The sequence below is a fragment of the Hyperoodon ampullatus genome (assembly GCF_949752795.1).
Source record: "Hyperoodon ampullatus genome assembly, chromosome: 2".
In the NCBI taxonomy this organism is placed as follows: domain Eukaryota; kingdom Metazoa; phylum Chordata; class Mammalia; order Artiodactyla; family Ziphiidae; genus Hyperoodon; species Hyperoodon ampullatus.
Genome location: NC_136915.1, coordinates 55,339,244 through 55,443,897, shown reverse-complemented (window position 1 = coordinate 55,443,897; position 104,654 = coordinate 55,339,244). Strand labels below are relative to the sequence as shown.

The following is a 104,654-nucleotide window of genomic DNA, read 5'->3' as shown; positions in this document are numbered from 1 at the left end:
ATTTCATTCTCACAGAACCACGAGATGGGGATTAACTCTACATGTACATGAGAGAACTAGGCTGAGAGTCTAGCAATTGTCCAAAGTCAATGGCTAGTAGACGACGAAACTAGGTTTGGAATCCAGATAAGCTAACCAGCATGCTCAGCTGTCACAATATGTCAGCATGGTGGGCTCCTCAGGGCCACCCGAGCTTTGAGGCCTCCTTCCCAACTGCCTGGCTTCTCCCGGCCCCACCACAACCTCACCTCTTTCATCATCCAACTCTGATTTGATAAAACATTGCCTACCACACCAAACAGTCTGGTTCCTAAATCAGAGAACTCTTTGTAATTCCAGGTCTAGGATGCAGCACAGCATTGGTCTGGCAGCATTTCCTAGAGATCCGTGGGAAGCGTTGGGGCCCTAGGTATTATTCTGCCTCTCCAGCTTGAGCTGGTTTTAGAATTTTCAAGTCCTCTCTTCATCCCCAGCCCGGTGGAGGGCCAAGTCTTCCAGACGATGTCGTCTTACGGTTATATCCGAACGCCTGAGGTGTGGAGAAGTTACCGCACCTGGGTGCCCTACTGTTGCCTGCTGCACCAGTGGGTTACCTCTTCAGCCTTCTCTGTGGCCTTGCCAAAATGGGTGCAGCTGTGGATTCATCAATTTAGTGGGAAAACACTGAGTGTCAGCTGTGGCCAGGCACTGCCTGGGGTCTGGCAATACCTTAGGGTAACAGATGCTGCTGTTGCCCACATTTTTTTTTCCAGGTAGGGGTGACTTTTATTTGAAACCAGAAAACACCCTATTTGGGGGTTCATCTGTAACAGTTAAAAAAAAAAAAAAAGAAGAGAGAGAAAGAAAAACCAGTACTCAAAGGTCTTCCCATCTCAGGGTGAGCTGGCCCACAGACAACATCTGCACCTCTTTGCCTTAGGGATTTTTCTTTGTTTTTCTGTTTTTTTGTTTTTAAATGGAGGAAAATGGCTCTGCCTGCTACAAGGCAGGACCGACAAGTCCTAGAATCCATACTCCAGAGGGGCAGGACTCTGGTGAATTCTGGCAGTTGGTATATAAATACTCCAGCTCCTGGGCTCCCCGTGGGCAGGATAACCCAAAGGCAGGTATTCTACATTGGCTCCCAGAGTCCCCAGTGGGGTCAGGCTCCAGTTTCCCACAATGGTAAGGTGATTGAAAACACGTTCCCCCTTTGCTTTCTTTTCTTCTCTGCCTCACCTCCACAACCCCCTGCTGGTGCTGGGCACCTCCTAAATAAACTGTCTACACTTTCCCAGTCTTGGAGTCAGCCTTTGAGGAAACCCCAATCAGGGCCAGCTGTACACAAAGCTCACATCCTGCCCTCGGGGACACACTCAGGCAGCAGTCACTTGCTGTGCCTTCAAATCACTCTTCTCTGATTATTTATTCAATAGTTATTAAGTGAAGGTTGCAATTTCCTATGGATAAATACTATGAATAAACACAGATTTCCTATGAATAAATACTATTTACAGAAACAACTTAACTACCAGTTCTTGTCTACTGGCTGAAGCGGAATCAATGTTCAGGAAAATCTGACAAAATTTCCTACCTTTCAGAATTCTGATTCTGTCTTCAGTTTTCTTTGCTGACTTCCTGAAGTGGACTTCTTAAGGAGGCACTTCAGAGGATTTTTAAATATAGATGATAAAATGAGTCATAAGTTCCCAGGAAAGAGCACTAACCATGCATTCATTCTATGGTTTTCAGAATTTCATCAGAGTGCAACCATTGTGAGTGTCACAAACACTCAACAGAGATTGGCCAGGGCTAGCCAGGAGCGTTTTTCATTCCCAGTGACAGATGCCATCTCCCTCAAGTGGAACAGGACCAATTTATATTTTGCCAGTTTTGTCCAGTGACGTCCTAGTGCCCTGTATAGATGAGCATCCTGGCTGGCCGCTGCCTGGCCTGCACCTTCATTCACCTCCATCCACCTCCACAGTGCTCAGTCTGCACTGCCTTCCTTTTGGTGCCCTTACTTCTTGGCGTTAAGAGACCCTAACTGGCAAAAGTTTGGGGGCTCCACGGCCAGAAGCTAAGGTGAGCTCTACTGCATGTCACTGAGACTTAGGACATGGCTTCTGCGGCTGCTTTCCTCTCCACCCTGTCCATACCCCTTCCCCAGACCCTGGGTGGGAGCTATCCTGCTGCCAGAACAATCTGGAAGTCACAGGGATGGAGAGAACCCCAGGATGTGAACAGTCTTGCTGGGGCTTCAGAGCAAGTAGGCACACGGGAGCCCCAGCCTGCGGCAGGTTCTTGAGGACTTCCTGAGTGTTCCTGACTTTTTTTTCTTGACAACTGAGAGAAGTGGGTGAAACACTAACTCAATTTGACCTGACAATTATTTATGGAGCATCTACTATGCCCCTTGCACCATATGAAACCTCATGGAGGGAAAGGATGCTAAAGATGTCCAAGGTGTGGTCTATGCATTGAAGGAATTTATAGGCTTCTTACCAAGGAAATGATTAACATGAATTAAACAATTAATTTTTAACTAATTAAATCAGTTAAAATTTAATCAAATTGATTTAATTAGAATTTAATTAGATTAATTAAACTTAATTAACAGCATGAATCTGATGGCTATAGTACAGACCATTGGTCCAATTTTTGGAGAAGGAGGGGCAATGTGGAAAGGAGAAGAAATAACTTCTATTAAGCACCTACTACCTACTATATAATTTAAATTCAGTTTCTCAGTTAATCATCCAACCACCTTATGAGGTAGATATTATCATTATTACTATTCTCATTATCATTATTTCCATTTCACAAATGAGGAAGCCAGAGGCTCACAAAGAACAATTTGTTTACATAGTTATGGAGAAGTCAGAGCTGGGATTTGAGCCCATGTCTGTCAAATTCTAAGCCTTGTGTTCTTTAATATGACATTCCATCCAGAGTTAGACTGAGTTCATTTGGATGAACATAGTGAGAGAAGTCTTTAAGGGAGATGAAGGATTTGAATTGGGTATGAGAGCAGGGGAGGATTTGGATGGGCAGAGGATTTGGATCAGCACCTAGAATAGAGTCTGTTACATGGAAAGCTGTAGGATGGATGGATGGATGGATGGATGGATTCATGGGTGGATGGAGGAATGGATAGATGGGTGGGTGGACAGATAGATGGAGGGGTAAGTGGACGGGTAGGTGGATGAGTGGATGAATAGGTAGGTTGGAAGGTGAATGGTTGAAGGAAGGAATGGATGGAAGAGTGGGCAGGTGGGCAGGGGCAGGAATGGATGGATGGATGCCGCTACATATAAGACATGATAGTCACTTATAAAACATGAATACAGAAATAGGAATGATTTTTAATATGCCTATCAAGATTTCAATTTGAAAACCACTGCTATCTCTCAAATGGGTCAGCTCAGAGAGCCTGTAAACATATCACCAGGAGGGGTTCACCTGCCTTAAGAATTAAGACACAGACCTACTTGAGAATGGACTTGAGGATATGGGGAGGGGGAAGGGTAAGCTGTGACAAAGCGAAAGAGAGGCATGGACATATATACACTACCAAACGTAAGGTAGATAGATAGTGGGAAGCAGCCGCAGAGCACAGGGAGATCAGCTCGGTGCTTTGTGACCGCCTGGAGGGGTGGGATGGGGAGGGTGGGAGGGAGGGAGATGCATGAGGGAAGGGATGTGGGAACAGATGTATATGTATGACTGATTCACTTTGTTATAAAGCAGAAACTAATAAAAAAAATAAATAAAATAAAATAAAGATAGAGTTGCAACCAGGGATAAGCATGCTAATAAGAAAAAAAAAAAAGAATTAAGAGAGTTAAGATCAAAGGTAGTTAAGATTTCAATTTGTATTTCACTATTTCCTAGCTGTGTGACTTTGGGAAAGTTTCTTAACTTCTCTGGGCCTTGGTTTCTTCATCTATATAATAAGAATAATACCTTACAGCATTCTTCAAAGGGATAAATGAACCAGTCCATGTAAAGCTCTTAACATAATACCTGGCATTCAATAAAAGGTAAAGAAACTTTCAAAATAAGTAAATACCATGGGGTTGATTAACCTGGGGCTTTTTGTGGCCAGGAGCCTACCTAACAAGCAAGACTTATTATTTATTAAAAGCATTTTCAGGGAGACAGAAGTAGTCTAGTCTGAAGAATGCTAATTAGAGTTTCTAAACAAACACATGACAGACCAGAGACCAGATTTGGGAGCCAAGCTCCTAAAATCTAGAAGATTATTCAACAGCACAGGGACTTCAAACCCAGAGACTTCAGAGGTAGAGTCATTTTGAAATCTGAAAACAGCTGTTGTTTACTTAATGGAAAATCAGTGGGTTGCGAATGGGAAAGAATCGCATCTATCCACCTGGACCCCATGGGCTGCGGTCGTTGCAACCAGAGTGTGACCGCAGTGCGGAGGCACAAGGGGATTTACTCAGAGCAGAGGATGCAGGCAGTGACTGAGCCCCGCAGACTCCCCTGCAGTCTCCATGGTGCGAGATCAGTGTAGGGGCTCCCGCAAAGTGACCCACACTGCTGGGAGGGCTGGCTGCCCCCTGGGTTCTCTTTTCCCACTGGAGGACCTGGAGGCTCAGGGGAGAGCTCTCCGCGTGCTGGGGGAGGGGCAACGCGGCCAACGTGTACCTGCTTCTCTTACCTTCTAACACGGTCTGTCTTGGTCTCTGAGGTGCAGGGGGGTGCTTCAGCCTCACCCCATGCTCTAGGATTCTCTTGGTGGTGTCTTGTTCTTGAATAGACGTTACTTATTCTTGTGAGTGGGAGCGAGGTCAGGATCGACCTATGTCAACATCATGGTGACGTCACTCCTCCCGCCATGCCTTTCTTCTCCCCCTGCCCCAGGCCTTCTTCATTGAACTATAATTGTCCTTCTTTCTCCCTCAGCAAACGGAGCTTCCTTAAGGACAGAGACCACGTCCTTCCTTGCTCACCACTGCATCCCAATTGGCACATAAATATTTGATGATATATAAGAGGAAGGAAGGAAAGGAGGAAAGAAGGAGGGAAGGAAGGGAGTTAATTTCTCAGTGAACTTTGAGAAAAGATTATCTAGAAAAAAAGGGACATGCTGGTGTTCAATGGCCTGCGTGCATTTCACAGGATCCCAAATACAGCAAAGGGCATACAGCAGCCACTCAATAATTGCTCGTTACTTCACCCTGCCAGTTACGATCATTAGAATGCCTAGGTCCCCATGTAAGACCAAGACTTAAGATTTCCAAAACAGACGGTTTTAGAATCAGCCATTGTGATGCTCCTTTCGGCAGCATCTCTGCATCAGCCTGTGGGGAAATGAGTCGTGGAAGATGTTCAAGCGGGTCCAGGAGAGGGCCTGGAGCCAAAGCCACAGAGGCATATCCTCAAGCTCCCTAACAAGAGTGGCCTGTCAGGAAGAAGTGGGTGTCAGGAGCTGGGGTCTCTGGAACCAAGGGGGTCAGAAAGGCAGGAAGAGTGAACAAGTGATGGGGTGGGGGCTGTCTATATAAGGCAGGGGAGGAGGTCTGAATGGATCCTGGACTGCTCCCAGCAGGGCCTGCAGGGGCTTCTGGCAGTACAACAGCTGGATATGCCGGAAGCATGCAAAGGTCAGAGTGAAAGTCAGGCAATGCTGGGGTATAGGCTCTCCACTCTTCATGTGGTTCTTCTCTGCTCCCTGAGTGGTCTCATCCTCTCCCCACCAGATTCCCTTTGTTCCCTGCTGCAGCCCGTTCTCAAGGAAGAAAAGAGCTGGTGCCCTTACCCACATGAATATCTAGGGCTTTGAGCCATACACTTGCCTGCTGGCTCTCTGACCCATCCCCACCCTTCTCCTGCTCTACCCTGAATCTCATGACCATCCTTGCCAATGATCCTTAAGCTCCTTTGTACGAAGGATTCTGGCCAGGTTCAGCCAATGGGAGGCACTAGTGGGCGATGGAGGGCTTGGGTTGGGAAGAAGCCAGGGTGTTTCGCTCCCTTTCTCTCAGCTCCAGGCAGCATCTTTAGCAGTGGTCACATCTCTGTGGTTCCACTTCCCACTAAGCACCCTTCTCTCGGTGGTCTCAGCTCTTGTCAAGCAACCCCTGCTGTGGACTCTTACCTGGTGACCCAGGCCACGGGGCCCCTCACACAGCCCTTCCTCCAAGGTTCCAACTCCCACAAGGTAACTCTGGTCCTAGTCTCTGGTGATACATCTCCTCCTCCTAAACTCATTCATTTCTGGGTCACCTCACCTTCCTCTGGTTGTCCTTTCAGCCCTTTCGACACCTCTGTAACAAGTTCCCTAAATTAAACTCACTCTATTGAGTTCTATTTCCTGACTAGACTCTGGCAAATATAGGGTTAATCTGTTATCTTTCCCAGGCGTCTGATCATTTTAAAAGAAAAATATAGGCTGAGGGCACTGTATATCACAGAGGAATGAAATACCGGGATTTTACTTTACAAGAGAGGGGAGATTTAGGACTGCTGGCTTCTCATAACACATCATTTAAGTAGGTGTGTGAGTCTTCTGGGTCAGCTGGTCTCTTAGATCACAAAGAGCAGGCACTTGCTCCAAGTGAGCCCCAAATCGAAACACTAGAATGAAATAAGAAGAGCTGACCCCAGGATCCAGCACAGTCAGACATCAGAAAGCCATTGTAGACCCAAGGCTAGGATCCTAGGCTTGAGGTATGCGGTGGGCTGGATAATGACCCCCAGGGACATCAGGTGTGTAACCTGTAACTGTTAGTTACATTAGTAACTAACATTAGTCAGCTCAGGCTGCCATTACAAAATACCATACCCTGGCTGGCTTAAACAGTAGAAATGTATTTCCTACATGTCTGGAGGCTGTGGAGTTCAAGATCAAGGTGCTGATCAATTTGATTCCTGGTCAGAGCTGTCTTCTTCCAAGCCGGCTTGCAGATGACACCTTCTCTCTGTGTTCTCTCGTGGGCTGTTCTCAGCGTGTGCACGTGGAGAGAGAGAGAGATTTCTCTTCTTCTTATGAGGCCACCAGTCCTATTGATTAGGGCCCCACCCTTATGACCTCATTCAATCTTAATTGCCTCCTAAAAGCCCAATCTCCAAATATAATCACATTCAGAGCTGAGGCATCAACATAGGAATGGGCCCTCCTTTTGCCCACACAAAAGCAGTTCATAGCAGTTACCTTATTTGGCAAAAGGACTTTGCAGATATGACTAAACTAAGGATCTCAAGATGGGGAGATTACTCGGGGTCACCCAAGTGGGTGCACAATGCAATTACAAGTATCTTTATAAGAGAGAACCAGAAGGATATTTGACACAGAAGAGAAGGCAATATAGCCACAGAGGCAGAGATTGGAGTGGTGCAGCCACAAGCCAAGGAAAGCTAGCAGCCACCGGAAGATAGGAGAGGCAAGGAAGGATTCTCCCCCAGAGCCTCGAGAGAGAACACAGCCGTCAGACATCTTTATTCCAGATTTCTGCCCTTCAGAACTATGAGAGAATAAATCTCTGTTGTTTTAAACTGCCAAGTTTGTAGCCATTTGTTATAGCAGCCGCAGGAAACCAACACAAGGTGTGGTTCACTGCCTGCTGCTCTGCCTGGAGCAGGCCGCAGCTCTGCACGCATCTGCTCTACTCTCTCACCCTTGTTCCCACCCTCTGCTGTATCTTTTCTCTACCTCATGTCCCCTGCTTCCTCACCGTTTCTGCTCTCTCATAGCGTTGGCTTATGCCTAGTCTGTCCCTGTCTTCTCTGGCTCCTGTCTGTATTAGAACCTTTCAGCTTTGGGACCCATTGCTCTTTTCACTGCCTGCTATAGTTCGCATTCTGCCCCTGGGCACACAGTTTGCTGGACAGCATATAGGTTGGCTGCCCTTAAGCCAAGTGCCCATCTGTGGTCCAGTGGCCCCTCGTCCAACAGAGATGTAGGACGATCACACCGTATGTAGCTGGAGCACATAGGACTGTGTCTTCCTCGGTGGCTATGGGGAGAACCCCTTCACTTGGGCAGGGCTGTGAATGTGGCAGATGGTGGGGCGGCCAGATATGGCTCTGCTCAAACGTCTAGAAATTTTTAAGCAAAATGATCGGATCTTGGTTCTGAGGCAGCATGGATGAAAAAAAGGAGAAAACGATCATTCATAGAGTTAATTCTTCCTAATGAGGAATTACCAAAATCTTATAGGTGGGCCAGGGCCCTAATTAAATGTGGCATTCTTACTTCATTTCCTATTTATGTTTAGTTGGGGGGCTGGGGCTGATGGGATAAAGAAGAAACTGGGCTTTCTTTCTAATTTGGTTTTCCGAATAGCACTCGTTTTGCCAGCTTTCAAAACTTGGGTGGCCGAATGAGACCTGTCTACTCAGTGAGCTTCCTGGTCTAGAGACAGTAGTTTGGCCGTACTCTTACCTAGAGCAGGGCTTCCCGGGGGTTAATGCCGTGAAGTCACCAGAGGATTCAGTGGGGTATGGCCTGAGATTCGGCATTTCCAGCGAGCTCACAGGTGATGCTGCTATGCTATGCTGCTATGCTGGTCTGAGCACAGTGCTTTCAGTAGCAGGGCTCTGGAGCAGAAGTTTCTGAGAACTCAGTTCCATGGATGTTTCTAGGTGTGCCCTTTTTTTCTTTAATTTTTATTGGAATGTAGTTGATTTACAATCTTGTGTTAGTTTCAGATGTACAGTAAAGTGAGTCAGTTATACATATACATAGATCCACTCTTTTTACCTTCTATTCCCATATAGGTCATTACAGAGCATTGAGTAGAGTTTTCTGTGCTATACAGTGTCTTTATTAGCTACCTATTTTATATACAGTAGAGTGTGTATGTCAACCCCAATCTCCCAATTTATCCCTCCCGCCCCCTTCGCTCCGGTAACCATAAGTTTGTTTTCTACATCCGTCTCTCTATTTCTGTTTTATATATAAGTTCATGACTACCATTTTTTTTAGATTCCCCATATAAATTATATCATATGATATTTGTCTTTCTCTGTCTGACTTAACTTCACTCAGTATAACAATCTCTAGGTCCATCCATGTTGCTGCAAATGGCATTATTTCATTCTGTTTTTATGGCTGAGTAACATTCCATTGTATATATGTACTACATCTTCTTTATCCTTTCATCTGTCAATGGACACTTAGGTTACTTCCCTGTCCTGGCTATTGTAAATAGTGCTGCAATGAACATCAGGGTGCATGTATCTTTTCAAATTATGGTTTTCTCCAGATATATGCCCAGGATTAGGATTGCTAGATGATATGGTAGTTCTATATTTAGTTTTTTAAGGACCCTCCATACTGTTCTCCATAGAGGCTGTACCAATTTACGTTCCCACCAACAGTGTAGGAGGGTTCCCTTTTCGCCACACCCTCTCCAGCATTTATTGTTTGTAAATAGATTTTTTTGATGATGGCCATTCTGACTGGTATGAGGTGATACCTCATTGTAGTTTTGATTTGCATTTCTCTAATAATTAGTGATGTTGAGCATCTTTTCAAGTACTTTTTGGTCATCTGTATGTCTTCTTTCTAGGTGTGCCTTGAAAAACATAACTGGGTCAAATACTTTGGGGAAAGAGTGAGCACAGCAAAGTCCTTCAGGTTCCCTTACTTTCAGGACTTCTTGCCTTGCTCACATGCCTTGTGACTCTTGGAGACTGATATAAGTAGTGGTTCCCAAATTATCTGACCACAGGATTTGTGTTCCCATATACATCAAAGACTAGGATTTTATAAAGTATACCTCAGGGAATGCTTCTCTGGGAACCCAATCCTTACCCCTTGCTTTCTGCCCAAGACTCCAGGGAGAGTTTTTAACAATGAGAAAGAACAGGAAACTGTGTTCTTGTCTTCAGAGCTGGACTCTCCCTTCAGGTAAAGACTTACAGCAGAGAGATTAGCAGCTCTTAAGACTAAAGAGTGTGTAAAGTGTAATGGTTGGAATAACACAAACCTAAGTTTGTGTCCTTGCTCCACAATTTACTAACCGTATGACTTTAAGTCAGTCATCCTCTCTAAACCTTGGTTTCTTAATCTGTAAAATGGGGATACTCCACACTGCTGGCTCCATCACCAGCACAAGCCTGAGAAGGAGATATTATTATTCTCTCATAGAGAGAAGGTAAGGCGTTTATCCTGGGTCACCCAGTAAGTGACAGAGCCAGACTCTGAGCAGAGGACTGTCCACCATAACCCTATTTTGGAGGCTTATGGTGAGAAATAAATGAGTTGAATGCATGTAGAGGACGTGGTATGTTGCCTAGTATATAGTAAATGCCCAGTGGGGGCTCTTATTATTACAATGAGGCAAAAATGTCACAACATTTCATTTGCACCCCATTTTTTACTCCAGTTTTTTTTTTTATTTTAAGAGAGAGGGAGAAGGAGACAGGGAGAGAGAGAGAGAAAGCGCAAACATTCTGACTTGGAAGGCAACTTGTGCTTTGAAGCTGACAAGTATAATTTGTCTTGAGACTGCCAAGCTCTTGGGCTGAGCCTTCATATTGGAAAAAAAGAGACAAGTGAGATTAATCTGGGGCCTTCATTACTTACTCCATCTGGCCTGGCTTTGGCACGGCCCCTTCCCTCTACAAACCGATTACTCCTTCAAAAGCCTCAGCAGAGTGGCCGCTAATGGGTTCTGACATGGCTGGAATGGCGCTCACACAGCACAGAGATAAGGGCTCCAGCATCAGGGCCAAAACACTTCCAGTGCTATGGCCCAGCCGCTCCACCACAAAAGAAAGAAATGAACTGAAAAGGAGCCAAGGCCTCTGGGTCAGGGTAGCTCTCAGGATTCCCGGGAACACCTGGTTCCCCACAGTGGGGAACGGCAGAAGCAAGGCTCACGTGGATGAGACCGGTGACATGGGTTATCTGACTGGGGTGTGTGCCAGCGTCCACGGGAACTTTTTAACCTGGCTTCACAGTCACACTGGGGATAGGTAGGTGCTTCCGGGAAGTGAAGAAGGGTGTTGTTTTTAGGCCTTTGCCAGTAAAAACCTGCTGAGGAGGACTTCTCACCTTTTCTCCCTATGCACATGGCTGCCCCATGGTGGTGGGAGGGGGAGAAGGAAGGGAACCGATGTTCACTGAGCACCTACTGTGCTCCAGGCAGGGCGCCAGGCAGTCTACATACAGCTGGCTCCATCACCAGCACAAGCCTGAGAAGGAGATATGACTATTCTCTCATTGGGAGGAGGTAAGGCATTTATCCTGGGTCATCCAGTAAGTGACAGAGCCAGGATCTGAGCAGAGGACTGTCCATCTGTGGGTCTACATTGGTAGTTGGGCTATTTTGCACCCTCCGTAGCAGCCTCTGGATTTGAGAGAAATTATGAATAGGGAGAATCTTCCACAGCCTCAGGAGGTACCAACTCTGTGACTTGAAGTCTTCTCTCCTGGGAGATTGTAGAGCATAAGGGAAGCCTTTGGGCCACCCTGAGAAAGATGGAGCTCTTGAACAGAGGAACCAAACCAGAGCAATCAGTCGATCAATCAGGGATTGTTTATCTTGGACTGGGGGACAGCCAGGCTCTGAAACAAAGGCTCTGCTACTGAGCTGCTTTGAACACGCAGCTCTTTGAAAGGGCCATGAACTTTGGCTTCTGGGGCACTGGGTGTCAAGGCCAAGCCCAGTAGCTCCCAGGGCCTGAGAAGTGAGTTTGAGAGGCTTGACGAGTCAAAGACTGTACAACACTGCCCTCTCCTGGGAACAAGGTCCATCTGGTCTGGCCAGGCAGAAATCTAGCTCAGAAAGAATACCTGACTAAATTACATGTTAGTTTCTCTGCTTCCCCCAGGGAGCCTTCAGTGATCCCATTATGAATCTGGACGGCTGGTGTTTATTTATTAGTTAACAAAACCCACAGAGATGGAAAGTATGGGCTTCCAAGTCAAACACTGACCTATTCATTTCACTTTTTTCATTCAACAAATATTTACGGGGTAACTATTTTGTGCTGAACACTGTGCTAGGCACTGAATGCACAATGATGATCAAGGCATATGGTCCGTAACTTCATGAATTTTCTAGTCCCATGGAAAGGATGGGCTAGAAACAAGGAATTGTCTTATTGTAAACAAGGAATTTGTGCATTATTACTGTGACAAGTGTTTAGAGGGAAAAGCACAGGATGCTGTAGGAGTACATAATGTGGAAGGGGAGAGGAGGACCCTGGCCTGGTCAGTCAGTCAGGAAAGGCTTCCCTAGGACATGCTCTATATGCAGACACCTGAAGGATGTGTAGGAATTAGCAAAGCAAAGGGATTTAGGAGAACAACATGTGTGAAGGCCCTGATACAGGAAGGAGCCTGGTGCATTTGAAGAACTAAAAGAAGCTCTGTATTGATGGGCCATCAAGGGAGAGAAAAAGAGAGGTGTGAGGTGAGGTTGCGGAAATAGGCAGCAACCAGATCACACAGGGCCTTAGAATGCCATGTTAAGGATTTGGCCCTTTATTGGTCAAGTCTCTTTTTGTTACATATGACGAGAGCTAATGCAAACTAGTTTAAGTTGAAAAGGCAATTTATTGGTTCATATAATTGGAAAATCTGGCATTAAAGCTTCAGGTATGGCTGAATCCAGGAGTTCAGATAGTATCATCAAGACTTCCTTTTCAATGAATTAGTTATCTTTGCTTGTTTCTGCGTTTCTTATTATTTCTAATTTTCTCTTGCACTGACATATTCTGTCAATCTGGTAGGAAAATAGGCTGATATTCCAGGCCTATATCTTTACAAACTATAATCCAAAAGGAAGAGAAAGTTACCCCTCTATCTCCATTTTGAAAAGAAAAACCAGGGAAAGACTCTAACTAGCTCAGCTTTGGTCACATGCTGGAACCATTAGACTCACTTGACCCATCACCATGTCCACAGGGAGGCAGTACAATGATCAGCCTAACCTGGGCCATGTTCCTACCACTGTAGCTAGAATGAGGGTGGAGGGTGAATAAAGGAAAAGGGGAGGCACCATGACTGACAGACGTAGGGCCATATGGAATATGGGAGGAGATTTCCCCCAAAGAAAAGCGGTGCTGATTATAGAAGGGAAATGGGAAAAAATGTGGGATATACAAAACCATTGACAAAACAACATCATAATTAACAAACAGCTATGAGAAACGACTGAAAGCTTGCATGCAAGTGAAAAACAAGATAAGGTTCATTTTTTTGAAAGATCACACTGGCTCTTGTAAGACTGGAATGGAAGGAAAAGGGTAGAAGCAGAAAGGACTTCAGATTCTAGGCAAACTGAAACACCTCCCAGCCACCTAGAAATTATCTAGAAATGCTCAATAAATCATAGCAAAGATCCTTGTAAATGCACAGTAGTACTTGCAGGACAGTATGAGAAATCCTCCTGGGGGCAAAGACCAGGAGGAAACTGAAAAATAAGTGTTAAGTGAGTACCTGAATCTACTTTCCCTTGGAAGTTCTTCCAGTCTTAGATAACCAAGAGACTTATGTTTTAACAGCCGCATGGGGAAAGGAGAGAGGGTCTCAGGCCTAAATGAGATGGGCATTAGATCTGAGAACCTTCCTACTCCTGCCCATACCCCACCTAAGCTGGGAATTTCAGTGAATGGTGAAATAATGAACCAGGGCAAAAAATGCACCCATCATCAAGGAGAGAGAATAAGAAAGTATTTGCATCTTGGCCTGGCCTCTGGGTAGAAAAAAAACCATCCCCTTTGAGAGTGTATAGATATGAGTCTTCTCATGGGTTTGGGGTTGAAATTTATTCTGCTGGCATGGTCCTGAAATCTTCAACTTTAAAGGGATTCCAAACAAGTCAAACCCAGCAGGGTACCTGGAAGAAACAAACACAAATTTCTCTAGAGGCCCTCAATCTAGAATGCACCCGGAGAAATTCCACTGAACATGTGCTCACAATCCCATGCTGAGGTTTTCAGCCATCTTTTTTCCCCTGTGATGACCCCACATGGACCGTTAGCTGGCCAGTGGCCACTGGAGCATCCTGACCCCTTCCCAATCTGCTTCTGGCCTTCCTAGTGTCTGTCCTCATGATTCCTCTTCCTGCCTATGGCTGAACTGAACCCACTATAGCCCTGATATTTGCATCATTTCTCTGGCTTGGAACTTCTGTCTTCTTCTCAACCTAGTCTGGGGTTTCCTTTAGTTATGAAGCCCCTGGCTGCCCCCAGTGACAGTTTTTCTCCACCTCTTAGGCCCAGCCTGGCTTTGGGATCTTACACACTGGCATGGCTCCATGTGCACTATGCCCCTCTCAGTTTGTCCTGACCCTGCTTGCTGGACCAAGACAGAGGGAACAGGAGAAAAGGAGAAATGAACCAGGGCAGGCTCTGGGTTGGTCTTCATCCCAGTCTGGGGCATCTCGTGGAGGTGGTGTGGCCTGGGCTCCTCCTGACACAGAGCCCCTTTGCCCTCTTGCTGACCAGGCCCGAGTCAGGCGGTGGGTGTGGGAGTCTCTCCTGACTCCGCCCCCCAACTGAGGAGTGCCCAGACGGTGCTCCAGAACCTGAATTCCTTCCCACACCATGGCCTGTGGCAGTGAGGCTGGCAACACAGAACACTGGCACAGAGTTCTGAGGTGGAAATCAAATAACTATCTGACTCAAAACAGATCCAACACAGCAGTCTTTGTGAGAAGAGAAAAGCCACCAGCAGGCCAGAAACATTAAGGGAGTGGGTTGCCAGCTGCACCCTGTCCTGCAGCCCCACAGTGAGGAGGAAAGGTCTGCCCACCTGCTGTCCTGAGAGACAAGGGCCTTGACAGCCCTGACAGGCCAGGAGAATAAGCACATCCAGGCACCCTTCCCAGGCAGCCCTCAAGGTGTGGAGGAGGGTGACAATGGGCCCCATGAGCTCATGCATGGGGATGTGCTTTGCTAACAGCACTGGGTAGAAGCTGCCTCAGGCCCTGGGATGTGCGCCCGCGCAGGCACCTTGGACCCACCATTCCCGCAGCTCTCAGTGCACACAAACCTCTACCTAGTGCCCGTTGCAGGGAATTGCTGTTTTTGGTTTAATTACCTTTGCTCTTGACTAGCACGTGGTCTCCAATGTAATGTGGTGGCTGGTACATAGCATGGGCTCAAGGAATGTTAGGTGCCCTGCATATGAACGAATTCTGTTCTGAGAGTCCGTTTGTAAGTGCAATTTGTTCTTAAGTCCAACAAAGTTAGCCTAGGTACCCAACTAACACAATCGACTATATAGTACTGTACTGTAATAGGTTTACAGTACTTTTCACACAAATAATACATAAACATCAAACAAACACGGAAAATAAAGAAAACATTTTTAATCTTACAGTACAGTACCCTGGAAAGTACAGTAGTACAGTACAACAGCTGGCATCCAGGGGCTGGCATCGAGTGAACAGGCAAGAAGAGTTACTGACTGGAGGAGGGAGAGGAGGTGGGAGATGGTAGAGCTGAAGGATCGTCAGCGATAGGAGACGGAAGGCAAGCTGCACTTTCACTTACAGCTTATGTGATTGGACATGCGAACACATGTTCACATCTTTGAAAATTCACAACTTGAAGGTTTGTATGTAGGGGACTTGCTGTAAATGCATTATAGATCTCCATTTCCTTGCTGCAGACAGAGGAGGTTAGACCCTATCTCTAAAGGACTTTCCTTTGCATACAATTTAGAAGTGCAGACTCAGAGACCGAGGACACGAGTGCAGTCTGGCTCCACCACCCACTGTCTTGGATTTGCAGCAAGTTTTTTAACCTCCTTGTCTTCCATCTGTAAAATGGGCATGTTACAGTAATCATCTCGTGGGGGTGTTATGAAGGTGAAGTGAGGTCACTTTTGCAAAGCACTTAGCACCCTGCCAGGTCCATAGTGGGCACTCAGCAAACGTCAGACTCTGAGCTTATTTAGTGTCTACATATATTTATTTCATAATTCATTTGCACGTTCAGTCATTCATTTAATCATCACAGTGGATTCAGGGCATTGTGAAGACAAAAATGAACAGAAAGTCTTCACACTGGAGGAATTCATAGTTTAGGGGCATTTGCTTTATATTAAAATAAGAGCTCTACAGACACAAAAGGCCATATATTATACAATTCCATGTATATGAAATGTCCAGATGGGGCAAATCCATAGAAACAGAAAGTAGATTTGTGGTTGCCAGGGGCTGAAGGGAGGGGAGAATTGGGAGTGGCTCTAGGGGGTACCAGTTTTTTTAGGGGCAAAGAAGATGTTTTAGAATTGAATAGTGATGATGGTTACACAACCTGCACAACCTTGTGAATACACAGAAACCAATGTACACTTTAAAAGGGAGAATTTCATGTATGTGAGTTATAACAATTTTTTAAAGGGCTCTAGAGTCTAACTGCTTGCCACTTATAGCTACTGGACCTTGGACAAGTTACACAACGTCTCTGGGCCTCAGTTTACTCATCAGTAAAATGGGGATAATAATCACCATCTGGTGGAATACTGGGGAAAACAGCTCACTCACCACGCTGACTTTACCAGTGTTATTTTAATTTATAGGATCACACAATAATTCCAAATTGCCAACCAGACAAGAGTAAGATCCATTAAAAAAATAAATTAAATAAAAAATAAACTTTTATAAACATACTGCTTGGGTTTTGTCACATCACATATCACATGATCTGCAGAAAACTTCCAGAGTATTTGGAACCTATACCATTCCATGACTTAAGCTTTTCCAAAGGAAAGCAAACAAGGGCTTGACTCAAGGATCTGAAACTTTTTACTCTAAAGTTCAAATTTTCAACAGGAAAGCATCTGGGCATTAAAAAAGAATCCCTTCTTGAACAAACAGCAACTTGAATTAATATTTCAAGACAAATAATTTTCAGCCATATTTAATCAACTTTTTCTCCACATTCCCTGGAACGGTACCTGGCATAAAGCAAGTACTCATTGTTAGCTCTGATTATTACACTACGGGAATTTCTCTGCAAAGGATGTGAATAAATTAAATATAAATGAAATAAATGCTGAAGAAACATGAAAAAAAGAGGGACCAACTAATGGTGGAAAAGAGCTGTAGGTCAGAGCATCTTATTCGTTCATTCATTGGTGAGTAGCAATGCTGGCTAAGATGAAATCTGATGCAAACTATCATATATAGGATGGATATACAACAAGGTCCTACTGTACAGCACAGGGAACTATATTCAATATCCTGTGATAAACCATAATGGAAAAGAATATGAAAAATAATGTATATATATATATGTATAACTGAATCACTTTGCTATATAGCAGAAGTTAACACAACATTGTAAATGAACTATACTTCAATAAAATTTTTTTTAAAAAAGATGAAATCTGATTAAGAGTGAGGACTTGACTGTGTTTTATCTGAGACCTGTCACTTATTAGCACTGTGACCTCGAGCAAGTTACCTAAACATTCTGCACCTTTGCTTTTTCATGTAGAAAATGGTAATAAAAATCTTCTATTGCTGTGAGCATTACATGAGTAACATAAAGTGTCCAATTAAAAAAAAAAATTCTGACAGCCTAGTGGACTGGGGGTCACAGCCAGATTTAAATTGCCTTGAGATAATAAGAAATGTGAATTTTTCTTGCCCATCTGAGTTTATGGACTCACTACACATTTACTGAGCCCCTACAATGGGCCAGACATTGAACTAGACCCTGTGGATACAATGCAAGACATCATTTTTCTCCTTCAGAGACTATTGTAAGGAGTATGAAGTGTTGTGTTCATCTGAAGGAGAGGGTCTGTCTTACTCCTGGCTAGGTAGATTGAGCAAATTTGTTCTTGTCTCACCTCAGATTCCCAAGAGAGAGCCTGATCATTCCAGCTCATCTTTTGGAACCAAGCCGTAGGTCAGAGGTGATAATTTGTTAACAGGCCAGTGGATTGGCTGCCCTTGAGTCAGGTGCTCACCCCTGGTCTAATCAGCTGTGGCCAGGAAATCTGAGGGTGGATCATGTTCAAGGCATGGCCATATCCTCCTCCCCAGCAGAAGCTAGTTTCCCTTAGAAGGGGAATTGGGTGGAGCAGACAGTATGACATTAGCACAACAGGGAAAATTTTTCCAACAAGTGTAACAGCACATGAAAAGTCAGACCAGTGTGGGAAAGTATGAGATATGTGGGGAACTGTGAGGCTGGAGGGTGGAGAAGTTGGATTGTGACTGGAGATAAAACTGGAAAGGGAGGCTGGGGAAGAGCAGCTGGGGTGAACATCGTCCCCTTTCTCTGGAAGTCAGGACATTCTTTCACTGCAGGGCAGGAGTGACGGTGGTAAACATCATTATCCCATAAACGCTCATTGTGGTCCCAGTCTGGGTCAGAGATCATAGTGGGCACTAGAGTGGGAACCCCTGCCACTGTTGTCAGAGGTCCCCTCCCCACCCACCCCCCAAAAAGACATTTTGAAGGCAACCCTTCATTTGCTGGAAATTGCTATATAACAGGACATAAATGTGCCTTGAGCGTGGAGGTGGGAGCATAAACATGAACGTAGGGGCCCTGAGAGGAACTGCTCTTATGATGCCAAGCACTTCCCTAGCACAACAACCAGGCTAGACTGGTTCAGGGAGACTGCACAGATGGCGGCAGACCCCCAGATCTTTCCTGCCTTCTGTAATCAGCCACATTGCAAGGGGCTCTCTCCTAACACTTGGGACCCCTGAACTTGGGTTTCTATTCAGACTAGGCTTGACTTCTCCCCAAGTATCAGTTGTGTAAATATCTCCCTACCACCACCACCCATCTGTCAGAAATATATTATCAAATTATACATCAAATTTTATCATCAGTTCGTCTTGGTAAAATCATCATTTAAAAAATTAGATCTGAATAAAATTTTATTTCCCAAAGGAAGTAACTGAGGCCTTGTTTCTTATTCTAGGTTTTACTTGACTGTCATAATCTGATCAACTCTGGTTTAAATCTCTGTTCCACCACTGGCTAACTTTAACCTCAGGCAAATTACTTAATCTCTTGGCCTCCACTGCCTCATCTGTAAAATGGAACTAATAATACCCACCTTTAGGGTTATGATAAGGATTCAATGACATGGCGTATATAAAGTGATTAAATGGTATCTGGTACCAAAAAGGTGATCAATACATATTAGTAGCAGTAGTGACTTGTATGATTTGGGGCAAATAATCTGATTGCAAAATGTCATATTTACTTCAAATCTACCTATTTGACAGCACTGTTGTGAAGATTAAATTAAAGAATGTGAGTTGAGTGCTTTGAAAAGTGCTGTACAGCTTTAGGAATCATGAAGTCAGACACGGGGGACTGTTACAGGCGAGGCTGCAAAGTGGCAGATGGAAAAAGCCAAAGTGTAGAAAAAAGCTGGGCCATGAACTTAAACTACTGAAATCAATCTTTAATTCACTTCTGAGTTTAAAAATATCTGTACAGCTATTTTATTAATATGTTTTGTACTATTTCTGAAATCAACTGTGATTTATCTCATTTAATAGTAAATACTAATTTTCTCTATATTGGGTACATATTTTTTTATCAATTTACAGATTGGCTGGTCTATTTTCAAATAGGCTTTCACACCCACAAATGTTAATTAAACATTTGTGAAAGAAAGTAGGAATATTCCTCAGAAGTAGCAAATACGTTTTCATTGACATTCTCACTACCATTGATTAATATATCTTGTCCAGTGCATTGTATTGAGGTGTCTGGGGCCCTATCTGGACCTAGTAGAAATAGTGCTGCAATTGATTAGTTACGTCTGTCACGGGCATGGGAATGTGAAATAATAGCACGTCTATACTTAGAAAATTGACAAATGGATGCTCTTGGTGAAAATAATTTCAAGATTAAATTGATTCTCCTGCCCACCTGACTCAGAATGGTATATTTAGTGGGGGGAGGGGGTGGAATATTCGAGTATTATGACAGATTGTGTTTTCCATAAGATGGCTACAGAGCTTCCAGCTCACGTGCTCTTCTGCAATGTGACCTTGCCACTCCTCCAAGAGGTAGAGTGTAATACCCCGTCCTTTCAATCTTGGCTGGCCTGAGTGGGTCATAACCAATTGGATATAGCAGAAGTGAGGCTGCCTGACTCCCGAAGCTAGGTAGGAAAGGAATCCCAGCTTCTGCCTGACTCTCTTGGCATACCTGCTCTTGGGAAGCTTCCTCTGGGAAGCCAGCACCGTGCTGTAAGAAAAGCAAGCTACACAGAGAGATCATGTGCAGGCCAAGCTGTCGACATTCCCAGCTGAACCCAGCCTTCAGTTCTGAGGCTCCAGATGATTCATGCTCCTGGCCTTTGAGTCATTCCCAGCTGTTCTGGCCTTCCCAGGTAAGGGCTCAGAAGTCGTGGAGCAGAGACAAGCTATCTCCTCGGTGTCTGCTTTCCTGACCCACAGAATCTGTGAGCATAAAAATATCATGCAAAAGTTTAACACCACTAGATTTGGGGTGCTTTGTTACACAGCAATGGTAAACCAGAAGAAGCATCCCAAACACCAAGGGTGGGTGCTGGTGGCGGGTCTGCTTTTTCCTTCATCTTGATTGTGAGAATCTGCACAGGACAGGAAAACTCTCAAAGTTTCCATTCCTTTATCTGGGATAATAATAGCCTTCCTATCACAGTACAAAAATGAAGTCAGAAACCAATAGAGACTGAGCTTTTACGAGATAGAGTGTTTATGAAACAACACTGTCATGAAAAGCAAATAATTGCTACTCTTGACCAGCCTTTCCGTCGACTGGAGAGTGGCACTCTGAATCACGAAAGATGTGCTTTTGGGAAAATAGTTATTACCCCACATCCACAAATCCAACTTAATGGATCTAGGTAGAACTTGCACATTTGGTAAAAACCAAACCAAAGCCCTCAAAAATTCCCACATGACAAGCAGACATGAGACATACTCTTGCTGGCAGTGACCTCACTTCTCTTAGATAATGACATGCCAAGTTTGTGGGACTGCTTCTTGCCTCTGATAATAAGAATGGAGAAGAGCCTCTCAGCCTCCCAGAAGTACATGCTGTGTGCCCTTCCAGTGCGAGCCCAGGGCCAGCCTGCCCACCTAGTCCCATCATGACTGCCCTTCCGAGAACCTGCTTGAGGCGGGGCTTTGGGGCTTGGGTCAGCCTTTGTTGAGTCTACTCCTCAAAGAAAAATAACTCCTTTTGGATTCAGGCTAAGTTGGTAGAACCCTCCTCCAGCTACACCCCCAATTAACTTTTGTAGCAATGGGAGATAAGGTATTTTTTAACATGTAAATCTAGTTTTATTCAAAGTGACCATGATACATATCTCCCATCTCCTGCCAGCATCTCCCCCCAACCCTCTGTCCTGGGTGCTTCTCCCCTTCAGCCTCTAAAGCTTTAGGAAAGAGTTCTTGGCTAGCCAGTCACTAGCTGCAAAAGTTGGTCAACTCACTGGTCACCTGTAAAATGAAGCTAATCATACCTCACAGGTTGGGGAGGTCACAGCATAAGGAAACACTCTGCCATGCAACAAACAGATTTCATTCACTCTTCTCTTCTTTTTTTTTTTTTGCATTTTTTTAACATGTTTATTGGAGTATAATTGCTTTACAATGGTGTGTTAGTTTCTGCTGTATAACAAAGTGAATCAGTTATACATATGTTCCCATATCTCTTCCCTCTTGTGTCTCCCTCCCTCCCACCCTCCCTATCCCACCCCTCTAGGTGGTCACAAACCACCTAGCTGATCTCCCTGTGCTATGTGGCTGCTTCCCACTAGCTATCTATTTTACGTTTGGTAGTGTATATGTGTCCATGCCACTCTCTCACTTTGTCACAGCTTACCCTTCCCCTCCCCATATCCTCAAGTCCATGCTCTAGTAGGTGTGTGTCTTTACTCCCGTCTTGCCCCTAGGTTCTTCATGACCATTTTTTCCCCTTAGTTTCCATATATATGTGTTAGCATATGGTATTTGTTTTTCTCTTTCTTACTTCACTCTGTATGACAGACTCTAGGTCCATCCACCTCACTACAAATAATTCAATTTCATTTCTTTTTATGGCTGAGTAATATTCCTTTGTATATATGTGCCACATCTTCTTTATTCATTCATCTGTTGATGGACACTTAGGTTGCTTCCATGCCCTGGCTATTGTAAATAGAGCTGCCATGAACATTTTGGTACATGACTCTTTTTGAATTATGGTTTTCTCTGGGTATATGCCCAGTAGTGGGATTGCTGGGTCGTATGATAGTTCTATTTTTAGTTTTTTAAGGAACCTCCATACTGTTTTCCATAGTGGCTGTATCAATTTACATTCCCACCAACAGTGCAGGAGGGTTCCCTTTTCTCCACACCCTCTCCAGCATTTATTGTTTGTAGATTTTTTGATGATGGCCATTCTGACCAGTGTGAGATGCACTCTTTAAAAAAAAACATTTATTGAACTTTTACGATGTGGTAGACATGGGGCTAGACCCTGGGTAAACATTGGTGAAAAAGGCAGTCTCTGCCTTCTGGGAGTTCCAGGGCAGTAGGAGAAATGGAAAATAAACAGGTAGAGTGCAATAAGTGCCGTGAAGAGGATGCTGCTACGGGAACACTAGAAAAAGCTCCCAAGCCAGAGATGGGAAGCTCAGAAGCTTCTGAGGCCTGAGGAAGGAGTAGGAGTTGGGAAATATGGGGGAGGGTGGGGCGGAGGAGAAGGGTGATGCAAGCAGAGAGAAGAGCAGGTCCGAAGACCTGGAGACAAGGGAGCACGGTATTTCCAGAGAACTGCAGGTGGTTTCACGTGGCTGAAGCATCCAACATAAAGCAGAAGGTAGAAGAAGAGGAGCGGGGGGTGGGATGGGAAGTGGCAGGCAAGTTTGCATGGGTCTTGTAGGCTACACAAGGCATTGGGGAAATAGCACTTGAAAGAGTCAGCGTTGGAAACAGCACTTAGCCAGTGATGAGAATAGCGGATGACAAGGGACAAGAATGAAGGCCAGGGGCCACGAGGAGGCCTCTGCGGTAACCCAGGTGGGATGCAATGATTCTGTGCATGATGGCTGCTGCTACTCATTTCCAACTCCTTTTGCTGGGGGTTCAGAACATAGAAATATGAAGGGTGTGTCTTTTACATATTATGTTTTCTGGAAGATTCTAACACAGTAAGGCCACTTTCTGTCCGATGAGCCAACAGGAAATGCAGCAGAAGCAGCGTGGGATAAGCTCTGAGGCAGAGCGGGCAGAAGGCCCCAGGCCCCAGAGCTGGCCCCCCAGGCACTGCAGTGAGCTCGGCCTTTGCTGTCATTCTCCATGAGGCAGGGCCCACCCCCTGGAAGCCCGGCCATTCCCTGGGCCTGAGCAACATCCCTGAACAGGAACCTCCTTCTCTGAAATCAGAGCTGAATGTCAAGAGGGAGGGGAAAAGTTGAAATTTCAGAGTTGGGCCCCAGACAGTTGAAACCCAATTTTCTCACTGTAATCCTCACCACACCCTAAAGAAAACAGGCCTGACTCATGGACCACATCAATCCTGGGAGGCGGGGAAGCTTGGCTGTGTGCTGCTGGCCAGCCTCTCAGGGTTCGGTCTCCCTGCACGCCTGGGGGCACGTGTTGGGGTGTCTCTCTGGAAGCCACAGAGGGAGGGAGGGCCGCCCATACCCCAGCCCAGCCCACTGCTCCACGGCCCCAGACACCTCCCTCTTCCTCCTTTGAGCTAACAGCTCCCAAACGTATAGCCAAGTGGATCAGGGAAAGCAGCTCAATTATGATCAGGGATGAGGAGGAAATTCTTGAAGCCGCTCCAGGGGCCATAGACCCGGGACTGTGTGCAGCTGATTCAACAGATGGGGGGCGCAGCAAAGGGTCATGGAAAATGAGCGAGATTCGGGGTCAAAATTCCACTTCTACCACATGGTAGCTGAAAACCTGGGGCAAATTACTTAAGCTTCTGTTGAGTTTCAGTTGCCTCAGCTCTAAAACAGGCACAAGAATGTCATGCTTGGAGGGTTACTGGAAGCCATCTTCTGAAACAGAAGAGGCGCTTGGAAAATCTGGATTCTAACAGCATGTGTTGCCTACACAACTCCTAAGGCACTTATCCTACACAGCCTTTCTTTCTTTCTTTTTTTTTTTATTGAAGTATAGTTGATTTACAGTGCTCTGTCAATCTCTGCTGTACAGCAAAGTGTCTCAGATATACACATCTATCTATCTATCTATCTATCTATCTATCTATATATATATATATATATATTTTTTTTTTGCGGTACGCAGGCCCCTCACTGCTGTGGCCTCTCCCGTTGTGGAGCACAGGCTCCGGACGCACAGGCTCAGTGGCCATGGCTCACGGGCGTAGCTGCTCCGCGGCATGTGGGATCTTCCCGGACCGGGGCGCAAACCCGTGTCCCCTGCATCGGCAGGCAGACTCTCAACCACAGCGCCACCAGGGAAGCCCTATATTCTTTTTTTATATTCTTTTCCATTATGGTTTATCCCAGGATATTGAATATAGTTCCCTGTGCTATACAGTAGGACGTTGTTGTTTAGCCATTCTAAATGTCGTAGTTTGTATCTACCAACCCCAAACTCCCAGTCCATCCCTCTCCCTCCCTCCACTCCTCCTTGGCAACCACAAGTCTGTTCTCTATGTCTGCGAGTCCTACACAGCCTTCTATTTGTGTGGGACTCCATTCCTCTAGCTAGTCTCACAGGCAGCTGGAGGGCAGTAACTGTGTGTTACACATCCTTTCCTTCCCAAGGCATCTCACGCTTAAGGTGGTCAGTACGTGTTTCCTGGCTGATTGATACACCCAGGTATCCAAATCCCCAGGGTAGGGGTTGGACAACAATGCCAAAATTAATAGAGTCTCTGGCACCCAAGGCATCACCCTTTAATCACCGAAATACAGGGGCATTTGCACGCCTTTCTTCCACCTGTTAGAAGTCGTTGAGAAGTAGCCAGTTAGTACTAGAGGCAATACAAAGCATTGGTAAACCATGCAGGACTAGGGCTGCCCTGCCGGGGTACATGCCACCACCCTCCCGTGGTGCGAGCTTGGATGATGAGCTGAACCTCATCTCTAAGGTGGGGATATTCAGAGTACTTACCTCATAGTTATTGGGAGCATTTACAGAGTATATGGAAAGCACTCAGCACAGTGCCTGGCATAGGATTAATGTTCAATAAGTATTCATCTTCACCTCATCATTGTCAAAGCTCAGTTCTGTCTGCTGGGCTGGACTCCCTTGTTAAATGGCAACACTGGAAATCTCACCCCAGATAAAGACCCTGCCACCTGGAATGGGGATTCCACCCTGGGTCGGGGAGGGGTGTAGAGCTGGGCTGTCTCTCTGGAACAGTCCATACGGCAGGTGACTATGGGAAGTGCCTTCCAAACCATAAAATGCATTTCAAATATTCGTTTTATAGTTTTTGTTTTTCCGATTCTTTAAAATCTAGAAACAATATTGTAAACATAATCCTAGTTCCCATTTATTTGATAACCTACCATGAATGAGATACTGTGCCCATGGCTTTTCACAGACTTACTTGCTTTATATTCTGAATGATCCTACAAAGTTAGAACTATTTTTCAAGCCCATTTTAAAGATAAGGAGAATGACATTCCAAGATCACTCAAGGTCTCATGTGGTATTCAAACTCAGGTCTGTTGGCTCCCAAGACTATGTTTTAACTACTAAGTTACGCTCGTGGGCTGAATATAGTCTAAGATGAATAAGATGCCAACGTGCTCAAGATTTCCAGCCAAATGCCAGAAATCCTGCTCTCAGATTCCGAGAGTTCTGTTTCTGTCCCCTCAACAGGCAGGGTGGCATCTCAGCACCACAAGGCACAAGACAGTGCTTTGCTATTTAAGGTCTCCTGAAAACTATCTTCCTTTTCCTTGTTCCAAGTTAACCATGTCGAGCTTAATTTATCCACCTCAGAAGGAGCCAGGGTTCAGCTGACCCTGCTAAGATTTGAAATTATAGTTCTTGAGTCTAATTTTAAACCAAACACAGAGAACATTTTTTTTCTAGCTAGGACATCCAAACAAAATACAATACCACCCACCCCCTCTAAAAAAATCTGGTTTCTTTCTGAAATCAAAAGAGCGTTTTGTAAGAAAGAAAAAAGACATATAGAAATGGTAGCTTATTTTGCTTTAATATCCCAAAATATTTGTGTGAATGGGACTACGCTGCAGAACAAGCCAGAACTCTGTAGACAAGCACATCTCACTCTGAGGAAAGAACTGATTGGAGAGAAGGCACCAGAAACTACACTTTGCTGGATTATATGTAAACAGTAAATCGGGGGAAAGGCTCACAAAGGAGAAAGGAACTTGCACTGTCATTTCACGGGTGGATCCTAAGGATGGAAATTAGCCTCATGAGCTGATGCTCAACCTCCATCTTCCATTGTAGTGTAAACAGGACCTGGTGCTAAGGAGACAAACACCCACACACCAGTGGTGCAGAGGACACGAAAAGGAACTGACAGTAGTATAAGCCCCTGGGTCCTTTTTTTTCTCTTTCCCGCATGGCTCCTATGGGCCTATCTATTGGCAATGCCTTGGAATTGTACCATTTGTCAATGACTGGTTAGTGGAAAAACCGAATCCTAAAAAGCCTGGGTGAATACACTTTGTTTCTGTTCATGCTCTTCAATCAGATGACTCGGAAGGCCTGGGGTGGAGGGATGTACCGCATCTGGCCTGTCTTCTTAGGTGATAACAGTGGGTGCAGTGCGTCCCGTCCTTTCCTGGAGTTGGGACAACTTCAGGGCAATAGAAATAAGGGGGGCCAACATGACCTGAGGGAGACACAAAGAGAAAAACCTTTGCCATCACTTTCTCTAGACACGGATCCATAGCTCCAGCCCTGAGTAGGCCTCGAGCTCCAGACCCATGTCTGATTGCCTACTCCAATAACCCAAAGGCTCCTCCAACTCTGTAAGTCTAAAAACAAAGACATGTTCTTTCTTCACAAAAAAACCTAGTTCCAGCATTCCCTATTTTAGTCAATGATCTATTACATAAAGCAAATGAATGATTAGGAGTCATTCTTGACACCTTCCTCCCTCACATTCCTGTTGTCCAAGCCACCAGCAGCCTAAGTGACTTATCTTCTACCACTGTCACCCAGTTCTCTCCATCCCAGTGCCACAGCTCTCACTAAACCAAGTCCTCCCTCTTACCTGGAACAACTGTGCTTCAACATCCGCTTCTGCATCCTCCTATTTGTTTCCCACACTCTACCCAAAGAAGTCTTTTCAAAATACACCACCCTCCCATCTACCTCTCACTTAAGGGAAAAAAAGAATTCTGCTGTTGCTTAAATAAATAAATATGAAAAAAAGAAAACTATGTATCTAGTTGAACTGCCCATTTTATAGATGAGGAAACTGATACTCAAAGAAGTGAAGTGATTTGACCAAGTGATTCAAGGGCAGAGCCAAGAGTAGTACATTTTCTATTGACCACTGTTGCTTTCCCTCATCTAAATCTCTACCAACTCATTACACCTGGAAGAAAGTTGGAGAACCACTGCACACACTGACATACCACTTGCCAATCCCCTTGGGGCTCCAACAGTCCCAAAGAAGTGCTGAGGCCCAGCAGCTCTAGAGTAGGGAAAGGCACGTCCCCAGATAGAATGGTGGTACACCTGGGCATGTGGGCACCTTGCATCCTTCAGGGCCCTCCCACTTCCTGAGGACTATGGTTCAGACGAAACTTAACTCTCACTCATTCTTTGTATTTACCATGTGTCAGGTATTAAGACAGCGCAACACAACTTCCTTCCTCTTTTGCTCTTGCTCTATTATTCTGTGGAACTACAATGTAGACACCATCGCCTTTGATTTTAGTTTTGGGGATGCCTCAACACCACAGCAATCTGGCGATAACTGGAGCTAATGCCTGGCCACTGGAAAAACTGTAAAAGTGAAGTATCCTCTCATTTCTCTCTTTTTGTAATAAAAACAATTGTAAGAGCCACTTTTCCTCAAAAGCTAATTCCATATGTCAGGCACAGTGTTCAGAATTTTGCCTTCATCATCTCCTTAAATCCCTATAACAACTCTGTGAGGTAAGTAGCATTCTGCCATTTTACAGACAAAGAAACCAAAGCTCAGAACATTGAAAAGACTTATGCAGGGACACACAGTTATTAAGGAACTGAATTTAAAACAAGATCTAACTCCAAAATGGGTTAGAGATCAAAATCACTATGCCAGGGGTTTCCAAACGAGTTTCACAGGATTCTAATTAGGTGTTAGAAGGAAAAAGGCTTTGTGGGAGAATAGACATGGCGAACATTATTTAAACAGGCATACGTACTGCAAGTCTGCTCCGAGCTTTAAGGTGAGGTGTGTGTTGTGAGCTGCTAAGACGGGGCTAACGTACCCCAGCACTTCCTAAACTGTTTTTGGCTCTGGAGCTCTGGTTGGGGAGCAGTTCCCAAAACAAGGAACACACGTGGGGAAACTCTCCCCTGTGCGTCCCTGCTTCCCCATTTGGGGGGCTGTCCTCCAAGTTCTCTGTTCCACCTCTGGCTCGCAGGGACCCTCCTCACTCTAACATGCTTCTGGAGACACTCTGGGTGGGGCTGGGACCCCAAAACACAGGTTGCAAGTCCGAAGACTCTCCCATAAAGACCTTTCTTTCTGGGCCATGAAACAGTCTCTCCCTGCCTACCCCCTAGCCCTGACCAAATCTAGAGCCCGTGTATGTTCTGCCAGGGCAGGTGATGAGACCAAGCAAAGTGGCAAATAATCAGTGACAGACCAGAACACCAGATCAGGGGCTGATTTTAAAGATTAGTTCTCTTGAATCTGCCACTTAACCAGGTGTGTGAACCTATTAACTATTATTTAACCTTTCTGAGCCTCCAGTTTCCTTATCTGTAGAAGGGGTATTAATAGATAAGAATAACAGATTTGAGAATGAAATGAGTATATCCATTTGGGTAATGGGTTTAGAACAGAGCTTGGTGAATAGAAAATGCTCAGATAATTGTTAGCTGTTATTGTTTTCTGATGCACTGAAGGAGACGTGGAGGAAAGTGAGCCCACCTGTCTGATCATTTGAGAAACGGGTTGTGATGACAGGCGCAATGGAGCCACTACCCTTCCCTCCAACAGCAAGAACTAGCCGGGGCACAGGGCCTGGGCATTACCTGGGGGTCCTGGTAGATCTTGGCGATGTCCTTCTCATAGCTGTCGATGTACAGTCGAATGGTGGCGCCTGCACTCCCGGTGCCACTCAGTCGAAAGATGATGCGAGAACCATCTGCAAAAATGAGCCGCAAGCCCTGGGAAAGGTAACAGAGTTTCTTTTTTCCTCACATGCTGGAAGAAAGACTGAAGGCTGACAAATTATGAGGGGTCTATTTGGAGATCTAATTTCATCCGTACTTGATCAATCGGAGGATTAGATCCTTGAGAAACGGCCACAGTTGAGCCCCGTGAGTCTGCCCTCGGTCAGCCTGTCACTGCATCCAGCCAATGGGGGTTGGGCTCATGGGGGAGAAACATCCCCAGGGTCGGGCGGGAGACAGGATCCTGGGGAGGCTGGCTGACACAGCCCTGCCCTCTCCATCCCACTTCCCTGTGATTTATGGACTAACCATTCCAGTTTGAAGCCTAATAAATAAGTTAATAAATAAATAAGCTGCTAGATACGGAAATCCGATTTCCAGATCAGGAGGGAAACACGGTCAGAATGGGCTGAAACCAGAGCAGAGGAGGTTTCAGGTGAAACAGAGGAAGAACTCTTTGCAAAACACTGGTGGAGAGCCTCAAAATAGAACAGGGGGCCATGTGCCCCAAATGGCAGAGGCCAGCTATTCCGACCTATTGAGCCAGATCCAGCAGTCAGTCTCCACCAATACCTGATGACTCAAAGCAGGGCCCATGTGGGTGCAATGCCAAGCCCCGCCCCTCTATCTCCTGCCCTCCCCCTTCCCTCTCTGGCCGCATCTCTTGTCCTCAATAATCTTGATTCAGGGAGAAAAGGCTGGGGACTCTTGAGGTAAGAAGGCTGAGCAAGACAGTTATCTGAAGACCCTTCAGTCTTGATGAGTCTGTCAGTTCTTCCATAAAAAGAACTTTGCATAAAGCTGATGGCCTACCAAAAGGAAAGATACTACCTCTCATCTACTATTTGTCACCAGGTCCAATCCAGGGTTTAATCATGCCACTCAGCACTGAAGACAGCAGATGAAATACACAGAGTACATTCCCACTTAGTCAACATGGGGAGGATACAGTTAATACCCGTTTACCATTTCCTGCTTTCTAGACACATACCAGGGTTGGCCTCCTTCTCCCACAACTTTCAACTTGAAGCCTCTAAAATTTTTTTCGCTTGATTGCAGATGCTATATCTACTTCAGAAGATTTTCCCTCCTCCCCGGTCTTCCATCTAAATGCTTCAGACTCTCTGATTATAAAACGTGGAGCTGCTGACTTCTTCCTCTGAGCACAGGGCTGTGCTCATGCCAACGCCCCTCCCATGCATACCTCAGCATCCCCCCTCTCTCCTGGTACATGCCGGATGCGGCGCAGAGTCGGGGTTTACTTTGCCTAAGGGTCTGTTCTCTCTGAAGCCTCACCACAAAATCTTCTGCTCTGCCCACCCCGGGCCCCACCCTCCCCTTTCCTACAGCCACCCTCTCCTCCACCCCAGGCCTCTCTTTTTCTAATTATCTCAGACATCATTTACGATCATCCATACTAGACCCAAAGTTCTCACAGATGGTGAAAAAGCATAAGGAAGAAAAGCCACGGGGCCAGAATTTTGACAAAGGGAGCCTCCAGGCATGCTCCATCCACTCGTCCACTACCTGCTCTCCAGAGAGAGACTTTAAATAAAGTCCTGCAGCCCAACTGCTTCAAAGCCTGCTGGATGCCTTGAGAAGGACCCAGCCAAAAATCTGGGTCTGGATCAGAAAAAAAGCTAACTGGACAGCTACAGCATAATCTTACCTCCCTCTTTATTATCTCTGTTTCTAAGTTATGAGTCCATTCTGTGACAACAACAACAGAACCAGAGGAGAGAGGAGGCTGGGCCCGGGTGTTAGTGAGAAGCCTGGAGAAGGGCTGACCCAGCCTGCACCCTGGGTGCCTGGAGCCCAGTGAGGGAAACGCTAACTGTTCTGTGCATATCCAGACACGGTCCAGGGTCTCAACTGTGATGTCCTCCTACACGCTGCTGTGTTAGGGTCAGCTGCGAGTCACATGCTACAGGTAATAACAGTGAATGTTTCTAAGTCTGCAAATGGCTTGTCTATTTTTTTCTTCTTTTTTAGAAATCAGAACATATCACAGAAATGTCTATGAAGAGGCTACTCTCATGCCACGCCGGCGTTCTGCTACAAGCTCTTGAGAGAGAAGAAGGAGGTTGAGGTCTAAGGCAGCAGTTTTCCATCTTTTTAAGATTCTAGGGCTCTTTTCTGCGCATGCATTCAACATGACCTCTTGCATAGAATTCTGGAGGATGTAAAAGTCTTTCTGGAGTCTAGAGTAAGAATCCCAGAATGAGGGCATAGGGGTGTGCATAGAATCAGGGCAAAAACCATTTTCCCTACAAGTACCTGTGCAAATCATGTGTGACTCAGCAGAAAGCCACTTGAGAAAACAGGGCAGCAAAGGACAAATGACCAAGAAGTCTTTTTCTTTTCTCTCTTGAGATTTCAGAGATGAAGCTCCGAGGCTTCTCTCCCACATTGCACATACGTCTGTTCCTACCTGATTTCTTGAAACACTTCCATCCACCGGATCACTGTATTCAAAGTTATCAATTTTCACCACAGTGTAAACTTTATCTCCCACTGGGAACTGTTTCCCCACGAAGGAGTGATCAGAGATCAGGGCCTCCAAGTCCTTCATCATTTTGTTTGCGCCCTCGGCTTCCACCTCCTCGTAATCATACCTGGAAGAAATCACAAAGTTGAGGCCTGCGCGCTGACTTCAGATCACACCAACTTATATCACCACTTTCTACAGCATTTGTTTGGCCCTCCCCCAAACCATCTAACTTCAGAAGAAGCTGGCAAAAATATGAGCCTGTCATTCTCTGGGGATGGAGCAGACGAGGGATGAAAAGAAGGGTTTGGAAGGTTTCAGGAAAGGGTTAGGAGCTTCTGAATAAGCAGAAAACTCCCATCTTGGCTCTTCTACAGAATAAAGCTCTTAGAAGCTTCAAAGGCTTTTGAGAGATGTTATCTAACATTTAATCACCACATCCTGAGGACGTAGAAACAAAAGCAATGTTATCTGCATAAAGGCACACGTGACTCAGGCACTGCTCTTCCAAACTGCTGGAGCTTCTTTGGGATAAATGCTGGGAAGGCTCCCAGTCTGGGACCTGCCGGAGGCTGCTAAGATTTTGGATAAGGAGAGTTCCAGTCTCCACAGGAGCTTCCTCAAGTAAGGCCAATTCTTCACTGACCAAATGAAGGAGCCAAGCCTTAACTCTTTTTTTTTTTTTTTTTTTTTATTTTTTGCGGTACGCGGGCCTCTCACTGTTGTGGCCACTCCCGTTGCAGAGCACAGGCTCCGGACGCGCAGGCCCAGCGGCCATGGCTCACGGGCCCAGCCGCTCCGCGGCATGTGGGATCCTCCCAGACCGGGGCACGAACCCGTATCCCCTGCATCGGCAGGCGGACTCCCAACCACTGCGCCACCAGGGAAGCCCTTTTTTTTTTTTTTTAAGCCCTAACTCTTTACACCTGAAATGCCTTCCTCCTCTCAGTGAGAGTGGATTCCGGTCCACAGCATTCACCCTGACAGAGGAGGCCTGGTGTGGCTGCAAAAGGGCCAAGAAAAAAAAAAAAGTACATCACAAATGAAATTCTATGACTGTTACTTTTCCTCCAAGAATTGTTCTTGACTTCTTCCTTATGAGGTTAAAGACTCTTACAGGTGGCTTTTCTTGTCCTAGTGGTACACACCCTCTTGAGAGAGTTATTTTTTAGAGGCTGAAGATAGCAGAGTCTGTGTTTATTTGCAATAGTGAAACAAATATGATATGTGCAAGCAGACACCTCTGAGACATGAGAAATAACAGGGAATTAAGGCCAACTATTCTGGCTCCAGGATTCTATGAATCAAGGACAGCAGTCCCCTTAATCCTGAAGTCAGCTCTTTCCCCCAGTTAAAATGATAAACAGCAAAAAATTACAACCAGGTGTTTGTGCTTTACATCTGTGACCTTTGGGTGTTTGAGGGAAATGTTCTATAAATCCTAGGCACAGAGGGGTATAATGGAAAGAATCTGGGCTTTGGAATCAGACAGAACGAGCTATGAACCCAGCCTTTATTGGTTACTAACTGTGCAACTATGGGAAAGCTGCTTCATGTCTTAGAATCTCAGTTGCCTTATCAATAACTGTTTTCGAAGCTGATGTGAAACAATGCATGCAAAAAGCACTTTTGTTAAATAAATGGAGGGTATAACGGAGTCTTAACTAACCATAAATTCAGGTTCTGAGGACTTTGTAATACTTGGTTAGCAGTTATTTGAAGTTAATAAAAACATGTTAAGATAGTTTTTAGATGGAAACTCCTAACTGATTCAAGAGTGACCCTCTCTGAACAAACCCTCCTAACCGTATTCCATTCTGGTTACTTTTCATTTGTTAACTCATTCATTTATCTATTCAAAGCATATTTACACAGTCACTATGAATTAGTGTTTGGTGATACCATGGATTACAAAAACAGATATGGTCCTGCCTTCATGATCCTTTAGGCTCTAGAGAGTTCATGACTGCTGTTCTAAATTACCAGATTTTTCTGGTTCTTAGAAAGTAGAGATTCTTGCATTGGTTACCAGGGCTACTGTGTGGTACCATGTGGCAGATACTACTTATACCTTCCACAAAAGAATAACCTGAGGGAGAAAGATAGCAATATACTTGTCCAAAGACAAAAAAAGGATTCTGATTAAGGACACCAAGTTCCTGAAGGCTGAATTCTTTTCCTGACTATCCAAAGATCATGGACAATTAAATCTGTGACATATTTTTAAAATTCTCTAGTCTAACTCACCTATTTTATAGAGAAGGCAACTGAGGCTCAGAGAAATAATACCTTTGTATTTCTTACATAAATAATTTATTTAATATGCTTTTCCTCATATTTATTTTCCATAATTAGAACAGTGAGGTTCAAGAAAAAAATTATTAGATTTTTACACTTACTGGGGGAAAGGCAAATTGAAATCAGTGAAAAGTACAACTGGAAAAAAATGTTAATGCTTCTTAAAAATAGAAGTATGTATGGTAAAGAAGACTTACTAACTAGTCTAAGTATTTTGTCCACTGATGAATCCCCAGTGCTTGGCAGAAAGTAGGTACACAGTCAATATATATTGAATCAATGAATGAAGTATTGATAACTACACGGCCTTTGGGGACCTATTTTAATGAGTCAGAAAAGTTGATTTAGACTAAGCATAATTGTTTCCATAATTTCAGAAAAAGTTTCCATACTTTCAGTGTCCCAGAGCTTAGAGAACACTTTCAGACTCATATTTCATTTAATCCACTCAATAGCTAGACTGTTATTTCCATTTCTACAAATGAGAAAACTGAGTACAGAAAGAGGTTAAATGACTTCCCAATCTACTAGGGGGCAGAAATAAAATTCTAATCCATTCTTCTGAATCCAAATCCAGTGTTATTATCATGTCCACCTGATAGGTACATTTAAAAGGCTGACAAAACATTCATTCTTTTGAATATGTTAACTAAAAATTTTAAGCCTCGTTCTTTACGGCTAACATAAAAGTTGACTTCATCTCGACCCTGACTGAATTACATTAAAAATCCCCAATTGTTAGAGGCTGAAGGGACTGAGGTTTTATTATCACTTAAGACAGGAAAGAATTTGTATGCATGAGAATTCTCTCTGTCCACTTCCCCATGCTACCTCTGTACCCAGCCAGGCTGTGGCTTACCTGGTGAAGAAATTCCGGCCATACTTTTGCCAGTGATCTTTGAGGATGTCCTCCACACTCTGTTTGCGGGTGGCTAGGATGGAGAGCCAAGCAAGGACAGCCCAGAGTCCATCTTTCTCACGGATGTGGTCAGAACCTGGTCAGGGGGACAGCATGCGGCTGTGAGAAACGTGATTTCTCCAAAATACTTGGGAATAAACTCCTCAACAGTATATGACCCAACCGAAAAAGTCATAAAACTTTACTGAGGAACTTGAATACATGGAAGAAACCGCATATTGAATAAAGCCACATACTATTGAAAAGAAGGTGATGCTTCCCAAAGTAATTTAGAAATTTAAGGCAAATGCCAATGAAAATGTCAGCAGAATAATTTGGTGGAACTTGATGTATCAATTATGAAGTATGAATGTGAGTGGAAAAAACAAAAGAACATGACCACTGTGAATTTTTAATAACTAAAATAGTCTGGTAGCTTAACGGAACAAAAGAGAGCACCCAGAAAGAGACCCAAACACATATTAGACTTGAATAAATGATAAAGGTGTCACTTTAAGGCTATAGAAAAGAATGGATTACTTTTTAAGTAGTATTTGTCTAAATAGCTAAACAGTTGGGAAAAAATCAGTTTTTTCCCTATAAAACACCATACAAAAAGAATTCCAGATGAATTATACATTCAAATATAAAAACTGAAAACCTTTAAATATTAGAAGATATATATAATTTTTTTAAATCTTAGAGATGGAAAATACATATAAATTTAGAATTCATAAAGAAAAAATCTGTATTTTTCTACTTAAAAATTAGCATTTCTATCAGCAAAACTACTATAGATAAAATTAAAAGGCCATTGGTAAACTAAAAAAAAAAAAAAACCTACACATTTGCAATATAAAGTAGATATTTAAAACACTCAATATAGAAAAAGTTCTTATATATTCATAAGAAAAAAGTAAAATCTCGATAGAAAAACAGGCCAAGGATATAAATAGGCAATTCATCGAAGAATAAATGTAGGTACTCAATTTACATAATAAAAAGCTGTATTATTTTTAAGAAGACAAATTAAAGTTAAAACCACAATAAGAAACTGCTGCTTGTTTGACAAATGGCCATAGATTTAAAAATGAGAACACCTAGCATCAGGGGAGGTATAAGGGAAATGGGATTCCAACGTGCTGCTGCTGGGAGGGGTACAATCCTTCCAGAGAGCAATTTGGCAAAAAGTATGAAAGGCTTAAAAATGGATCTACTTAAAAAAAAAAAAAATGGACCTACTTTTTGCGATATGTGGGCCTCTCACTGTTGTGGCCTCTCCCGTTGCGGAGCACAGGCTCTGGATGCGCAGTCTCAGCGGCCATGGCTCATGGGCTCAGCCGCTCCGCGGCATGTGGGATCTTCCTGGACCAGGGCACGAACCCATGTCCCCTGCATCGGCAGGCGGACTCTCAACCACTGCAGCTTTTGCAAATGATATGTTTTGGCAATAGTTTACCCTGAGCAGGAAGATCCTGGCAGCTTCCCCAGTATACTGAGAATTCATGACCGAAGTGTACAGCTTGGAATTATTCATCTGTGAGCCCCTAGGTTTGGTTTTTTTTCTGTCCTTCCTTCCTTTTTCTTTTCTTTTTTCTTGGGGGTGGGGTGCAGAGAGGCGGAAGGGAGGTGGCTAGACTGAAAGCATAGGGGGCAGTGTTCCTTTGTGCTTTTCCTATTCTAAGTAATGAACTGGCTTTTTCCTTTATGTAGAAATGACAATAAAATCTAAAAATCTCACCCAACTCTGACCAAGTTACTTGGAGATAACTAAATCACACACCTAATATTATAAACAAATCATCTGCCTTGGATAATCTAAATAAATATTCTATTCCATTTACAGAATCTCCAGTCTCTTTGAAAATTCTCATTAATTTCACTAATCACCTTGGATGTATCAAAACTCTAGGTAACTCTGACTAATACTCAGGAGGTCTGGGTAAATTTCATTTTCTTTAGGGTTCTAATGAATGATGACAAGTTAGTAGTGAAAAAAGGCAATGGTGTGTGTATGTGTTTCTCAAGCTACTGTTGTTTTTGCAGTTGTGGCAGTTGTTGTTCAATGGAAAATGTTTTATGCTTACGAGTCAGAAAACCTGAATCTGAAACTTACTTATCAGCTGCTTGAATTTGGACACATCACTTAACTTTTCCAAGCCTCAGTTTCTTCAACTGTAAAATGGGGATAATGCCACCTTTCTCACACAATTTTAAGACTTTACTGCGATAGAGAGTGGAAATAGTTTATAAATTGTTAAGTATAATATAAATGCAAGATACCATTATTAATAAGGGAAAATAAAAAAACTTTTAGGGAAAATTAACATTTTCTACTACCTCATTAAGCTTTCAAAAATAACGTCTCCTAACTCTACATAATGGGAAAGAAAATGGAATATAACCCAATATGTTCTTTTTTTCTGGGCAGTGTGATCACAGTGCTTTTCTCTTCTTCCTTATCTAATTTTTTCCAGTTATGAATGTGAATTACTGGTATAATTTTTTTAATTAAAAAAAAAAAGCCAATCCCACTGAAGTGTAAGGAAAGGGAAAACTATCAGCAAGCACCACTGATCCTAGCTGACAGGAGTTTTGCCTCAGGTCTTTTCATATTTAGTCCAGGTCAGGGACCAACTAAGTCTATGGGGATTCTGCCCTTTCAGCATCTTCAAACACCTGTCACTTGACTTTGGCTTAATCAGCACCTTGTGATATGTATAAACTCTGCTCAGTCAGGGCACACTCTGGTCTCAGCCAAGAAAAATGTCAACCTTTGTTTAGGGAGCCAAGAGCCAATAGTTTCGGGATTAGGTTTCATTTACCAGTACGAGCATTTCAGGAGTGCCTGGGCTCCTGCCTCTGCCAGGCCAAGGCCTGTGGATGGACTACGGCAGCAGAAAAAGAGCTCCACAGAGTTCTCTGAAAACCCTAGCATCCATCTGTCTGCCTCTGTCTCTCTGCCTCTCTTTCTCTGACCACCTCTATCTCTCCTTCAATCTCCTAAACATGCCTGGAAATGTCCACCCCACATATACCTATTAGCCTGGCTAACATCTCCTGCAACTACTTTCAACTTCCTCCTTATCTAGGATGCCTTACTTGTTACCCTCTGTCCTTACCCCTATTCTATCACACCCTGTCTGCTCTTACCCCAACCTACGCCAAGAATTGTATCCCCAGCTTGTGCCTGGCATGCAGTCAGCTCTCAATACAGGTTTGCCCAGAGAATGCCCAGATCTCAACTGACTGGCTGGGAGGTCCAGCAGACCTGCTCTGTCCACAGTGCTGTCCTCTTTGGCTTCCACTGCACAAATGACTTCCCTGTGAAAGGGCAGATAAGCTCCTCAGGAAGCCTTTTCCAGACCACTCCGGCCTTCAAGGGGGCTCCTCCTCAGCAACCCCCAAACTTTCCATTTATCAATTCATCCTGCGCTGCTTCATGACTGCCCCTGGAACTTTGTTTCCTTTGGAGGAAATTGGTAAGCACCTGACAGGCAGGAAACGTGTCTTAACCCAAACTCCATTTGATACTCAACAAATTTGAATCAGTGCCTACCATGTTCCAAGTATATGAGAAAATACTAAGATGAATAAGATATGTTCCCTGCCCTCACAGATGAGCACAGATATACAGATGAGGGAGACAGACATGCAGGTGACAGCTTAACTGAGTTAGTTATAATTAGGGTATCAGCCTGAGAAATTTCCAGAGACGGGATGCTCTAACCTTCCTGCGGGGGCTTTACCTACAGGAAAATGTACTCAGTAGGTATGCAAATCAGAGCAGGCAGAGAAGTAGATAGGACATCTAATCCCCTGCACCACAGAACCAGGGTAGGCGCCCTGACTATACAGTTCCCAGAACATACTATACTTCAGTTTCTATCACTTTCGATTACACTTGTAATAGCCTGGCCGGGGTCCGATTTCCTTCCCCAAATGTGGCCTCCACGGAGTCCTCCACGGGGAGGTTATGCTTAGCACTGTGTTCCCAGAACCTAATTCAGTATTTGGGATACAGTCAAAGCTCAATAAACATTTGAGGAATGAGTTGATGAAAAGAAGTACAAATATGAAGGACTTTTCATAAGAAATTAAAATTAAAAGAAATCTGCAAAGCATGAATGCTGTACTTCTTCAGGATATCACTCCTATATAATATATCATCACTAGGACCTTTTCAAGATGGGATGGGGGAAAAATATTGCTAACCTTTGGACCCAACCAGATCAGAATTTACTGGCATATTTCCACATGATACCAAGTTAATCCTCAACCTGGTTTCCTATCCCTCTTTCCCAAGACCCCCCACTTTTCCCAAGGAAGAGTTTCAAAAGCAGTGACATTCTATTCTATTCAGTGACTTCACTTTCTACTTCCTTCCCAATTTCCCAAGAATTCAAGGTTTCCCTCCACCCTTGTGCATGAACACATGCATCAGCATCCACAATTAGGGGGGCAAATAACTGCTCCATGAGATCAACCGAAAACAGCAGGTTCACCCTGTCTAGTTCTGGTGCCCTAACAAAAATACCTTTATCCCTGGCATTTGTAATGCTGATGTCTGAGGAAGTGTCATAGCCTTGGTGGCTACAGTAATCATGTAAGACAGTTGCTGTTTCTCCACCATGAACAGACTAACATATACTTGGTAAGAGTCATATTATGGCTTGTGCTTTTAAATGCTAGTGGTTTGTTTTATTTGGTGAGCCAGTTCTGAAGTCTGACTCCTATGCACCTCTTTGCCAGTAAACTCCTTTTCTTTCATGAAAGGTCATCTCGTCTCACGAAGTCCTTGGGTCCTCAGCTCTGGACTATGGAGAGGGAATGATGCTGAGTCCCCCACAAGAGTCCCAGACTGCAGCCAGAGGTGAGGTGGGCATTCTCCACGGAGGTGGGTGTTTAAGCAGAAGAGCACTGACTGGTTATTTATGACTCCAGCAACACACAGAAAATTATGTCGGATAACGTTTAAAGTTCTTTCCTTTCCAACAGCAGGATTCTGTTAGTCTGAATGGAGGATGCCAAGTGAAGAGTGTGTTCTCCCATTCATTCAACAAGTGTTTGCTGAGCACCTGGTCCATTTTGGGATTTATAGGAAGCTCTGGGGATATGACGGAGAACAAGACAGATGTGACTCCTGTCCTCATGGAGCTTACAATCTAGTGGAACCAACAGACGTTATTCAAGTAATCATAAATAATTGTAAAGTTACAGCTGTAATACGTGCAAGGAAGAAGTATGCGGTGCCATGAAGTCCAATAATAAGGGGATTGGACCCACTCTGGAAGGTTAGGGAGGCTTTCCTGAGAAAATTGCCTCTGCTCTCGCCTAGAAAAATACACAAATAAATGACCCTGTACTCAATTAAGCTACAGAATTTAAATATTTCAAAGCTTGTAGAATCACTTCTCCTTTAAGAGAAGCTCTGTAAAGGAACCGTTGGAAGCATCTGCCAACAGCGGACATAGTAGGTGGAAATTAACTCCTCTATAAATAAGGAGATCAGAAGTTCAGTTAAGTAAGTTCAGCTGCAGTCACTCAGCAGTGGAGACCCATGGCTATGCAGCCTGGTTTTTTAAATGCTTATCTCAGAAATATTGCACAACAATTGTCTTTTTTTCAGAGAGAGAGAGAATGAGTTTGTGGATTGTTCTTATGATGAATTCTCTCTTTTGATATAAAAGATATCAAAGGGAAGATAAAACCATGGTTGGTACTTAGTATTTGATGAGTGGGTTAATAAGTAAACAAATAAGAACAAGCTTTAACAAGAAATAATTTAAAATCTAATACTTGGGTTCAAAGAAATCAGTTCCACAAACGTAACATGGGGACTTTTCTTGGCAAATGTTCCTAAGTAAAAGCTTAAGGGGGTTTAATTATCTACATTACATGGGCTAAACAGTATTATGAAATGTCCTAAAAGCTAACATAAATGAAAGTTACATCAAGAAAACTACAGGGTCCAGTTTTCTAGAAATAGTCATCCCATCTACTCTTTTTTTTTTTTTTTTGCGGTACGCGGGCCTCTCACTGTTGTGGCCTCTCCCGTTGCGGAGCACAGGCTCTGGACACGCAGGCTCAGTGGCCATGGCTCACGGGCCCAGCCGCTCCACGGCACGTGGGATCTTCCCGGACCGGGGCACGAACCCGTGTCCCCTGCATCGGCAGGCGGACTCTCAACCACTGCGCCACCAGGGAAGCCCCCATCTGCTCTTTGTCAGGTCAACCCTGGAGGATTTGGGCTCAGTTCTAGATATGATCTTCTTCAAAGGGCATTGGTGAACAGGGAAGCATCAAGAAACTCATGCTGGGTATATAACCAACGTGAAGTGGGGGATGACTGGAGGACTAGGAATGGGTGGCCAGAGAAGAGAGGACCTGAGAACTGCCCTCTGGCATCTGAAGCCCTGTCATGCGAGGGAGGAGCAGCTTGTGCCGTCCTGTCTTCAGGCCTGTTCCCAGCCAGTCAACACCTGGTTGGCTACTTGGCTCTAGGACTCTGACCCACCTTGACCAATGCTACCCACATGGGTCTGTGGGGCAATATGTTACTAGATATACCACAAAAAAGAGATATCGCAGTTAACTATACTTAGGTAAAACTGTACAAACAGGATTCCTTATAGCAGAATGTTTTGGAATATTCAAATGATAACATCATCACGAATATCCAAGATAGAAAGGTATATTCCAAGTTTCCCAATCTGTATTGAACTCAGAACTCTTTCATGGAACTAGTATCTTTCCACACATCCAAACACCCTGGAAAGACCTGTTCTAGACTTTTCTCTTTTCGCTAGGCTCAGCACTGAAATAGGTACATGGGGTCAGGAAACCAAAAGTTTAGACATGGTGCCTGCCTTCAAAGACAGCTTCATCCATAGGGAAGAAATATTGACACCAAGTCTGCACTGGATAACACTGAGGAGATTTCATGGGAGAAGACCACCTCACAGGTCCATTGGGTATTCATCTAGTATCGCATGGAGTAACATGGCACCATCCATACTTTATGAGGTAGGAAAGGACTAAGCAGTAGACTTGTTACCTCTTACCAAAGACCTAGAACCTTGGGAAGTCATGTAACCTTTTTTGTAGACATTATTCAACCCCCAGACTCATCCATCTTTCTTAACACTCTCCAATTCCATCAAGCCAATTCATTACCAAGAAGTACTGCCACTCCCTCAAGGATATTAAACTGCTTAGAATTTTGTCAATGGGTGCCTCAAATTTACCAGCTCATTCTACCCACCCTGCCCTAGGACCTGTAGGAAAAGAAATCAGCATTCTATTCTGTTTAACTAGCATGACTTGCAACTTAATGGCAAGGCTGATAGAATGCTAGATTTTGATCTTTTCTTTGCTAAAGGATGGAAGAATAGTACTGAAGGACCCAGGAGACTGGTCCTTTTACTTCAAAATATTGGGTAGAGGAAATAGGGCCACTGAAGTACCTTGTAACCTGGCTGCTGGAGACAACACGAGGGAAAGGGCCACACGCCTGAATGAATGTTTAGAAAAGAAAGAAACTGATGTAGGATGGGTTACAGGAAAGGTCATGGAGATGGGAATTCAGGTCGATATTGGACAGACATAGAAGAGGAGAGAGAGCATAGAAAGTGGGATCTAGGGGTCTTGGGACATCTCCCAAAGTGTACCATGTTCTACTCTTTCATCATACCACAATTTACATATAGATCCTTGTCGTCAACTTCTTGATCACCTAGCAACTTAGTTCCACCCTAATGGTCTCCCTCCACTTAACCGTAATAAATCACAACCTGTTGCTATGGAAAACGTGTGCCTATTAAAGAGGAAGATGTAATGCTGTGGTGAAACCTTCTCTTAAATAAAAACAAGAAACTGACTCACTCCACCAGATTTCTTCCTAGAAATGAAAATATTTATAAAGGTTTCCTTGACCACTGGGGGAAGAAAAATGTGTTTATCACTCTGTTTAATCCCCACAGACTCAAGGATCAAACTTCCTGCCTCAGTAGATATGATCCTCTGAAAGTAAAATTAGCCCTCCCTGGCAGAACGTGCTCATTGCTTTTCAAATGTGTACACTCCATCAGGGTTGTTATAAATAAGCTGTATCTTGATTTAGGACACATCAGCTACTGTTGCTATTTCAGTGCTGCCTTTAGCAGTCTAAGCTTTCTTTCACTGCAAGTAGCATTTACAGGAAAGAAATCCGTGGCTCAGGACTGCACACTTACCGGTCCCGAAGCTCTCCTCCCCACAAAGGGACAGTTTGCTTGCATCCATCAGATTCCCAAAAAACTTCCAGCCAGTTGGGGTTTCATACAAAGTGATCTTTGAGGCATTAGCCACCCTTCAAAGGCATGAAATCAAAGTTACATCACAGCAGGACTGCTAGCATAGCCATGTGAGGGATGGAAAACAGCAACCATTATTGTATCAAGGGTCTCATTTAGTATTCCTCAGAGGTACACATAATTCTAAGACTGGTGAAAAATCATATGAGAAAACTTGCACACAATGTGCTATTATATGTGGAGTCAGCGGAGGGGAAAAAGGGGATGAAGAAAGAATTAATTCAGGTCACTGAGTTTAACATTTTAGATGAAGCAACAGTGGCAAAATGGGCAAGGCTGTTTGGGGGACCATTTAAACCCACATGTTTTGGATACAGACAGTATTTATAACCATTCCATAGTGAATAAAAGAGTGATGTTTTGATGCACCTATAGTCATAGAGACATAGAATACTGGGTCTGGGAGGTCAGTATTTTACTGAGAAGGAAACAGGACCCAGAATGTTATGTGATCAGCCCGAGGTCACACGGCCAGGATGACCAATGCCTGCTATCCAGCTGCCCAGTCAGTGCTCCTTTCATTTCCCTGGAAGGCCCCCCAAGGACAGTGCCCAGTGCGGTCTCCCGTGTGCACCAGCTGCATCCACATTGATGTATGGTCCCCTGTCCCCTCCAATATATCTTTTACCTCTCCCTATATTATCCTTAGCCTATTTGAAACCTTTGAGTGACTGTTTTTTTAAACCCTTGCCCTTGGAACAGGAAAAGTTACCTACATTTCATTTACTCTTTTAGTGAGATTTGCTTTCCAAAATGCTTGTCTTATCACTAGCAACACAATATCATATTTCAATTCTAATATTTGAGGAAAATTAGATCTACGATTTTGAAAGCTGTGAAAGTACAATGAACTTTTTTCTGGGTAATGAGGTATTTTCCATTGTGATTCTATATGTGGATTATCAATTTTTTCAGAACTTGGAATTGGATTACACAGAAGGTATTTCAGGACCTGATCAGTCTAATGTACAAGAGCATGGCCACACACCAGCTCACGACTTCAGATGGAGGATGTGAAGGCAGAAGTACCAGGTTCTAATTCTAGCTCTGATGTAGCTGTGGGGTCCCGGGCAAGACTGCTAACTACTCTTTTGGTTTCCTCTTCTTTAAAATAAGGACTGCTATGAGGATCAATTGAGATGGTGAATGTAAAAAGGCACTGTGTCAACTACAAACTACTATATGAATATTAGCCATTACTTTGTTAGCTGAAGTCAGCACTAGTTCTATAACACACACACACACACATACACACACACACACACACACACACACACGAAATAGAAAACTACTGTATAGCTCAGTGGTTGGAAGCAAAGGTTCTTGGTTCAAATTCTGCTCCATCATTTACTAGCTGGGTGACCTTGGGCAAATTAGTTAATTTCTTTGTTCTTTGTTCTTTTGTTTTCCCACCTGGAAAGAGGAGTTAAATATAGCATTTACTTCATGGGGTCGGTCTGAGAATTAAATGACTTAAAACATACCTAGTGTCTAGCATAAGGTAATGTTCAATTAATATTAATTATGATTGTAAGCACCTAGATACATACATTCTGCTTTCCTCCCTGGCCTCGACCTTTTATTCATTCACTTTTTCTTTATCTATTCATTCTGGAAACATTTACTGGACACCTAACATGGTCTAGTTAATACTCTCCCTGGTTGGTCCTCATTTATAACTTATATTTTTCAGATGTTTTAGATGTGATCCCGTAAGCTACCCTAAAGCCTTTGCAAGTGAGATGAAATGCAATCAATCAATAAATAAGCAAGTCAGAGATATCAACTGTTTACTGTCACTGGTACTGCCTGTCTCAAAAACTGAATGTATTTTTTTAAACTATTTTAGCTTTACATTTACTCAGATTTTGGATAAATGAACATTTATTATGCTTGTGTGTGTATGGGCATCTGACGGGGGCTGGATGAGGAATGTTTTTTGAAAGTTCTGCTGAAACACTGATCTTACATCAAACTGCTCTTTCACCCAAACTCTGTGTACACTGCTAAGGGAAAGTGAGTCTCTAGAATGATGTCTTGACTACAATGAAGTGCTATCCATTCATTTATTCATTAACATTCAATCATTCATTTTTAAAAATGATGTGTGTGTGTATGTGTGTGTGTGTGAGGCACACCATGAACAGGAAGAGTTTAGGACAGTGAATAAGATATTCTTTTCTCTGTAGAAGTTTCTAGTCTAACAGGGCAGATAGTCAAGTAAACAGGCTATCAGGACACAGTGTGATAAGGGCCAGGATGGAAGAAATGCAGGGTGCTAAGGGAGCACAGAGTGGGGACAACCAATCCAGAAAAAAGTTCATCCATTCCTTCATAAAATAAACACTTCCATAGCACATACTATGCATCAGATGCCCTAGCTGAAAAGGGAAGAAGGATGTTCCCAGCACTGTGAAGGGCCTGGCGGGAGCCAAGGGAATGGAGAGACGTACCGGTCCAGGGCACCACTGGTGGGCATGCTGCGTGCAAAGCCGCGGACCCCGGTTTGCTGGAAATATGGAATGCTGAAGATGTTGGCAGCAATGACAGCCACAGAGTCTGAAGGGTTCACAAAGAACCCATGCTTGCCCAGAATCATGTTTCGATCCTTTGGGAGAAGGGGAATTCAAAGGAAGATCTTTTAATCAAAGTGCTGAAGAAACCAAACTATCTTACATGGAGGTTTTATAAAAGTTAAAACTATGATACATTTATTCATACTGGCTTCTAAACACTGGATTTTATTCCTAATGGATCTGTACAGTACCACTGGGCCAATGGCACCTCCATGCCAAAGAGCTAAAACTGTTCTAAATTAAAGTGCAAGCACAAACTCCTTCTGGGCCGAATCCTCTGTTCTCCCTCCAGAGGCCAGCTGACTGTAACCTCCCTGACCTTTTCCAAACTCTGGAACTAATCACCTCTCTTCTCTCCCAAAAGAGAGGAGAGATCACAATGAGAGGAAATATGGGCTCTTTAGGTTCTGGTAGGTCTACCAGGCATCCTTCAAGGAACAAAGCAGATTTCCTCAAGGAAAGGCTTCTAAATCTTGGGCCCTCCGTGTGGTGCAGGTCCCAACAGAACATGCTGCCACCTCACTGCTCTCCTGGTGCCTGACATACCGAAAGTACTTAAGTAACTGAGAGTATGGAGGGAAAAACTCCCATCATGCACTGCCACAGAAAGATGCATTGCAAATAATGTCTGCTAGGGACCCTTTTAATTTCCCCAAATTTTGATATTGGAAAATCTATTTTTAGGAAACAATGAACTCTAGATGATGTTAAAGAATAATAGCGACCACCAAAATATGTTTTCAACTAAGTAAATATGTGTAGTGTTTACTATCTCTGAGATATCAAGTATACAAACCTAAGACAGTTTTCCTCCTCGTCTGTCATATACTCACCAATGTAAAATAAAAGTGCGTGTTCATTTAAAATATTAATTGTAGCTAAAGAATAAAATGTTAATTCTCTCATTATAGTTTCATCTTTCAGCTAATGTGAATGAACAGGTGGGTATATTATAAGGCCAAGACCCTTTCCAGAGATTAAGTAGCTAGCTGCTCGTTTAGAGCAAAAACCTACCTCAGGACAGGTACCTAGAACACAACTAGTTCATGAAGCACCAGTCATGACATCATAACCAGGCCCCAATTACCCTGCCCCTCTTAGCAGACATTAAACACACGGGTTCCATTTCAAGGACTCATTCTGTTCAAGAGGGTGTTCTAATAATTGAGCCCTGACTCCAGGTGCAATGAAGGAGGTTGACTGGTAATCCTAGGCCCACAGGGCCCGGTAGGAGCCGTCTGCTTTTTCCCCATCTTTAGGATCAGGCCTGACCTGCATCAGAGTTCACTTAAAAACACTTGTACCCACCCCATCTCCATCAAAGGCAGCCCCAAAATCATGCTCTCCTGTCTTCATAGTCTCCACCAGGTCAGCTGCATAGGTGAGGTTGGGGTCAGGGTGGTGGCCTCCAAAGTCCTCCAGGGGAACACAGTTAACTGCTGAGTTTGCGGGGGCTCCGAGTTCTTCACAGAGGATCTTCTTCACATACGGTCCCACAACTATGCAGAGCGTGAAATAAAGAACCAGAAAATAAAACTTACTACAGGAGGTGAGGACTTACTACATAAGGTGGAGGTGTTCTAGGGAGAATGGCAAAGAGAACATGCAAACTGTATTCAAGGGCTTGTGGGGAGATAAGTCCGGAGTAGAAAGTTCTACAAACAGGAATATTGAGAGATTAGGTTGGAAAGGGTGAGGTCGTTTGTTGAAGGAAAGAGTGGGGGAAGGGAAGGGAGAGAACCATTATGAGGGCCCTGCTACACACCTGGGCCAGGTGCTTCTCAACTGTTTTCTCACTCAGTCCTTCAAAAAAGGCCCATGAGGTGGTACCGCTTAGTGCTTGAGAACCTGGACTCTGGAATCAGAGTGTCTGGGTTCAAATCTCAGCTCTGCCAATTATTGGCTGTGCCATTTGGGGAAAGCTATTTAATCTCTTTGCTGTGCTTCCGTCTACCCCACCTGCAAAATGAGGATAATAATAGTAGCTACCTAACAGGGTTGATGTGAGAATTAAATGAGTTAATAGATATGAGGCACTGAGAACAGTACCAGCACACATTTTATAAATTTTGTATTACGATCATTTCTTCCAATTTATAGATAAGAAAACTGAGGTTCTGAGAGGAAGCTATTTGCCCAGACTTACAAAGATAGTAGGGGGGGAGCTAAGATTCAGAGCCCTAATCCTTCTCCTCTATCAAGCTATCCGAAAAACAGATCAAAAGAATGCAGACAAACGAACAAAAAACAGTAACAATGAACAACAGGAAAAACCAGTCACATACTTTACGGTGATACTTAGTGTAACGATCAAGAATGTTCATCTCTAAAATGCTGAGAATGTTTTTTCACCAAGGAAGGTACCGACACCAGTATATGCGACAGATGTCAGAACAGTATAGAATACGTGTCTGCCATTAGGGGCCTCCCATTAAGGAGGCTACTGACACACCACAGAATGAGGCCGAGGCAGCCAGGGCTGTGAGGGGTATAGCAACTGAGGCTTTCGAGGAACAACTTAAAGGCCTGGAGAAAGAAGTCAGCTTCGTGACCAGCAGCGACTAGCAAATACCCCATCTCCGGCTCCGTTCTCAAGCCAGCCTAGGCTTCTGCTCATTCCCCTAACGTGACTTCTATCTTTAAGCTTTCATGCATCTGCTACAGCCAACTGCCTCAGCTGGGAATGACCATCACTTGACTCTCCACCACTCTACGTCTTTCTTTCATAAAAGATGAGTTGGTTGCCACTTTTTCCAGGAAACCTTTCTTGATACCTTTGATCAGATTGTGCCTTCTTCCACACCCCAAGGAGAATACTTGAAATTCTACCTAACCCTCATTTTGCTGGCCTGGCAATGGTTGGTTTCTTACCTACCTCATCTCTCCAAGCATCGCAAAGCTCTTTGAAGAGAGTCTCTACTGAACCCCTGCCTACCCCCAAGCATACACGTAGCAGCTACTCAATACATGTCTGTTGAATGCTTTGAAAAGTCAGAATAGCCTTTGTCTGAATCAAGAAGGAGACCCATTCTATGGGACTCCAGAGGCAAGTTAGGACCCAACGGGAGAAGTTCCAGAGACAGATTTCAGCCCACCAGGAGAAGTTTTCTAACTGTGGTTTTGCAGTGTAACAGAAGGCCCTGACAGCATCATGGAAAGGGTTCAAGCACAGGCAGAAAGTCTTCCACAACCAGGCAGGCAGATGGATTCCAACACCAGGGAAAATCCCTGTGACTCAAAGAGTCTAAAATAGTAAATTATTACAAAACAAATAAACTCAAGTGCTCAGGAATTCCCTACATGCAAGAGAACCTCATGGTTCTGGTTGGGTGACAGCTGCTCTCTCTACTGACCTGGCCACACAACCCACAGAGGAAGAAGAGGGAGAGACATACATCCTGTTGTTCCTGAATTTAATCCTCAGCCTGCTCTGGTCATCTTCTAAGTAAAGGTGTATGTGGGAGCAGGCAAGTGGGGTGTGGGGCTCAGGAGGACGTTTATCGCATCTAGCAAACCACAGGCCCCCTCGGAAATAGATGGGGGCATTTAGGAAGAATGTAAGGCATCTTCTGAGGGGGAGGGAGAGTACACAAAAATAGTTGCCTGTTACTCAAAACCTGATGCTTAATGTGGAAACGCTGACCTTCACACTACCTCACCACGAGGAATTTTTCCTGCATACAATTAGATTTTTATCTGCGTGAATATTACTCTGAAATTTTTGCAACGTAACTGTTTAAAAACCGTCAGAGAGAGTCTTAAGAAAAGGTTTATTAAAGCATCATAATACACAAAGTCGAGAGCTGCTTCATGTCTTTGAGGGAAGGGAACAGAAAACAAATGGCTCCATACCTCCATGCATGGCGTCTATACGGATCTTTAATCGGTTTGGACCAGAAAGCAGTTCTTTCAGTGCATTGAAATCAAAGATGCTTCTCAGCATCGTAGCATAAGCTTCCACCGAATCCACAATTTCCACTGTGAGAACAAGCAACATTAAAGATGGAGGAACTAAACACATTTAGAAATATTCTCCTCTGAAATGATCATATTGCTGTAAACGTGCAATTGCTATTTTAAAAAGACATTTATGGAGCAGCTCCAATGTGCCAGGGCCGTTACATGATCTCTTATTCAATACTAACAAATTTCCTGAGAGGTAAATGTTATCAGTTCTATTTTATAGACGAGCAAGTTCAAGTTCTGAAAGATTAAGTAACTTGCCCACACAGCTGGGATGGGGCACAGAGGGAATTTTGACAGAGTTTTGCCTGATGCTAAACTCTGTTCTGCTGCCACGTTGATTCCCTATCAGTCTCCATGAGAAGTGTATTTTGGTGTCAAAAAATAACAGAAAATGTAACACCTACTTTATTTTACTTTTTCTAGGCCCCTTGCCATCAAGACATATTAGTAAAAAGCAGAGAAAATAATTTTTAATGAATCACTTTTCACATGCACTGCTAAAGGAATAAAACAAATGTAAGAACTAAGTATTGTTCTTGTTGTTGAATTTTCACGGGTCTGAACATTTTCAAAACATGAAGTGTTTAAGAAATTCTCTACTGGTGTTTTCTAAACCCTAAGAATGTCTTCAAAATGTACCAAAGCACCCCTTCCTCTTTGTTGGGATGCAACTGTCAGCTCCTTATGGGTGGGTTCAAACAAAAAATGCCTCCCATAAACTTGCAACCCAGAGGAAAGAATACATGTTAGAGCAAAGCTGAAATGCAAGTCACATTGCTAGCCCATCTCATCCTTGTTTATTAATATGAATAATTTTGTAAACATTTATTCCATCAATTATTGTCAAAACCTGGCATTCGACAACAAAATGTTTACTACAGCTGCTACACAGGGAGTTTCAATTTAGCCCCCAAAATGGTCTAAGTTGATTTTACTGAAAAGGAAATCAAAGCCCAGGCTTTGGAATCATTCACACCTGTGTCTGAACCCTGGCTTACCACTCACTGACTATGTGACCTGGAGCCCATTACTTAAGCTCTCTCAGCCTTTGTTTCCTCATCTGGAAAAAGTGAATACTGACAGTGCTGCCCTCACAGGGCTACTGTAAGAATAAAATGAGATAATGCATGTGAAGAGCTTGGCACATAATAAAAGCTCAATAAAAGATAGCTATAAACATGATCTTACAGGTCTTCTCCTCAAGGCCGTTCGTTTTATAGGTATGGAAACTGAAGCCGAGAGATTTGGAAACAACTCACCCAAGGTCACACAGCTGATCCCCAGCAGGGCCCAGAGAGCCCAGGTCTCTAGACTTCCAGACCTGCTAATTAATGCATGCAAAGCTTGATGACCACAATCTTTCCAAAGATAAAGACCCATGTTATTAAAACCTTGAAAGGCAAATCCCTCAAGTTGGAACTAGGAGTGGGCAAGAGAGGAGAAGAGTAAACATGCCTGTGAAGGGTTTGAACTTGTTTTCCAGGTCAAACTGCTGCTTTCCCAGAACCCCAAGGTCTACATGCAGGTCAGGACAAATTGCATAGTCTTGGATTGTCTTGCTGATTTGGAAAATTTTATCAGTTATTGCTTCCGGGGCAGGACCTGGAAATCAAACAGCAAACAGTGGGTCATTTTGTACAGTTGACATGGAAATACAAAGAACACAAAGCTCATCAATTCCTCTTTACTAGCACATCTGCCATGCCACCATTCAAGCAGCAAAGTATCGGAATTTTCTAAAAGGAAATATTATGTTAATGATCATTCAAGCACGGCTCCTCATACTCAGGTACAGCAAAATGAGAAGCATCTCATTTTCACCAAAAGAAAACAAAAAACTCCCTTGCTAATGATCAGAACCGGAACCCTGACCTCCCAAGGCCTTGGTTATCAGTTTGTCCTACAGAACATAAAATTGGCTATACTCAAAATGACAGCAAACTCACCTCCATTGGAAATATTGAATTTGATTCCAAAATCTCCATTGGGTCCTCCTGGGTTGTGGCTGGCTGTCAGAATGATCCCACCAATGGCTTTGATCTTTCTAATGATGCAGGATACAGCAGGGGTGGAGAGGATTCCATTCTGTCCAATAACCAAGCGACCAATCTAGGAGAAGAAATCCAGAACACACACTTTAACGTTAATAAATCCAGAGCTACTGCACAGAAATGCCAGAACAGCCAGATGGACAAAGAAATATTCTACTGGACAAGAAAAGATGTCCTTTAATGAACATCTAACAGCTTGGGTTAATAGTATTATTATATCAAAGTAGAGTATTTTATTGCTGTTTTTGAGTAATATTGTTATTGAAGTAGAATCAGCATTGCTGAACAAAGCCATTCCTTCAGATAGCTTTTTGGGACTTTGTAGTGTATGATCCAGGGATGCTATAAGGCTTTGGCAAGAAAACAAAACACAGCCTTTCCAGACTAGGTTCATAATTTGGATACATTAAAAATTTGTGAGAAAACCCACATTTTTATCCACTATAATCATACTTTAAATCCACATTGGGAAAGAGAATATAAATTTAACTAGTTAAAGGAATTCTAACCCAAACAGAAGGCTTCTGTAAACTAAAATATCTGACAAAGTAAAAAGGGCTAACTTTACATGAAGAGATGCTATAAAATGTATCTCATAAATTTATGTTTCCACTCAAGTTTGGATTTGGGGGTTCTTCAAAGCAGGACACACCTACCCATGCTAGGGTATACCTGAGCTACCTCCTGGGCCTAAGGCAGGGAATGCTGGGAGTGTTACTGGGTAAACCAGCCAGAACACCTACATGAAAGAGCTACAGGTGGTACTTCTGTTGCGTTCTTAACTCACCTTCCCATATCTCTCACAGATGGTATCAGGACAGCTCCTTTGCTAAAATGAGAGTAATTTATATCTGTTTCAACACGACGCAAGTTGGAAAAGAAGGAAGAAGTTCTGTTCGTTCCTCTGACTAGAGAAGATGTGACTGCTACATGAAAAGATTTAAAAAACAAGGAGTTTGTGCCCTTCCTCCATTCTCCCCACTGAAAGAAGGAAGGGACGAGGATGTTTTTAAGTTTTCCAGTTGTTATTTCTTCTTGCCCCACCCAACATAAACATGGTTGAAGAAATGACTTGATGGTGGAAGATGCGTTTCTAATGTTGAAAATGCCAATGAGATACCTGGATTCCCTGAGGAAGTTTTTCTGGGACTGTTAGCTTTGCCACCTTCCCGCAGGTCACTAACAGCTTGACTGCCTTATAATTAACTCTCTCCACTACCAACCACCTCTCAGGAGGCAGCCACTTCATTGCAGGCACATCTTGGATCTCATGTGTCTCTCTCTGAACAATTTCTGTTATCCTAATATATTTCTTACGTTCTGCCTCCCTGAGGAAGTGGTAGCTCCCTGACTCAATACAGTGGTAATGGTAACATCTCACCCTTCCAGCAGCTTCCGGGTGTGGTTCTGATGAAAATAAAAGCCTATGGCTGAGCAGTTCCATAATTTCGTTGAGAGGAGCTTACAGATGGCAATTTAATTAGCCAGAGTGGCTGGTGGAGTTATCTGAAAACAGTGTTTGCCCATCAAGCATGCTGACTTTTACTTGGATTCTGTATGTTCTTAATGTGGAAGGGGAAACTGATCAATGAATATTAAGCTATGCCACCCAAGTCACCCCTTAATTCTACCACTCCTTATGGAGAAATCTGCAGTCAGGAATGGTCCAAGACTGAGAGGACTATATCAGAAGGTAAGAGTAAGAGAGAAAGTCAAGAGAAGCAAGGGAAGTCCATGGTAGGTTCCTTCTCCTGAGCCCAGGAATAGGTACAGCTGGCCAAAGTATTCCCTTCCAGAGCAGACTCTTTTCCACGAATTATTCTCAGCAATATTAATCCTCAACGTGATATTGGGGAGATATTACTCTATTATCTTCCTCCCCTTAAGGATGTCTGGAGCATTGTAACAGCTCCTGACTCAACTTTCCCTGCCTCTCTCCCACCTGTACCTCCCTTGCCCTACCCTGGCTGGATCTATCTGACCTACTCAGGCCCACCTAGTTCATCTTTCTAAACCATAGTTCTAACTGTGTCCCTCCCCTACTCAAAAACCTTCCCTGTACCATATGATCCAGAAATTCCACTTCTAGGTATAGACACAAAGCAGGGGGCTTCCCTGGTGGCGCAGCGGTTGAGAGTCCGCCTGCCGATGCAGGGGACACGGGTTCGTGCCCTGGTCTGGGAAGATCCCACATGCCGCGGAGCGGCTGGGCCCGTGAGCCATGGCCGCTGAGCCTGCGCGCCCAGAGCCTGTGCTCCGCGACGGGAGAGGCCACAGCAGTGAGAGGCCCGCGTACCGAAAAAACAACAACAACAACAACAACAACAAAACAACAAAAAAAAGAAAGCAGGGACTCAAACAGATATTTGCACACCCATATTCACAGCAGCATTATACACAATAGCCAAAAGTGGAAACAACCCAAATGTCCATTAAAAGATGAATGGATAAACAAAATGTGGTATACACATACAATGGAATATTATTCAGCCTCAGAAAGGAAGGAAATTCTGATACATGCTACAATATGGATGTACCTTGAAAACATTATACTAAGTAAAATAAGCCAGACACAAAAGGACAAGTATTGTATGGTTCCACTTATATGAAGGACACAGAACAGGCAAATTCACAGAAAGTAAAACCAAAGTTGCCAGGGGCTGGGGGTGGGGGGAAGAGAATGGGGACTTCTTGTTTAGTGGGTACAGAGTTTTGGATGAGATGATGAAAAGGTTCTGGAACTAGATAGTGGTGATGGTTGCAGAACATTGTGAATGTAATGAATACCACTGAATTGTACACTTAAAAATGGTTAAAACAGGGCTTCCCTGGTGGCACAGTGGTTGAGAATCTGCCTGCCAATGCAGGGGACACGGGTTCGAGCCCTGGTCTGGGAAGATCCCACATGCCGTGGAGCAACTAGGTCCGTGAGCCACAACTACTGAGCCTGCACGTCTGGAGCCTGTGCTCCGCAACAAGAGAGGCCGTGATAGTGAGAGGCCCGCGCACCGCGATGAAGAGTGGCCCCTGCTCGCCGCAACTAGAGAAAGCCCTCGCACAGAAACGAAGACCCAACACAGCCAAAAAAAATAATAAATAAACAAATGCGGGGTTTTAAAAAAGAAAAGAAAAGAATTTAAAATTTAAAAAAATGGTTAAAACAGCAAATTTTGGGGCTTCCCTGGTGGCGCAGTGGTTGAGAGTCCGCCTGCCGATGCAGGGGACACGGGTTCGTGCCCCGGTCCGGGAAGATCCCACATGCGGAGTGGCTGGGCCCGTGAGCCATGGCCGCTGAGCCTGCGCATCTGGAGCCTGTGCTCCGCAACGGGAGAGGCCACAACAGTGAGAGGCCCGCGTAACGCAAAAAAAAAAAAAAAAACCAGCAAATTTTGTTAGGTATACTCTACCACAAAAAAGAAAATTAAAAAAAAAAAAAAAACCCTTCCCTGGGTCCCAAGTGTCTACCAACTTAGAGATACCCCTTGATCCTGCACTGGGAGTCCTTCACCAAGCAGCCTTTCCTGCCCTTCCTCCTGGACCTCTACTCCCTTCTGTAAGACTCACATCCTGCTGCCAAGCTGGATACCTCACTCTCCCCGCAACCCCACATTTGATAGTTAACCATGACAGGGAGCAAACTTTAAAGTATTCCTTTTAATTGAAAATAGGGCCTGGTGTTTTCTTATGTTTCACAGAAAAACAAACAAAAAAACAAGTTCCATTTTCTTTGGTCTGCCAGTCATACACACAGGTTCTATTCTCATTTCTAAAATTATCTCTAGGTTTAAAGCTCGGGGGACTGAATGAGATACCCGTACTATAAACGGGGCTCCACCAATGTTTTATTTTGTACATTAAAATTGTCTGTAAATGCAGACAGCTCTGTGCAAATAAAAACAAAGGCAGAGTGTATTCCATTATCCATAAATGTACCAGATAAAACTGTACTAAAGGGGAGAAATGAAATGATCTCCATGTAGCTCACTAGGCTGAGAAGCTCTCCTAGAATCGGCTCATGGGTGGAGTGGGTATTGACAAAGCTGAGGAAGGAACACTGACTTCTACCAAAATCTGTGGCAATAAATTTTCTTTCCTTTAGATTGCCTCCCTAAAGTTCTGCCCACAAAGGGATGTTAAAATCGTCAGAATTTAGGATATGTTAGAAAAAGAATTCAAACTATATAGGATTTGATAGGTTTTATCAGATGAAAGTGCTTTATGAGTCCACTAAATGTTTTATGTAAGTCAGCTGGGTAGTGTGACTGTTTTAAATGCAACACTATTTTTAATGAGGAATGTCCTTGAAAAGACTTGAAAATATTGCTGGGGCTGTCACAGCTCTAACAAATAGGCAGTTACCATATTTAGTCAATTATTATCACTTAATTGCATAATTTAGCAAACCTTCAGATGGTAAATCTGAGAAAGTCTATAGCGTCTGCCTCAATTACACATTCCTACCACGTCTTCCACATCCTTCCGCTTTGCACAAAAATGAAATGAAGCCAAATATATCACAGCAAAGGGGACAGTGTACCAGATCCACTCAACAATCTAGATATATTTGGAGAAATAATGTTCCATTCGTTCTCCCCCAAAAGATTAAAAGCATCTTAATACCGTTCGTTCCCTTTGCAGCTCTCCTCAAAGGTGAAATTGATAGCATGTCACATTTTATCTTAAAAATGTGTATGTGTCATAATTTCATATTTGAGTACTTTATCAGCAAATTTTACATGAGAGGCATTCACATTCTGAAACTGGGTATAAAGGAAACCTCACATAAACAATAGGATCTACAAACTCTTCTAAATTTGATAACGTATGCTTTTTTTAAATTTGGCTTTTGCAATCACACCTTCTTAGTGTGTTGTTAAAACAGACTGAAAATGAATGCCCAACACATTTGGCTACAATGCTAAATTTTTATGTTCTCAGAATCAGAATTGCTTCCAGAAAGGAAATAAAACAGATTTTTAAAATTTATAAGTACTGAAGGACTGTGTGCTCCAAATTATTGCTAAGTGTAATCTAAAATCTAAAAATATATTTTTGGTCCCAGAGAGGAATTTGCAGAGCAAAAACAGCAATGTCCTGATGCCTGCCTTCCTGGATATCAGTAAGGCTGTGCAAATTGTTAGATTATCAAGATCAATGCTTCCTGGTGCAAGATTCCTTCTGATTTGGTTAATTCAGTCAACACAGTTTTTCACGATGCAGAGCTCTGGCAGAGCCTCCATACATTATAATCTTACAGGAGTTATTATCTCTACCCTGCTGCACAAATTCACCACACACAGGGCTTCTTTGTGTTCAAGGTCATTATAAGTGAGTTCCCCTGTAACAGGTCCTCTTGGAAAGCTCACACCTAACATTTTCCAATTCCCTCCTAGCATTTCTGCACAACTACCAGGATCTACAAATAACAGCGTGCCCTGGCTTTTGTTTTCCTGTTTGACAAGTGACTGAACTTCAACAAGGAAGCCATTGAAAGAAAACAAAATCTTCTTCTCTCCGCTGCTCATTAGAGCCTCATACACAGGACAGAGTGTCCCTCAAAACTAGTTAGAATGTAGATAAGACAGCTTAAGGCTGGGGTATGCTTTGAATGTCTAAAAGCAACAGGTACTTTTTCAAGCAACAGGCACAGAGCACAACATAAGAAATTAAGCTTACATTCCCATATCCCAATGTTACTAATGTAATTTCAGGGATAATATCACAATATACAATCTCTGAAGTCACAAGGAAACTTAATTGGATGTTAGTAGCATTGAGGTGTTTACAATATACAAATCTTTGTACTTGTGTATATTTCTGCAAAATTAAGAGGTTATGTGGAGAGCCAGAAGCATAGCAATACTTATCGTATACCAACCCCATTGGCAGCTGCCATCTGCACTATTGTCTCTATTGCTGATTTATTAAAATACCGCCCATCTCCACCAACCACAAGTGAGGATCCCTGGCGATCTTTTAGGTCTATGGAAAAGAATACACTCTGGATGAAATTCTCCAGATAGCATGGCTTTGCCTCGAAATAATAGGTTTTCTTCCGTAATCCACTAGTTCCTGGTTTCTGGTCGTAGTAGGGAGCTGTAGCAAAAGTCAACAGAGGGAGGGGACCTTCTTCCATTTTTCTGTATTTCCCGGAAATCCATTCATCAGAATCACTCATCTTTCACCTCCAGCAGTTGGCTCAGCGAGGGTGCCCAGAAAGCAGTCAAGGGTCCCCCAAATAGTCTGTCCAAACTGAAGCTGCAACAGTGTTGGCCGAGTAAGTAAAATAGAGGTCTTGCCTGGAAGATCACTCTCAATGAGGAAGCAGAGTTAATTCCTGTTGTCGTCACCCCCTGTGAAAAAGTTAAGGACCAAACACCCACCCACATCCACAGATCTTCAAAGTTGTTTTGCTGAGGACAGTCTGCCCACATAACCAAGCCAAATACCCTTCAATTATTTTTGCCTCGTTTCCCTGTTAGGGTGGAGATGGGTCCAGAGGGTGTTGCATGCAGCAGACTTCAGTTACAAACACCAGGTGGCCTCCAGACTCCACTCTCAGAGCCAGACAAAGACGGAGCAAGTGCAGTCCTAAGATGCAGGATCACTAACAAGACACCCTGGTGTGGCTCCCACTGCTACTGACACCCCTTAAAACAGAGCCTCTCTGGGCAGTCATCACTGAGAAGGCCATCTGCAGCTAAAGTTGTTCCAGGCTATCTCACAAGTTAAAGGTCAATCTTAAAATGGAAGTGAAGGATCTCAGTTACCTCTGGTTTCCTTTCATCACTGTCATTTTGATACTTAAGTATTTGATACTCAAGTGATTTTTTTTTTTACTTCCCACATGAAATCCCAGTTAGAAGGAAAAAAAGAATCTAACAGAACAGATTTATTCACTGGCCACCAAAGATTTAACAAAAAAGTATTCAGTTCTAGAAGAAGAGAGATTCACAAATATGCCCTGAATGACCAACAGCTTGGTCATTCCCTTGATCTTATAGAAAGGTAGGGATGGAGATGCACCAAATCCTTGAAAACATAAGCAGAATAGTGTGTGTGTGGTAGGGGGAGAGGGAAGTAAGTTTTTCTGAATGCATGAGGCTTGACCAAGTTATTATTTGGAAAAATAATATGAACATAAGATTAAAATTTGTATATTCATATTCTCAGTTTTAAGTAGACTTGACTTTTAAGAAAACATTTTTAGTGAAGCAGTTTAAGTCCTTTGCATTTGAAGAACCTAAGATGTTTAAAAACGTTCTACCTCATCCCATTTGATCCCTGAGATTTTATTAATAATCTATTTCAGTACATACATGTTGTGTTCTTTATCTGGCTCAGCAAATGTTGTCAATTACGAAGCTCCATTGTCAAGGTTTTGGTGAACTTGTTAACAAGGCTTAAAAAGTAAATCAGGACTAGTTACGCCACGTTTGGGGAGTTTGATGTGCACATAAAAGTCAGGTTTTCAAGGGAAAAGTAGTAATCTCTTGAGAAACAATATCTGAGTATTTTTCTACTAATTTGTCAAGCCAGGTCCAAAAGCAGACAGGCCCTGAGATCAGCAGACTGCCCTCTGTGAGGCAAGAATGTCTCTGTGCTCCAGGGGCTACGCATACTGGACCAGGAGAGCTAACGGGCTCATGAGCAGAAAGCAGGCCACTACCAAGGAAGCCTGGTCTCCTTCAAATGGCAAACGGGGCTGGCCCACCTGAAAAGAGGACCTCGAGACATAACATTATAACAATTCTCAGGACATATCTATTAAGCTGAAAACCAGTCAGCCAAAAGACAATTGCTTTTTATAGCTTATTTTTCCCTCTTATTTCAATTTTAAAACTAAAACTCTTAAGAAGTAAGCTTCCTTTATGAACAGTAGTTTACACACCCAATGTTTTTCAACTTACTACAAATGCATTTTTTTAATTCACATTTTTTAAGTTCCGTGGCCAGTTTTCTCTGGTTTTAGATAGGCTCGCAAATTATGCCAGTCTATGTGTCTTGACATATTTAATAATAGATCCACATTCATGAAATATCAACTCAACAGTCTTTTCACTGGGAATAACAGAGCAACCAACCATGTAATTGGTAGTGTCCTTAACAGGGTCTTGAAAGCCCAGCATAGATTCAGGGACACTTCGTTGCAAAGGGGCTCCAATATCCCCACTAAAGTGTCTCTGCCCACACATTCCAGCATGTTCTCTGCTGGTGATCGACCGCTCTCTCTCGAAGCTCTTTCTGAAGCCAGAACTAGAAGGGTAATGTTTTGTTGGGGGCTTTTCCCACACATCCACTTATTTTATTTACAGTTTATGGTCAATGCAAATCAATTCCGTAAAATGAGAAATGATGAAGAATCAAGGCATAACTATGAAAATTCAAAATTGATAGATGTTCAACACAAAAAACCCCACAAGCATCAAAATGGGTTTGTTTGCAGCATAAGATCCAACAGGTGTTATTTCAAAGGATGGCAAATGCTTTTTTTTTTTTTTTAAAGACAGTGGCCACATCATATACTAGAACACCTCAGCTTAGCAGTGTGTTTTCATATGAACTAAAATTTGTTTCTAAAAATATTTTTCACATTGAAACTTCTCCAGGATTAAGCCTGTTCCTAGGCCTAGTACCAGTTTCTAACCACCTAAAAACTGACTGATACAGAAAGTATTCCAAACGTAAGTATTCTGATTCTTAAAGGTTAAAAAACATATATTCTAAAGTAGTTTAGAAGAATCACTGCAAACAATAATGCTGGTGCTCTTCCACTCCTAACTCTCCAAATAGCTGATGTGCCACTTTGGGGTTCATTATTTGATGGCCTCTCACTTCCAAGGTTTCTAAATACACCTCCCAGTGGAACATCTTCATATTTAAAACATTATTGAACACAAATGGAATTAGACAGCAGTGTTTGAGCATTGAGAAGTCCTACCTGTGAAACCTGCGGAATCAGGTCACTAGGTGAACCCAGCACCCCCTTCCTGGATGGGAATGTCCACGTGGGCACATACACTTTTTTACTTCACTGTATGTGAGCCAGCTTTACGGTGAGGCATGGACTGGAAAAGACCCCATCTCTCATGGCCCTTGCACATGCCAATGAATATCCAGCAATTTAAGTGCACATCAAATCTAAGGCTCCAAAGAAGAGAGTTCTGTACCCCAAAATGAAGAGCAATGTTTTCACCAACTACATGTGTCAGTGTGATGTTTGTCAACATGCAAAAAAACTAAACCAAAAAGATATAATCCTTGCCCTAGAAAAGCTTCTGTTCTAAAGATGGGCCTGAGTCATAATTTTATGGACACTATAGAATTCAACCCCACATAAAAATATTACCAGAAGCAGCAATGTTAGATGGACTGTGAAGTGTGGTCAAAAAGAAGAAGCATTAAAAACATTAAGCTTCCGAAGACGCTCAGACTAAGTGGGCTGGCTATTAAGAAACTCATTTGTCTGAGCTCTCCAGCAAAGGTTGAACTTCATCTTCGGAAACGTTACTGTCGAGCATAGCGAACCCAATTTGGCCTAATGAATTTGCCTGCCTTGCCAGTACTCCTTCACAATGACACAAATTACATTTAAACCATGCAGGGGATTTAAGGATTATTCCCTTCAGACAAGGAACTTTCATACTGGTCTTGGGTCCAATCAATTTCACAATGGCAGAGTTATGAACCCCTTCGCTCTCAGCCTCGCAAAGACTCCAGCTCCCACTTTGATCAGCAATGATGCCTTCCTAGTAGAACACAGCAGAAACTGAAGACTTGCCAATCCTTTATTCATTCTGTCTTTCTTTCTTTTTTGCCATTCACAAATATTTACTGGGTTACTAACTGCTGTGCCCCAGGGCCAGTGGGAGGGCTGGACCCAGGGCCTGAAAAGGTTTGCCTCTTCACACCAAGAATTATTCTTTAGAAAATGCCACAGGTGTGGGCATAGTGGATAGAACTGGTAACCCTTTCTCTCAGCACAAGCACTAGAACGAAAGCGACTAACTGGGCTAAAAGCAGCAGGGGTCATTAGAGCCCCAGCCCAAAGCCCTGCGCTTGCAACAGCTGCAGGGGCCTGCCTGAGTGCTTGGGGTGTTTGACCCCAGTGACAGGAAACAAAAGCTGAGAAAAGTCATTCATTTCTCCAACCAACAGTAAGTAGGCATGTAGTGAATGCCAGCCCCAGGAGAGGCACTGCAGGATAACGCAAAAACCACAGGTTCAGGAGCCAGACACAACCAGGTCTCATATCTTGCACTCTAAAATGTATGAGGAGGTATAATCTTGAGCAAGTTAACGGACTTGAGCCTGTAAGATGGGGATAGCTGTCAAGGTTGTTCTGAGAACTGAATCAGGCAACAGGTGTGAAAACACTTAGTACCTGTGTCTGGCATACAGCAGATTATCAGTAAATGTCAGCCCCTCACCCTTCCATCCTTAATGTCCTCATCTCTAAAATGGGATAATGATACCTGCCTCACAAGGTTTGGGGGACGATGACTTCCCCGAATGTCTGTGAAACCCTTTGTGAACTAGAAAATGATGTAAAGACATAATTTTTTTTTCACATTCTGAGGGGTGATAGGGATAGGAAAAAAAGGCGAACGGACTTTTGTTCTTAAGAAGTTCATTTTGGAGGAGCCATCACAGCCTGGTGGCCTCAGTGCTGTCCCGGAGGTACATGGATAGAGCCATGGCTCGCAAGAGGTTGCAGTGATGGGGTGAGGCTGAAAAGTAGTTGGGGCAAGAGGATAGAGTCTCATGAATCACAATGAAGTTTATTCTGCAGGCACCAAAAGCTATGGAAAATTTTAAGCCGGAGGAATACAAACTGCTATTTTTTGGAAAGTTGAATGGCTGCCAGTGGTGCATCAAATAGCTTGGAGGAGAGACTGGAAAAAGATGAACCAAGGCTTGCAAAAAAAGGATTCCCTCTGCAGCTGAGGTGGCTCTGAGGATCCTGGTCTCTGTGATCTTGTCAAGAGCTGCTCCTCTTACATAGGACTTCAACTTTGAGTCTTGGCCAGTTTGGGCCCTTTTAAGTTATTTTCCTCCAATATGAAGACACCACCCGAATAAGCTCTCTTTCCTCTGACCCCTTCAGTTCACTCTCTCTCTTCTCTGAGAACTGTCCCCTACCCCACCCCACAACAGTGGATACCTAGGGCCAAGTTTCTACTGCAGGACCCTGACGGCAGGCCATGATCACCAAGGGCAGACACCTGACCAAAGCTGGATCACTCATATTTTTTCTCCTAGGAATCTAGAATTAGGGCTCAAAAGTATGCCAGTCAGATTCAGTTAGTTCTTGAACTGGGAATGCAGGTAAACTCAGGAGCTGTGGGGCAGGGATGTCGTGTCATAAGAATATCTATAGAATTGTAACTGGCAGCCAGATGATACATGAGAATATGAGATGATATTATGCAGGCTCCAACTCTGGATCACTCAGGCATCCCTAAGAGCTGGGGGCCTGATGTATAGGAAGAACTGGAAAAGAATTCAGAGTAGATTCAGGCAGAATATAGGTTAGATGAATCTTCTCAAGTGGGTAAGGGTTGCAAACTTGTGAGACATGAGAGTTGGGGATTGTGGTCTTTGAACACAAGCCACTTGAGACTCCCCTGGTGGCACTGGCAGTCTGGACTGGGGTGCTTCCTTAGCCAGATTTCTGGTCAGTGTCACCCCCAATTCCATTGGAAAGGTAACTCCTAATTGCTTGGGATAAGAGAATTTATTTTTTAAAATAGATCTTTATTGGAGTATAATTGTTTCACAATACTGTGTTAGTTTCTGTTGTACACCAAGGTGAATCAGCCATATGCATACATATGTCCCCGTATCCCCTCCCTCTAGAGCCTCCCTCCCACCCTCCCTATCCCACCCCTCTAGGTCATCGCAAAGCATCAAGCTGATCTCCCTGTGCTATGCTGCTGCTTCCCACTAGCTATCTATTTTACATCGGTAGTGTATATATGTCGATGCTACTCTCACTTCACCCCAGCTTCCCCCTCCCACCCCAGGTCCTCAAGTCCATTCTCTATGTCTACATCTTTATTCCTGCCCTGCAACTAGGTTCATCGGTACCAATTTTTTTTTAGATTCCATATATGTATTAGCATACGGTATTTTTCTCTTTCTGACTTACTTCACTCTGTATGACAGACTCTAGGTCCATACACCTCACTACAAATAACTCAATTTCGTTTCTTTTTATGGTTGAGTAATATTCCATTGTATATATGTGCCACATCTTCTTTATCCATTCATCTGTTGATGGACATTTAGGTTGGTTCCATGTCCTGGCTATCATAAATAGTGCTGCAATGAACATTGTGGTACATGTCTCTTTTTGAATTATGGTTTTCTCGGGGTATATGCCCAGTAGTGGGATTGCTTGGTCATATGGTAGTTCTATTTGTAGTTTTTTAAGGAACCTCCATACTGTTTTCCATAGTGGTTGTATCTATTTACATTCCCACCAACAGTGCAGGAGGGTTCCCTTTTCACCACACCCTTTCCAGCCTTTTTTGTTTCTAGATTTTTTGATAATAGCCATTCTGACTGGCAAGAGGTGATACCTCATTGTAGTTTTGATTTGCATTTCTCTAATAATTAGTGATGGTGAGCATCTTTTCATGTGCCTCTTGGCCACCTGTATGTCTTCCTTGGTGAAATGTCTATTTAGGTCTCCTGCCCATTTTTTAATTGGATTGCTTGTTTTTTTGATATTGAGCTCCATGAGCTGTTTGTGTATTTTGGAGATTAATCCTTTGTCTGTTGTTTCATTTGCAAATATTTTCTCCCATTCTGAGGGTTGTCTTTTTCTCTTGTTTATGGTTTCCTTTGCTGTGCAAAAGCTTTTAAGTTTCATTAGATCCCATTTGTTTATTTTTGTTTTTATTTCCCTTTCTCTAGGAGGTGGGTCAAAAAAGATATTGCTGTAGTTTACGTCAGAGTGTTTTTCCTATGTTTTCCTCTAAGAGTTTTATAGTGTCTCGTCTTACATTTAGGTCTTTAATCCATTTGGAGTTTATGTTTGTGTATGATGTTAGGTAGCATTCTAATTTCATTCTTTTACATGTAGCTGTCCAGTTTTCCCAGCACCACTTACTGAAGAGGCTGTCCTTTCTCCACTGTATGTTCTTGCCTCCCTTGTCATAAATTAGGTGACCATATGTGCGTGGGTTTATCTCTGGGCATTCTATCCTGTACCATTGATCTATATTTCTGTTTTTGTACCAGTACCATACTGTCTTGATTACTGTAGCTTTGTGATATAGTTTGAAGTCAGGGATTAGGCACTTCTTAACATAAAAAGATGTAGAATTAAGTGTAGATATGAAGTAAATCAAACTCATAGTAGAGAGATAATAAATCATAGTATCAATATTTTTGCAATAAGCCTGGGAGAAAACCTATACTTTAAGTACATTAAGAGACTCTGGGATATTAGTTTATCTAATAGATCGGCCCTGTGATTCCAATTTATAAGATATAGGTGAGTAACTTATTTTGACTTATGATTTCAAGTAAGAGAATTTTATAAAAGTTATAAACATTATTGGATCATTCAAGAAAACTTTGAATGTACCATACTTATATGTTTAAATCATCAGATGTAGAGAGTTTACTGCAATATTTCAGGGAATGGATTCTAAGGCCAGACTGACAAGAGTTGGAACCCAGTTCTGCCAGTCACTGGCTGTGTGACCTCAGACAAGTTACTTAACCTCTTTGGGCTTCCATTGCCCCATCTGTAAAAATGGGGAGAACAACAGTCCCCCTATATCACTTATTGTTGCAGTCATGACTGAATGAAGCAATATACAGAAAATTCTAAAACCATTGCTGGCATAGGGTACCCTACACAAGTATCTGCTATTATCATTATTAGATTATATGAGAACAATGGGAATATTTTCAAAGTTTTGCTTGTTAGACAAAGGCTGTAAAAAGTAAATAAACATTTGATTTATAAACTTGAAATATTCATAGGAGTTTGAGTAAATGAGTATATAGCTAAGATCTCACTCTCTCACACACACACACACACACACTGCACCAACTTACACTGACAATGGAGTCAGCAGAGAGAGAGGAAAATGAAGCAGATGTGCTGAGATAAACAGAGAGGAGAGACAGAGCCTAGCTGCCTGGGCTCCTCTTGCCTCAGGCTCTTGTGAGGCCCAAGTGCCCACCCTGCCCTTGGCTTTCAGGAGACCCTCTGGCCTTATGATACAGTCCTCTTAGAGGCTCACTGTGTCAGACTGGGTTTCTATTACTTGCCACACCTGCACGCTTCAGTGTGTTGAGCAGGGCTCTGTAGTGCATGGCTCCCATTTGCCAGCTCTGAGGCAGGCTCCACCTGCTGTCCCATCCAGGCAAGAAGAGGAAGAAAAGAAACCTCCTGCCTTCACACTTTGAGCAACCTCAGCCAACAGCAAGGAGACCTTGGGCAAAGTATTTAACCTCTCGGTGCCCCCATTTTCTCAAGTGGGGACTGATAATAGCACCTCCTTAGACTTACTGTGGTGATCATTTCATAGTATTGCAATCTAGAATCATTAGCTTGTACATCTGAAACTAACACAATGTTATATGTTGATTATACCTCAATTTAAAAAAAAATGCATCTCTTAAAGAGAGTTAAAAAAAGAGAGATATAGTACCTACTGCACAGGTTTGTTGTATAAAGGTACAATGAGTTAATAAATATAAAGAGCTTAGCACTGGCTGGTTCTAGTGCCCTGTGAGTCCTACATAAGAGTTAGCTTTTATGACTACCCTGAACCATCTGAAAATATGTAGCTGCGTTTAATAGCTATCTATGGGTAAAACTCTATGTTTAATAGCTATCTATGGGTAAAACTCTATGTTTTAATAGAGTTAGGAAGTGTCCTTTAAAGAAAAGGAGAAACTACCTTAAACTATAAAGGTACAAGGCCAGAAGAATTACAAGGACCAAATTATTTGCTTAGAGTTGTACAGAATCCCAGGTTCAAAAAACACTCCTGAAGCATATTTTCAAGTTAAAAACAAACAAAACCGCTGCCTAGGAGCATGTACATCCTTTAGCATCTGCCAGTCTGTTGGCCCTCTGCTTACACCCATATGTCCAACAGTTACTATGTAAACTGACTTTTTCCATTCAGATCATCAGGCACTGTGCACCACGGGAAGATGACAGACTCAAGTTGTCAAACCCCCGATTTAAAAGGAGAGATTAATAAGTCAATAAATCATTTTAAAAGGAGTAAAATTTGGGAGCTTGCAAGGGTGCTGTGAGTGTTCAGAGGAGAGAGAAAATTTTTGGAAGGCATTCCCCACTCCACAAATACCATTCTTAATTTGTGTGGTTAAATCTAAAAACAGTCTCTCCAACTTGAAGATGCTCAAGGCTTAGGAATTACTTTCATACAAAATGCACATGTCAAGAAGACTCCTGGTTAATAAGAAATCACCAATATTCAATCATTCTGACCTAAAAAAAAAAAATAATGAATATGGTTCATATAAAATTTTTACATGTATTTTTATCTTATTTCCTTTCTGGAGTATCCTTAAAATTTTTTTCATTTAAATCCCTGAAGAACATTCATTTGGAGCTAGCAGAATATTTTCCCATATTCTGGCTATTACCAGGGACTATGTATTAAAATCCTTTGGTAAAAAGAGGGCTATCTATAAAGAATTGCTTTATTTCAAATCATTCATGGCTGTATGCTTCCCTCTTGTGTTAGAAAATGGAAACACAAGCAAGATTTCCTACAGCCTCCGAATGGGTGGGCTACCTGCCTGGAGCAGCATTACATAACTCTCGGGGGTACCATTCACCTGGAATACAATGAGAATCAAGTCCTTTGGAATTCTGTGGCAGACAGTGATTGGCCCTCTGTCAAATAATTAAAATGTGGCAGATTTCTTGACTTTTAAGAAGAAGAGATGTTACATTATTCTGTCTCCTCACTAAGGATTTTTCCAATTGCACGGTCTGGCCAAACTAGGATGTCCAGCTGTAAAGAAACTGAATGAAGGTGGCCACAAAAAGGGGACATCTTTTTCTATGGGGTCTTTCTGAGTCTGAGTTTCTGTAAAATGGGGATAGTAAAACTTCCTTTAAAGGTTCTGACAACAAATGAGGAAAGGCACGTAAAGTGCTTATCACAATGCCGCGCTGTAGAGTAGCCACTCAGTAAATGTTATATAAACTACCAAAATAGAGATATTGAGAAGGACTGATCCCATCCTTCTAACACAACCCCTGATCTCTAAAGCACGTGGGCCCAGGCAGGAGAGAATCAATGCTCTGGGTCGGCCTGTGGGATAGATTAAACACCTATGATGGGCCAGGAAAAATGTGGAGGAAGGGGAATCTACAGTCCCTGCTCTAACCAGAGGACTTCAGACAGGCCTGGGTCTGAATCCTGCCTTTGCCAGCTTCTGGCTGTGTATGGCCTTTCTGGTCTCATTTTTCTTATTTGTAAAACAGGGACAATGACACTGCTTTAAAAGCTGTTGTAAAGTAGGAGATAATTGCAGTAGGTCACGATGTGCTGGGCAGTGTTCCAAGAGCTTTACAAGCATTAACTCACTTAATCTTTACAACAGCCCTATGAGATCAATACTATTATTCTCGGCCCCTATCTTAGGTATAAGAACACTGGTTATGTCATCTGCCCAAGGTCAAATAGCTGGGAAATTGTGGAGATGGGTTTTGAACCCAAGGAATCTGGCTCTAGAACCCACCCTCTTAACCATCATGATGTGTTGCCTCTTATTGTATTATGTGGCAAATACACAATATGCAATAGCTTTTAAAACAGCGATCTAAAGAGATGTGGTCATTTTCCCACTCTACACCATTTATGGGAATTCCTGGGATAAACAGTAGCCCAAGTGGGCAGAGGCAGTACACTCTTGCTGGGTTTTAAGATTTAAGTGAGAACAAGGCTTCAGGAAAATCAAAAGTTACACCACAACATAAAAGATTTGGGAACTCCCTAGACTACAGCTCTAGATAACTCTATTAAAAATGTCTACCTGGGCTTCCCTGGTGGCGCAGTGGTTGAGAGTCCGCCTGTCGATGCAGGGGACATGGGTTCGTGCCCCGGTCTGGGAATATCCCACATGCCGCAGAGCGGCTGGGCCCGTGAGCCATGGCCGCTGAGCCTTCGCGCCTGGAGCCTGTGCTCCGCAACGGGAGAGGCCACAACAGTGAGAGGCCCGCGTACCGCAAAATAAAATTAAAAAAATAAATAAATAAAAATAAAAATAAAAATAAAAATGTCTACCTTGGGCTTCCCTGGTGGTGCAGTGGTTGAGAGTCTGCCTGCCGATGCAGGGGACACAGGTTCGTGCCCCAGTCCGGGAGGATCCCACATGCCGCAGGGCGGCTAGGGCCATGAGCCATGGCCGCTGAGCCTGCATGTCCGTAGCCTGTGCTCCTCAATGGCAGAGGCCACGCAGTGAGGGACCCACGTACCGCAAAAAAAAAAAAAAAAAGAAAAAAAAAGTCTACCTTGAGGAATTCAGCATAGTGGAAATCTAGGTTTGCATCCCTACTCTTGATAATTTTTAGTATCTTGGTGATCTTAGGCAAATCACTTACCCTCTATTTCCTCATCAGTAAAACAGAGGTCTAATTACCAACTTCTTAAGAGTTGTTGACAGGATAAAACGAGATCATGTAAAGGGCTTATCATGGTACACAGGATTACATGTAGGTTCTCAGGCAGGTTTATTTAATAACAACCCTACGATGTAGGTATCCTCACAATCCCCATTTTACAGATGAGGAAACTGAGGCTTAGGCAATAAATGACTTGCTCAAAGTCTCACAACTAATAAACTGGAAGGCAGGCTTCGACACCAGTTTTAATGCCAAAGCTGGTGCTTAGGCTGTATGGCTCCTTTGGATGATCAAGCACATTTGAACTTGGAAAAAATTAAGAGGAAATAGATTCCAGGTGACTCTCATCGGGATATTGGGCAAGTGCAAAGTATATGAGTTTTGGTGCCTGTACAACCCACTGCACTTGGTAGACAGAGCACACGTGTTGTGTGTTGAACTGTGCATCCCACCAAAAAAAAAAAAAAAAAAAAAAAGATATGTTAAATTCTGAACCCCAGATACCTGTGAATGTGACCTTATTTGGAAAAAGGGTCTTTGCAGATGTGATCAAATTAAGACGAGGTCATACTGGATTAGAATGGGCCATAAATCCAATCACAGGTGTCTTTATAAGGAGAGGGAGATTCAGAGACAGACACATAGGGAAGAAAGCCAGTGAAGACAGAGACGGAGATTGGAGTTCTCTGCACCAATGACTGCACCTTAGAGTCCTCCAAACCTTTGTATGCCCATTATTTAAATTAATTCTCATAAAACTCTCCAATAGGGCAGATACTAGAATTGATTCCATTTTACAAGTGTGAAAACTGAGCTTTAGATCAGTTAAGCAGAATACATGATATTGCGCAGTAAATTGTACAACTGAGATTTGAACCAACATCTTCAATTCCAACCCATCACTATGAACTAAAGTTATCTGGTAAGATTCAAGGAGCCACCAAGTGGCCTGTCTTCCGTTTGACATTATGTCAGAAGTCTACAGAAGCAGTGCGGATTATGGAGCACTGGAATCTTCTTGTCAATTATTACCATTAGTATAGTTGTAAACAGGACAACAACGGTATTGGGTATATGCATTAAAGCAGCGACTGTGCCCTGCCTCCACCCTCACTTCACTCTCAGCTAAGGTGTCCCTGATTCCTCTTCATCATCTTGCACTTGCCTCAAAAATCACCTTGTATGGGCAGAGAAAACATCCTCATTCTTCCCTTCCCCTTCAAGGTGGGGTTGAGTGACTCTGTGATCCTTTGATTCCCTGAACTTCTCCCCTGGAGATTCAGAGGGAGTGCAACCCTGCCAACATCTTGATTTCAGACTTCTCGTCTCCAGAACAGTAAGAAAATAAATTCTGTAGTTTTAAGCCACCCAGTTTGGAGTCATTCATCACAGCAGCAACAGGAAACTAATACACTAGTATTCACACCATATTTTTGTAACTACTTATGGATTCTCCTCTACCAGCATGAATCCTTGAGAATGAAGATTTTGTCTTATTTATCTTTGTACCTGCAACCATCTCACACAGTGCCTGGCACTTAAAGAGTGCTCAGCAATGCTTGTTGAATGAGAAAATACATGTGGTCCAGGAGGTGCACAGTAATGCCAGCACACATTTCTTGCAGCTTCCCATCTGTAGAATGACATTGGCCTGGGCCAGGTAACCATGCCACAGATCCATCTCAAAATACCCATCTTCAACTACGCACTGCTAGCTCATGACTCCAGTAAGGTGAAGGCCTCAAATCAATGGCCTTGTGACTGACATTTACAGCAACTGTGAACCTCTGTCTCACAGATCAAGGGAAAATGTATGGACAGAGACAGGATAGGACATGTAGGCAGTGGAGGTGATGACAGACACAGAAGACCTTCCCCTCTGCCCCTCCACTGGCTTCAGAGTTTGGAATAATCATAATAATCATTAGAATCATCAGAATCTTCTGTTTGCTACATACTTCCAATGTCAGGCACCATGGTGAGTGCTTCACAAATTTTACTTTGTTCTCACATTAATCGTTAAGGCAGATATTTTTACTCTCTTTATACCAAATCTACTTACAGGGTAAAAGGCTATGGTGAACTGTGTGATAAGCATGTTTCTCGTGAATTTGACCTCAGAGGGCTTGGTGCCAACTGCATGGCCCAACCCAGAGAGGCAGCTGTCTTTTGTGACAGGAGCCAACCTCACTCCCAATTCCATCTGAGTTTCCTACACTTATTTCCCTTTTGCTTCATTTTTAAATGGATTTCATTTGGCTCCACAGAATGCATTTCTTTCAAAGTCCCCATGAGGCAGCGTAACATAATAGTTTTATTACCAAAGCAAAAGGTCTTTCCCCGTCCCCACACAGTTATGCCAACCCAGCTCCATTTTCTGGCCTCTTTGCAATCATGGGATGATCTCTCAGAGTTGAGGTGGACACAGGCTTAACACCTAGGTTTCTGGTTTTCGTGGCTTTGAACTGATAGTACTCCCTTCCAAGGTCAGGGTCATTTTGTCTACTTGGGCTTTCACAAAACTTCCTACTGTGTACAATTTCTAAATGCACCAAAGCATGTTGAGATGTTTACCAGGATGGACGAGAACTGGATGGACGAGAACTGGATCCCCAGCGCACTGCAGTAAACTGCAGAAGGAAAGCAGAATGCCAGAATCTCCCTCAGCGTGAACTGTCTTCTAAGACCTTCTCGACAGGGCAATGTGCTTGAACAGTATAAAATGTAATTCATTTTCAACAGTTATACCAGAGTATTTTCATCTAAATTAATATTATCTCCTTCAAAACAAGCACCCTGGGTAGCAACGTATGTATTCAAACAATGCTGACATTGCACTAACATTTCTGGAACTCTTTTTCGGGCAACTGTCTTTACAGTCTGTGGTACTTTCTTTGAAAGTCTTCAGTCTTAACAAATTTCATCCTTTGAGAATAGATGTGAACTTTGGAAAGAGAAGAAAATTGGTTGGAGCCATGTCTAATGAATAAAGTGGGTGATCAAATCTTGTTACATCGTTTTAGGTGAAAAATGAGGCATGACTATAAAATAATGTGACTGGTTTCCCTAGGTGACCCATAAACCGACTAGCTGAAAAATAATTCCCGTAGAGGAGTTTCAAAATGCTTTGAGCACTAGATGCATCATTGGAATAAGTGTATGGTTCCCAGAGTGGTGATTTGGCAGGGTACAATACTAATTTGGATATATACGTTCAAATATGTTTGTAAAAAAAAAGAAATCTGATTGCTTACACTCAAGAAAATGAAGAAGCTATTCTCCTGGAGAAATTTCTCCTCCTTTTTTTGACAGCCTGGTTGGCTTTGGACAAGGAGTGTGCTGAGAAAAATAGACTCACCTCCTGCAGAAAGGCTTCGTTGGACACACTACCCCCTCCCACACATAACCCCTGCCTCAAGCTGGGGCAGGAGTCCCGGCTCTGAGCGCCCACAACCATCTCTTTTCCCTCAGGTATTAGCACTTATAAAACTTAGTGGTGATTGTCTGTCTTTGTGTCAATCTACCTCCTTCAACTAGAGGCTCCTTGAGAATGAGGACATTATTTTGATCCTGTATCTCCGATGCTCGGACAATGTGCACAGAAGCACAGGATACTAATCCCTGTTCTGGAGGCGGACCCTTTGCCTTTGCTTCTCACGTTCCCAGGGCTTCGCCTGCCAAATATAATTTCTTCTGCCTGGCAAGCAAAACTGGACATTCAGTCTGTGTAAAATCCCACCCATACAAATTTATAGAGGCCTAAGGTAGAGTTAGTGGCTGCTTAGGGCTGAAGGTGTAGGGCAGCAAGAAGGATTGACTGTGAATGCACAGGGCTTCTTTCAGGGTGATGGAAATATTTTAAAATCAGATTGTGGTGATGGTTGCATAACTCTGCAACTACACTAAAAAATACTGAGTTGTACACTTTACATGGATAAATTGTGTGGTGTGTGAATTATATCTCAATAAAGTAGTTTTATTTTAAAAGTCCTCCACAATGAGAATGATTGTTGCCTAGGTTCCTTTCTAAGCCTGTAGTTGGAATAAATGATAGTCAAGGTCTTTTAAAAAAATCTAGGTACCGATATAAAATTAGGTCTCTATGTTCCCTCTGTAACTCTATCACTTGAAAATGACTGAGTGGTTTTCACTAAATTTGGAAAGCATGTTTATGATAATGAGGACTGTGGGGTATTCCCCAAGATTAATACTCCCTTTCATTTAGACTGACACCCACAATATTTAGCCTAACACATAGTACCCAGAATAACATCGATATAGGCATACCTCAGAGATATTGCAGGTTCAGTTCTCAGACAACTGCAATAAAGTGAATATCACAATAAAGCAAGTCATACGAATTTTTTGGCTTCTCAGTGCATATAAAAGTTATGTTTACATTATTCTGCAGTCTGTTTAGTGTGCAATAGCATCATGTCTAAAAAAATTGTATATACCTTAATTTTAAAATATTTTATTGGTAAAAAAAATGTTAAGCATCATCTGAGCCTTCAGTGAGTTATCATCTTTTTGCACTAGCAACTTCAAAGATCATTGATCACATAACAAATATAATAATGATGAAAAAGTTGGAAATATTGCAAGAATTACCAAAATTTGACACAAAGACACGAAATGAGCAAACGTTGCTGGAAAAAAAGACTCGTCACAGAGTTGCCACAAATCTTCAATTTGCAAAAAATACAGTATCCGTGAAGTGCAAAAAAGCAAAGTGCAATAAAATGAGGTATACCTGTATTTCCCAGCCTCCCTTGCTGCTTGAGGAGGACTTAGCCTAAGTTTCAGCCAATGGAACAGTGCAGCCTCTGAGAAAGGTGTACCTTCCTCCCTCTTTCTCCCCTTCCTGTTGGCTGGAATGACCATATGGTGGTAGGCAGCCACGTTGGACTATGCAGATAGGGCAATTCACTGGGGAAGGCTGAGCAACAAAAGAAAAGAAACATGCATCCTCTGACACAGTGGAGCCATCACCCCAGCCCTGGACTGCCCACATCCAGTCTATTACAGAAAGGGTAATACTCTTGAACCTATTACTATGAACTTTTATTTTAAGTAACTTATTTTAGAACTCTGCTATAGCAGCCAAAACCTACGTTTTAACTAATGATAAAATTTGGTGTTCTGTACCAAAACAGAATCTAAAATATGCAGCATTGGCATACTTTTTATGGCCATGGCAAAATTTTTACCACCACTACCCTGGAAGGCAGACCATGGGCCAACCAAACCTGTAGCTCTAGGCAAATGGTTAGGAGAATTCAGAACAGGAGTGTTTGTTGGCTGCTTCTTGCCACAATACAGAGAGGAGCTCAGGCAAGGACTAGGCATCCTGCAAGCAGAAATGGAGGTGATGGTTCTGCTAAGGAAAGTATTCTTTGTGCCTTGTACACCATGTTGCCCAAGTCCAGTAATTTGTACACTGCAGAGTTGAGATGAAGACCATTTGTGTGCCTACGCTAAAGCAGCTACCTGTGAAGCAGCAGGTGTAGCAGAAAAGGCTTAAATCTTTCCTGGGATTCTCTGCCACACAGTGGGAACTAGCCTACCAGCAAATAACTCATTAAGGATACTGTCTTCTTACCCAGCCTAGCTTTTCCTATTGCCTTAAAGTGACCATCAGTGACAGAGAAATCAGGGGAGGGACAAAGCATAGAGGCCAAAAAATAAAAGCTAATGTTTTCAGGCTTCAAAACTCTATCTAGGTGAGAACTTTCACTGTGGTTATCAGTGTTGGAGAAACAAAGGACTTTTAGGAAAGATAAATGGGGCCTTAAAGGAATGGGTAGGGGATATTATAATTTTGTGATAATGTCTGTTTAGGTGTGGTGCTGAGTCAATTTTCCTTGGTTTCCAAAAACTCTCTCCCAGGGACGGGATTTATGACAACTGAGGAGGCTCTGCTTTTAGGCAGAGAAAGGGGTTCAGAAAAATGCCTATTCTCAAAGGCCTTCAGCTCGAAATAGTTTTTATGCCACAGTGATGTATTCTGGACCCCTTCAGACTTCAGAAAGGCTTTCAGAAGAATGATTTGAGTGGGCTACACCTCTAAGAAAGTTAAGCAGGCAAGTTTCTATGATCCATTCATTTTCCCTTAAATTTCCTTGAACTTGACACAGACATACCCAGTCATTCTGTGGCCATTGGAGCTGTGGTTAAAGTGGGGAATCACATTTTAAAAATGGCTACTGAAGCACTGACGTATATACACTACCAGATGTAAAGTGGATGGCTAGTGGGAAGCAGCCGCATAGCACAGGGAGATCAGCTCGGTGCTTTGTGACCCCCTAGAGGGATGGGATAGGGAGGGTGGGAGGGAGATGCAAGAGGGAGGAGATATGGGGATATCGTATGCAAATAGCTGATTCACTCTGTTATACAGCAGAAACTAACACGACATTGTAAAGCATTTATACTCCAATAAAGATGTGAAAACACACACACACACACACACACACACACACACACAAATTAAAAAATAAAAAAATTGTTTTAAATGGCTCCTGAGTGCGCCAAGTAATCGAGGGCTTACCTTCAGTTGGGAGAATTTGGAGAAGACTTTTCTTACCTGGTGTCCTCAAACGGACGGACCACAAACAGGGTAGCCCTAGGGGTGGGGGGAATGTTTGGAAAGGGTGAAAAGGGGTTGCTTTTGCCTCAGGGTTTGGTTGCTTTTTAAACTTCAACTGTTGGAAGTCTCCCTTCCCAATGCTTATCCCAATCACCACTCAGATGAGTTCCTGAGGCACAAGATAGAAAAGGTGAATGAAGCCCTGAATAAATACAGTGAGGAATGTCAATCAGGTCAGGCCAATGAGTCTGAAACACTTTGAACACTATGTTTTCATACTGGAAACAATTTCTTCCTCTTTCTTTTTCATGAGTGCCCCAAAGTGTTTCTGAAAAGAAGAAATGTGACAGGTAGGTGGTGGTACAGAAAGACTTGGTTGACTTGTCCAACCTGCTAGAAATGGTGGAGTTGGAATCAGGACTCTGGTCTTCTGATATTTCATCCAGTTGATCTTTTCCATAAATAAGTATATCCCAAAGCAAGCAGTTTCAGGGATTGTTATATCTTACTTAAAAGCTTGGGAAAACTGGATTGGGCAATGTTAAGTAGGACTTTCAGAGCTTTAAATATACAAAAGAGTCATGTGAGATTGCAAGAGGGCCCCAGAAGGATATTGGGAAATATCAATTTCCACCACCCCAGGGTTGATATGACTATCCATATATTATAAAAATCTTCCCAGGGTTAAGTTTGAACTCTTCCTTTTAAACTGTTGTTAGCAGCATACAGGGAGGGTGAGATCCTGTTTTCCTATAGATTATACCATACGGCTTATTTTGGCAACTGATACATGAATTTGTTTTTGCCTGCTGTTGAGTGTGAATGATTCTGCCCAAGGAGTACTTTCCTCCTGGGTCACACTACCTGGTAGGATTTGGGGATAAGGATTTGGGGGTAGGATTTGATTCTGAATAAATATCAGTCTCTTATACTGAACTCTAATATGCTTACAAACACCTGTGTTGCTAAAGAGTGAGCTGAAATGGTCACTACGTTGTGTGAGTCCCATGGGCTTAATCAGCAGGGTGAGTAGCCATTCTGGGGCCAAACCAACCAGTGTGAGGACCAAAAACACTGGCGGGGAGCTCAAGATGAACTCGCAGTTAATCTGAATGGTCTCCTGGGATAAACAGAGAACAAGACAAGCCCAGGCTGCATCCACTTGAGACCTACAGTCAAGAAGGTTTGTGTTGGAGGCCAGGTGGGTTACAGACAAGCAACCCAACAACCACTATAAGATGCCGTCAGCGCTGTTATGGAGGTGAGCAAGACAGGCTATGAGAGCAGAAGAGTGGTGCACCTGATTCAGGGATTGGGTGCAGAGGGGTGCCAACTAAACCCAGACCTGGAGGTGAAGGGGCGAGAAGAACGCTCCAGGTGGAACCAGATGTGAGAGTAGAGCATGTTGAAGAAGCAGGTTGAAGAGGCTGGTTGGAGAGAGCCCCATCCTCCAACTCCGTTGTTTCACACACTGCAGGAAGCAACCACACTAAAAACGCCTCACGTTTTATATTTTACAAGATACTTCCACACATATTGCTTTATTTTCTCACTACAGCAAACATTTCAGGTGTCCCTGGCCCACAGTCACAGAGTCAGGAAAAGAGACTGGGAATTGCCCCCTCTGTTCCTGGAATGCAAGAGATGTTAAACAGTAGCAAACACAGATACGCCAGGACTGTGTTCCAAATACTAGATTCCCGCAGGGAGTGGCTGAGGACACTGTCAGTCTGGGTAAAGTTTGGGTTGTTTTTTTTTAACATCTTTATTGGAGTATAATTGCTTTACATTGTTGTGTTAGTTTCTGCTTTATAACAAAGTGAATCAGCTATACGTATACATATGTTCCCATATCTCCTCCCTCTTGAGCCTCCCTCCCACCCTTCCTATCCCATCCCTCTAGGTGGTCACAAAGCAGATCTCCCTGTGCTATGCTACTGCTTCCCACTATCTATCTATTTTACATTTGCTAGTGTATATATGTCTGTGCCATTCTCTCACTTCGTCCCAGCTTACCCTTCCCCCTCTCCAGTCTGGGTAAAGTTTTAAGCAGTAAATGAGCATTTGGAAGGTATCCCAAATTCCCTCCTTTTTGGCTTGGGCTAATCTAAGTTTTTGTCACTTGTACCCAATTGGGTTCTGACTAACAAGGTATTCCTCTATTTTGGTTGGGGCCATTGAGGGTAAGAGGAAGGTAGGAGACAACGCTGAGATCTATGGGGTGTGGGCATTAATATGTGCCTCAGGCTGGGTATGATTAACTTAGTGTCCCCATATTAGGAGAACATTGATAACAGAAAGTCCTGCCCTCAGGCTCATCCTGAGGTTTCCCTACAAGTGTCATTCAAACAGTTTCCAGGTGAAAAGGGGCTGCCAGGCACTTTTAAATATGTTGTTTCATTTAATCCTCACAAGAGCCTCACTGCATACCTATTACCATTTCCAGTCTTCACAGACAAGGGGGAAAAAGGATCAGAAATTGAATAACTTGCCCAAGAGAACTGTCCCCAACTCCTATGATTTTTATTCTTTCTGCCTAGAATTCCTCCCCCAACAAATCCACCTTAGAAACTCCAACTCATCCTGTAAGCCTCAATTCCACTACCACCCCTCTGAGAAAACTTTTTCGCTTCCCCTTCCGCGCCCAAGTACAGCCTGCCATGCTCTTGACCCTTCAGCATCTGGCACATAACTCCCTCACAACACCTAACACACTGTGCTGTCTGCTTATTCCTGTCTACCTCCCCTTCTAGACTATGTATTTACTGAGGGCAGGAATGTATTATATCCCAAGTACTAAGCACAATGACTGATAAGAAGTAAGCACATAATAAATGTTTAATGAGAATAAATGTATGGGTCATAAACTATATGCTGGCTTTAAGTGCTGGAATATACTTGAAGTATTTTCCATATACTTCATAATTCATAATTCAGGGCAACAGAACAAGGATTCACTGAATGCTGCATTGCCTTAGGTACGAGGGAGTGTCACATGTAAACTGACAATTTCATCTATTCTAGAGGTACCTATGGGGAAAGGTCAGTTAAGGGAGAAGAGTGGCAGACAGGGGCTGCTGGGAAAGGCTTTCTGAAGATGCTATCTGGACTGCACCAGAAGAGAAAGAGCAGCATATTTAAATCCCTGGTGAGGGATGAGAGAGAGAGAGAATAAAATCAGAGAACAGTGAGCTGAGGATGGAAACCTAGGGAATAGCTAGGATGTGGGTAGAGTAAGCAGTCCATGAAGGAACTCTCAGAAAGTGTGAGTAGAATCAGGAGACAGTGATCAAGGCAAGGGAATGAGAATTTTTAAAGAGTACCAAGTCAGCAGTGCCAAATGCAACAGGCAGGTCACATAAGATAAGGCCTAAACAGTGTGCAATGGATTTAGCAACCAGAAAGTCATCAGTAACCTTGGCAAGAGCAATGTCAGTGGAGTGGTGGAAGAAACAGAAGCCAGACTGCATTAAGGTGGTGAGTGAACGGGAGCTAAGAAATCTGTGATGGTGAATGCAGACAATCTTTACAAAGATTGGCTAAAAGGGGGCGGGGAAAGCAACAGGGTAGAAGCAGAAGGGTGAAGAGGTTTTAAGAACACATATTTTTAGTCTTAACTAATTCTTTTCTTCCACCCCACGCTACTCTCAAATGGACAGTTTTCCAGTTGGACCCCTTAAATTCCCACTATGCTGTAAGCCCCTTAAGGACAAATCTTGCTTCTAAATCATCTTTTTATTCCACCCATTTCTCTGACATAGTATAGGCTCAGTATTTGCTGAAGAAGTGCAAATTCAACACAGGTGATAACAGGGAAATGAACAAGAGCTGTACTGGGATACAGGTCTTGTTCATTCTTCATTCTTCTTTCAAGGGAATGTGAGGTTGTCTGAAAATTCAGGAGCATAAAGAAAACAAATCCAGACAATCTTCTCTCACTGATGTTTATAAATGTTTGATCCAGAGAGGCAGATGTAGATTGTTCCCAGTTTAGATTTGAGAGACAGCTGGAAAATACATCTTTAGACTCAAGGGTCTCTTCATTCCCAGAAACTGTTCAAGTCCTTGGAACTAGCAGGTCTATACTAGATTCTCAGTGCTGCCATTAGAGTTCCTGTTGAACCTACCTAAGCTTCAGTTTTCTCATTGGCATCTTGAAGATGCCCATAATAGCATCTACCTCATAAGGCTACAGGAGGATAAATGAGATACTGCAGGGAAGTACTTTTCACAGGGCTTGGCAAAATGGCACTTAGTATGTTAATAAGAGAAATAAAGTACTGCTAAAATGGATAAAAATATTACTAAATATTACTGAGTTCCAGAAGAGGCGAGTGTAAGTCAAATCTTATGTTAAATATAGAAAGAAAAAAGAAAACTTAAAAAAAAACTCGTTAGAAAACTTTTTTATAAGAGTAAACAATCACCCCAATTTACCTACTTTATAAAGCCGCCTTTTCGCAAACGTACCAGGTTGACTGAAAAGTCTACTTCAAGGTTTCACCTGAGTAGACCTGCCCCATTAACTCATTTAACGTTCCTTAGCTGTGGTGGCGGAACCAAGGTATTGCGTTAATTTCCTGGCCTGCCACGACTGCTTACACAAGAGCGCCCTTGGGTAGATGGTTTCGGTTCTAATGGAAATTCAGCTCCAGCCCCCTCGGTGGAACAGATCCAGAAGCAACACCGAGCAAAGACTACCCTTTTCAAAAGCCTGCCCCCCAGCAACCAGGCCGCGCCAGGGCAGAGGCAGAAGCTCCGTCCCAGCAAACTTAGGGGACGGGGAAAGGGACTTTGCGACCGCCTCCTCAGAACTGAGCGCTTGACCACCAGGGGGGCGGGTGCCCAAAGCCTTGAGCTCGCAGCCAGCGGGAAGCGCCAGTCCCGGACGAGAATAGCAGGCAACCCGGCGGGATGCAAGGGGGTTCTGAGCAAGGCGGCGGCCTCTAACCTTTCCCGGCTAAGGCGACTGCACTCTGCTAGGTAACTGGATCTTCACCAGCAGAAAAGGTTAACGTAAATGTCAGAGGCCTGGAAGGCGGCGGGGGGAGGGGAGGGGGGAGGAGGAGAAAGAAGGGAGGCGCAGGAGGCGGAGGGGCGGGCCTCCCAAGGTCAAGCCCTGCCCTTCGCCTCAGGCCTCCCCGCCCGCGGGGTTGTGGGGGGGGTGGGCGACGAGGGATGGGAGGAGCTGGCAGAAGAGCAGCTCTGCGGCGCTCCGTGGCCACTGTCCGGCCCTGGACCACCTCCGCCCGGCCCGCTAGGCCAGGAAGAGCGAGCGCAGAGAATTGTGGGGGTGAAGACTGAAGCGGCGAGCGCGGAAGTGGCCCCGCAAGAGTGAGGCAGAAGGCGGGCGGGCGACCGGGGCGACCGAGGAGCGGGCGCGTCCCTTACCCCGTTGGCGGCGGCGATGCGGACGATGAGCTGGATGGCCTCCTTCATGTAGAACCTGCCGTCCCCGCCCACCACCAGGGTGGCCTCCTGCCGCTGCGCCGTCTCCACGGTGGAGATGATACTCTGGATGAAATTCTCGGCATAGTTGGCGCTGCTCTGAAACACCTTCACCCGCTTCCGCAGCCCGCTCGTGCCCGGCTTCTGGTCTTGGTACGCCTTGGTCTTAACGGTCACGATCTTCACCATGGTGGCGACTAGCTTCCTGGGGCCGGAGCGGACTCTGCTAAGCGAGGGGCGACCGGAGCTGTGGCTGCAGCTGCTGTGTGGTGAGGCCGCGGACGGGTCGGGGCAATGCAGACTCTCTCAGCGGTGCTCGTCCCTCCTCCTTAAAGGGACAGGGGACAGGGCCCTCCCTTCGCGGCCAGCCCACCTCCTTGCAGGTCCGAGAGGGGAGGGGAATGGGGAGCGCCCACCCCTAGGCCTCCAGTGTGATGGGTGGAGCCTCTCTGATTTACCCTCCCCTCGTAAACCCATCCGCTGTAAAATGAAATCCGCAACTCCTCCCATAAGTGGAAGAGCAGAGCTTGGGGTAGGGACCGGGTCACAGGGCAAGGACTTGAGGCAGAGTGGGAAAAATAGAGTAGGGACCGCCGGACTTAGAAGACTTGGGAAGGTTCCAATTTAGGATTTTTCCGCTTTATGATGGTGTGAAAGTAATAAGCATTCAGTAGAAGCCGTGTTTCTAATTTTGATTTTTGATCTTTTCCCGGGCTAGCAATATGCAGTAGGTACTCTGTACACTGGAGATGCTGAGCTGTGACAGCAAACCCAGCCCCAGCTCCCAGTCAGCCACTTGATCAGGAGGGTAAACAAGCAATACACGTGGAACCACTCTGTATCCATACAACCATTCTGTTTTTCACTTTCAGTACAGTATTCAATAAATTGCATGAGACATTCAACACTTTATTATAAAATAGGCTTTGTGTTAGACGAATTTGCCCAACTGCAGGGTAAAGTAAGTACTCTTTTAGGTAAGCTAAGCTGAGCTACAGTGTTTGCTAGGTTAGGTGTATTAAATGCGTTTTCCCCTTATGATAGTTTCACCTAACAGTGGGTTTATCAGGAGGTAACCCTAAGTGGAAGAAGATCTGTACAACATTTCCTGTGGTTAAGCTGGAGTTTCATGTGTAAATAACTTTCCGGAAACGCGTTCTGAGGGATGGAAGTGTCAGCCTTAGCTAGATTTTGACTCATTTTTTCTATTCTCTAAATATTAGGGTATTTGTGTCTAATTCAAAGGTCTAATTCAACCTACTACTTTCCACCTGTTTACTGATGGGCCACACTTCATTTGGTTAGGGTGGGTGTACTAATAGGTAAGATTTATTGAATATAATGTTTATTGAGTATAATGTTTCTAAAGTACAGGTTTTATTTTTCCCCCTATTTCATGCTCACAAAACTGAGATTCAAAAAATAAAATGGGGGCTTCCCCGGTGGCGCAGTGGTTGAGAGTCCACCTGCCGATGCAGGGGACACAGGTTCGTGCCCCGGTCCGGGAAGATCCCACATGCCGCGGAGCGGCTGGGCCCGTGAGCCATGGCCGCTGAGCCTGCGCGTCTGGAGCCTGTGCTCTGCAACGGGAGAGGCCACAACAGTGAGAGGCCCGCGTACTGCAAACAAACAAACAAACAAATAAATTAATTAATTAAATAAAATGACTAGTCAAGGCCACAGAGATAAGTATACGCAGGAGGCCAACTCAGGTGGATGTGGCTCCGAAGCCAGGGCTCTTACCATGATTTGCCTGCATGTCACCAGGTTTGAGAACTAGGAAATGTATGGGGAAGCCTTGATAAACATATGTACAAATACACGGTAAGGCTGAGTGTTACTATCACCAGTTATTCGTGTAGTACAAAATTGGTGAAGAGATCATAAAGAACTGAGGTGGCCACAAAGGGTTGGAGGATACAAAGTCAATGAAAGAGGCTCGATTGTTAAGTAGGAATATTCTGTCTTTTAGGTTCAACATTTCCCTTGATTTGGTGAGAGTGGTTGTCTCCTCTGCTTGAGAAATGTGTCATTTACAAGATGTGTTAACCAGGGAAAGCTAGTTAATATCTGTGGGCATATGTTTCTTTACTATAAAATGGACACAAAACCTATCTTAGAGAAGTTCTGCAAGAATTAATGGGGTTTTGTATGTCCCTAGTTCTCAATCATGCATACACAGTAGACTCACCTGAGACCCTTTAGAAACTAGCCATGTTCTGATCCAAACAGATTCAATCATAATCAGCTGATGTAAGTAAAGCAGCATGATGCTTATAGAGTAGTATCATCTTGTGAATTAAGTAGTATAATCAAACTCATTTTATAGACTAGAGGATTGAGAATAGAATGGTGAATGTAATCAAGGTTACCTGACCCCACAAAATGAAAATATAGCATAGAATCACTGAGTCTTAGAAATACGAACCTCTCAGAGTTGTATGGATTAAATGACATACTGAATATAGAGCTCCTCGCACAGTACTGATAGCTACTCAGTAAATGGTAACTCATTATTATAAAGTGGTGGGCTCAACTTCAGGTCTCATGCTCTTTCTCTTTTCTTCCCTATCTTTGGAACTAGGATGGGGCTTTTCATTTAAGAGGACTTGTTCCATACTTCTCTCACCTCAGAAGTTGTAACAATTAGCTTTAGCTATATAACAAACCACTCTTAAACTTAGACAATCACCATTTATTATTATTGCCCATGATTTTATGAGTTAACTGGGTGGTTCTGCGGATCTTGACTGGGCTCCTGTAGATGGTGGTCCCCACGATCCTCTCCTCCTGGTAACCATGCTTTTATGTAATCCCCTTATATTATTTTTCTTGCTGTGTAACACATTACCACAGAGTCAGCAACTTAACACCCATTTATTATCACAGTTCTATAGGTCAGATGTCTGGGCGGGTTTGGCTGGGTTGAATGTTCGTAGTACATGTACAACAAGGCTGAAATCGAGGTATTGGCTAGGCTGGGCTCTTACCTGGAGGCTCTGGGAAGAATCTGCTTCCAAGTTCATTCAAATTGTTGCAGGATCCATTTCCCTGCAGTTGTATGTCTGAGGTCCTTGTTTCTTTGGTGGCTGTCAGCCAGGCTCCACTCTCTGCTCCTAGAGGCCACCTACAGTGAGTCCTTCTCATGGCTGCAATCTCTGACTCCCTCTTCCACCATCAGCCAGAGAAAACTACTGCTTTGTAAAGGGCTGTGTGATTAGATCAGACATACCTGGATAACCTCCATTTTGCCACATAATGTAACAATCATGGAAGTTATATCCCATCATGTTCGAATATTCTACCTGCACTCAAAAACTGACTTACAGATTTCCAAGTTGTAGTATTGAGAAAAGCAGCAGAATGATTCCTGTTCCCTCCTGGGTGGCAAGTAAAGTGGGAAAAGAAGCCATTGGACCTGAAGTACCCATACAAATAGAAATGAGAATTCTTGGCAGTGTGGACCAATGGTCAAGAATTCAACAGGATGATTGTGTGCCTCCAGAGACATTTGGTATCAGAGGCCAGGTATTCTTCCCCAATGTTTGGTGCTATATAAGCTAACTGTACCTAATGATAGTCCCAGATGGATTATCTCAGGCAAATGAAATAGAAATCAAGATGAATTCTAGAGAAATAAATATTATTTCCCGAACACCTAACTCTGTGGACTAAGATTTGTATCTACTCAGAAATCTAAGTCTCTGCCACCTGAGCAGAATGAAGTTTAGAAAACATTAAGTTGTTATAGAAAAAGTAATTTGTCTTCCTTTCAGTTAGATTATACTGAGATATGTGCCCCTTTCATCTTTTTTCTGATTCATATTTTTTTATGTTCATACAATATATCTACTTTCACTAATTAATCCTAATAAAAATCCAAGATGCTGTCAAAGATTTATCAAAAGATATTCTAACTCAGGCTTACTTATATTATGGGCTTAAGTAAATAGTGTAACATAAAAGAAACAAAATTGTGTATATAGTATTATCCTACTTGAGTGTTTTGATTTCTTTCTTTTAGAAACACATACATGCAAAGGACTAAAAGGAAATAGATCAACATATATAACAATGATTACTTCTGGGTTGTGGGATAGGGTAATTCTCATATATTCCTTTATGCTTTATCTGGATCTTCCATGCTTTCTATAGGGAATTTGTATTGTTTTTATAATAATAAAAACACATTTTTTTCTTTTTATTACCTCTTTTAAGTGGTAATTCTCATGTTATTTCATTAATGAGTTATCCTTTGTCCTTTAGATGGCATTCATTCATTCATGTATTGGTTCTTTCATTCTACAAATACGTTTTGAACTGCTACTAAGCACCAGCTCTTTAAAAGGTGTTAGGTGAACAAGTCAAAATGGTCCCTGATCCCACAGAGTTTTCCATATGTTAGAGAAGACAAATACTGAATAACAAATCATAATTGTGATAAGTGCTACAAATACATAGTGGTGCTTTAAAATGTAAATAGGAGGATCTATCATTGGAGCCAGTCAGGGAAAATACCCTGGAGGAGCTGATGTACAAGCTGAGAGCTGGAAGGATGAGCAGTAGTTGGCCAGGTGAAAAGGGAGGAAAGAACATTTCATTCCATGAGAAGGAATGTTAAGGGGGCAGGTTTGAAGTAAGAAGGAAAATTTGTGCCATCGAGGATTTAAAGAGCAATCAGTGTAACTGTAGCATAGAAACTGAGGGGTAGAGGGCCTAATCATGTCAGGCCTTCTGGTTGGTGTCAGACATTAGGATCTTTATCACAATAGCAATGAGCAACCAAAAGGTTTTTTGTTTTTTGTTTTTTTTTTTTTACTAGATTTTGTGACTGTATTTGTTGCTCTGCTTTCTGAAAGCTGTGTTTTTCTCACACTTTTCATAGGATTTCACATCTCTGGAGATTCTCGTTTTTTCTTCTGCCTGAAACATCATTAGTGTGCATTCTCCAAGTCTTATTTGGGTCTCAGATCTTCTTGAAACCAATTTCATGCTCTTTTTTTTTTATTGAAGTATAGTTGATTAACAAGTTGTATATTTTTTTTCTGCTTTATAAAAAATTTAATCAGTTATACATATACATATGTTCCCATATCCCCTCCCTTTTGCGTCTCCCTCCCTCCCTCCCTATCCCACCCCTCCAGGCGGTCACAAAGCACCGAGCTGATCTCCCTGTGCTATGCGGCTGCTTCCCACTAGCTATCTACCTTACGTTTGGTAGTGTATATATGTCCATGCCTCTCTTTCGCTTTGTCACAGCTTACCCTTCCCCCTCCCCATATCCTCAAGTTCATTCTCTAGTAGGTCTGTGTCTTTATTCCTGTCTTACTCCTATGTTCTTCATGACATTTTTTTTTCTTAAATTCCATATATATGTGTCAGCATACAGTATTTGTCTTTCTCTTTCTGACTTACTTCACTCTGTATGACAGAGTCTAGGTCCATCCACCTCATTACAAATAGCTCAATTTCGTTTCTTTTTATGGCTGAGTAATATTCCATTGTATATATGTGCCACATTGTCTTTATCCATTCATCCAATGATGGACACTTAGGTTGTTTCCATCTCCGGGCTATTGTAAATAGGGCTGCTATGAACATTTTGGTACATGACTCTTTTTGAATTATGGTTTTCTCAGGGTATATGCCCAGTAGTGGGATTGCTGGGTCATATGGTAGTTCTATTTGTAGTTTTTTAAGGAACCTCCATACCGTTCTCCATAGTGGCTGTACCAATTCACATTCCCACCAGCAGTGCAAGAGTGTTCCCTTTTTTACACACCCTCTCCAGCATTTATTGTTTCTAGATTTTTTGATGATGGCCATTCTGACTGGTGTGAGATGATATCTCATTGTAGTTTTGATTTGCATTTCTCTAATGAGTAAAGATGTTGAGCATCCTTTCATGTGTTTGTTGGCAGTCTGTATATCTTCTGTGGAGAAATGTCTATTTAGGTCTTCTGCCCATTTTTGGATTGGGTTGTTTGTTTTTTTGTTATTGAGCTGCATGAGCTGCTTATAAATTTTGGAGATTAATCCTTTGTCACTTGCTTCATTTGCAAATATTTTCTCCCATTCTGAGGGTTGTCTTTTTGTCTTGTTTATGGTTTCCTTTGCTGTGCAAAAGCTTTTAAGTTTCATTAGGTCCCATGTGTTTATTTTTGTCTTTATTTCCATTTCTCTAGGAGGTGGGTCAAAAAGGATCTTGCTGTGATTTTTTTTTTTTTTTTTTTTTGTGGTACGCGGGCCTCTCACTGTTGTGGCCTCTCCCGTTGCGGAGCACAGGCTCCGGACACGCAGGCTCAGCGGCCATGGCTCACGGGCCCAGCCGCTCCGCGGCATATGGGATCCTCCCAGACCGGGGCACGAACCCGTATCCCCTGCATCGGCAGGCGGACTCCCAACCACTGCGCCACCAGGGAGGCCCCTTGCTGTGATTTATGTCATAGATTTATGTCATGATTTATGTCAAAAGGTTTTTTTAATTGTGGTAGAATATACATAATATAAAAGTTACCACTTTAACCATTTTTAAGTACATTCAGTGGCATTTAATACATTCATTGTGCAACCATTACCACTATCTCCAGAACCTTTTCATCACCCCAAACTGAACCACTGTACCCATTAAATAATAGCCTCTCATTCCTCCCTCTCTCAGCACTTGGGAACCACCATTCTACTTTGTCTCTATGAATTTAACTATTCTATTCTCATATAAGTGGAATCATACAACACTTGTCCTTTTGTGTCTGGCTTATTTCACTTAGTATAATGTCTTCAAGGTTCATCCTGTTGTAACATGCCAAAAGGGTTTTTTTTTTTTTTTCCAAAAGGGTTTTAAGCAGAGGAATACTATGATCATAATAGCATTTTAAAGAGATCACTCTGACTTCTGTGTGTATGAATGAAAGAAAGTGGATGAAGTGAAACCAAATAGGCAAGTGGAAAACTATATTGGATTGTACTAGGTTGAAGTCAAAGGAGATATATAGGAGTGAATAGACTCAAGATATTTTCAGAAAGTAGAGTCAACAGAACTTGCTGATAGACTGTATGTATAGGGTAAGTGAAAAGGAGTGGTATCTCCTGGCAATCTGGGACTGGGACTATTATAAGAAATGTGGGGTTGGAGGGTAGTGCAGTATAATCATGAATTCTGTTTTAGATATGTAAGGTCTGAGGTGCCTGTCATGCATCCAAGAGGAGTTATAGAATAATGTGTTAGATATAGAGGTCTAGAGCTTAGAAAAGAGACTTGGCCAAGTGATATGAACTTATAACCCATTAGCATATAGATGGCATTTGAAAATATGAGAGTGAATGAGATCTCCCAGGGGGAGAATATAGAGTACAGAAGAAAAACAGAGAGTGCAATACCAAGCTCTGAGAAACCCCAACATTTAAAGGCCAAGAACTGCAGTGTGAAAAAGTTAGGCTTTTCTACCTTTGAAAAACAACTTCTTTAGGAACATCGACCTAGCAGGAAGATTTAGATGTGTTTCTTCTGTATGTTATCCAGCCTTCCATAAACCTGAGTTCAAACCTATTAGGTTACATTCAAAGGCAAGGAAGATTTGCTTTTTAAGTAAGTTATTAATATGCCATTTAGGAGCCTTCCTATAAACCAAATTATCCAGAATTTTGTTAAGTTTGATCTAGGTCAAGGAACAAGCAGTGGGCAATTTTGTGAAAGAGTTGAATGATTTCTCTGTCTACATATACAAGTGTGTATAAATGGAAGTTAAGTTAAATCGTTGCTAGATAAGTATATAATGCTTGGTCAAATCCCATTTCCAAATACAGTGTTCATTAAAGCAGCTTTACCTTCACCCTTCACAAATCATCATTTGCATTCCATCTATAATGATTTAAAGAAATGTGTTTACCATAGGATATCAATCTTTGATGACTTCAACAAATTGCAGATGGTATGCATTTTATAATGAAAAAGACATGTATGGAATTTATAATGGAAACACTGGGTGGTGAAGTGGGTGATCTAGTGGCATTAGCCATTTAACACTGGTTATATGGCTTATACAGAAACTGATTATCAAAATAAAAAACACTGAAAAGTAATTAACATGTAGACAAGGCCTTAGAAAGACCCTATATGGCATACAATAAAAATGTGTATCATATTGTAGTTAAAAACAAAACATAGCTCATTATTTTTGTACACTCAACTTCCTATCTGGTGGTGTCAAGTGATAGCAGAACAGTATATATTGAGGAATATCGGAATGGTCTCCAGTTTAGGCCTAGAATGGTCACCCAAATCTCTCTCCTACCCAAGTGTTCTACTAGGCCTGTAAGGAGGTCTCTCAATTATGAGAAATCTGATGGAATACGTAAGTCATAGATAATCTTCTACAAGAATTTTCAATTATTTGTAGCTGTCAAATAACTAATTGATGATTACACATCCCCATACAAATTAATACTGAACAACACTGCAAATGTCATTTTTGTTCTTTTGTTAAACCTAAATCATAGGTTCTTTGTGGCTGTAGATTTAGTTCATTATGTTAAATTTTGATCAATTTATAATTTGCTGAAATGACTTGTTCATACATGCGTAAGTAATATAAAACCATTCAATATCTATTCTATCTGCACCTGTAAGTTATTCAGGTGCTTAAAACTTATTTGAATAAAACTTAATGGATATCTGTAGTCAGCGATTCTGAAATTGTTTGTTCCTTGCCAAAATAATAATAGTTTCTGCACTCATGTTTCAGTGTCAAATGGTTATTCATGAAGTTTTATGTGAAAAAGATGGATATATGATAAATTGGACTTTTCCCTTAGAATTCATTTTTGGAATCTACTATAAAGGATATCAGTCTGAATTAATTTATATGAATATTTGATATGCAAATGTTAATAATATAAATGACAAAAAGATAAGCTTTTTAAAATACAGATTATGAAAGACATTTTTAAAGAGATAATGAATGTCTTCTGTTATCCCATTTCATCAGTGTTCTTGACTAAGAAATCAAGATGCTATGGTAGGCTAAATAATGCCCCCCCAAAAGATACCCATGAATGTTATCTTTTTTGGCAAAAAAAGGACTTTGCAGATATAATTAAGAATCTTGAGATGGGAGATTATCTTAGATTAATCAGGTAGGCTCTAAATGCAATCACAAGTGCCTTACAAGTGGGAGAAAGAGGGAGATTTTGACTACAGAAGAGGAGAAACCATATGACCATAAAGGCAGAACTTGGAGTGATGCAGCCACACACCAAGGAATGCCAGCAGCCACCAAAAGCTGGAAAAGGCAAGAAATACTTTCTCCTCTAGAACCTCTGGAAAGAGCACAGCCTAATGATAACTTGATTTTGCTCAGTGTTACTGATTTTGGACTTCTGGCCTCCAAAACTGTGGGAGAAAATTTATGTTGTATTAAGCCACCAAATTTGTGGTAATTTGTTATAGCAACCATAGGAAACTAACACAGATGCTTTAACTTTATGGAGAAGTCTAGAAAAGAAACTCATGGCCTGATTCTCTAGAGGCCTAAAGTGTGACTTCAGGTGGTCAGCAAGAGACAGAATAAGAAAAGAAGGCTATCCTGAGGCTCTGACAATGAATTAACAACACAGGAAAGTATCTCAGGTATATCACAAATAAAAAAGGAATTGAGAAAATCATGGATATAACTATTTCCAAATTATTGTTTTGCTTAAATTATCTAACAAATTAAAATATTTTGTTGAATTGTCTAGGAAACAGAGTCTCTGTTTCATCCACTATGTAGAATTGAACATAACATACTGTGAGTGTTCTGTATACCACACTGAGATTCTGAATACTCCCTATCAGAAGTAGCTTAGATTGGCTTTAGCAATTTTTCCTCAGAGTGAATTGTTTTGTTTCCTTCCCTTGACACTCCTGACTCCTGTAGCTCCTGCTGTATATTTTCTTAATATTGAAGATATCTTTGAAATAATTTATATTCATTGTCTTCACTAACTCTCCTTTCATCCATCCATCCTTCCATTCAAGCCTTCTATGAAATACTTACTAAACATATAGTACAAGATGCTTAGGTAGGCCCAGATTTGTCACGTAAGATAAGATCCTTGTACTCAAGGAGTTTAAAATAGGAGAGTACAGACATGTATACAAATTAATAAAATACAAGAAACAAGCATGAGCCACAAAAAAAGGTATTGATTTTTAAAGCTAGTATTAGAATAAAAAGGTCCCAAATCAATAACCTAAGCTTTTACCTTAACAAACTAGAAAAAGAACAAATAAACCCAAGGTAAGCAGAAAGAAGAAAATGATAAAGATAAGAACAGATTTCAATGAAATTGAAAACATAAAAATAGGGAAAAATTAATGAAACTAAAAGTTGGCTCTTTGAAAAGATCAATAAAATCAATAAACCTGCAGCCAGTGGCAAAGAAAAGAAGACACATTTTACTAATATTAGGAATTAAAAAGGGGATATCACCACAGACCCCCATAAACAATTTTTAAAAACTTTTTGTGCATAAATTTGACAACTTAGATAAAATGGACCAATTCCTCAAAACCCACAAACTACCAACTACCCCCACCCGAGATGAAATAGATAAACAGAATGGTCCCATAACTGTTAAAAAAAAATGAATTAATACTTAAAAACCTCCAAAAATCTCCACATCCAGATGGTTTTAATGGCAAATTCAAATATTTAAAGAAGAAATAACACCAGTTCCATACAATCTCTCCCATAAAATAAGAGTGAACATTCCAGACTCATTTTATGAAGCCAGCATAGCTCTGATACCCAAACCAGACAAAGACATTACAAATCAAGAAAACTACAGACTAATATCCCTCATATACATAGTCACAAAAATGCTCAATAATATACTAGTCAATTGAATCCACAATATATAAAAAGAATAACGTATCACAACCAAGTGGAGTTTATCCTGAGAATGAAAGGGTGATTCAATATCTGAAAATCAATCAGTGTAATCCACTATATTAACAGTCTAAAGACGAAAAACCATAGGATGATGCAGAAAAAATATTTCACCGAATTCAGGATCCTGAAAAAACTCTCAGCAAACTAGGAATAGAAGGAAACTTCCCAAACCTAATAAAGGGCTTCTATAAAAACATTTTCAGCTAACATCGCATTAATGGTGAAGGAATAAACGCTTTATTCCCTAAGACTGGGAGCAAGGTAAGGATATCCACTTTCATCATACTTATTCAACATAACTATGGAAGTCTTAGCCAATGCAATAAAGAAAGAAAAAAGAAAAGGCATACAGATTGAAAAGAAAGAAATGAAACTGTCCTTATTGCAGATGACATGTTTTTCTATGAAAAAGATCCTAAGAAATCTACAAACAAAAATCTCCTAGGGGGCTTCCCTGGTGGTGCAGTGGTTGAGAGTCCGCCTGCTGATGCAGGGGACACGGGTTCATGCCCCAGTCTGGGAGGATCCCATATGCCACGGAGAGGCTGGGCCTGTGAGCTATGGCCACTGAGCCTGTGCGTCCAGAGCCTGTGCTCCACAATGGGAGAGGCCACAACAGTGAGAGGCCCGTGTACAGCAAAAAAAAAAAAAAACCACAAAAAACTCCTAGGACTAATATATTAGTTTAGAAAGAGCCTCAGGATATAAGACCAATACACAAAAATCAATCATATTTTTATATACTACCAATGTACAACTATTTCAACTGAAATTTTAAAAAATAGATTTACAACAGCTCATAAAAATAAAATACTTAGATACAAATCTAATAAAGAATGTATAGGATTTGTATGCTAAAAAATATAAAATGCTTATGAAATAAATAAAGCCTAAATAAACGAAGAGCTATACCATGTTCATGGATTGGAAGCATCAACATAATAAACATGTCAATTGCCTCCAAATGATCAATACATTTAACACAAAATCAATCAAAATTCCAGCAAAACTTTTTGTAGATATATAAACTTTTTGTAGACTAGTCCTAAAATTTCCTTAGAAAGGGAAAGAAACTAGATGACTTTGGAAAAGCACAATAAAATTGGAGGAATCACATTATCTGATTAAAAGGCTTACTATATATAAAGCTACACTAACAAGACAGTGTAGTATTGGTTAGGGGAACTACAGACAGATCAATGGAACAGAATAGAGTCCAGAAATAAAAGAGCAATTTAACGGAGAAAGAATAATCTTTTCAGCTAATGGTGCCAAGATAATTGAAATCCATATGGAAAAAAAGAAAAATGAACCTCAACCTAAACATCACAGCTCACACAAAAATTAATTCAAAATAGACCACAGTGTTAAAAAAATAAAGAGCTAAGTCAAATATTTAATTAAAATGGGGGAAAAAGATCATAGATATAAATGTACAAAGTAAAACTATAAAAATTTTAGAAGAAAACAAGAGGAAATCTTTGTGACCTGGGGTTAGGCAACAAATTCTTAGATTTGACACCAAATGCATGACCCATTAAAGGAAAAACTGATGAATTGGAGTTCATCAAAGTTAAACACTTGCTCTCCATATGACACAATTGAGAGAATGAAAAGACAAACTATAGGCTAGGAGACAATATTTTCAAATCACATCTCCAACAAAAGATGTACCAGAATTTATAAAGTATCCCAACACTCGGCCTACCCAGGCTCTTTGAAAGGGCTAATGGCAGACCCTGGGAGGGCTCACACCAAGGAGTACTTCCCAGAACTTCTGCTGCCAGTGTCCTTGTCCTCATGGTAAGACACAGCCATGCCCCGCCTCTGCAGGAGACCCTCCAACACTAGCAGACCAGAGGGAAGACAGAAGAAGCAAGAAGAACTACAATCCTGCAGCCTGTGGAACAAAAACCACATTCACAGAAAGATAGACAAGATGAAAAGGCAGAGGGCTATGTACCAGATGAAGGAACAAGATAAAACCCCAGAAAAACAACTAAATGAAGTGGAGATAGGCAACCTTCCAGAAAAAGATTTCAGAATAATGATAGTGAAGATGATCCAGGACCTCAGAAAAAGAATGGAGGCAAAGATCGAGAAGATGCAAGAAATGTTTAAAAAAGATATAGAAAAATTAAAGAACAAACAAACAGAGATGAACAACACAATAACTGAAATGAAAACTACATGAGAAGGAATCAATAGCAGAATAACTGAGGCAGAAGAACGGATAAGTGACCTGGAAGACAGAATGGTGGCATTCACTGCTGTGGAACAGAATAAAGAAAAAAGAATGAAAAGAAATGAAGACAGTCTAAGAGACCTCTGGGACAACATTAAATGCAACAACATTGGCATTATAGAGGTCCCAGAAGGAGAAGAGAGAGAGAAAGGACCCAAGAAAATATTTAAAGAGATTATAGTTGAAAACTTCCCTAACATGGGGAAGGAAATAGCGACCCAAGTCCAGGAAGTGCAGAGAGTCCCATACAGGATAAACCCAAGGACAAACACACCGAGACACATAGTAATCAAATGGGCAAAAATTAGAGACAAAGAAAAATTATTGAAAGCAGCCAGGGAAAAATGACAAATAACATACAAGGGAACCCCCATAAGGTTAACAGATGATTTCTCAGCAGAAACTCTACAAGCCAAAAGGGAGTGACATGATATACTTAAAGTGATGAAAGGGAAGAAACTACAACCAAGATTACTCTACCCAGCAAGGATCTCATTCAGATTCAATGGAGAAATCAAAAGCTTTACAGACAAGCAAAAGCTAAGAGAATTCAGCACCACCAAACCAGCTCTACAACAAATGCTAAAGGAACTTCTCTAAGTGGGAAACACAAGAGAAGAAAAGGACCTACAAAAACAAACCCAAAACAATTAAGAAAATGGTCATAGGAACATACATATCAATAATTACCTTAAATGTGAATAGATTAAATGCTCCAACCAAAAGACACAGGCTTGCTGAATGGACACAAAAACAAGACCCATATATATGCTGTCTACAAGAGACCCACTTCAGACCTAGGGACACATACAGACTGAAAGTGAGGGGATGGAAAAAGATATTCCATGCAAATGGAAATCAAAAGAAAGCTGGAGTAGCAATACTCATAACAGATAAAATAGACTTTAAAATAAAGAATGTTACAAGAGACAAGGAAGGACACTACATAATGATCAAGGGGTCAATCCAAGAAGAAGATATAACAATTATAAATATATATGCACCCGACATAGGAGCACCTCAATATATAAGGCAACTGCTAACAGCTCTAAAAGAGGAAATCGACAGTAACACAATAATAGTGGGGGACTTTTACACCTCACTTACACCAATGGACAAATCATCCAAACAGAAAATTAATAAGGAAACACACGCTTTAAATGACACAATAGACCAGATAGATTTAATTGATATTTACAGGACATTCCATCCAAAAACAGCAGATTACACTTTCTTCTCAAGTGCACATGGAACATTCTCCAGGATAGATCACATCTTGGGTCACAAATCAAGACTCAGTAAATTTAAGAAAATTGAAATCATATCAAGCATCTTTTCTGACCACCACGCTATGAGATTAGAAATCAATTACAGGGAAAAAAACGTAAAAAGCACAAACACATGGAGGCTAAACAATACGTTACTAAATAACCAAGAGATCACTGAAGAAATCAAAGAGTAAATCAGAAAAAACCTAGAGAAAAATGACAATGAAAACATGACGATCCAAAATCTATGGGATGCCGCAAAAGCAGTTCTAAGAGGGAAGTTTATAGCTACACAAGCCTACCTCAAGAAACAAGAAAAATCTCAAATTAACAATCTAACATTACACCTAAAGGAACTAGAGTAAGAAGAACAAACAAAACCCAAAGTTAGCAGAAGGAAAGAAATCATAAAGATCAGAGCAGAAATAAATGAAATAGAAACAAAGAAAACAATAGCAAAGATCAATAAAACTAAAAGCTGGTTCTTTGCAAAGATAAACAAAATTGATAAACCATTAGCCAGACTCATCAAGAAAAAGAGGGAGAGGACTCAAACCACTAAAATTAGAAATGAAAAGGAGAAATCACAACTGACACTGCAGAAATACAAAGGATTATAAGAGATTACTACAAACAACTATATGCCAATAAAATGGACAACCTGGAAGAAATGGACAAATTATTAGAAAGGTATAACCTTCCAAGACTGAACCAGTAAGAAACAGAAAATATGAACAGACCAATCACAAGTAATGAAAATGAAACTGTGATTAAAAATCTTCCAACAAACAGAAGTCCAGGACCAGATGGCCTCACAGGTGAATTCTATCAAACATTTAGAGAAGAGCTAACACCCATCCTTCTCAAACTCTTCCAAAAAATTGCAAGGAAGGAACACTCCCAAACTCATTCTTTGAGGCCACCATCACCCTGACACCAAAACCAGACAAAGATACTACAAAAAAAGAAAATTACAGACCAATATCACTGATGAATATAGATGCAAAAATCCTCAACAAAATACTAGCAAACAGAATCCAACAACACATTAAAAGGATCATACACCATGATCAAGTGGGATTTATCCCAGGGATGCAAGGATTCTTCAATATACATAAATCAATCAATGTGATACACCATATTAACAAATTGAAGGATAAAAGCCATATGATCATCTCAATAGATGCAGAAAAAGCTTCTGACAAAATTCAACATCGATTTATGATAAAAGCGCTCCAGAAAGTGGGCGCAGAGGGAACCTACCTCAAAATAGTAAAGGCCATATACAACAAACCCACAGCAAACATCATTCTGAATAGTGAAAAACTGAAAGCATTTCCTCTAAGATCAGGAACAAGACAACAATGTCCACTCTCGCCACTGTTATTCAACATAGTTTTGGAAGTCCTAGCCACGGCAATCAGAGAAGAAAAAGAAATAAAAGGAATACACATTGGAAAAGAAGAAGTAAAACTGTCACTGTTTGCAGATGACATGATACTATACATAGAGAATCCTAAAGATGCCACCAGAAAACTACTAGAGCTAATCAATGAATTTGGTAAAGTTGCAAGATACAAAGTTAATGCACAGAAATCTCTTGCATTCCTATACACTAATGATCAAAAATCTGAAGAAGAAATTAAGGAAACACTGCCATTTACCATTGCAACAAAAAGAATAAAATACCTAGGAATAAACCTACCTAGGGAGACAAAAGACCTTATGCAGAAAACTATAAGACACTGTTGAAAGAAATTAAAGATGATACCAACAGATGGAGAGATAGTCCATGTTCTTTGGTTGGAAGAATCCATATTGTGAAAATGACTATACTACCCAAAGCAATCTACAGGTACAATGCAATCCCTTTCAAATTACTGATGGCATTTTTTACAGAACTAGAACAAAAAATCTTAAAATCTGTATGGAGACACAAAAGACCCCGAATAGCCAAAGCAGTCTTGAGGGAAAAAAACGGAGCTGGAGGAATCAGGCTCCCTGACTTCAGACTATACTACAAAGCTACAGTAATCAAGACAATATGGTACTGGCACAAAAACAGAAATATAGATCACTGGAACAGGATAGAAAGCCCAGAGATAAACCCACACACTTATGGTCAACTGATCTATGACAAAGGAGGCAAGGATATACAATGGAGAAAAGACAGTCCCTTCAATAAGTGGTGCTGGGAAAACTGTACAGCTACATGTAAAAGAATGAAATTAGAGCACTCCCTAACACCATACACAAAAATAAACTCAAAAATGGATTCGAGACCTAAATGTAAGACCGGACACTATAAAACTCTTAGAGGAAAACAGGAAGAACACCCTTTGACATAAATCACAGCAAGATCTTTTTTGACCCACCTCCTAGAGTAATGGAAATAAAAACAAAAATAAACAAATGGGACCTAATGAAACTTAAAAGCTTTTGCAAAGCAAAGGAAACTACAAGCAAGACGAAAAGACAACCCTCAGAATGGGAAAAAATATTTGCAAAAGAATCAATGGACAAAGGATTAATCTCCAAAATATATAAACAGCTCATGCAACTCACTATTAAAAAAACAAACAACCCAATCAAAAAATGGGCAGAAGACCTAAATAGACATTTCTCCAAAGAGGACATACAGATGGCCAAGAAGCATATGAAAACATCACTAAATATTAGAGAACTGCAAATCAAAGGTACAATGAGGTATCACCTCACACCAGTTAGAATGGGCATCATCTGAAAATCTACAAACAACAAATTCTGGAGAGGGCATGGAGCAAAGGGAACCCTCTTGCACTGTTGATGGGAATGTAAATTGATACAGCCACTATGGAGAACAGTATGGAGGTTCCTTAAAAAAATAAAAATAGAATTACCATATGACCCAGCAATCCCACTACTAGGCATATACCCAGAGAAAACCATAATTCAAAAAGACACATACACCCCAATGTTCATTGCAGCACTATTTACAATAGCCAGGTCATGGAAGCAACCTAAATGCCCATTAACAGATGAATGGATGAAGAAGATGTGGTACATATATACAATGGAATATTACTCAGCCATAATAAAGGAACAAAATTGGGTCATTTGTAGAGACGTGGATGGATCTAGAGACTGTCATACAGAGTGAAGTAAGTCAGAAAGAGAAAAACAAATACCGTATATTAACGCATATATGTGGAACCTACAAAAATGGTACAGATGAACCAGTTTTCAGGGCAGAAATTGAGACACAGATGTAGAGAACAAATGTATGGACACCAAGGGGGGAAAGCCCCAGGGGTGGTGGTAGGGTGGTGGTGGTGGTGTGATGAATTGGGAGATTGGGATTGACGTGTATACACTGATGTGTATAAAATTGATGACTTATAAGAACCTGCTGTATAAAAAAATAAATAAAATTCAAAAAAAATTTACATAATTACAAAAAAAATCCCAAAACTCAACAGTAAGAAAACAACCCAATTTAAAATAAGCAAAAGACTTAAAGAGATACCTCACTGAAGAGGATATATACAGATAGTAAAGGAGCATACAAAAAGTTGCTCAATATCATTGGCCATTAGGGGAATACAAATTAAAACCACTATGAGATAACACTGCATATCTATTAGAATGACTAAAATAAAAAATACTGACAAACTAAGTGCTAACAAGGATGCAGAACAACTGGAACTTTCATATATTGCAGGTAGAAATGCAAACTGGTACAGCCACTCTGGAAAACACTGAAACAGTTTCTTAAAAAGTCAAACATACACTTAAACATATGATCCAGTAATCTCACATTCGGGTATGTACCCTACAGAAATGAAAATGTATGTTCAAGTAGGAACCTATACTTGAATGTTTATAGCAGCTCTGTTAATATTGCCAAAAACTGGAAACAACCTAGCAGATGAATGAATAAACAAATTGTGTAAATCTTTATGATGAAAAACTACTCAGCAGTAAAAGGAACAAACTGTTGATACACCAATTTGGATAATTCTCAAAGGCATTATGCTGAGTGAAAAAATTCAGTCTCAAAAGGTTGATACATGATCCCATTTATATGACATTCTCAAAAAGAGAAAACCATAGTGATGGAAAACAGATCAGTGATTGCCAGGAGCTGGGAGTTTGGAGCTAGGAGGAGAGGAGGATGTGACAAGGGAGTTTATTGGTGATGGAACTGCTCTGGATCCTGATTGTGGTGGTCGTCAAATGAATCTATACATGTCAATAGAAATACATAACCTCACCTCCTCTCCTCCAAAAGGTCAAATTTATTGTATAATAATTATTTTAATATGGAATTAAAACCACACAGAGGGATTCCCTGGTGGTGCAGTGGTTAAGAATCCGCTTGCCAATGCAGGGCACACAGGTTTGAGCCCTGGTCCGGGAAGATCCCACATGCCATGGAGCTACTAAGTCCGTGCGCCACAACTACTGAGCCTGTGCTCTAGCGACCTCGAGCCACAACTACTGAAGCCCACGTGCCTAGAGCCTGTGCTCTGCAACAAGAGAAGCCACCGCAATGAGAAGCCCGCACACTGCCGTGAAGAGTAGCCCCCACTCGCTGAAACTAGAGAAAGCCCGCGTGCAGCAACGAAGACCCAACGCAGCCAAAAATAAATAAATAAAATATATTTATTAAAAAAAAACTCACAGAAAAAAAAGTATTAGATTTAAAATAGAAGCTCAAGAAGAGAATAGTTTCTTCTGCATTGGGGAAAGGTTTAAAGGCTTCATGAAGAATGAAGCATTTAAAAAATATATGTTAAAGGTCCAGTGTGTAATACTTGTTCACAATCTATCTTCTCTGATAGACTATATATAATGAGAGCAGGAACAATGTCTAGCTTGATCACCTGTGTACATTCAGTAAATAAAGCTGTGCTCTATACATATTTGGCAACCAATAAATATATGATTATTGACTTATTGCCTATGATATTAATAGGCAGAGATACAATACAGGAAATTGTAGGGAAAGTGAAAAACATGAGAAAATGTCTGAAATTTCCTCCTCCCCCTTCTAAATCCCTTTTATCCCTTCAAGTTCACTTAAAGTTCTAGCTCATCTCCCTGACTCTTCCAGCCACACTAATCTTTCCAACTTGTCCAAACTGGTTCTACCAAACATGGTCTAATATTTTAGTGTAGTACTTCTCAATATTTTAAAGCCTATGACTCATTTCCTTTAATAGTTATTAAAATGTGACTTTTTCCATTATTTAAATTTTAAAATACATTGTATTGCATGACTAAAAACAAATCAAAGCACTTGTCGGCTTCAAACCACACTTCTTTCATTCCTTCAGTCCTCCAAGAGAATCTTATCACCCTCTCCCCTCAAACTGGGCAAGTCTTCCCTTCCTTTACTGTTCCTGTACCCTAACTCATCCCTAGTTTATGCTTAATGATCAGTGTTTACTACTGTAATTTAAGACTTAATATCATTCCTTAGTAGGATAACATGTAACTCATTTCCTCAGCTCTTTCTTCTCCCGAGGACAGAGATCATGTCTACTACTTCGGCCTTGTAACTAATGCCATGTGTCCTAGATACTTGCTAGTTTTATTCCCTTGTATACCATTCACCAGTCTACTTGTCTTCCAAAATTGTTACTGCTCTGCAAGGAAGAAAACAAGTCTTTCTGAAGAAGCTAAATACAAACAATTTTTACAACAGATATTTAGAAACGGCACAGAGAAATGTACTTTTTAGTAATGCTTCATATTCATATCTATAATTTCCAGAAAGGTTACAATGCTGGTATTCTGTAACTGGCACTATTGCATTGATATTATATGTTGACATTAGCCTCATACAGACGATTGAACTTAAGCTGGCCTTCAATTTTAATTTAGATGATCTTGTGTTAAATTATAGAGGAAAGAATAAAGTTAAGAATATGTATAAAATGTTGGATGTTTACCAACTGTATCTAAAAGAAATTTTAAAATAACGTTTTTAAATTTGGGGGGAATGGAACCATACTTCTAACCACTTTATGTTGGTTTTCTTTTTAACATTCATATATACCTTTAAATCAACTGTGGTCAAATATTGCAAATATATGCAGCTTGTGAATTATTCATAAGAATTGAGAATGCCTATTCTTCATCTTCCTTAGACAAGAATTAGCCATAGCTAATAAGTACAGACACTTCAATCAAAATCCTTTACCTCTTAGATTTTCAGCAACAATTCCTAGTCCCTGGCCCCTAAATTGTGTCTCCACATGAATCGCATCTACTTTCCCTAAATCAATTCCATTATTTGCCTTATTTTTCCTCAAATCTTTATGTAGTTCTTATTTTTTCCAGAAATTAAGCAAGGCTGAGTAGCAAAGATAGGCTTTATAATCCTATGTAAAGCTAGCAGGGCTATCTCTATATCTCCTTATATAATACTTGTAACTTCATGAATAAGTGAAGAGCCTTTTAAGAGCTGAAGATTTAGTATCCACTTTACAAGTTAGAAATAATTTTTATATATTCTCTAATAAGAATGGGTGTATATGCCTGTGTATGGATGTATCCACAGTATACAATATTTTTCCCCAAAGCAGTCTTAGAAGTCATAAAGGACTTAATCCACTGCTGAGAAATATTATCAGTCTCTCTCTCTCTGGGGCATATGTGTGCACTGATGAATAATGAAATAATATGCTCACCCTCTGGTGGTCAAAACCAGAAATACATTTCCATTTTCCTGGATTATATCCAAAATATGATCACTGTGATATATTAAGTTCCTGCTTCCTATTTAACTTACACCAAAAATAGATCTAAAAGAAGGCCACTGGCTTAAAAAAAAACACAAAAAACCACAGGTCTACTACAATATGTAATGGAAAAATCAACAAACTTATTAAATATAGTAATTTAAGAATTACTTATGACAGCATTTGATAATTAACACTAATTTGGCTTTAAAATATCGGAACTGTAGAATTTTAGAGTAGGAAGGAATTACAGCGATCATTTAGCCATTTCCCCTCCCATTTAAAACTTAGATAATGAAAAAATATTTCATTTTGTTTTAGTTGTTTAATCTGACCAAAATCTGTATAAGTGGAATTGGATAGTAATGAGACCTTGTGTTTCTTTTCTTATGTTTCTATTTTTAACTTACAAATAGCCCAAGAACTAGGAAAAAAATTATACCACATGTAAGTTTAAATTTTCTGCCCACTTTATTCAATCATCCAAAAAATATTTATTGTATATTATGGTTCCAATGGTATATGCTGGAATTGTAACTATCCCTGCTTTCAGCCTAGTGAAGGGTACAGATAAAACAGTAATTCCCGTATAGGATGCTGAGTGTGACCACAAAGAGTGAGCACAAAGTAATAGGGCCATCAAAGTGGTCTTGGTGGGGGGAGGGGGAGAAATCAAGAAAGGATTCTAGGCAAAACTGACATACTTGGTGAGACCTGAAGGAAGAAGAGGAAAAGGGGAAGGAAGACTTAATTCTATGGGCAAGAAGGAAATACTACATCCAAATGGCCTGAGGTGAGAGAGAACGCAGAAACTGAGAGAAGGTACAGAAGTATGGTTGGAAGAAGCCTGAAAAGGAATGGTCAGAGGTTGGAAGAAAATCTGGAGAATATGGTGTCAGAGAGATCAACAATATCTAACACTGGAGAGAAGACTTCAAAATATCTACTGTGTTTAATGATAAGGAAGTTATTTATGTCCCTGGAAAAACCACTAGTTGAATTAACTGGAAAGAATGAATGGGAGTCAAAAAAGTAGGTATAGCAAACAATTCTTTCATGTCTTTTCGGTGTGAAGGGGAGGACAGAATAATGATAGAGATAGATGGGGAATGAGAGGTTTCTTAAAGAAGAAAAGTCTAGAACACATATAAATAATAATGAAAAAAAAGCTAGTTTTGAGGAAGTGTTTGTAGATAAAATTTATTCATGGGGAGCTTTAATGTAGATACCATGAAGATAGGAAGGGCACAGGAGAGACGGGGCATTTCGATGTCTTTTTCGTAAGTTGAATCCTTGTGCTTTTAAAATTAAACAACATGAAAAGTTACCTTTGAAAATGTAATAGTCAATCTGCACAAAACTACCCTGAAAAAGGGTAGCACCTCTTGAATTTAAAGAAAACATTCTTACATGTTAATCAACTTTATTTTAGTTGAATAAAGAATCATTATCAACCTATGAGTCTGGTATTTCAGGACTTTAATTAATTTTTTCTGGATATTCTAGTACCACAGTACTGAAGTAATCCTTAAAAAATCATTTACTTAAAGGTCCAAAAATGGAACCCAGCTTATTATAATCATTAACTAGCTGATTTCCTTCGATTTTCATTTGCTTGGAAGAAAGTTTAACTTGAAGCAAAATATCTTTCTTTTCTACTGAGTAATTGAAAATGGGACCATAAGATAGCTGGGTTTTTTCCCCTCTAATAAGTGAGTAATGGGAAGAAGAAAAAAGGCTTGGTATGTCTAAGTGGTGACAGTGGTGGAAGATAAGGCTTAAGTGCTCACTATTCTTTCTTGAGTCTCCATGTTCCAATGATACCACTTTATGTCACCTATCATTCTATTATAAAAAGCCTTTTTACAACTTGTGGCAAAGATAGCAACTTTATCATACGCTTTTGGTAACAGAGCCAGATAATTTATTTCCTGCA

At 41.9% G+C, this 104,654-nt stretch overlaps 1 protein-coding gene across 3 annotated transcripts; it reads right to left on the bottom strand.

Annotated features, from left to right (window-relative positions):
• Nucleotides 1-26,603: 26,603 nt before the first annotated feature.
• Nucleotides 26,604-81,732, bottom strand: PGM1 (phosphoglucomutase 1; the record flags this gene model as incomplete). Of its 3 annotated transcripts, XM_079697427.1 has the most annotated exons (12): nt 26,604-26,733; nt 29,100-29,234; nt 31,672-31,855; nt 34,886-35,021; nt 43,159-43,274; nt 45,732-45,886; nt 47,163-47,353; nt 49,707-49,832; nt 51,276-51,422; nt 51,767-51,929; nt 52,659-52,700; nt 81,487-81,732. In XM_079697427.1, 12 exons carry the CDS (start codon nt 81,730-81,732, stop codon nt 26,644-26,646), a joined length of 1,731 nt encoding a protein of 576 aa, XP_079553553.1. In that variant the 3' UTR covers nt 26,604-26,643. The 3 variants fall into 3 exon arrangements, with proteins under 3 accessions (XP_079553553.1, XP_079553554.1, XP_079553552.1); XM_079697428.1 differs by lacking the exon at nt 52,659-52,700; XM_079697426.1 differs by lacking the exons at nt 52,659-52,700; nt 81,487-81,732 and adding an exon at nt 57,750-58,049.
• Between the last annotated feature and the right edge of the window lie 22,922 nt (nt 81,733-104,654).